The sequence below is a fragment of the Vanellus vanellus genome (assembly GCF_965231255.1).
Source record: "Vanellus vanellus genome assembly, chromosome: 1".
Taxonomy (NCBI): domain Eukaryota; kingdom Metazoa; phylum Chordata; class Aves; order Charadriiformes; family Charadriidae; genus Vanellus; species Vanellus vanellus.
This window is the reverse complement of record NC_138905.1, coordinates 123,021,761-123,134,292: the sequence shown is the minus strand read 5'-3', so window position 1 is coordinate 123,134,292 and position 112,532 is coordinate 123,021,761. Positions and strand designations below refer to the sequence as shown.

The following is a 112,532-nucleotide window of genomic DNA, read 5'->3' as shown; positions in this document are numbered from 1 at the left end:
GTGGCCATGCTGCTCTCCCAGACCTGCACAGGGCCCCTGAGAGCTCAGCACAGATTCACCTGCACTTCAAAATGCGTGCTGGACCTTGCAGAATGCGGCCCAGGCTCAATGAAACATCACCCCCGCTGCAGCTCTGTTGCTCTCTGGTCAATAGCACACCACCATGGGTTGAAGGAAAGCAGTATGTGCTATATAGATATACGGCTGGCCACCTGCCAAATGTGCACAGCAGCAAGGGCAGGTACGGCCCTGACAAGAATGGGGGGCCAAGGAGAGGCTGCTCCTTCTTCCCGCCTGCTGACACCAGGGCCCTGTGACATGCAACCTTCTTCAGGTTGTGCCAAGGAGACAGCCTGTGGTGCGGTGCAACCTCGGTGCCTGATCTACCAGGGCTGTGACGTACGAGGGGACACTTGGGAACACTGGAGAGGCAAATGCCACTGTGTGCCAAAAGCGGAGATCTCCTTCTCCGAGAGAGCACAACTGTGGAGCAAGAACAAGCGCTAGGAGGAACTGAGGGTTATCTACACACTGGACCAAGCCAAAGGGAAACAATTACATCTTGAGGCCATTAAGTACATGAACTAACTAGAAACATTCAATTTCTTTCTCTTGCACCCAGCTGGAGTGCTGCGGGGCAGCTCAGACAGGGGTGTGCTCAGCTGGTGGTGGAGGGAGGGAAGGGAAGGGGGAAACAGGAGGATGACCATTCAGGACCACTGGTGCCCAGATTAGGGAAACCATTTAAACAAGCAGCATTGGGTCACTTGTGCACAGGAATCATGACAGGGAAGAGATGCTGAGGGCTGGATTGGGTCACTCACACCTGGGTGTTGGGTGCCCCATAGCGGGGCCCCTCAGGTCCTGTGTGATACCAACCAGCACCCAGGAGTGTCACAGGCACTATGGGGTAGTAAGTACAGCTGGCACTAGCGGTGCAGACAACGAAATCGAGCCCTGATGCAAAGCCTGTGGTGACTCTGGCATGCCCAAACCCACAAGCAAGCACCATGAGGGTCATATTCCCAGCACAACCCACAGAGTGAGGTTTCTGCTGAAGGAAACTCTCCCACCGGAGTCTGCACCTGGGCAGCCGGGGCAGGAGGCTCCTGTCAAAAGAGGGGTGAGTGGTTTCCCTCGCAGAGAGGAGCTGAAGCCCCTCCGCGTGGGTGAGGATGGTTGGGGACAGCTGGGCTAGTGACAGTGGGGCCAGGGCAGGCAGGATCCCCCATGACGGGCACCTGCAACCACTGTCCCTCCTCTGCCTCCCCCTGCACACCCGGTCCCTGTGCCAGAAGAGGGAGTGCAAAGCCCACTCACAAAGCGGGGCATGGCGCTTTGGGTGATCAGCACTGCAAATGTGCTCAGTTTATGACGAAAATATTAAAGACCTCTTGTTTCCGGTAATTAGTCCCTTCATATTTCCTGTCCCAAAAATTGCTGAAGAAGAGAAAGCAGGAGGAAAAGAATGGGTTTGCAATTATCAGCCCTTCCTGTGCAGCCCAGAGGGTTGGCATGGCAGGAGTGAGTGGCTCTGGAGCTGCAGCATCTCTCCCAGGTCAGGGACAGCCCCGGGTCCAGGGCTGTGGGCAGGCAGGGAGGGTCCAGCCATGGCTGCTGCACCTTCTGCCCTCCCTGGGGCTCAGTTCAAGCTGAACTTCTGCGGCTTCACCCGTGGACACTTGCGTTTTCGGGGGAACTGGGGGGAAAAAATGTTCAGACAGCACAAGGAGCAAATGGATCTGCTGACAGCAGCAGAGGTGGGGAGCCTGTGGCTGCGCTCCCTTGCAGGCAGCAAGGGTGTTGGTACAGGCGAAGGCTGGGGCAGCAGAGCTGTGTGCTGGCCGCAGGGTTAAACCTGCCAAATACAAAGGCTGTGACTCTGTCTCTCTGCATCTCCTGCAAGCATCTTGCATTTCAGAGGGGGTTGGCTCCTCCAATTTCAACTCTGGATCATTAACCCTACCCTAGAGCCTGCAGAAGTGGATCTCAAAAGCAGTTTTGCTAACTTTTAGGCCCAGGAGCCTTTCTATGGAGGTTCTGAGAGGAAAGACATCTTCTAAGTTGAGCTGCATGGGAAGGAGGTGGGGTAAAGGACTTGTTGAAATCTGCTTTCCTTGTGTTCCTTTCTTGCAGAGGGGACTTGCTGCCTGTGTCCTCTGAGCAGACTGGGCTAGGCAAGACCTTGGGGGAGAAGGCTTGCACCCAAAGCTCGGGGCAGAGAGTTCATCCAGCATGTGCGACCCTCTTTCTTCAGGACTGAGCACTGATCCAGCGTGAACAGAGGGGCTCGAGAAACCCCTGCTGCCTCCTGGTTTGTGAATGCAGGAGAAAATGTGACTGGCCACCAAAGTCTGGGGCTACTGTTGCGTTTCCCTGGACTAGAGTGCACCAGATTAAAAGCCACCAGCCCAAGCAGGAACAAGCCAACAACATTAGCGTAAGCCTGGGCTGGGCTGTTTCCCCCGGTGGCAAGGTGCAGTCACATCAAGCCCTATACGGCCATCCCTGGCACACACTGAGCTTCAGGTGATGAAGTCGGAGGGGTAACCTGTAGCGCAACCAGCAATCTGAAGCCATTAAAACAAGTATTCACTATGGCATGTGTATTTTTTATTTTAAAATGCCTATAAAGGTAAAAGGATACTGAGAGAAAATTATTTCCTTCTCCTAAAACTCGTCCTCCTTCCAGCTGTGTCATGGGAAAGTAATGAGTTCAAGACAGGAACGGCCTAAATGTTAGTGTAACAAAGCACAGGATTTAAGGCACATCTGCTGTGTAGAGATCTATATGCCCAGAGCCACAGAGAAAAAAAAGGAAAGTGAGAAATAAACAATATCTAAAGGTTTATTTTCTCCCCATCAGTCCTACAGATATATTATTCACCTTTCTATATCATAGAGGAACATAAAGATGACGGAGAGTATAAAGCTGTTTGTCCTCATCCCCCCATTTTGCTCCAACCACAGCACAGGAATTGGTCTCTTCAAGAACACATGTAAACTTGTTTTCTTTCTTTCTGTTAAAAGGTAAAATAAATGAGGTCAGGCCAGTAGCAGAAAGTCCTGTTGGCACTAGGATGACCCACCGAATGCGAACGGGAACCAAACATTCGTGCCAAACTGAAGCCCTGACCCTGGAGCCAGACAAGCTCTTTCAGAAAAGGATCAAGCTTCATCGCTGAGGTTTCCTTCTGCAGGACCTCCCACCTGGCTGTGGGCATCTCCTGCTTGAAGTCTCTTTGAAAGCAATTTTTTCAGGAGCATTTTAGCTGAGGGCATCCATCAGGGTCTCTGCTTTGTCTTCCCCTGCAGACCATCTCCAGGTCTGCATTTCCCAAGGGCCAACAATAGGGATCGTTTCTTTTGACTAGTGTAATACCAAAGAAACTAACAAATTAGCCTTTAAAGCAGCAATTATTTTGTTACATTACACAGTTACAATAGCCAAGTTTAGTTACAGCATGGGAAGAAAACCTCTGACTGAGAATTTCTGACCAGCGTGTTGACTCCCGTAAATGGGCAGGGAATGATATAATCAAAGTTTGTATAAAGCTGCAGTTAGGAATGGCAAACAAAGCATTTACTAAATAAGTTATTCTGAATCGATCCCAACACAAACACCAGGGGCTGTATAGATGGCAACAAATAATATGAATTAAATTATTGGCAGAACTTTTTCTTACTACTAATGTACTTTCACTAAAGAGAAGTATTTTAAAAGGGCAAAGGGACTGAGCCAGGAATTTATGTCCGGTCCAGACTGGAGGAGAATGAGGGGGAAAAACCCCAACCCCAAAACCTTCAGGTGAGGGCACCTGACCAGAATTCCCAACTTCTGAGGCTTCGTTCTGACTCATATAGTTCCCCTCTCAGTTTCTCCCCTTGCAGGTGGCCCCCCTTAATGCAAACAATTAAATGCACATTAGGTGAAAGTAGCCGATCCTATTGCCTAATGAGAAAGACATTTAGCAGGAAGGTAAGGGCACCTGGCTTATTGTTGAAAAATCAGTCCCTTTCTTATAGGGGCCTCATGTTCTCCGTGCTTCTAAAGCTCTCCTTTGTTATCAAGGAGATGAATAAAGAGGTTTTGAACCTCTGCAAACAAAGTCCAGCCAGCCCAAGACTAAAACCCAGAAACAGCATTTGTAGAATAGAGTAACAGCGGGTTCCGGCAACCAGAAACTCCTCTTCCAGTTTGTATGCAATTAAACCTTGCTGCCCCACCCCAACCAGCAATGGGTGCTGCCATTGCAAAGCTCTTGGCTGCAAAGTGCTGTGGCCGTGGGGGATGGCCAGGGCTAGGCACAGAGCTGACCCCAGCAGCATTGTCCACACCACCTACTAAGGTGTCCTCCTTCAGCCCAGGGTGCAGGTCACCCTCAGCATCCCTATGGCCTGGGTAGCCACTGAACTCCCCGAAAGCCTCCTACGGAGCTAGAGCCGAGCCAGGCTGTGACATGGGCTGTCAGGAAACAGCTACACGTTGGTGACAGCCGGGGCAGCCAAATGTCATTGGAGGTAACAGAGTGTCCCGGATGGTCTAGTGCTGTGTTTCAGTATTTGTCTTCACCCTTTTGGAGGGATCTGTGATTTTCCCAGGTGGTGATGCCTGCTGCGATGGTTTGCTGTCCTTTTGGTTAACCAAAGGCACAGGTGCAGCCCCTTTCTTGAGAAAAGGCAAAAAACCACAGGACATCTCCAATTCTTCCACTGAAACCTCTCCCAGGGCAGCATTTGTTAGCGCTGATAGCAGCATACCTCCAGACTTCTTCTTTCCTCGGCCTCCCCACGCGCCAGCATCCAGCTGTCTGAAACGGTGCCCAGCGTACTGCTCATTTCCTTTTTTTCTCTCTATTCTTATTGGTAGTCCCTTCATCATTAGTTCCCACAGGACTATCAATAACATATTTGTCCGACACAGACAGTTTCACTGCTATAAATCCTTCCCAGCCCATTGAATGGAGACTTTTTAATTAGGTTTTAGAATTTTTCCATTAGCAGAGCGACATTGACAACTCAGGTCTCACTTCTGAAAGGCAAAATATGATAGAGAGAGAAGCCGCTTGATTTACTGCAATATTAACATTTCCCTCACTGTATTTATGGGCATGAATCAATTGCTGGTTTGCTACTGTGAGTAGAAATGTGTTTGACAATTTACTTTATTGTGCTATAAATGAGAGATTTAATCCAGCGATCCAGTGTGAGAGCATTCCTGGGCTGCTGTATTGTCCATGTGACATACACAGAAAATGTGAACAATATCTTTTATCATCAAAATTTGATTGCTTTCCTATTTGCACCTGAAAGGCCATATGTTCTCACTATTAAAGGTTTTTTCTGGCTTTAGTTCTCACTTTGTCTCGCAGATCTGAGATAGCGCCTTATATGAAAGGGGAAAAGACTGAGCTGGTGCCACCTCCTCGACAAGTGTGAAAAGCAAAGCTGTGTTGCCTTCGGCCCTAGACACCAGCCTCCATGGTCACAAAAAGAGGGCAAGCACTCTCTTCTAGTATACTCCCAGCTGCTGGGTATTCCAGGAATTCATGAAACAACTGTGATATTTTTGTTGTGGTTTGGTTTTTTGCTTTTGTTTTTGTGTTTGTTTTTTTTTTTTTTTTTTTAAAAAAAGCATGGATGGGTTTTCCCTTCTGCGAACTGTTGCAAATGGCTTTTTGTTGAGCTGACAGAGAACCCTCTTGCTGTCTGTCCCATCCCTAAACACCTTCAGATTGGGAAGGACTGTCACAGTGGTGTTTTGCCCATGCAATCCTTGCAGGCATCAAGTTTCTATTTCAGTCTACCTAACCTGACAAAACTGTATGTTGAGAAAAATCCCAGCCAACTCTAACAAGCAATGTTTTAATCCTGCTGGGTACATTTGATCTAGTTCCTGCACCTCAGATACAGTCCAGCATGTTGCATCAGCTTTTGTTGGGTTACACTGGGTAAGCAGGACACAGCAAGGGTGGCCTCAGGTGTCATTTCATCTGCCATGGCATACTTCATCCCAGCTGGAGACCGCCAACATGTTCATCTAGACCGAGCTAAAGACCTTTGTGGCTTCTGCAATGCCCTCACCTGCAGTAACACATTATAAAAACACAGCAAAGAAAAATGTTCTTACTAAGATTGTATAGTTTCAAGAGGAGGAAAATATTTTTTTCCTTTTCCGATTCTTGCCAAAACTTTACAGTTCACTTCATATGTTCACTCTCTTTAAAATCCTTAAAAGGAAGGTTTCGAAAGAATTTTATAGCTAGCCTTCTTTTTTTCTTTTGAAATGTCTACTTTTTTTCGTTCTACTTTCTACTTTTTTATTTTATTATTTTGTGAACTCCTTTGAAGAGTTTGACTATGTAGAGAGATGATTTCCCCTGAAGTAGCTCTCCCATTAATCCTCGTATACTCTTGCTGACATTAGAGCTTAATATTTCTCCCTCTATTTTTAACCACATTTAATTGGCACAGAAGAAACACTTCCCAGCCACTATTTCCTCCACTCACTGCCACCAATGAAAAAGGCAATAACTGAAACTTGCTAAAAGCAGCAATTGTCTTGACTCCACTCTGCCACAACAGTAGGTAATTTTTTGCTGGCAGCTCAGCTCAGCTCAGCCAACCCGGGTCACTTTCTGCCCTCTAATTTTTTTACAGACCCTGCCACCCTGTACCTCCCTCTCAGCCTTCTTCAGTCCTCACCGTTATTTGGAGACAGCGGTTTAGACACCATCTTTTTGCTACCTGCTTTTGAAATGGCTAGGGCAAAACTTCTCTGAAATGACCTTTTCCTCCCACATGATGTCTTAGGCTCACTTATTGTTTCCGGCTTCTCCTATTGCAAGAATTTCTCATTTGTATTTATCTCTTGAGCTATTTGCGCCAGAAATAACCTTACAGCCCTTTGCCTGCACTGCCTGGTTTTCAAAGTTTTGAGCACCCACTGTTCTCATAGTAGCAAATGAGAACTACAGATTATTTTTTTTCTCGTCTGTCCTGAATAATATTCAGTCCTTGACAGGTCAGGTGAAAATCAGAGTTCACATTCTGCTCTAAGAAGCTGCAAGAAAAATAAAAGGGGAACATTTACCTTTAGCTTGCAGGATTAATGGCTGCTGACCCCCTGTGTGCTCCTATTTATGTTACCGCTTGCTCAGACATCTATGACTGAATTATGCTAAAATGATACAATACAGGCAATATTTATCAGCTGCTCCATGCCATTGCCCTCAGCACGTCAGTGTTTGGAGCTGCTGACCCGTCTCTGCGCGGAGTTGGCCTGCTCGTACCCCTGGCTGGCTGCACCGCGGGTGATGCATTTCCCTGCACCTGTGAGCATCCCTCCCTCCCTCCCTCCCATCAGTCACCATAGAAGAGAACTGACCCAGAAACCCTTCCGGCTTCATGAACGGTGCTCGACTGTGGTCTTTATTCTGGTAATCACAACCGATCCATGGTGGGGGAGGTTTGCTTTGAGTTTTGGTGAGTTTCAGAAGCATCTGTGAAACTCCACCCACTACAGCATTTTCCATTCTCCAAACTGGGACATTTTTACCAGATTCGGTATTGAAAAGAAACTAGATTGTCTTGGTTTTGAGTTCAAAACTTTCACCAGATGATTAAATCCGTCAATTCAGGTGAGTTCAAAAAGACGGTCCTAAAAAAATGATGAAGATCAAAAGATGCCATGCCAAAATCACAGCATCAGCCAAACTAAGCTAAATCCATCCCTGGCCCAGTTCCCCGTGCTATGCATGGCCAGTCACAGGTGCTTACAGGAAAACTTCAAGAAGGAGTACAGATGATACAGTCGTATACCATATACTTCTCATTTACAATCCCTGCCTTGTATTGAATGCCTTCTGGTTGTTGTATTCTGAGTAATGATGAATAACATTAGCTAAATCCCAGCCAGTCGGTGTCCTGTCTTAAGAGCAGCAAGAGCAGTCATATGGGCAGTGATACTCTCCCAGAATACTCTTCCAACCTCCAGTGATTTGCAGCTTACACATTTCCTGAGATAGATATATCATTTGTGAGTTTAATAGCTCCAAATGAGTTCTCTTCTGAGTTCACCCAATTATTTTTCAGACCCGTGTGAAGTTTTAGCATCCACAACGTCCTGCAGAAGGGAGCTCCACAGCTGAACTGCATCGTACCCACGTGCTCAGCAAAGAACTCTTTTCCTTCACATGCTTCAAACCTGCCACTCAGATGGTCGGACTTTTGTATTAGACAAGACAATGAGCTCTCCCTACTGTGGCCTATGTAGACCTCACAGCCTGGAGAGACCTCGTGTACATGGTCATTCCTGGTGTGGCTGCTGTCCCACACTGCCGTCCCTGTCACAGGACCTTTTACAGGATGGAGATTGAGAAAGCGGCATGAAAAGAGGTGGAAGTACCATGGGTTTATAAGACAGCATAAGAGTGTGAATCTGTGTGATTCTCTCTCCCTTCCCTAATAATTGTTAACCTGCCGTTTGCTTTTCTCACGGTTGCTAAGCACTGATCTGATGTTTTCATAAAACTGTTATCCTCCATAGGCTCATGTCAGACTTGCATTGCACTTGCACGTTACCTGAGTGATCATAATCAGCTCAGTGCCCATCATTTTATTTGAAAAGGTAGGATTGCTCCTTTCCCAGGTGTGCAGCACTTCATATTTATGGACATTAAGCATCCCCTGCCATCTTATTCTGCAGTCATTCAGTTTTGCACAATCCATCTGAGCAATTGGCTCATATCTTTGCCACCACAGAAACATTGTGTTGTCAACGAATTTTACCCTCCTGCCTCCTCTGGTTTATGAGTTTGTTAAGCTGCGAAGGTCCCAGTGTAGCTCTCTGCAGAAGTGTCCTCACGGCCTGTCCCCACAGTGAAAACCGTCCACTGGCTCCCACCCTCTGCTTGTTACCCCGTTACTTATCCAGGAGAAAATTTCCCCTTCGATCTTGTGACAACTTAGTTTCTAAGACACTCTTCAAGCTCTTTTCATAGCTCATTGCTCCCATGAGCCAGAGGGCTTTCCTTAGCATCTCTTCTCATTACGTTTTCTCCTTCTTAACTCGGGGCAACCAGAACATCAGAGAGATGCAGGCGTGCGAGCAGCAGGGATCACGGTGGTATCAAAATTACGTTTGCTGCTTTGTACTCAGTCCCTTTCTTAATAACTATTAAAACTACTAAAACATTTGCCTTTTTGACACTTTGAATAGTCAACCCACAGTGATGCAAAGATCTCTGAGTGACAATAGCTAATTTGCAGCCCATCTTTGTGTTTAGATAATTAGGTTACTCTTCCTCCATGCGCTTTACTTTGCAATTACCCACTCTGCCTTTCATTTGCCATTTATCGCCAAGTCACTTGGTCTTCTAAGATATCTCTGTAACTCCTCAGTTACCTGCACTTTTGAAAAATATGAAAAATAATTCTGAATCATCAGCATATTCATCGCCTCATTATTCACCAACCTTTCCTGATGATTTATGAGTATGTTGAACAACAAAAAATCCTCTTCTCTCCCTGGTGATAGCTGACTTTTGTCTCCTATCTTAAAAGAAGTTATTTGTTTACATCTTCATGATTTTACTTTCCTGCGGTCAGGGTTGTTTTCCTGTTTTCTTTATTTGGCTTTGAAAAAAAAGCCTTTTTTTTTCTTCTAGTAGCTTCCTTTACTCTGCCATTTAATTATTCTGGGTCTATATGTGTGCCTGAGGACATCCTCTTCCATATTTTTTGTTTGATGGTAAATATTTGCTCTGTGTCTCTCATATTGTGCCTTTAAATAGCACCCTGCTGTTTGTGAACATTTTACTCATTTTACTCTTCCTTTAAGTTCCATTTAATAAGTCTCCTTGGCTTCTATGTTTCCCTTTTTAGAAGGTAATAGATCAGGATTTGGGCTTTTTTATTGCTTGGGGCACGGTAAACTGGAGTGCATCACAACCACTATTATGAAGAGACCTTTCAATGGCCACGTCTTGAATCAGATCTTCCACATTTTCTCAGGCCCAGGTCAAGAGTTTCTGCCCCTCTCTGGGTCACTGCAAAACTGTTGAGGTCTAGAAAAGAAGCAAAATGCATCATTCCTAGCCTTGCTGGTTACAGCCAGTCTGTCCTTTTCTCCACAGGTTGGTCCCCACCTCATCTCAGGAATGACAAGCATTTTCTGGTGCTGCTTTGGTGCTTGCAAAAAAAAAAAAAAAAAAGGCGAGTGCTGGCAATGCAGGTACCACGTGCTGCCCGGAGAACCCAGAAGCAGTAGGACAAAAAAAAATAGGCTTGGATGTGTATTTCTAAATCGGCACTGTGCTTTGCAGTTGCAACCTAAAGTTTTTGCAGTGCATTGGATGCCGAAATTCAGGCTTGTAGGTCTGACTCAGCACTGGGTTATATATTTGATTGACTTCAAGTAATTATTTTTTTTTCATTTTACCTTGTGCAAGGATGCTGGCCACAGAAATGTGACAAAAGCCCTCCTCCAGCACTGCCTATGGTTTGTAGAAATGACATATTCTTTTCCAAAATTCCCCTGGAGGAGTTTGTACACATCAGGTTAAAGTTGGTTTTGACACTTGTGATAGCGTATCTCAGGTAGGTATGTTTAATAAAGAGGTGGATCTCAACAGTTACTTTGAACTGTCCGCTCCAAGAATTAAGATGTAGGGTTTTCTCTGTTTATTTTTTTGAACCCACAGTGTTATTTGGTAGATAGGCAGATAGCAGCCTGATTTGAGGGCTTTTGTGTGCTAACTCATCTAGTTAAAATATGTGAGAGGCTAATGGCCCTCTCCTTCATTTACACCAGAAATGCCAAGGTTTTCCCACTGCTCCCAATGCATGGATCAACACACCTTACACAACAGGTCGGCAGAGACTGTATAGTACCTCCTATCCCTACTACTTTCTTCATTGCTGTTTTTTTTTTCCCTTTACGGCTCAAGGCTTCTTTCTCCTTCTGTAGTTCCTTCTCCACACCTGTTCAGATTTTTGTTCCCACTGAGGAAGAGTTCAGCAGCTTGGGGAGAGAAGCAGCACAGTGGGACACTGCCTGCTGCAGTGGCCTATATCCAAAATTAGGTGTGGGTGAAGGTCACAGAATGACCCTCTATATCTGATTTCTCCTGACTCAGTGCCGCCCCTGTTTTCCCTGGTGACACGTCTGCCCCTGCTCTGATGTCTGATGTTTTTATGCGACAGGTTTCTCTGCAGCGCGGCTTGCAAAAGTAACGCAGGCAACAACCATGCAATGGGAGATCTGCAAAACCTTTGGCCGGACTCCAGGTGCTTATGTATGTAAAAGAGTGTTTAAACTTTTCCCAAAATCTCACCTGCCCCATATCGCAGCCAGTGTTTAACAACATGCACACTTTCAAGCTTCAGAGTCTCACACACTGTAGTTAGGTCTGGCTGTGTTTTTCCAGACGTGGTATTTTTAAGCTTCCCTGTGAAGCACGGCTGAAATAGGGGGCCACCCTGAAAGAAAAAGGGAAAGCCGGTCCCGGTCTGCGCTGCACAAAGGTGACCCAAGTGAGCGGCACAGGTCGTACCGCCCTGCACGGGCACCTCCAAGCTGCAGCACAGCTCCTGCCTGCTTTGTGGGAAACAAAATTTTTGAGTGTGTTTTACAACAGAGCTATATCTAAAAATAACATGGTTAGACACCTCCCACGCACTCTCAAAATATTGACCTTTAGTCTTCAAAAACACGGGGAATTCCTACCTGGGCTAGAGGATAACCTCTGCTAGGGAAGTCAAACACAGATCTCAGACCATGATGCTCGGTACTGGCGCTGAGCTGCGAGTCTTACTGGGAACCTCTTCCTTGTATTCTTGCTTCTGTTCAAATGCACAGTCCTGCACAATCCCAGCAACCTTTCTGCCTTCTTGAGATTCCCATTCCTAGCTGTGTTTGGCACAGAATTAAACGTGTACAGGCTCAGAACAGGAAGGAGCATTAGGAATTGACTGCAACATTGCTTAAAGATTCTATTATAGGTTTTTCAGTCTCCAGGTAATTCTAATTTACACCAGGCATTAGGGAGGACTGGAATGATTTCTGCCATTCGCCCAAGACCCCTCCTGCATGCAGAAACCTGCAGTTCCAAACCCAGCCCCCTCCTTTATTTATCTCTATTTAATTTTCTCTAGGTTTTAACAGGAGCAGCAAGGAAGCTCATCACTGTACAGTGCCTTGCAAGGACAAGCGGCACGTGGGAATGTGCCTATTGAAAATACAAGGGTCTGCAGGACAGTCGCTGGAAGAGACCCCCCCTCCCTAATTCCAGCCACAACACCTCATCCAGAGATGTACGCTGAGATGAGCACCCCCACATCGGGAGCCCAGACCCTGCCCACAGATGCAGCAGCTGCCCACTGTGCGGGTACCCTGTGTATGCACATACACAAACCGCCCATATAATCATAGAATGGTTTACGTTGGAAGGGACCTTGAAGATCATCGAGTTCCAGCCTCTCTGCCATAGGCAGGGACACCTCCCACTAGACCAGGTTGCCCAAGGCCACGTCCAGCCTGGCTATAATTCGTCATGGTAGAGCAGCCCCACAATGTGGTCCTATGGGCCCCGTGGGAAGTACACCCTGAAAAATACACCCTTTAAATACTGTGGTTCCAAAGGCCATATGGTGGGGGAGAGCAGGCACCTGCGCTGCCTGTTCCCCAAATCACCCCTTGTGTGCCTCCAAAGGGGATGGAGGAAGGGAGATATGGCAGGGCACCAGCGGCAATTGTGAAGCAAGGCAAACAGTAAGCCTAATGATAAGGGAGGAGAGTACTATTCATTAGTATGGTTTCTAGAAACACTAAAAACAGTATGGCAGTGAATGAGTGGCAGGTAGTGAGGTTCACCTATGTGGTCGTGTCAGTCTGTCCCTGCTCCCGAGTCCCTCCATCTGTTGAGTGCCCCTTGCACAGCTGGAAGGAACAAAATTCCTGAAGACTCCCCCCTCCTTTGTATCCGATTTTTTTTTTTCTCTTTTATCATGACTTATTTTATGGAGAACTCAAAACTCGGGATTTATTTTGTGGGCTCACGTGCAGTGGTGTTGGCCCAATGACAGATTTCTCAGGTCAGCACTCATACTAACAGATACCACAAAAGGAAATTCCCTTTAGGACAAAAAGCTCCCTTTAGGGGGAAAAAGTTGCACTGTCAGTTGCTGGTTCTTTGATTTTAAGTGAAAAGAAAAAGAAAAAAGTACCCACATCCTTTAAAAGTTCTGCAATATCAGAATAAAACATTGCAGCCTGTTACTGACCTGCAGCAAGGAGGTCCATACCAGCCATGGTGATTTCTCCATTTCCTTGATGGGAAGGAAAGGAGAGCAACACAGTTCAGCTAAAAGCGCTGTGGGATGGGAGGAGGGTGATGAGGGAGGACACGGAGGCTGGAGAGGAGGAAGGGGCCCTCCAAGCCCCTTCTGGCCGTGGGCACTTGCAGAGCCTGGGCTCCCTGCGCCGACTTACCAAAAGGTCTAGGTAGGTGCCAGCCTCAGGAAAAGAAACACATTTACAGGGAAACCCCAGATAATTTTCAAGGCTTTGCTATATAAACATATTAAAGATCTTAAAGTAATCCGCTGGCAGAAAGCAAGAACGTTATTTCTTTCAGTGTGTTTGTTTTAAGATGCCAATCAAATGGTCTTTCCGCAGCAAAAGCTCAGTGGTAGATTTGCCTTTGTGCATGCAGTTGGGATCGAGCCCAAGAGGTGACAGCCAACAGATAAGGACTTAATTAATGTCCAGTAAGAAGCAGGAGGAAGGAACGTTATCGGCAGTTTCACCTGACTCACACGATGGGCTGATAATCTATTGAGAATTCCATGGAGGTCTGAAAGCAGCACGGTCCCCCCCTTGGGATGACTGCTTTCCTCTCGTGCACGGGCAACGTTTCAGCCAATCTCACCCCCCGCACCGTGAGAAGAAAGCTGATGGAAAAATTACTAATGACTTCACTTGACCAGGCGTCACGATGGGGCTTTGGGTGCACTGTTGACATCACACATAAGGAGAAAACTGGATTTTTAAGTTTGAAGTCTGACTTTTTCTCCCAGTGATGGAGGTAAAAGGTGTCACATGAACTGCTGAGTGCTGGACCACAATCCTCTTCTGCCTGCAACTTGGTATCTTGTGAAATGAAGGATGCACAAAATGTCTGGTTTACGAATCATGACTTTCAGTGAGAAGTGCCATCCATATATTAAATAGGGTTGTATGTAAATAAAGTCCATAAAGTATTAAATGAGTTAAACCGCAGGAAAATGAGCTCTGTTATTTTTTCCCTTGTAGACCAAAATCCCTCCAATGGGATTCAAAATACTTTTAAATTACTTTTAAATTAACAAATAAATTACCTTCAAAACACAACTATAGAAGTTAAAAGTTCTTGCTTTGAACTTTGTCACAAAACAAACTCATATATAACAATCAAAAGCATGAAGACACAATTCTGTCAAAGATCAAAAAACACATGGACTCCTTTTTTTGGTGATGAACAGGAAGAATTCCCTGGTGGTTTTCCCATGGGAAAAGGGACGCTGCAGAGCACCACGGGGGCTGAGGCCAGCCCTGCCCACTCTGCGGGTGCCTCCTTTGGGGAGGGTGCAGAGATGGTTCCACCATCCGGCTGCTTGTGTCCCCCTCCCTGGCACTGCTCTGCTTGTGTTCAAGCACTGGGCAATAGCTAGACATAAAGAAATGTTACAGTAAATGGTAGAAAAATGCCCAAAAGGGAGATTAACTCCTGACTGGGCAGTTCAAGTCCCAAGGCCTGTTGACCTGAAACAGCCCAAAGGCTGCCTTAGAGGCCACCTTTGAAATCAGGAGAAAAGCAATTGGGAAATTAAGAGGTCAAATGTGGTGCTCCAGAAGTTTGGTTTTGGCAAACCATGTGCCCGTGGTGTTGGATGGGTTGCTAAGCAATATGCCGCTCTGGGGACCAGGCAGAGGCAATGGGGCTATCCCCCACTGCGGCACCCCTGGGGCAGGACCCACAAGCTGGGAGGGGGTCTGGTCCAGGAGCCTGACCTTCCTTCTTGTGCAGGACAGCAACTCCAAAACATCATCTGAGGCACTTGGGTCTGACCACTGGATGAGCACAATGCCTATAGGTCAAGCTGAGATCATATATAAACTCTCCTTTCCTCTCTTGAGCCTCTTGGTGCTGGTGTGCCTCTTGGGGTTTGGTTGTGGTTTTTTTTTCCCCGATCTTAACTTCTTTTCCTGTTCCAAACTGGTGCAAACTGCCCCACGTGTGGAAACGAACAGCGGCCTCGGCCGGGCTCAGTATTTCACAGTCACACCTTCCACTTTCTGTGTTTACGTATTTCTTTAGGTGCACAGTTTGCCCTGTGGTCTCCCAAAGCTTGGAGGTGTCACACCTCCAGCCCTCCTGCCTTACCCATTTCAGAGGAAGCCTAACCAAAACCTTAAGGCCAGGGAAAAACAGAGGCAGAAAAGATACACTTGGATAGGAAAAGTATGTACATGTTTTTCAGTAGTGGCAACCATTTAAAGCTGCCCAGAGGTCTGGAATACTCTAATGACAATGAAATCAGCTGGGGCTGCCAGAGGCACCCAGCAGCACTCATTTAATAGATTATGGGATCACGTAATAGATATATATGTATAGGTACGTAATAGATACGTGATCAACAGCTCACGCGAGCCTAGAAATTTATCTCAGGGATATCAAAATATGCATGGCAACATTTCCTAATTAAACAAAAGAAAACACAACCTCTGGGTGAAGCATCGGATGGAACAATGTTATCAGACCTCGCTGGGCAAACACGAGGAGCGTATAAAATGAGCTGCTCCCAGGGAGAGCTGCACCTCTCCTCCACCACCTTCCAAGAGCAATGGATTTCAAAGTGATCTGTGCGCTCTCCGTCATCCTCGTCGTAGCCCTCAGCACCTTGGCAGAGGGAAAGATGCCACCAAGTAAGTACTGTTGCCTTCAGAGGTATGTACGTGGGCCTGACCCTACTGACTGTAACTGCAGCAAGAGCATGTCTCCGGTTTACGTGTCAGACAGCAAATGTCTTGCTCGGGTACGATTACCAAAGCCGGAGTCTACTTTTTAATTTTTTCAGAGAAATCTATGGCAAAATGAAAAAAGACTGCAGGTGAAGTCTTGTGTTGGTGGAATAACCAGGAACCTGCTGCAAAGGCAGAGGGACAGACATGCCCAGGAGCTCGCTAGAACAGGACCAGGACTGGACCAGTAGCTAGCTTTGTCTAAATAGTCCTCTGAAATTTATTTTATGCTGCTTTGCCACATGAATACAATTTCAAAGGAGTCTATCGGCCTCCTCAATAAAAGACAAGTCATTTAGACAACTTAGGAAGTGGAAAACAAGTAAATCAATGACAGACACCTGGGGACATCTCCAGGATTCTTGGCTGCGGATGACTGTGCAGTAGACTTGAAATGTTAAAAGTATAGCTGCAGCTATTTGCACGTAATCCTACGTTTTTATAGTCACCTGACGAGAATGCAAAGATTTTATATCTTTACACCGGTTTGAGTATCCACTGGACGCTTAACTCTTTCTTTCTTCACGTGGGTTGGGCAAAGCAACAAACACTTACTTGCATGACATTTGAAGTTACGGGGCTTTAGCATTTGATGTGGTCGCTTTGAAGTCCACAGACCCCACTGTGCTGGGGTGGCTTGGCTGCAAGTGAGACCACAGATTCTCGAGGGGTGGAGTACAACCCTTACTGAAATCAGCGGGAGCTCAAAGGCAGCTTTTAAACCGCACAAGTTCTGGTCTCGGCAAGCAACAAAAAAGGTACATTGGCAAAGATGGACAGTCTAGGGAAAGATCCTTGTTCTCAGGAGGCATCTGATAAATGGGCCTCCGCTAATGAGCGTGCAAACTGACAACCAGTAACTTTAACTTGCTGCTTCTGTCCCGAACAGCCAGATGCCAGTGCAAACTGGCCCCCAGGGAGCGGAGGAACTGCGGCTACCCGGGAATCTCAGCAGTGGACTGCCGGAAAGCTGGGTGCTGCTTCAACGCTTCAGTCCCCGGCGTTCCCTGGTGCTTTGCTCCTAAACCAAAGAGAGGTAAGATCTCTGTCAGAAACACTGATTTACCTACTGTCTGGTTGCTCAGAAACATGTACAAAAGGGGAGCAGCTCTGCTTTTCCTCTTAGGCCAACAAATTGGGCACAAACCTCTATTAGAAGACCACTGGTAGTAAAATGCAAAGTCAGACCTGGCTTACCCACCAGTCTTTTGCCTCATCTTCTTCACACAATATATTTCCTCTTCCTTCAGGCTTCTAGTTATTAAATAACCCGTGCTGATTATTTAAAAACATTTCACTGCCACTTGTGGTCTTGTTCATCAGTAGAGGGAGGGATCCTCAGCATTTATTTAAATGGGTTTTTTGTGTGGCTGAGGAGGACTTTAGCACTGCATGTCAAAGCCCTGAGTAGATGACTGCCCTTGTAGTTGTTTGGAACCTGTACAAAAGACCACAGACATGCTGTCACTTGTAGGGTTTTTTTTGTCTTTTCTCTAGCTTGTTTTGATAATTGCTACTTCCTTCCTGTTCCCCAGCATCATTCCACTTGATGGTTCTCATTTTCTCTCCCATTTTTGCTCCCGGTCTTCATTCAATGAAATCACCAAACTATCCCAGGGGAAATCCTTTTCTCCATTAGATTCTTCCTTCTAAAGCTTCTAAACTCCTGCTTCCAGTTTTTGCCTTTGTTTTCTCAGAGAGGGTAAGAGCTGGTCTCCCAGTCTTTCAAGGACGGGGGGTATATATTACATAACTTATTTTACATAACTGCTGAATGTAAGCTACATTTGCTGGGCTGGCTGCGCAACTCCTTCTTAGGAGAACTTCAGGATAATTTCAGCAGTTGTACAGGTGGAATGAAAGGAACCGAGGGTGCAAAGGCAATGTTAGCCAATAAAAGAATTTGTTATGAATCAAGATTGGTCAACAGGGCTCAGAATTATCAGAGGAAAAAAAAATAATTTTGCAGTTGAAGATTGTTTGCACTTCATTAAAATCTTGACAAACAAATGGCAGCAGCTTACAGTGTCATTTTCATAGAATTGCTTTTCTGAGCAGAACTGTTTCAGGAGAGAGGAAAACTGAATTATTCAGGCCGGGTGGTATAACCTCTTTACCTGTGATTTTACTTTTAATTGCCTGGATGAGCTGTGATTTCCTGCTAATTGACCTACCTCCTTTCCGTAGCTCAAGCTGGCATGCAGAGGATGCTGGTTTTTCTTCTGCTCACATTAGCCAGGCTGCTCTGGGGTTAGCATTGGGTCAGGTCATGAATACACCCTGGTCCGAGGCCAGTGTCTGAGGTACCATTACAGGAGGCAGTCAGCTCTTGATCCCATTGCTGGATCTAGGAAAGGTAAATCTGGGTTGCTGTCCACCAGGCACTTCTAGGGGCAACTTTTGCTCCCTCTGACCCTTGGGGTGCAGAAGCAATTCCTCACCCTTTGGTATTTAGCTTTGCCTAACAGGCACGGTAAGGATTTGGGTGAATCTGCTGCCTGAAGTGGGTGTGGAGAAGGTCATCATGGCTGTCATGTTCACTCACTGGCCTCACCTTGGTGGCCTGCCTTTTATTTATGAATTATGCTGCCAGGTAAACAGAGCATCGAGTAACACGGCCTCCTTCCTTCCTTCCTTCCTTCCTTCCTTTGTTTTTGCTTTACGCAGTTAGGAAAGTATGCCCCAACGACTCCTATGCCAGGATAAACTGCGGCTTCCCCGGCATCACAGCGAAGGACTGCGAAAGGAAGGGGTGCTGCTTCAGGGCACATCCCGCTGGTGTCCCCTGGTGCTTCTACCACCGCGTGGTGGAGGAAGGTAAAGTTCTGCATGAGACATCATCCCCCATGTCCCCATAGATGCACCACGGCGCCTGGCAGGGTCCGTGCTGAGCCTGGGCTTGGTGTGCTCTGCCAGCCCGGCGTGGTGGGAGGCCATGCTCTAGGGATTAAGCAGGATGGGGTCTCCTCACCTTCCTGGTGCGGGTGTGGAGCTTCCTCACCCACAGCGTGAGCAGGGCAGAGGCGGCAAAACCCTAAAAAGACTGTCTTCTTGCACCGAGGGGTGGGTGCTACCCATGCATCTGAGCCAGGGAGCTGTGGGCGAAGTGGCTGCACAGGTCATCTGGGCTCAGGTGTGCGCTCAAACCCACAGCCAATGTGATGGTAGAGGTGCAGCTACCAAACTCACATCTACTTTATCCCAAGAGATAACAGGCTTTGCTTTAGAAACGTGGAATGAAACTTACGGAAATTTCTGTTCCCCTACTTTTGTGTTTTTAATTAGGATTGACCTTTCAGCATATCTAACATAGATAACCAATAGCCTCAGCCAGTTCTAACACACCCCACAGCTTATTTTTTACTTGAAACAATTCACCATAATTTGGTTTTACTGATCTGAATCATGGTTAGGAAACACAAGTATGTATGGGGGGGAGGGGGAAGCAATTGCTAAAAAATTGCCTTTTTGATGTCCTGCATCTAGGCAAAGCACTTCCTAGCATCTTGTGTAATTCATGGAGAAAGAATGTCCCTTAATCTGCTTCTCCTCTTTACCTCCCCAGCTTGTTAGAGAAACTTCCATGAAGAACCTTGCAATCTTTGGACCTACTCCAAGAGGAAACAGCAGCCGGAGGTCCCAACTCAGACTTTATAGTTTGCAACAGCTATGATTTCCTGGTCATTTTTACCTTGGATTGACTCCCTTCTGATGAAAAGTTACTTGCAGCTTTTGTTCCTTCAGTAGGCTAGTACTGTGCAGGTTTTCACTGTAATAAAAGAACTAAGACACCATTTGTGGGTACTCTGCTATCTTTATTTTAAAGCTGTGTGCTTCTCTGTTTCCCAGGAAATTCGGGATCTTAGCAACCCGCTGATTGAGAGAGTAATCACACTTCCGAAAGGAACATGGCACTCAGCTCTTTGTGTTAGTTACACTTCAAGCTTGCAAGTGACTGCTTGCATTTGTTAGCTGATGTGTGGCTTCACACGGGCCACTCGCCCTTCTGAATACCGAAAATATTCAGGGTTTCCCTTTATATAGCTACAGCTGTGGGTTTGTTGGCTTTTTTTTCCCCTCGAGACATAGGGAAGGGTACCTTTGGTAGCTGACCACCGAGCTGCTCTGACTCAGAGACCTCCTGCTCTCTGCATTACGGTGTCTCTGATGCTGCCAGTCCCTCAGTGCTGCTACCAGCGGGGCACGGAGCAGCTCAGGAAGGCAGGTGGCCACCGGGGACCCTGCCTAAACCAACACGGGCCCCGGCTGCTGATCCAACATGCAGCTGAAGCACTGGGCACTCTCACTGTTAACTGGTGTCCCCACAAGCGGGTCCCGTGGGTGATGCTCAGGAGAACTCTCTCCAGCATTAAAAGAAAGACCCAGGTCCCCCCAGCCCTGACCTATAGAGCCTGCTGTGCCACACCAGGTATGGGAGAAGCTCCTGGTCTCCAGGCGAGCGTGGCTGCTTGCTTCTGGGTGTCTTTAATGCTCGGCACCACATCTTGCATGCTTCCCTGCTGTAGCTGGGTGAGAGCACAGTAAAGAGCCTCTAAGGGCACCGCTGGGAACAAAACGGGTACCACGAAGACTGCCGCGGCAGCAAGCCGCGCTCGGGGCTTAGCAGGAAAGAGCAGTTGTGCAGGGTTGTGCGGCAAGGAGAGAGCAAATGGTGGAGACACGTCCCTCCTTAGAGATTCCTCCAAGTACGCTTTTGTGACGAGTGAGTTTATCCAAGTGGGTAAAAATTAGTCATTCATAAAACTTCATTATCTTGCACTTGCAATAGGCTCAATAATATGATCTGCATATGGTAGGATACCAGTTGTAATATGAGTGATAAACTGACAAGTCTTCTGAAGGCCTTTGCTGAGGAAGGTTTGATGGTATAGCCCAGGTGAATTTGGAAGGCTTAAGCACAGAGTAATCATGATAACAATGCATTGAAAGATTCGGTGCAACAACATTCACCAGGTAATGGGGCCTTCGTAGGCATCTCGTGGGGAGAAAGAATGAAAACGCAGCCACACTGAAATAGTAACCCAATTAATGCTGTGGGAAATCATCTGCAGGGACTGAAATTAGGCTGCTGGAGCCAGTGTGCTTCCAGGTCAGAGCTCTCACAGAACCACATGTACTCACCAAAAGGCTTTTCCTTCTGCAGAGGCACATGCCAACGGGCGCAACACAGAGTGTAAGGGGGCACGGGGGTATTTTGCAGGGACAGGCTCAGGTGGATAACCACTTACCACTCTTGTCCCACCCTCCCAGGTCTCTCCATTGGGGCTGTACCAGTGAGGCAGGCAGAGGTCAGTGATGCTGCTGACTGTCCCCCGCCACAGCGTACTGGGGCACACCGTGTTTGGCTTTGCTAAAAAAATTATGAACAGAAATGTCTTAGTAAGGGGGGGGGGGTGGTGGCACTGTTGGGTCCTCTGCTGCAAAACCTGATCAGGAAACTCAGCCTGGCAAGGCACAGCAGCCGAAACTCCTGGGAACTACTCAGGTCCTTCTGTTGAAATGGTCTGCACGTTGGCATGGAGAAAAACAGCAGTCATGGTGCGGGAAAGCCACGCTGACAGCAGTCTAACCCCAGAGGGATGAAGCATGAAGGGCTGAACTTGCTCACTTGCTGTCCCTGGGCATGGTGTTCCCTGCAAAACCCACTAACTTCTGCGCGCTGACTGGCAAACCATTCCCAACAGCATGCTAAGCCAAGCCAAGGCACTGGGTGATGCAGCTGCTCTGGACACTCAAGGTTACAAATCAGAGTGAGCTGCTGATAGCACAAGGAATTATGACCTAAGGATCTGTCATCATCAGTAAGTCCTAAGGGACAATGATTATTCTGGGAATTTACATTGAGTAAATGCTTGAGGTCTCTCTATGTAGACTGGTATCCACACCCACCCACGTGCACTTGAAAATAGCTGCCTAGAATTCTTAAAATTAACATTTTTGGTGAGAAAACAGGCTGGCAAAAACAGAATAAAAGCCACAGCTGCTGAGGATTTGAAGATGGCAGGCAGAGCCAAGGTAGAGCAAAGTGAGATCCCAAAACAGGGATGCACACCAAAGAGGAGTGTGCAGGACCTGCAGAGATGTGGCTACAGATGGAGGGATCTTCCTCTCCTCACCTTCAGGGCCACTCTGTGGGCTTCCCACACCTGAGCCAGTCACCATGGGCCCCGTTCGCAGCCCTCGGAGAGAAAAAGACACCTCTGGGCTGGAAACCATCTGGTTAGTTCAGATGTCCCCAGTAGAGTGAATTGGACTGCCCAGAAAGGCCTGTCTTCTCCCGCAGCTCCAAAGGGTGCCTACACAAGCAGCTGTATGTATCTGCTCTCCTTCCTTGGGTTTCCCCATCAGTGCCTCTTGATGCTGCAGAGATGCTCAAGGGACAGGAGAGAGAGAGAGAGGTGGGGAACATCACTGCCCTGGCACAGATCTCTGACTTGATGCTAGGTGTCCTAGCCGAGCTGGTGGCAGAGAGTCCAAGTAATGGGAATGAAGGCGTCCTGGCTACTGGCAATTGATTGCATTTTGGAGCTCACAGCCGGGCCAGCAGATAGACACAAGTAAATATGCGCAGTTCATTCGTTTGTTTTGCGTCAATAGATTGACAAGCTTCACTAGCTCACGCAGTTGAAATGGCTTCACATTATTGGATTGTGTAAAGTCTGTCCTTTGCTGTCCCTTCTTCATCTTTCTCTTTTTTTTTTTCCCCCATTCTTTTTGCTTGTACGGATCTCTGCCCAGCACTAGAAAGAGAAATTTAAACAGAAACTTTAAAACTGCTTTTAGCGTTTCAGGCTGGTTACTTTACCCAATTAATCCGCGTAACAGAAAGAAATCTGAGTGACCCACAATGCCTTGAGACCGATGCGTGGCCACACTGGGTCATTTCAGAGGTTCGTCTAGTCCTCTGTCCTTCAGTGACCAAAAGGGCTGCCTAAGGGAGAGGTGCAGGATAAGCGTACAACGAGGCTTCTCTTCTAACAAAACGCAGAACTGTCACAAACGTGAGTCGGTTTTAACAAGGAAATATGAGAAGCACAAGGGAAGACTTACCCTTTGTGTCTTTGCAGCTCTGCTTGCACACCCACATCACTGCACAGCCAGTCCCGAAGAAGTAAATAAAATTCTGAATATTTATTTTTTTTGGGGGGGGGGGGGGGGGGAGGGGGAAGTAGGTCAGCTACATGATTTTCGTCAGCAAAGGTGCTACCGTAACAGGAATCAATTCTCCATGACACAAAGCGTTTGTGCTGATGAGGCTATTGCGCAGATTGTGAATGACGTTGAAAATCCCGAATGCCTGGTAGTCCTAAACTGCCTGTAATCATGACAGCTGTGTGCAACCAGTGCTTCAGCTTCTAATAAGGCCGAACAGAAAATGTTTGACATTGCAGATTGATTGCCTGTGTGGTTCTTCAGTGAGTGAGGACATTCTACTGTTTTTTTAACGCGATTGTAGCCAAGGAAAAGGTCTCAGAAATCATTCATTTTGAAGCAATGCAGGAAAGCTGAATTTGGCTGACAAGGAGAATTAACAGGGGAGAAAACTAGGACAGAGAAGGAACTCGGAGCAGATGGGTGCTAGCAACAAAGAGCAAACCTGTAGCACTCTGAAAAGGGGATATAACTGAAAACTCCAAAAATGGGTATTTTAATGTGCCTGCTTACTTCAGATCACATTTCCAAATGTCTCTGGAAAGGGCATGCTTCCTGCTGCAGCTAGTATCACACACCTCCTCTGGCAAAGCTCCTGTTCAAAAGGGAGGTTTCAGACAAGGTGCTAAACCAAAGTGAAAAAGAATACAGAAAGTGAAATCTTCCTCTGTAGAGAGCAGCTAAATCGCACAGTTCCGCCACAGGCCCCTAACGAGCTACTGGTTTAACAAAAGCTTGAAAACTTGACCATGATGCCGTGAAACAGCTTGGAAAGCAGGAGGTAAACCACAAGAACCAAATCTGTTTCCCGGCGTTAAAACCAGGCAGAATGATGATCTCAAGACGCAGATTCAGTTTGCAGGAGGCTGCCCTCGCTGCCAGGCTGAGTCTAAAATGGGGCACTCACCGCTCTGAGGTGTGGGTTGCAAAACCTTCCTTATGAGCAAAGTTCAGGTGAGAGTTTCAGAAGCTCTCAGGGGAGTTTCCCAAGCAGCTCTCTGCCCCTTTGGGCAGAACAGACCATTATTACTCTGTAGACATTTTCCTCCCATCTGAACCTTCTTCTACAGCATTTGAAATCTGCCGCTGTCAGTACACAAGCTGCCTGACTACCTAAGGCAGCGTGCATGGTCCCTGTCCCAGTACTCTCCACCAGGTACGCAATGGGAGGATGAGACTACAAATGTGTCCTCAGTACCAGAAAACAACGGCCAAACAGACAGACTTTGCTTTAACATGTGTGCTGCAATGCGTAATACATTCAAGTGCTTCAACTGACTAGTAGCACTCCCAGATGCTATAGAAGAGGATGCTGTTTTGTTGAGGTGTTTGCAGTCATTCAGTGCTACTCCCCCCCTGCTGGTGATGGTAAAATTTCCATGTGCCCATCAGAGGCGAGCAGGGTAAGAAAAGAAAGGACTTTTCTGCTGGAGACTAGTGTATCTATTCATCCAGCGATAATGACTTCTTGTGCTTTGTAAGCACCCTTCGTATACCCACAGTGGTACCCAGAAATTCCCTTCAGAGAAGACACTAGACAGGCTCTTTCAGGGTGTTGCTCCCACCTGTGCCTGAGTTAGGTCTCCCAGGCTTCCTTCAGCGTGCGCTTCCTTCCGTCTCTGAGCAAAGCCAACAAAAGGTTGTTTTGGAAAACAGAAGTTTGGAGGGATTTCATACTGAAATACCACAATTGAAATGAAACTCTGCAAGTCTTGAACCAAAACATTCCACTGCAGCTGAGCCAAACACCTTCATTGCTGAACTTGCTGCAGAAACTCTGGGAAATTCCCAGGGCTCAAAGCCCGTGAAAGTTAGTTGGGTCTGAGTAAACACAGGAGTGGAGACAGTTGTTTGAAAGCAGGTATCATCCATTGGACGATTTCAGTCTGTGGTGTTTCCAGGAAGCTCAATGAAAGGTAAATTTGGTAAGTAAAACCCAGCCAGGACACATGTCCTTCCTGCCACAAAGTAGGATTTCCCCTGCTTGGTATCCCTTTTCAGACTTGGCATTACGCCGCATCCAAGGGATGCTTCACTGAGACTTAGGATACGGGTTTCAACAATGAGCAAAATAAAAAATTTTACTGTAGCTTTTGTTTCTTCTCTAACTACTTTGGGGCTACTTTCTGATTCTTACACAGGAGAAAGACAAAAAGCACCTGTAAGACTCTTGATAACGCAATGAAATCTACTTAATATTTGACCCTACAGATGCAGATGGGGATTAGCAAGGAGGCCCTAGGAACAGGTGGAGCTTTATTCAACCTGCCCAGAGCAGAAGAACCGGTGGTGGGACAAGAGATTGTCTATGTGCTAGAAAGAAGCGGGGAGAAATAGTGCAACTCTGAGGAGTGCTTTCTCATTCAGAGGCTGCCAATGGATCAGCTTCATGGTTTGGTAATATTTTCTGTCTGCGGAAGAGATCAAGGAATGACCTCCTTCTCAGCCTTCCTATGTGTGTGTGGGCACAGGCACAAAATTGGAATGTCAGGGACCCAGCAATGCCACTGCACAAAGTTAACGCTGCACAAAAAACTCACAGATCTTGAAAAAATCTTCACAGAATCACAGAATCTCCTAGGTTGGAAAAGACCTGTAAGATCACCTAGTCCAATCATTAAGCCAACAAGGCACAGAAAAAAAAATTAAAAGAAACCAAACAAGGCCATGAAATTTAAAATAAAGTAAGAAACTGATGCAATCGGTGCTAATTTGACTAATCCAGCCCTTGCGACACATGCTTTCCCGCCAAGCCCTTTACTAAGGCTCTCCCAAGGTAAGATGTCAGTGCTACCGACTGCCAGCACGAGGGCTGCTCATCGCTCACCCGGGCAGGGCACCCATCCTTCCATCCTCCCACGCAGAAAAAAGCGATCGTTGTTACCGTAGCAGCTTCCCTGGCTTCCAATGCCTTTCAACCTGCATTACGAAGCAGGTTTTAAATGGACAGCTATCGGGAAACACAACATAAAGTCTCCTTTATTTTCAAACGCTCTTTATTTTATGAATCCATTTGCGGTACGCAGTGAATGGTAATTGCATGTGAGGTATATTAATTTTTGTGGCGTTGCTAATGAGAAGTTTATGGTTGGCTTATTTCATAGCATTAACTGTAATATAAAACACTTAAAAGCTATTGACGTTGCCGCACGGGCTGTGAAGGAATCCTTATCCTCCTCTTCCCTTCCAGATCCACGGACAGTTGGCATGGGGAAGCGTCTAGTTTTTGGGACCATAATTCCTTCAATCTAGTACTGTTTGCAGGTCTATAAAATATAACATAAAGTATGATCTCTGTTATCATTAGAAAATTGTCTTGCCGTTAGTTTTGCAAATGCAATTCTATTGCATCCTTCGGGTAATTATCCTTAAAGCATCACTGCTCATGTTACCCAGGACCGGACACTTAACTAACTGGTGAAAGTTACGGCTGTTATCCTTGAACTGTGGTGACCAACGCAGGTAATTTTGTTGCTGTGGTGGTCAGGAGGGAACCTCAAGTCCAATACACAGACAGGCAGCTTAACAGCATGAAAAGGCAGCCAGCCTAACAAAATATATGGCAAAGTAAGGGATACCTACGCTGAAACCCTTCTTCTCACACTGCTGTTCTTGGGGCTTTACACAGGTCCAGTTTTCTGCCCAAGTTTGCCAGCAAGAGCAACTGGAAGCCACAGTCCCTCTGCCTCATGGACCGTATTTTGGGAGACAGTCCAGAATGGCAGAAATAGTAAGCACGTCATTTCTTGGACAATGTGGATCTTCAGGAGAAACACGAGAGGAAAAACACTGGCTTTTTAAACTAGCCTGAAGAGACCTTTCCAGATGACAGAAATGCACAGAAGGCACAATGCAGAGGAACAAAGCACGGCTGCTGTGGCTGAACGAGGGAGAACGGTGTTTTGTAACATGGGGAACGGGCAGGTGTGACTGGCACAATAAAACATGGTTTCTCTTTGGCTGGAAACAAGGGAGGAGGAAACCTATACATTCCAGAGTGCCGAGCAGATGGTAAAGAGAGAATGATCCTTCACTGCCTCCTGTAACGCAAGAGGATGCGGAACCTCTGCTGACGCTTTCAGGTAACATGGTCAAGACAAACAGCGGATAAGTCCGTGCAAGAAAAATCCATCAAAGGCAAGAAAATACAACAATAATCCCACTGGCTCATGAAGTCCTCAAACTGTGCAGGGTTTGCCAGGGCAACCCCCCCTGATGCTTGCCCCATTCTTGCACTCTTCCCTGCGTGGTGCTTTTGTTCACCACCGGGTACTGGACAACACACACCTTTGGCCTGAGCCAATGTGACTGCACTTAGGTTTTTAAGAAATGTTACTGCCTATTTCTATAACCTACCTGTATTGGGAGTTGCCTGAAACCACCACAATGTACATCTGAAACAGGCAATTTGATGTCCTTGCTGGCAGGCAGTGAAAACGCATCACTGCCAATGCACCTGTGTTGCAGTTTGGGCCGAACCGGCCATCGGGCGAATGGCAGATGCTCCCCCTATCCCTCTTCTAAGAGAGAGGAAGAGGAGGGAAAAAGAGACTTATGAGTTTAGATGGAACTGAACTACTTTACTGAAATATTAATACTAAAATAAAATGGAAATAATGAAATATATACAAAACTGTACCAAGCTCCCAGGATGACAATCACGTCCCAGACTGGATGCGGTGACAGATGGGAACTGGATTCTGTATATGGATTCAGGATCGGGATCAAAGGCAGACAAAGAGACAGAGTCCTCCTCGGGCATCGGCCATTGAAGAAAGAGAGAGTTGACCCTTTGATCCCTCAGCTTTTATACTGAGCGTGAGGCAGATGGGATGGAATACCCTGTTGGTCAGTTTTGGGTCACCTGTCCTGTCTGCTCCTCCCTGCTGGTGGAACCCCACTGTGTTTTTCCACTTCCGACCCTCCAACGGGGCAAGTAACAAAGTTAACTGCCCTTGGCTGTTACAGCAATAAGTATAAGCAGGAGCCTCTCTGCATCCCATGCCTGGGCACCAGCTATAAACAATTGGTCTTATCACTCTGAGAGTGAGCAGTGTCTGCACAATATGCTGTTAATTTCAGTAGTTAGAAGAGGCCCAGCTAAAACGTGAAGTTACTGAACAAAATTGCTCCTGTTTTACCCCAAACCAGGCCAACCTGCCACTTCCCTTTGAGAGAGAACAGGGACAAAGGCATCTGTCTGAAAATAATAACACTTTATTTGATTTTTTTTTTGTTACATTATCATAAATGTTCTCTAGTCTCAGAAAACAAAGCCCTAGTTTGGAAAATAATGCACATACAAATCTCTTCTTACGGGTATTAAGTATACAGAAATATACAAAGATTTCTCTATTATTGTAATATATCATCAGAATGCCCCACATCCCACATTTTTACTCAGGTCCACTGTACCGGTAAGCGTAAACTACAAAGGTAACAAGCAACCTGAAAAAGACATGGTTTATATAATATAATTATATATATGCATATATATATATATCTACAACAGTGCAAATATATCACAGCGTGCAGGCAGCAATAGTCTCTAGAGAAGCATAATCAAATTGATTCATAGTAATGCAAATGCATTACAGAAACAAGAGACAACAATGACATATTAGATATACAGAATATGCACACTTCAGCACGCTGATTTAAAATGATACCTTGCATTGACTCTTGCTTTAAAAACAAAAGAACAAATGTTAAATAATTCAATAACAGATTCAAGGGCAGTATCTCACAATAAGGTCAACTGACTCAGATAAAATATTTCACAAGTCTTTACTGACACAGGTAAAGGCTTGGCCACACTGCAGGACTTGTTTGTCTTCTTTTTAGATAAATCAGTCTAATCTTTTTCCTTAAATTTCATTTACTTTTACCATAATATAGGGGCATTTTTCCCGTACTTTTTTAAATTGCTCAACAACTAATTCGCATTTGTAAAGGTTGGTACAATTTTCATTGAGGCCAGGAAAGCTGGTTTTTGGAAGTAATAGAAAGGAGTTCGTGTAATGATTACCCTAAACGGGCTACTAAAATAAGCTACGATGGGGTCAGAAAAAAAAGACATCACAGATGCCACTGAAATAAAAAACCCTGTCAACCTTAAAAGTAAAGACTTCCATGTTGCCTTGCAATCTGCTTAAAAAGACATCTTAGAGGTTTTTTTCTTCTTGAAAGAGTGAAGCACACCCATAGATCCAGCACATTCGGTATTCGGTAGCTCAAAGAAGTCTAAAAGTCATCCCTCCACCTCTACCTACCTCACACTGCTCCCAAGCAGCTCATTTTTACACCCCACGTGGACAGCAACCACAACTATCTAGCAACACGCACACGAGCAACTGGTAAGCATGGGCAGAGCTGCACCGAGAAGGAAGAAAGAAAACGGGTCGACAAAGTCTTCATGTGTCTCGAGGTCATAACCAACGCAGTGACTGCAGTCCAGCAAGCTGAGCCAGGGGGGATTTCTTGTGCCAAAGGATACTTATTTTGACCGGTCACCCTTTGTTTTGCTGTGCTGGCAATGGGTCTCAACAGAAACACAAATCTCTTAAAGGAAGGGTCTACAGCTGACAGCTGCGTAAAGTTATGGCTCATTATAAGCTTTTAAAATAATAAAAACACTGAAGCTGGACTTCAGCCTCTAAAGTACCATTACTCCTTCACAAACTATATGTGAAATGTGTACAGAAACAGAAATACACTAAAAAACACACAGAATTAAAAGCAAACTTGTCTGCAGGCTCAACCTGCAACTTTTGGACTCGTAATATGCAGAATGACATCCAGGGTTATAAAAACCTCTCAGTGGGATCCATTACAACAATATCTTCATATATTATGAAAACAGAACAGGACAGTAGGAGTTGATCCATGAAAATGCTACTGCCCCTGTCCACGAACAGCAGAGCTCATGATTAACTTCAGTGACACTCGGCACTTAATTTATGCTCTCGTTAGTGCTGTGTGGCAGGATTAATGGGACGTGTGTCACAGGCACAGCAACAATCAGCCTGTCACAAACTGCTACCGAGGACATGACACGGTGTCATTTTCTGCCTACTTCTAGTTCCCAATGGCTTTTCAAAACGCCTTTGTTATTATCATACTTTATAAATGGCTTTCCATACAGAACTAAAGGAAAGACATTCCTGAGCAATTGCACCCTATCGGGCTGTTCTGGTAGAAAAATAGATATACACGAGAAAATCATTTTTGCAAAGAAAAAAGAACACGTGGAACAGTACCTCTGTGGCCACCACTGAGATCCCCTCTGCAGAAATACAGACCAGTTATCTACCACAGTCAACCTCCTCTGGAGGAGTCTAAGGCTAGCTATTGCCAAAACCAACCTCCATGTTTTCTAATATTCCTGCTTTTGGCAGGGATCTTTCCTGTCCTGTGCGGACGTTAAAAGGGAACCACAATCCTAACACTCAGGGTTCAGGGTGAAGTCCAGACCTTTTCTAACTTACAGTAGGGCTACAGAAACAAGGTAACTTGAAACACCACGTCAACTTGTGAAGCGCGCTATGGTACCCACAATGCAAGACCAGTTTTAACAAGTTTCCATTTTAGCAAGGAATTGCTTGAACTTCCATCCCCAAAGGTCTGAGCTCCAAAGGTGTAAGTGTCAAAGCTTTAAGTTCTAAAGTTTCAATGTACAGGGGCTCGTCTCCTCTAACTTGATGTGTCCAGAGCAGTTAGGCAGCCTACCTAAGGTACCTTCCTAGGCTCCCTGGATCCTCAGTGCAAGAGTTATGTACCCCCATGAGGGCAAACCATCCTTTTTTGTCACATTACCTAATTTCAAATCTTCTGCCAGTGCCCAAAACACATGCCTAGGAAAGATCACAAAGGATCACTAAGCTCAGTGTGAAGAAATGCCTCTGTAGCTGCCTGTCTAGGCCCTCTTAACTTGAGAAGCAGCTCGGGAAACCACAAGAAATGTGTAAACTACATCTCAGTAAGTCCAGGAAGCTGAATTAAACTACTAGCATTTCAATTTGCCCACTTCAGGGCTGTTGCAAAAACTGGAACCACACTGGCAAAACGGGGATCCAGTCCTGCTCCAGCTGACATTGCCCTGAACCCCCTTGGGAACAGGTGTGACTTCAAATGTGGCAACCGCTATAATAAAACTCACCGTACAGGCCAGAATTCAAGTCACTAGGGAAAATACCTGCCTCAGGGAATTATGGAAGTACCTCAGGTCCATTTCTCCGGGAGATGGCTGTTTCTTTCCGTTTTTTACAGAGAAAAGTAGATGATTAACTTAGACTGAGCCTCGTTTTTAGACAGCTATGGTTCTGTGAGACAAACCATCTCCAAAACCACTATCCAGTCGACGAAAATGAAAAAGAATTGAATTTCCTTGGCTGAATCCCAGTACCCATAGTTAAAAGCAGCATGCATGTAATTTTCTCCACACCTGGATCCTAACACATAGGCCCATGCTGTGGGTGGCCACCAGCACCCCGAGCTCTACCTGTGCCTGCAGAAGGAAGTTCTGCCTCACTGCTGCTCCTGCAGCTGATGTCCTTTTCAACCATGTTCACGCTAACTCACAAAGTTCGGCCCAAAACAAACACAGGTCAAGAGAACTGTGCTGTTTGGGAAATATTCGAGCTCGCGCTTATGACCCACTCAACCCCAGAAAGCTGATGCACTTGAAAATCCTCTCTGAATGAGGATACACCAGAGTAGAGCCAGTGCCAGACTGGGACAAAAAACCCTGTGCTCAACTCCCGTGAAGAAGACTCCAAGCCAGCTTCTGCTGTACTAACATCAAGGAGCACCAGAGCAGATCCCACAGGTATCAAAAACTCCCCACAGAACTAACTTGTCCCCAGTAAAGGAGCTGACAACCAACCCTGCAGTGCTGGGGGGGCTCTCCCACATTATGCAGGACCAACACGCATGACCCTCTCTCCCACACAGCCACCAGATGAGACTGGACCTGAAGGTCAGTGAGCAAAGGCAACGTGGAAGAAGGGGCATCAGGGTGCAGAAAGAGTTGCACGTGCTGTTTGCATCCTCCTCACGCTCATTTTCTGAGGAGCTCTGTTTAGAAACATCATCATTGCACCTTAAGTCTCTCCCTCTGCCCTTTGTTATCATTCCTGAATATGATCATCACAGAGCAGGAGACAAAAGAATAAAATCATATTCTAATAAAAGTTAACACTGAAAAATAATTAATTAAGATCCCTTCCTGCTTAGTTTGGAAAGTAAAAATAAATGCTGACATTGTTCGAATGTAAAGCAGTCCTGGACTGGCATTTCTAGTATGGAAACTAAAAAAAAAAAAAAAAAAAAGTTCATTTTTCCTTACTAAAACTATAAAGATAAAAGCCATTATGCAAAGCAACAGTAAATATACAGAAAAATATACACTCACATCTCCATGCTTGATTTTCATTCTCCTCCCCTCAAAAGAAGTATTTCGTGATTCAAAAAGATTAATTCAAGATCACTGTAAAGCTGTAATCTCCAAGAGACTAACCCAAAGTGAATGGATTTTTCAGTATAGTCTCCGAGTCTGTTTAGACGGCCATCTCAGCCTTCCTGTGCAATGCAGCCCTCACCCAGCAGAGCACTTAAGCCTGGACTTTATCTTAAAGACATTAGTCGTTCCTTTGATTCACAATGCAGATGTGAGAAGTTATTAAGATATTTAAGCACTTTGCTGGCACAGGGCTTCAAAGGATCCCATTAGAGCGGAAGACATCCACCTAGCGCTGCATAAATAGGGCAGAGAGGGCTTCCTCTGTGAGGATCACTGCAGTGGCACAGGTCAGTACGTACCCACACTGCTTTCTAGGAACAGATGTTTAACGACACGTTCATTTCTGTTGGCAACACAGACTTTGACACAAAAGAGTAGACTGCAATGCCAGTCATCGGATACAGCCAGTACTCAAGTGTTCATTACCTCCCACTTACAAAAACAGCTCTCCCTATTATGTATATATATATTCCTCTCCTTTAGTGGAAAAAAGGTATCTTGGGCCCCAAATATTAAGGAGTGAACAGGATTTCAGCAGCAGATATGCTTCTGTCACTCCCTTTGATCCATAAAGATGAAATTTTCTCAATTTCTTATGTGAGTAGAATCTGCTTTCCAAATCTTTTATTTAATTGTAACTAATAAAGTTTTAAGTTCTTTTCAAAAACATTCAGGGTTTTTCACATTATATGCAAGTTTCCACAAAGAAAAACAACAAAAAAACATTTGAAGCATATAAAGTCTTAACTGATATACACAGTAACCAAAGCAGCATGCACAAAACAAGCTGAAATAAAACAAGGAGGCCAACAGAACACTAAAGTCTTCCTGCAACCCCAACAGAAATCATACATTCAGTCTTCAAGAGACCTTTAAAAAACTTTTAGCCTCTTATGCAACTTTTAGCCAGACTGTGACTGGTTCGAATGGTAATAATGGCATTGATTTTAATCAGTTTATGGCTATTTATATATGGCTGTATAAATTGAGGATTTGAAGTCTTTAGAATCTTGCTGGCTTCATTATTCTTCCATGTGAAGCCTCCAGAGCTTCACAACGTGCTTGCTTAACGCTACAGCACATGCATGCTCAGCCCATTAACCTGGAAATGTGTTTTATACCAGCCTGCTAGAATTGATTTCCACATAAACAGAAAAAAGCCAAGCTGAGGCTATGTTAAATCTTTGCAGTATATGAAAACATAATTGGGATGGACTGTAAATACTTCTGTAGCACCGTAGTGGCAAACGAGATATCGTTAGCTAATTTTAGAGCTAAGGAAGGAAAGAATGATTATCTCATTTATGTATAGCACTGAGTTTCAAGAGATTAATTTATTTCTTTACTGGGATGGTACAGTCTCAAAGTATTCCTTCGAATAGTAACTTTTAGCTAAATGCTGCCAGCAGATGGCTGGAAAAAAGTGTATCTAATGAAAAAAGGAGTGACAAAAAAATATTCCAGAGCATGAGTTTTCTTAGGAAGACCTGTGGAGGACCAGACTTTTGGCTACCGTAATACAACACAAAGTTACAGTACAGGAGGACTTGTTGCAGACTAAAGAGGTAAAATAAGAAGGTCTACAAACAGAGGAACAGACACAGATAACAAGATAGTATCCAAGGAACTCATACTGCTAAATTGGTCTACATGGGAGAAGACATCATTGTCATTGTGTAAGTTAACAATGTTGAAATGTCAGCAAAGTTACTTCATTTGGTACACTGCAATGGATTTTCAATGTGGTATTTGGTAAATGGTGTTGGTAAACACAGAACATGAACCCTGAAGGTATTTAATGCCATGGACGTCACACTCTCTCAAACCCAGCTAGCCTACAGCTGAATCAGCACTGTGCAACAAGAGAGTAATTTGGCAATGTAGTTTTTTATCTGCTTGCAAACAGCATTTGAATCACCTGTATAATTCACAAATATATTGAGTCTTGAAATAATCAAGGCATATTGTGCCAAGGGATTTCAGCTTGCAACTTTTTAAAAAACTGTTCACAGTTATGAGTATTATTTAGAATAGCCAAAATTCTTAATTTCTCATATCTGACAGCCATATAGGCCCATACATGCTTGAGATTATGCCTGGAGAAGCTGTAGAACTGTACAAAAGCTCTACGGGCTCCAGGACATGCTGTGAAAAAACAGCAACAAAACTATGCAAAGATGTTGTGCAAGGATTTTTCTTTTCTTCTACAGTAAAGATTGACCTTGCTTTCACAGGTCAATCTTATTTTCAGGGAAAGTTCAGCTAACCTTCCTAAAACACGTGACTTTACTTAAAATCTTCCAGAACACAGACTTAATTCAAGCATCCTGCATTTAACAGATACACATGGTCTCTGTCTATATTGGTAATTTAAACAGAGCCTGGGCACGGGCCAGGAAAACTGGGGAACAACTGTCTTCACTGCTAAATGGCAGAGCTGCAGCCCACCACAGCCACAGCTTTTCCAGACAATGTTTGGGCTCTGTTAGTACAGTACAGGGACCGTTCCCAATAGTCCTGCTTGTCTGAGGACTAACAGAGCTGGCCCCAGCACTATTTAGTTTACTAGCATAGGTGTAGCCATGGAGTCTTCGAAAACAGTCTGTGAACTGTTGACTGCTGCTGACCAGCACACGCCCCATGTCTCTCTTCACCTACACTACTGTCATGAGCTGCTGAGCCCCCAAAAGGTTTGCTGACATTGAGCTGCATCCAATCTACAAGGCTTCAGTATCCTGATAGGAATAATGCATTTATAGAATTTGTAGGTCTGACCTGGAGGTCTGTGACACTACGGTAAACACACAGTAACGGCAGAAGGTAAAGGAATTCACACGGAAGTTCAACAAGGTGTCCAAAATGAGTATGGGCCCCACAATTTCATTTTGGGTTGAAAATCCAAACCCATGAAAATCAGTGACAAAATTCACATCAACTTGGAACCAGAATTCCCACTGCCAAGTTTACAAAGGTGAGATATGCAAAACAAATGCACGCTTCTTTTAATGGTTTCCTTGGTGTTTAGATCAATTAGCAACGGTTCCCATGTTGTGCATGTAGACTTCAGGCTGAGAACAAAACTGCTTGGCATAATTAGACCTGCAGTATTAAAAGGTCATTTGTATATTTTGAGGAGAGTCCTACACATAGTGTGTTGCAGATATAATGAATCCTGCCATATGAGGCAGTCACAATTGTTTTAACACAATACCCCAAGCTTTGTGCTGTAGATATCTCTTGCACTCCATCAGGCTTTAACAATCGCTGAGGCTTTAGGGATAGATACTGCTTTAACAATTTTAAGAAAAACATGACCCTTGGAGTGCTTTGATTTTTTCATTCCCAGGAGGTAGATCATACAGATAATGAGCAGAATTAGCATTTTAAATATCACAAATATCAAGGATTTAAAAGACACTGCAAAAGAATGTTTTTTTTCAATCATTCAGCGACAGCTTGAACATGTCTGACTGCCTGTGCTACTATTGTTGTTCCAAAATATGAACCACAGGTTTAGAGCAGACTCAGAATCTGACTTTTCCTCCTATCACTGCAATTTTGAGATATGAGACCACCTTGACAAGCAAAGCACCAGAATTCTAAATTTAGACAGAAACAAAAATAATTACTTGAATCACTTTAGGATTGTTTTAAAAAAGTATCCATATTAAAAAGATATCTTTACCTTATTAATCAATACATTTACAGACTTTTGGCCAGAAGGGGTAATTCTGTGGAAAAGTATTGCATAATAATACTTAGAAAACTGCAAAGATGAAACTCTGAATTTAAAACGATGAGAGAATCCTGTTTTCTTTGCTTTCCACATTTTGCATCTCATTACCTTGTCACCTATAGATGACATATTATTCTGGCTACCAGGACTAGTATTACCTTATCATGAAATTGGTTTTCATAAGGAAAGTTCCTGCAGCCATGTTTTTTATTACAGTTACACTGCCTCGGTATTGATATTCTGCGGTGTAAAATTCCCTTCTATTTCTTCTTCCTAGTTAAAGCTAGAAAGTATAATGAAAACATGACCCAACCCAACTGGACTGATTGGCTTAACACTACATGTCCGCTATCCCATTGTGGTTCTCTATGGGCTAGGTCATAACAGCATCTAGCTGGGCACTGGAGACTGGCCTGCCACAGTGAGACAATGTCAAGTGGACTCTATTGCATATCTAAAGATCTTCCTACTGCATCGTTTTAGCTGCTTTTCCTTTACCTCTCTGCTCGGATTTTGTATCTGAGAACAAAATAGGCAATTAGGCGCAGAGAGAAGAAGAAAATTCCAAGAACAATGAAGTCCAGGTAAAGTTTGGCATTTTCTACATCCAGTTCTCTCAGAATGGCCTCTGATTTTTGAAAATGGCAAGTATCATCTTTGTCACAATGCAGATCTTCTCGATCCAGTCCATAGATGGAGAGAATAACTCCTTCGAACCCATATCTGGAAAGAAGAAGGATGGATTTCAAGGAAAAGTCCTGATGATCTGTTTAGAAGTACTCCTCATCAATACAATCCCTATGAGAGCTCAGATGGAAACACCAAGGGGTTCAGTGTTGTTCTGACATGTGTCTCGGGGCAAATTCTATCCCTGTTACAATTAAGCAAATTACACGTCACTGGCATTTTACGTAAGATTGAACAAGGACAGAAGTTTTGCCTTTAACTGCTGCCAGTTAGTGTATAGTGCAATTTCTCCAAAGAAAAACATTAAAATACAAAGCAGACTACTTTCAGCTTATATTCAGTAATTCGCCTTTTAAAGGTGACATCATTAATTCCATTTTTTGAAACTAAGCAGCAAGGATACAATCATCATTTAAAGTCAGAAGTATATTAAAACTGGCATCAGTCTAGAACGTCTCTTCTCTCCCCTTCCATGTGCCATAGCTTCACTGGCAATGCACAGTTCCCACGTCTCCCCTGGCACTGGGTGGTGCACTTTGGATTTGACTTTGCGAGCAGATACACCATCATGGATCCCACGTGTATGACAGCTCCCTCCAGCTTCAGGAGACCTTGTACAGGCTAGACAATGGTTTAAGGCTTCGTCTTGAATTCTAGCTACTAATTCAGGCAGTGCGGTCTCTTAATCTTTGAAAGGTTTCTGTGTAAGAAACTTGCCACTTGCCAAATGAGAAGATATTTTAGCTTGGGTTTTCTCAATAATAGTGCGGCTTGGGCAGGGTGGGGAAAAGGGGGAGAGGAAAATTCACCCCACCAAACTTCAGCTATAAATGTTTAATTGTCTAGTCTAAACTAACCCTCTGTGCTAGCCTTCAGCAGTTTCCTGATCGCAATCATCCCATCTTAAGATAGCTGTCTCAGACAGCAAGAGTGACAGACATAGACAGGACATGAGCTGCCTATGGTTCTTAAACCACTAGTTTAGATTAGAGATGACATAAATCCCATGCCTCTTGTGGCAGTGCTGCAAAATTTAAAAACAGGTCTTTATCCAACAAGTCTACCTAGGATGCAGCAGTGATTTATACAACTTTTTCTTACAAAATGAGGTGCTGGCATCAACTTCTCAGTTGGGTATACTGTCCCTATTATTTCAGAAGTCCACTACTGCACAACCCAGGGCCATTTGTGTGCTGTGCAATCCCACTGAATTCAAGGGGACTGATGTGGATTTGTGGCTGATAATCTGTACTGAATGTTCCTATTTATTTCCTATCATACAAAACATAAAATGTAGTTAGATAATGTGGTATACATCATATGTATGCTTATATTCTTATACTCTGTAGTCTCTTTGGCACCAAAAATAAACAACCAAGCAAACAAAGGCAAACAAACAGCATTTCCACGATGGGAGGTTAATGGCCTCCCTAGCAGTACCTGACATAGGAAATGTAGGACATCCACTGGAGGTACGCTGGGATGGTATCAAAGCTGACAAAAAACCCAGAGAATAGAAGCACTGGGATGGCAGTAACTGGGCCCACAAAAGTGGCCACCTGCAAAGAGAAGGAATAGACAGTCTCTTGTGAGACAGCCAGAGAAAAAAGTAAGTATTAACTTGTTCTTTCGTCTGATGTCTTGCCCTCCATTGAGGAAACAAGCCTTTAAAAGAGCAGACTTTCCATATGGCAAATCCTCTGTTCTGTGCCAAAACCAAATAGGCAGTGAAAACCTACCCTCTTAGGCAGTGGGGAGCAATGCCATTCAAGTTCTTCTCATAACTCTACTCCTCAACACTACCACAGTTCCAAATACTGTGAGATTACTACATTTTTTGGACAGCATTTCTTGTGAGGGGGAGGTCAGAATCTGTTAGTGAAGGAAAACTGGTACGTCTCCTCTTCCTAAACCCTGCTACTAGTCAACGATGCCGCTGGTATCTATCCTTCGAGTCCTTTGACTTGAACACACCAAGAAGTTTACAGAGCAAGATGTGTACTGTGATTTCCTTGCTTCTCTGAGAATGAGACCACCCTTCCTAAATATTATCCCTCCTCTCTCGCTCCCCATGACGACACAGACCTCCCTCCTCATTAATCCCATGCAAACAGTAGCTTCGACTGATCCTAAATTTTGATGAAGAGGATATGAAACATCTCCAGATCGGTGGCTTTGGTGGGGAAGATAGATCATGGCCCAACTTCAGCGTGTCCTCTACATCCCCTTCAGGGTAAAGGGCCATACAGCTATCTCAGGCCATACAGCTATCTCCAGCAAGAGCAGAAGCACAGGGGTCACACAACAGGTCTATGCTGGTCTCCAGAGAGTGGCACAGAGAGGGAATCAAGTCTTCTACTGCAGAAATCTTGATAGCTGTCAGTGCATATTAATGTCAATATCACCTGCTATCACAAACACAAACCAGTTCTGCTGTGGTATGATCAGCTCAGCACTCTTCCTGTCAGGAGACAGAATGGAGCTACATAACCAGCTCCCAGTGTGGCAGTCACTCCAGCAGCTGCTTCTCTCCCTCCCTCTGCAGAGGTATAGTTTCTGGGCAAGCCTCCTGCAACCTTTTGGTATGTGAATGAAGGAACCCCCTCCTGAGTTACTGATCCTCATGGCCTACCTCCACTTTGTAGATGCATAGAAATGCATCACTCCTGCAGTTTCTAAGACCTGCTCAGCCTGGGATGGTTGGCCAGTGACAATCGACTCAAGTAGGGGCAGGTACAGCCCCATTCAGATGGGGAAGGAACTTCAGACCCTCACATCCAGTGCGCATACATGCCATTTAAGTTGATGCTAGTGGGAATGGTCAAGTAACTATATCAGACCAAGACAATTTTTTGCCTGTTATCTCTCAGCAAATGTCTTGGGGACACAGTAGCAGTCACAGTAGGCATTCAGTGGCAGGAGACAGCAGGGTTTCTGTGAGACCACAAAACACCATCAGTACCTGGAGGGATGTAGAGGCTGCACCTATGAGAAGACCCAGTGACTGAGCCACCAGGGATGTCATGGTTCCTAAGGCTGCAAAGAGGACAAATCGGAGTGCATCAGAGGGCTGTGAAGTCATCCAGTACACAATGCTGCAGTAAGCCACAGGAAACATGATCTGCAAGGAGATAAGCTTGGAGTTAGTCCATTAAAGCCAAACATTCATTGTTACTCTGAGTAAGAGAAAAACACGGGGAGTTCCATGTAATCCAAATCTCTCAGCTTTACATGACAGGCATGCCTGAAGAGAATAAATACATCTGCCACTGACTGTGATATCTATCTTACTACTTGGGCATTAGAAAACAGATCCCTCTCACTTACAGCCCTTTTCAATTCCCCTTCTGCAAAAGCAAAGATGATCATCTGGTTATTAAAAAATATTGGGTCAGGCCTCAGCTTTTGTGAAGTCCTGCTGTTTACTCTTACGGTGCTTCTGATTTGGACCAGGAGCTTCAGCACACACATATGGATAGCTTCTCCACTATTCAGATGGATAAAATACCAGTACTAATCTGTCTGCCAAGTGGACTTGCCATGAACTTAAATGGTTCTTGTTTTATTGAAGAATAGAGCGTATACCTGAAAAGGAACATCAGCCATGGTTTTGGCGAGATAGTAGGCTTTCAAGCTGTACCAGTAGTTCAGATGCTCTCTAAGAAATACTCCCATCTCAAGAGGAACTACAGAGAACACAAATTAGTAAGTTAGGTTGTCAGTGTGCAATATTCTTGCATGTAATAAATAACAGAGTTTATAGACATCTAATCCTGAACTGCTGCAGTGGGACTGACGCCTTTGACAGACCAGCAAGTGTCAGTGTTTTGCAATGAAATGTAAGAGGACAGCCCTAAGAGTTGCTCACTGTCTAGAATATGTACCAGTTTACTCAGATGATCTGAATGTTGTTCAAAGCAGCTTTTTTGAAATAAAAGTGATGTTAAAACTTAAAGAACCTGGTTATTCCTTTTGATCCAATGGGGAAGGCAAAGTAACAGTGCTCCCAAAGAAAGTATGGAACAGTCCATACTGCAGGAGCTTGCTTCTAACACTACGTGAACACGCTGATCTCAGGAGCCAGGACTTAGAAGTCTGTCGTGGTTTAACCCCAGCCAGCAACTAGGACCACGCAGCCGCTTGCTCACTCCCCACCCCTCAATAGGGTAGGGAGAAGAGGGAGCAAAGGAGGGGAAAGGAAAAAAAAAAAATTATGGGTTGAGATAAAGACAGTTTAACAGGACAGTAATGGAAAAGGAAAATAACAATAATGATAATAATGATGGTAAAAAATACACAGAATAAAGTGAAACAACACAAGTCGCTCTCACCACCTAATGGTCAGTTGCCCAGCCCATCCCCAGCAGTCATCGCGGATCCCTGACTCCTGGCCAACCCCCATTTATATACTGAGCATGATGCCTAAGCTACAGCCAGCTTGTTCTGTCTGTGCTTCCTCTCAGTTTCTAGGGGAAGCTGAAAAAGTCCTTGACTAATATAAACATTACCTAGCAACAACTAAAACAGTATGTGTTATCAATGTTCCTCAACATTCTTCTTGTACCAAATCCAAAACACAGCAGCTTCTAGAAAGAAAATGAACTCTACCCCAGCTAAAACCAGGACAAAGTCCTAGAGACATTATTACTGCCTCCCTAAGACCAAGCACAATCTCATGACACAGTTGACATGCACTGGCACCTTAGAAAAAGGGGAAATTCCAGTCCAGGACTGTAAGAGTGAACTGTTGGGATTGAGAAACACTGGCAAAACTGGGGAGGAGAGAGGTGCCACTGGACAAGCCTACCTCTTTTTGCCTCTACACCGCAGTTTAGTGAGTGCAAGGTGAGTGCACGGCTGTCTTAGAAGTAGAAGCATAAGTCAAATGTTATCTTATATGAAACGGATACATTACAAAACCCTCACAGTTTACTGCAATCTCCTTGTCCATTGATGTAACGGTATGACTGGTACTCACATGTAAGGACAGTTGGCATGAGCGCAGCAAACATAAGAAACAACATGGAAAAAAAGAGGAAGCCGGAGTTGCTGAGGACTTTCTTAGCTTCATTGCCAATGCCCAAGTAGAGCAAGCCGATGAGCAGTCCAATGCCAATGTGTGAGGTGATACGCAAGTGTGTCAGGACCTACAAGCACAGAAAGAGCAGTATTTCTGATCAGAAAGTCTGGGCTCAAAAACAATGGCAATATGACTGAAATCACACTGCAGAAAAGGAGTACTTATGTCCAGAAGAACTTATATAGAAATGTTAATTTCCTACCGGCAAACTAAGCTTCAGCTAAGGAAAACTTACCGTAATAAGCTTTCCAGTGTGAATCAGACACACAGCTATTACAGTACAGAAAAATTCTTCCTGTAAACACAGGTAGAAACTGCAAATGCTGCAACCTGAAATATTACTGTCCGACAATGTCATGCAGCCATTGGCCCTCATTCATCAGAAGAAGCAGACTTTCTCTCTGACTAAAAGAGCAATTTCCCAGAGCAGAGGGAGGCAGAAAAGTTATTTCAGGCTTGTATAGACAAAACTAATTTAATCAGGCATAAATTAGCCTTTGGTGCCTTCTCCGAAATACAGTATTCCTACAAGAGGTATGGAAGAACAAAAAAAGTAATAAAACTTGGAACAACTGCAAGGCTTTACAGTTGAGCAGGAAAAAAATCTTAAAAACAACACTGTTCTTCAATCTATGCATCAGAAAACAAGTTACAGTTTCCCTTTAGTGGAGGCGAAGAGATGACCGTATGATCCATAGTTAGTGTTCGCACACTTCTGAGATATACTCTCCATGTGTACCAGAGACATTCTGATCAGCTAGTTGAGCAACATGGAGAATGTGAAGCTGTATGTATGCTTCAGATTACAACAGGCCTCCCACATGAACACGTCAATTTATTTTAGACCAAATATTTGGTACTAGACCAGATAGGCAAAGTATGCCAGATTGGAGGAAGGCAAAATGAAACAACTTAATTAATCCTTCAATGACAAATGCACTATAATGTAAAAGAGCAAGGGAGAAGAACAAGTTATGACAAAGATGTGGCAAAACAACAAATGGGTGTAATATATATGGTCTGGAAATAACAAGATGCTTCATAGCTACTAGAATTTAATGGTTCTGCCATATCTTCCCAACCAGAGCAGTGGGGAGAACAGTCAATTGCTTTTACTGTATCATTCAATATAGTGTTTCCCTTTCTGAAAAAGAAGGAATGATGTGGTTATCTGACAGCAGAGGCCTGGACACATTGGTCCAGTAGGTTTCTTCCAGGTCTGTAGTTCTGTGTGGACATATCTGCAGTGCAAATGGTAGTGTCCTAAAAAGCTACCTGCCTGGGTGGAGGTCAAAATCAGTGTAGCTACAGCATCTGGAGCTCAGTGAAGTTCAGCTTACCCTTTCACAAGGGTAACTCACTCATGGTGAGCTCCACAGGGCTCAACTGCTTTTGCTTTTCAAACTACTTCACCTGAACCCACCATGTGCCCACCAGTATAGATATATTGTCTGTATCCCTTTTCTAAGGACAAGTATGTAAAATTAATATATCAATTTATGTTAACATATATATTGTCTTCCCCCCCCAGCTCCCCATGTAAAGCACTAAAAACCTTCCAAACCACAGAAAAAGCAGCAGATAAACCCCACGCAGATTCATCAAATTGCAAATTAGAGAAAAGCACTTGGCGAACTAGTACCAATTACACTGTACATGGGTGAGTCCCTTGGACAGGTGTCCATGTAAGTTCTATTTGAGGAAGCTCATCTCCTTAACTAAGGCCTGTTAGTGAAGGGACAATCCTATCTAGAGGACATTTCAAAGCATCAATCAGACAATGTAAATAGTCCTCTCTCTTAAAGTCACAAACAACTCAACTACTTAGAGATTAGAAAAACTTTCCTGAGTTAAAAAAAAAAAGTCCCGTTGCATTTTGCTCATGCAAACTAGGCAGCCAAAACATTTAATGAACTTCCATGAAACCTGCAGGATTTGGGATTTTGAAGGGGGGTGTTTATTTTTAAGGAAAAGGTTAAAGTTATGTTGTTTTTTTTTCCTTCAGAATGAAGACTTCGATTAAAATACTTACTCTATCTTGATTTTAAATGTATGAAAACAGATATGCTCCCTTTTCAAAGAAGCAAGGTTTTCATTTATTGATTTTCTGTTTCACAAGGAAAAAGAAAGACTTCAAGTATTAATCTTACATCACACTGAAATTATCAGCTCTGCCACCCTGAATTTTCTGGAAAAACTTATTTTGTGGCACATCAGTACAACTTCCCGCTCGTTTTTCAGCAGGATAAATAACTATATAAGGGACTTGCCAGCACAGAGGGGATCTAGGCTTTAGTTTTTTAGCGCAGATGCTTCTGAGTTCCTCTGAAGAAAACTTGTTCACAATGCAGATGGTACAATTAACAGCAAGACTGAAAGATCAGTCTTTTTCCTCTGAAATTCTGTGACAATCTTCACGCACAGGCTGTTGGACAGGACCTTTAAGGCGTATTACACTACCTCACAACCAACTGAATAGACATTTTGGCTACAAAATTTATTATAAAGGCAGTCTTACCGAATCCCTCATGATGGTGAGAAAAGTTCTTTTGAAGAGGATACAGAACTGGGTTAGGCAGCTGGCGGAGAAGCTGTGGCAGCCTTCTGTGGAGGAGGAATCCTAAGGAAACACATAAAAGAATAAACTTCTTTCTTTGCAGTATCTTGCTTAGTTTTCATTCACAAAACCCCACTCTCGTCAGCTGAATGTGCCCAGAAACCTCCTCCGCTGACCAAGGATTTAAATTCTCTTCCCCCCCCTCCAACCTCAAGGCATGCCTATTAGTTGTGATATATAAAATACCTCTTCAGAGGGCCGGTGCCAGAGGAAGGGATTCAATTCGTTCTCACCACCAACATCTCTCTTGTAGTCTGTGTCACATATCCTCTCCCGTACTGCCCTTACCAGCCGGCCGTTCTGGTCTCCATATTCACCAGATGCTACTTCCATAACTACAAAAACCAGAAAGTAAGTTACTGGTTTACACTACTGACTAGTTACAAGCCTTACTGTTAGATCCCCTTGATTCTGTTACACTGACAGAAATAGGAGTTTCGCTTAAAATAGGCTCTCAAATGCCACATGGAAATTCATATGTATACACACATAACTTAAATGTATCTTTCTATAAATCTTCAGAGAGTTCTCTTCATCCCAGAAGTTAAAACGAACTATTTTAGAGGAAAAGGAGTGAATATGAGATACTCTTGGTAATCAAAAATGACAAATGTCTATTTTTGTGATGCTTACTGCTTTTTTTGAATTAAGAAACAACAATGTAAAAACCCTCAGTGCGATTAGCTGTACAATACCACAGCGGTATTGTTCAAGATAAAAAAAAAAAAAACAAACTGAATACTGGAGCCTCTTTGAAAAGTCACTAAAATTAATTACTATGAAACACTAAACAATATGTTTTATCTTTCATTTCCTGGACCTGGACTTCCACTAGAGAGAAATATTCACTAAATTTTACCACTAGATGGCATTCAAATTACTTAGAAAAAAAAATCTGAATAATTTGATTTTGAATTTTGGTACATGTATGTACACATGCACATATGAATATATATGTACAAAAGTACAAAAACCACAATGGTCTCCATTACCCTGAAGGTGCTAATCAAATACAAAATAAATTAAATAAACTATTTGAATTGTTCTTACCAAAATCTGCCGGATTGTGGTAGGTTGGGCAATTCAAACCCAATTCTCTCAAATAAGGGACCAGGTTTAATACCTTCCCACGGTAAATGCATTGACCTTGACTTAAAACATAGAGCTGAAAAACAAGGAAAAGAAAATTAAAAAAAAAGAAAAATGTGGAATAGTATCAAAATATTTGAATGTGCTATCTGTACGACAGCAATCCATGAACCTAATGACCTCTTCTCGTCCCTGTGGGAAGATTTGTCACCACTTAGAAATACCATTGCATAGAATTACAACTAATGGAAAATGAAATGCTTAAGATTTGAATTCTGCAAACATTCACTCCAAGACTTAAAGCACATTAACACAGAAACAGACTAATTCCAGCCCTAGACACATGCTGAAAACAGTCAAGAAACTGTATAGCCAAGCCATCTAATTTCAACACATTATGGATATTTTGGGTTGAGAGACAAGGCTGGTGAATGTAGGAATGGAAGGAGAGGTGGAACAGCACAGCAATGGGAAACAGCTTGACTATTCTTACTTTTAGCCACACTATTGACTTTAAATAAACCTTCTTGCCAGACTGGCAATCTGCAAGAGCTTGTTCACCTGTCGTGTAGCGGGTTTTCTCTTAGCTCTCACAGGTCTAATTTAAATCTCCTAACAAGTAAATTTAAATCTAACCTAAACATGTATGGTCCAAATCCTGTTGTTAGGTTGGAGAAAATACTTCCAACCGACTTCACTGCAATTATTATTATTTCACATGAATAAACTCTTCTGAACTTACACCTGTGTAGCTAGGATGAGAATGTGTACTAGCAACAATGCAGACACTGGCAGTAAAGCTCTTTGGCTCTTAAATAACCTCTTATTTACTTTATTGACAGTCCTGTGCCCAGTGGTGGATGAAGACATAAAAATCATGAGTGTGATAATCACAATTTCACAAACATACCCGACAGATTCTTTAAAAATGTTACATTTAAATATTGGAAATGTGCAGAGGAAAGGGAAAACCATAATAAAGAAGTATATTTTGCTCTTATTTGTTTAATTTCTTTATTTGATTTGTAACCATAGGCTAGAATTATTCATGTTTTCACTCACAGAGTGTAGCCTTGAAAAGATAACCTACTTAAACCACATGTAAAAAGAAAGAGTTTGAGAATCATACCTGATCAAACAACTCAAACAGTTTAGCGCTGGGCTGGTGAATCGTACAAATGATGGACCTGCCACCCTGGGCTAAAGCCTTCATCAGAGAAACAACTTGAAAACATGATGCACTATCCAAGCCGCTGAATAAAAGGAAAGAAACTGTTTGTTATCCACAGGTCCATAGGCACCACTCAAAACTAGCACGCTTATTTGCTACTTCGGTCTCCAACTATTATCCTTTTATAAGTTTTCTCTGTAGCAGTTTAATTTTATCATATGCCAACCTTATGCTTGTATTTCTCCATCAGTCTTTTAATTAAGTTGGAAGCATGCCTGAGAATGAAAAATAGGAGTATTCTCAAAGCTGCCTTAAGGGACTTCTACATTTTAGGACTACAAATTTAAATGCTCCCAACTTTAATGAATAGATACATATTCATAGGTCTCCCAGCCTCCTCCTAGACTGATCACAGATTTTGATTCTAAATATGCTACATTCATTATTAAAAGTCACACTTTAAAATGCTTATATTCAAGCTATCTTTGCTTGAAAAGTAAATCTCATGCCACAATCTGAAAATAATTTCCTCTCTCTCTTCCTTCCTGTTTCAGTTTGTCTCCCTTAAAAACTATTTATAGTCCCACGGTCCAGTGGTTACAGCAGTGACCCAAGGCACTAAGTATCCAAACCAAATTACTCCTTGGGGCCTTATTCAGTACTTACAGGCAATAAAAAATGAGCCTTTTCCAAGGACTTAGAGGTGAATAACCTCTCTGCAGCGCTGTTCTATATAAAGTGATATTTGTCTACCTTTAATTTTTGGCCTTGAAGTACCTGGTTGGTTCATCAAAAAACATGACAGGAGGATTGTTCACCAGCTCCAAAGCAATGGCAAGACGCTTTCTCTGGCCTCCAGAAAGACTGCCAGTCCTCGTATTGGCACATGTCAGCAAACCGAGGGCTGTCAATATTTCCTTTACCTAAAGGAAACACAGCAACGTATGTCATTTAAATTTGTTAGCACAAAAGGAAGCCTCTTTACTGATCGTCATGGAGAATGTAAACTAGTTCATGACATTGTTTCACCACCCATGCACTGAAGCCTTTCTCCATCTAATGTAGGAAAGGTGGATCTTAAACATTGATTAGATTCAGTGGGCTTAACAGCCTACCATTGAATATTTTGACCCAAATTCTACTTGTTCATCCGACATGACCTGTCTCAGTACGCAAGCCTTGCTTGTGAAAATGGGAGTGGCAATCAGTTCTTCTATAGCACCCCTTGCATATGGCACCGATATCAAAAGAGTTTTGCAGGATGTGAGGAGTTACTACACGGTGAAACCAAGAAACTTCTTTCAATAGAACTTCTAGGCTGTATTTACAAGGGACTGCAAAAGTATACAACAAAAATCAGTGGTTTCTATAGAACAATGACCTGCTCTCATCTCATCTGTTCTTCACAGTCTACTCTTTCAAGAACGGCCATTGATTTTAAGTGTTTAATTCCCCTCAAAGCCAATTCAGTTGCACAGGTACTCTCAGATATTTGGGTTTTCCTCAAGGCACAGCTTCAGGAAGAGCTCAGCTTGTCCCAGGGTCTTTGGAGCAAAAGGAGAACAATCCCAGCTGCTATGAATTTTTCTGTTTCTATGATTGTAGATCTAGCCTGGTAGCCCTATACAAGGAAAATAGCTCTTTGGCATCAGCAAAAGCAGTTACAAAAATGGCTGAATCCAAGCTACATTGCTCAAGCAACTAAAAGAGTAACTGTTGGTTAGCTCCCTCTCTCAGTCAGATGGGGAAAAAAAAGAACAAAACCTTTCAACCCTCATTCTCAGAAAGAAGCACCAGCCAAAATTTGGCTGGAACTCTGGAAAAATAGGAGAGTTTATGACCTTTGGAAGAAGGGGCGGGTAACTCAGGAGGACTACCAGGATGTCGTGAGGTTATGCAGGTAGAAAATCAGAAGAGCCAAAGCCCAACTAGAACTTAACCAGGCTACTGTTGTAAAAGACAATAAAAAAAGTTTCTATAAATATGTTAGCAACAGAAGGAAGGCTAAGGAGAATCTCCATCCTTTATTGGATGCGGGGGAAAAACATATTGACAAAGGATGAGGAAAAGGCTGAGGTATTTAAGGCCTTCTTTGCCTCAGTCTTTAAGAGTGAGACCAGTTTTTCTTGGGGTACAGAGCCCGCTGAGATGCAAGATATGGACGGAGTCAGAAAGAAGCCCACACGTTCCAATGGGAAATGGTTAGCAACCTGCTATATCACTTAGACATACACAAGTCCAGGGGACCAGATGGGACCCACCCAAGGGTACTGAAGGAGCTGGTGGAACTGCTCATCAAGCCACTTTCCATCATTTATCAGCAGTCCCAGCTAACCGGGGAGGTCCCACTTGACTGGAGGTTAGCAAATGTGACGCCCATCTACAAGAAGGGCTGGAAGGAGGATCCAGGGAACTACAGGACTGTCAGTTTGACCTTGGTGCCGGGGAAGGTTATGGAGCAGATCCTCTTGAGTGCCATCACATGGCATGTACAAGACAACCAGATGATCAGGCCCAGTCAGCATGAGTTTATGAAAGGCTGGTCTTGCTTGACTTTCCTGATCTCCTTCTATGACAAGGTAACCTGCTTAGTGGATGAAGGAAAGGCTGTGGATGTTGTCTACCTAGACTTTAATAAAGCCTTTGACACTGTTTCCCACAGCATTCTCCTGGAGAAACTGGCTGCTCACGGCTTGGATGGGCATACACTTCACTGGGTAAAAAACTGGCTGTATGGCCAGGCCCAAAGAGTGGTGGTAAATGGAGTTAAATCCAGTTGGCGGCCAGTCACAAGTGGTGTTCCTCAGGGCTCCGTATTGGGTCCATTTCTGTTTAATATTTTCATCAGTGATCTGGATGAGGGGATCTAGTGCACCCTCAGTAAGTTTGCAGACAACACCAAGTTGGGAGGGAGTGTCGATCTGCTTAAGGGTAGGATGGCTCTACAGAGGGATGTGGACAGGCTGGATTGATGAGTCGAGGCCAATGGTATAAAGTTCAACAAGGCCAAGTGCCGTGTCCTGCACTTGGGTCACAACAACCCCATTCACACTACAGGCTTGGGGAAGAGTAGCTGGAAAGCTGCCCACCAGAAAAGGACCCGGGGGTGTTGGTTGTGTGTGCCCAGGTGGCCAAGAAGGACAACAGCATCCTGGTCTGTATCAGGAATAGTGTGGCCAGCAGGAATAGGCAAGGGATCATCCCCCTGTACTCGGCACTGGTGAGGCCACACCTCGAATACTGTGTTCTCTTTTGGGCCCCTCACTACAAGAAAGACATTGAGGTGCCAGAGCATGTCCAGAGAAGAGCAACGAAGCGGGTGAGGGGTCTGAAGCACAAGTCTTATGAGGAGCGGCTGAGGGAACTGGCGTTGTTTAGCCTGGAGAAAAGGAAGCTGAGGGGAGACGTTAATCGCTCTCTACAACAACCTGAAAGGAGGTTGTAGCGAGGTGGGGGTTGGTCTCTTCTCCCAAGTAACAAGCAATAGGACAAGAGGAAATGGCCTCAAGTTGCACCAGGGGAGGTTTAGATTGGATATTAGGAGAAATTTCTTCACTGAAAGGGTTATCAAGTATTGCAACACACTGCCCAGGGAAGTGGTTGAATCACCATCCCTGGAGGTATTTAAAAGACGTGTAGATGTGGCACTTAGGGACATAGTTTAGTGGTGGACTTGGCAGTGCTACTTTAACGATTGGACTTGATGATCTTAAAGGTCTTTTCCAACCTAAATGATTCTATGATTCTATGATAAATACCTTCTTCCCTTTATCTCTAGGAAGGATGCTACAGGACATGGGCAGTGCACTCTACGTCAACTAGAGACAAAAAGTATGGTTCACTGGAGATCTTTCACTTGTCCCTGCTTTAAACAAGCATTTGCAATCTTGCTAACACAAGAGCATAAATTCATAAATTTTATCTATGATAAACATTTACCTTAAAATTTACATCAATAAAATGAATGCTCTAGTCCAGCACAGGCCAGTAATACTGACCAGAAAATGACTGCCCTTCTAATATGTGTTGAATAAATGCATACAGCAGTTTTTTTCCTCAAAGAGTTGTTTGTAATTACAGTGACAGTGTGAACAAGTGAATTAACTTGCCTGGCCTACCTTACTAAAGTGTAAATGGATTAAGACTTTCAAAGTACAAATAAAATTAACAGCTGATTCTAAACAAACATATTTTCCAATAAAAAAAATCTGTGTTTAGCTTATTAAAAAAGAAGCATTTGAGAGAATCAAAGAAATCTTAAGCTACCAAACACATGTTGATTCCTTTACGTTTCCCTCTCTGGAGCTCTTTCTGATTTTCAAGGATTCTCTGAGATTGAAGAAATGCCATATGTTCCAATTTGGAAATAAATATGGACAAACGACAGTCATGAAAATGACTGCTCTACCTTTGAAGTTGCCATAGTTTTCACATTTCAGGCAAAGGGTAATGCTTTTCACCGGGTGGGACTGAAACAGTTTCACCTTTTCCTTTATAAAACTCTGCTTAAGAATCACATGCCAGCTACTGCCAGCGGCGTCTTTTACTACAGTAAGAGTCCTCTGAAATAGTTAAGTCCAACAAGTCAAGTTCAAGCTTCCATCAGATACAAAAAAAATGATATTGGCATCTGGGGAAGAGCAGGAAGCCTCTCATGCTCAGGCCACAACTTTCTCACGTCCATGCTCCACTCCCAGTCCCGTGTCCCCTCTTCTCCTTCCTCCTGCACAATTTGGTTTCACTTGAGTCCTGCAAGGTGGCTTCCTCCAGTCACCTGCACGATTTCCTAATTTGCTCACAAAATGTCTCCTCAGTGCATGCTTTTGGGAGCACAAAATGCACCAAAATTAAAATCTCACCCTTCTATTTATGAAAAAGAATGCTGAAAATTCATGGAAAGCTCAAAACTTGAATTTTACAGGAGTAAGTATAGCAAAAACGTTGGGAGCTTCCTATACTAATAGTAACTCCCTTTTCAGTGGTGGGACAACTGAGTTGCTAAGCCACTTGAAGACCTGGCCAGAGTAGCATACGTGTGCCTAAGAAAGGTAGAAGGAGCAGCTAGCTTTCTTGGAAGGTAAATCTCAATGTTAGCCATGGGGCCATGTTATCACACAAGCATCATTAGCCCTCAGCATAACCCCCACGTAACAGAGGCTTCCTCCTTGGGGAGGCAGTGCATGAGAGATCATACGGTCTCCTTGGTGGTGCTGTCTTATGCTGGACTGAAACACAGCTTGAGGTCAGCCAAAACACCTCCAAACACTTTCTGATCTACCATTTCATTTTTCACAACTCTCTCAACAATGTGAACCATCTCTGCTTTCATCAATGCCATGACTTTTAGTTTATATTGAGCTGCAGGCATTATCTTCTCCCTCCCTAGGCATATATGGTTATGAAACACACTGTGCAGCACTGAACTGTTCCACTCCTAGGCTTTGGCATGCTCTGGTAACACCACCTGAGCAGAGCCTGAGCTCTGAGTGTCCTTAGGAATACGCAGGCCCAGACATTTTAAGTGCAAAATGAACGTGTAGAAAGGGCACATTTCCAGCCCTTTGAAGTATAACTAAGGTAACCAAATTCAGTTGAGAAAGCCACCTCATGCACAAACTAACACGTCAGAAGCCATTTTGTGGTAACACGTCCAAGCTGTTTTCTTTAAAAGGACAGCCCCGTGTCAGATCAAATGATGGGCAGGAATTGTGGCAATCAGATGGGTGACAGGAGCACACTTCCTAGTGCAGGTCCAGCTGGGTTATAGGTCTCCATGGACAAAACCACCAGGATTTCTCATCCACTCAAGAACGTCATATGTCAGCCACAGGCTGCAGGGCAGTGTAGCAAAGGTGCAAAAGTAAATTGTGCAACTCATTCCCAGTGTTTTAGAAAAGATAAGTCCATGTTTTAGCCTGGTTTCCTACGCGTCCAAACCTCGGTCACTCAAAACAGCTTCAAAATAAATGAATCTGTATCTTAACTGCAACTGCATGCAACAATATGCCCACTAGCATGGGCATAAAGATCACCAGCCATAAAGATCAACACTTCCAAACACGAGCACAGAAACTCAGAACTGCTAATTTTTTCCTTAGTCCTTGGAAAAATTAAGGCCTACAGTCACCATTGCCAGACTGATTTATCTCGCCACATGAGATGCCCAGGCCCTTAGACGTGCATGTAAGAGAATCTAAGGTGCTAAGGTACATTAAAAGGAATCCTACAAAACCGCTGAATTCATTTCAGTAGATCTTTTACTCAGTCTCATACTGAAAGCAACTTTCATAGAGACTGTAGTAAACGTTCCTTCATAATGATACCTGTCAGCTTTGAGGTTATGATTTATTCTATCATTACAAATCCAATGCAATTCAACGTTAGACAAAAAAGGCCGCTTTATGGAGCTCACTTCGTGGATCTCCTGGGCACCCCCAAAAGATTCTCAGTTTGATGGAAAGTATACATACCATTTCTCTCCTGCCTTCATCTTTCTCCTGAAGTTTCAGATGAGCAGATACCTGGAATGCAATACAATGGAACTGGATTTTGTAATGGTCAACATCAATTACAGTGGATGTCTCTGGCATCCCAATATAGCATTTAAACAACTTCTTTCAACCAAGTCAGGAAAGTTTAAGTTGAACTATAGTGTTCAAATGACAAGCATCACATATGCCTGTGCAGAAGGTAACTGAGTATAATCTGACTCAAGCAATCACTCAAGCATCTGACAAAAAGTGCATTAGAATGAAAGGCCATTCTGCAAGTCAAAGAGCTTGAGAAGAAGAAGGGAGATTCATGTTTTTTGCATAGCCACTAACTTCCCAGGCAATCCTAGAATCACAGTTTATTTGTGCTTCATCTGTATCATAAGGATAGCCAAACAACTCTGCCATTCTCCAGGACGTGAACAAATGAGTAGAGAAATAATCTTGTGAAAGATGTCATCTGCTGTCCTAAGAGGCAGCTCCACAAAACATTATGATTAACCCTTATTATAAGCAATTAAACCATCAAGTAATTATTCTTGTCAGAGCCTTGACTGATTAATTTATATGGCAGGTATCGTCTGAGCCCAATTCTACAAAAGCGGTCCTATGGGATTCTGACTACGATGTTCAAGTAAACAAAAGAGAAGAAAAACTTCCTCACAGAGAAGAGCCTTTGCAGTAAATTAGCCACATAAAAACTACAGTGATTTCTTTTGGCCTTAAAATTTGTGAATTGATGGTGGCATACAGTATGAACAACCTTAGCCTTATTTTGATAACATCCTCTGAGAAAAACTGGATCGTTTCTCAAACTGAGCAACAGGTACTTCCAGACTGATTGGTCAAGCTGTCAACTAGTAAATTTCTTGATGCCATGAAAAACAGCAACAAGAATTTATGTTGCCTTGGGATTATGCTGTTCCTGTTGCTTTCCTGCGAAGAACTGGAAGAGATTTTATACAATGCCTTTATTAAAGAAAAGGCACACAAGTGTAGCGGAGAGACCATCTTCAAGTCAAAACAGCATGGAAAATGGGGAGAAAGGGCGAGACAAGGTTATTCAGCCACCATCGAGGAAAAAAGATGGTCAAAGGCTCATTCTGTGCAGAATTGTAGGTTCCATTCTCTGAGCGGTCTACAGAGTACAGGCCATAGATTTTCTTCCACATTATAATGCTGGTTACCAATTGAAAACAACAAAGCTAAAGAAGCTCAGACAACCCCTAGAAGGATGAGCCTGAAATGGAACTCAAGGCATCATCAAAGTCCAAGCACTTTCATTGAGCGGGATCAAATAGAGATAACGGTTCGTGGCATTACGAGGAAGACAGTGCGCAATACACAAAGATTTTTCCATTTTCTCCCACCCAAATAAATTAAGAGCTGAAAGCAAAGCTCACCATCATAGCTTCCTGGACAGTCAGATGTGGAAGGAGCATGTCATCTTGCATGATGTAGCAGGAGACTTTGCGAAAAGAGCGCAGGTCACGAGGCTGTCCGTTGATAAGAATTTCTCCTTTCATTCCTGTCTCTCTGAAATGACCAAGAAAATAACCAGAGGTGAATCTTGCCTTCACTTGTGCTGCCACAGGCCTGAGTATGTGGAAGTCTTAGGTAATTATTGCCCAGTATGGAATAAAACTGATACAGTGAATAGAAACTAATTAATTTCATGATTATGCTCTTTTTCATAAGAAGCTTCATGCAATTTTGCTGAAAATTTTACTCGAAGTTAGTACAAAATGTGTGCTGTCTTATATGAATGTCTGAAAAAATATCAAGCCATACAAGTGACTTTTTTGTAGGTTTCTCCATCTTGTTCCCTATGCCCTAGTAACAACAACACAGAGACACTTTGTATTTGGCCATACAATAGGGGATTCAGGAAGATGAACCACAGTCACTTCATACATTGCAATTTGGTCAAGAAGACATCAACATTATGAAAGCGGCAACTAAAAAGGGTCATTTTTTTCAAGTGCTTATAAAATGTGATTTAAAAATATCACAAACATAAGACACTGAGTCAGATCTTTTACACAGCTAGAAAGGAGAATTTTTTGTGTGTTTTAGACTTGAAATTGCTTCCTATTTTTGGATCCGACTTGTTAACAGATAAATCCTAAGTGACTAGAACAGGAAAAATATAAGCAATAAGAATCTAATTCAAAATCTGTGAAATACCCGTTTTCCATAAACAATGGGTAAGATTTCTTCTGCCGTTGTCTCCAAGGAGCTATCAGGCTAGATGACCTTATCTTACTTGGGATTTTCATTGCTACTGACCTGTATCCTGCCAGAATGTTCATGAGCGTTGACTTCCCGGCTCCTGAAGGACCCATAATTGCAACAAGTTCTCCACTGCTGAACTTCCCTGAAATTCCTTTCAAAAGTGTCTTATAACCTGAAAGAAGAAAGAGAACTTCACCAAACCCTTCATAATCACGTCTGGCGGGCAATGAAAGTTTATTTTCTCTAAACAGCAATGACAAATAGGCATTAGCAGGTACATACTAAAAGGCTGATTGATGCTAAGACCAGCACACTGCAAAAACTACCAAAAGCCAAATTCTGAGCGGGGCTGGCAGCCTCCTCCCACTACACAAGTAGTATGGTGGAATTACAGGATCACACACTCTTGATTCACTCTAGGAAAATTTTCAAACAGGGATAAGAAACCGTGCTGCCATTTGGTAAGTGCCTTCTCAGAGTATTTCACAAGGATGCTGGTGTCTCCATTACCATATCTAATGTAACGTAACTCCATAGCCTTGGAATAGACTGCCCTCCAATTATGGAAGCTTCAATGCCAAAATTCTGCCCTCTTACCAAACCAACAACTTCTTGGAGAGTAACAGCCATGATCTCAAAGGCAAAGCCCTATGCTTTTGTTTATTCCCCACTAAAAGAGGAGGCATGACAAGAAACACAGCAAAAGGAGACATACAGGAAAAGACAATCCTGCTTCATTGTCTTATCATAAGGACTCTCTTATCATAAGAACTATAAAGGCTTGTCTAGACAGGGAGACTGACCACGGTAACTCTGTAAAAATAATTGCTAGGGAAATGGTTATTCCAGATTAAGAACATATAGGGTTTTTTTCCCCATTTAATCCACTTCACAAGATCATGACACAATAAATATGTCCTCAGGCAAAGCTGTTCTAGTATTCCAGAACCACAACACCAACTTCAAATATCTCACCTTATTCCTAAATACCTTTCCCAATGAACCTTAATTTGAAGTCCCAAATTCCACGTTACTCTAGGTGTAAGAAAACTGTACTCCAATGAGAATTCCAGATGTGGATTTAGTTGTATCCATCTTGTCCTCCATGATTGCCATTTTGAGGCATAACAATTGGGTGGGGAGGGTGGAGAGAGCTCTGACCGGCATTTAAACTTTTCAGGATCTCTTTCCCTTTTATTATTTTGCTTGCTTACATAATTTAATTACCAGTGCTTTTAGTTAAAACTTTTAATAATAAAAAAAATGTTAAGTAAGGTGTCAAAAAACAATCTTATATGTTGAAAATGTTTCTGTAATTAAATTAAAACCAAAACAGAAGAGTGGAAGATCCATTTACACGCAGTTTTGGGATTTGGCAATCCATTTTGCCATACAGGCAAAATATGCAGGCAGCATTTATATGCCACATGTGAACTACCCCAGTGCTGTGATTATCATTAACATAAGTTGTAGCTGGAACATTGAAATGCTGTAAAAAAATCACCTCGTCTGCAAGTTTCTACAAAATGAATGGTACATTATCTTCTCTTTCTTCCTAACTCCTTCATTTCTTGGTTTCCTTTCAGCCCCACTTAGCATTCTCTTTAAATTTTCTTCTTTTCTCTAGTCTCCATTCACACCTTTTCAATGCCACAGAGAGCAAATTTTTGCACAAAAACATTAATGTCATGCTGCCATGGGACTTCCCAAATCCATAGCCAATAGTCTTCTCCAAGCACTCCCCAGCCTAGGAGGAAAGGAGAAGCCACAAAAAGTCACTCTAGAAATACTTGATCCTACCATTTTCATGGCAAATGTCCTAGAAAATGTAACTAACCAACTGTATCAAAATAACAGTTTGCTCGAGTGCCTTTTTTTAAACAGGCCAGTAATTTTTCACTCTAAAATCTTGTCCTGGACCTGAAAGAAACAACTTGTTTGGAAGCTACAAGATATCATGGGTATGAAAACAGTAGTATATTCACACTGCCTGCTTATGGAGAAAGTCCTAAGAACAAAAGCAAAGACAATCTATCAAAAGGAACAGCTATTTTGAAGAGAGAAATCCATGGCTCCCCGAAAAGGTCTAACAAGCTTGTCCCTCGCACTAATGTTACCACCTTTTGGATATCAGCACCTGAAGGAAAAGCGCAAAGAAGAGATAAGACCTTTCAAACATGACAGTATTTACTAAATGGGATCTATAGAGACAAAGTCCCTTAAGTGTAATGAGAACCAGCTACCTCCCAAGCCTATTAAATTTATGAGGGACTCAAACGTTAGACTTTACCACCAATTATTTGCATTATGCACACACCCACCACACACACAAGTTATGTCCAGCTGGGAAACTCTTCCTCACACTGGTCAAAAGCTGGCCAAGTTGGCCTGTCATTAACTTCCACTAGGACAGGATTTCCTTCACCGGGTCCGACATGTAGTGCACAGGGTAAAGTACTCATTGGTGTCTGTCTCTATTCCCTGTCTGCCCCACAAAGCAGTTCAACATGACAGAACATCGCATGGCAACTCCATTACAACAATTTCTATTGCACAGCCTTGTTCTGACTCAGATTTCCAGGGCAGAGGGTTCTCGTCAGAGTTCCATAATAGTCAGCTCATCATGAGTGCTAAGATCAGGACAGTAAATATTGCACAAACTTATAGGGGAGCATAAAGAATGTGTACAGCCGTGAATACTGAGGGAGGAACAAGCTAAAATACACACTCATCAACTGAAAACATGTATCAATGTATGCATCATTACCTAAAATTGAAGCCTTTCCTCTCACTGCATATAACTGCGCGATTTAACATTACATCCATTAAAGTCACTTTTCCAAACATCATTCCACAAATGATAATCAGTTTACCTTTAATTGCAGTATCTTCCCCCTCATTACCTGCACTTGTTTCTGCCCCTCTGATGCAGATTTCCATTTTAAGTATCCTGTACACCATGTTAAATCACAGTGGGACACATCTCTGCAACTCATTTGCAAAACAGTAGAGGAACATGATTTAAGAAGAAATAGAAAAAACTATGAATTTTAGATCAGGATTCCAATCATTGGCATTTTAAGTTGCTACAAACTCAAAACCATCTCTTCTTTTGACTCGAAGCACATAAGAAGCCTTTCTATTACAAAGGTTAATTTAGCAAACCCGCAAAATGATTTGACACTGTAGCAGTAGCATGGTTAGCAGTATAATCCTTTATAAGGAATTAAAGTCCATAAGTAACTACAGTCTTCTCTTTCAGAATATTGAGGCTAATCTTTAACTGAATCAGTTGACCTAAAACTTCTATATTGGGCCACATGTCTTTCATGAGGAACAGATTATGCATTTGGAGGGGATTGTACTCTTACAGTACAGAGACTGTTTCATATCCATCTGCTGTATATTAGGAATTTCAGACCACCTTCAATCCCGATTTACCTGGCCTACCTCATTTTCCTCAGATGACCAGTTCATGATCAGTGCAGCAAGGAGTTTTGGTACCCCAGAATTTAATGAAAGGCTGAACCTCAAAGCAAACTCACACCAAGACACGCATATTGTGGGCCGCTCAGTTCAAGCACCACAGCGGCTGTCTCCTTTTGGCCTGGACTTACATCAAGACTGAGTTTAGCCTCATGACTTTCAGGCATTTCTCTTAAAACTGTTTTGATTTCCAATGGAAAATAGCTTGGATCCTCTCAGTTTTCCAATGTTCCCTCCTGTAATTACTGCAACCTCACCCTTAAAAATATATCTAGAAGTTGACGCCCATGGGAATCCAAATACCAGTTTTCAAGAACTACTTAAAACGTGAATTTGTCAACAGGACATTAATACACCATCATCAACCAGAACAAGCACTCAGCAACTTTCGCAGTCCAACCCACTAAGAATACAAAAAAGTAAGAAATCAAAACTGAGAAAACTCAAGCGATGCAAAAAAATTTGGTGTTAATTTCACCTCACATTACATTCCAGAGTTCAACTGCTTCTCCAGGAGAAGCAAAATCTGTTTCATTTTCCCATGTTAGGATTTCCCATGGAAAGCAAACTCCAGGCACGGTGATATTAGACCAGATTCACAGCCAGAAACACATGACTGGCCTGAACAGACCCCCATTCAAGAGGCGGATTTCCCTCACTGCACAAAGCCCACAGCAGCCCCTTGTTTAATGCGCTGATCGAGGGTGACCTCTTGTATTGATGAAGATAACAGGGGAGCTCTCGTTGCTCAAGTCACCAAAATTTCTGCTTATGAATTCAGCAAGGGAGAAACATGTTGATGGTTTTACCTGCTTCCCCGTGGATTCTACAAGGATTTCTGGGGAGATTTCATTTTACCATTCTCACAAAAATTATGATTAATCTGGAAAGAAGCAAACCGCCCCCTCCCCATGTTTAGGGGAGGAGCGCATGCTTCAGAATGTGTCTGAATCAGCACCAAAAAAAACTTAACAAAACCTCACTCCTACATTTACAATGAATTTCCTCAGGTAAATACCGTCTCTAGGTTTTTGACTAAAATGTTTCATTCATTTGCATTTCATTGCCAGTAACATACTCATTTGGTACTCAGAGAAACATCACACAGGCTCCTAGAAGTTTCTCGGTGTTGTAGCCTAATTCTGCATCCACCAATAGGCACCAAGTGCCCGTCTCAGGTCCCAGGTGAGCACAGCAGGCTTTCCCTGCTTGCTGCAATTAGAGCAGGATTTGCCCTTCCCAATATATCTGAACTGTTTCTCTTTCATCACAAGCTCTTCTGAAGGTAGGAAATAGCTGTTGGTACCTTGGAAGTACCACTGGCCTGAAATTGCTCAAAGGTTTCTCAGAAAATTCATTACAGCAAGTAGGTAATGTAGGAAAATTCAACTCAAAGAGGATTTGGCAAAACTATAAATGACTGAAAACTGAGCCACAAAATAAGTAGCATTTTGCATTTAAAAGTGCAAGCCTGCTCTTTCCATGCTTCCTACCTGCAGCCACGTAGAATTGCACCATTTCTTTATTAAAAAAATTATACAAGTAAAATATTTCATCTTTTTGTGCTGCTTTTTTTAGATGGGATGTGATTTACTACTGCTTAGAAACATACAGTTGAAAATACACAAGGCACTCAGGCAAGTACTATATTACTGTATTACTGACCTGCCTCATTTTAATGCCTCAACAAGCAACATACTTTTTAAACAGCAATTTAAATTTAAATACACAATTCTATTAATTTACAGTACCATCAATCAAATTGCTTGTTAAATCATGAGAAGAAACCACAGCCATTCCTTGGCACTGTATACTGACCCTGTTCCATTAAACCTCCATTGGATTTTCCTATTCTTTTCTAAAATTTATTGGCTTAATTCTCTCATTTCCTCTTGTTTCAATGAAAAAAAGTATGCCAAAGTCCAGGGAATTCTCCACCACAAAACCTGAATAAGGGAAGGGGAATCAAGGCGCCACATCCACACCTTTCCCCTTGAGGCAGGAGTAGGGAGCTCTCTACTATGGAAAAATGCTCCTAGCAAATCTATGCCTTTGCTGCTGCCCCCAAGATCCACCATACCCACACCTCCATGGCTAACAGCCACTCCCTGGATTACCTACTGCGCAACAACACAGGTAAGGGATAAACAGACTAAACAGGTCATGTGTCATATTGGAAGGAAAGTTAGTGACTTATGCATGAAAGGAAGAGCTTGCAGAAGTCCATGCAGACGTGGAAAACATCCTCATGGTATCTGGCAGACATTTCATTTGTAGACTCCTTAGATTTATATCAGAAAACCGAACAGCTGGGGAATGCTGGCAGAAATTCTACAGAGAAGCACAAGATGAGAAACACACACACGCACACACACACAGAGATAACAGCCCAAGGCCAGATTTACACTAGAAACATTTGTAGATGTAATAAAATATTAGCTAGGAAACATATTTATTTACCATTTTTACACCAGCAAAAAGTCTTTTCCATACACCTAGATGCAAATATACCAACAAAAACCCCTCCTCTGATCTTTCTCATTTTATTATTCACTTTCTGCATCTCAGCCATTCTTCTCATTCCTGAGAAGACACTGTCACAGCAAAACGTCTACATGTTTACTGCTAGAGACTACACCGATCTGCTTCATCTAATGGAGTTTTATCACAGAATAATGGAATGGTTTAGGTTGGAAGGGATCTCGAAGATCATCGAGTTCCAACCCCCCTGCCACAGGCAGGGACACCTCCCACGGTAAGCAAGGAGTGGCAGCACAGAGATTCCCGTGAAGACACCCCGTACTGCAGTCCCACGGAGGCTCACTCGGTCTCCTGCTGCTTTACCTCTTCTGCCCCCAACCCTGCACTGAGTGAGCACCTTCCTAAACCCCCGAAGTAAGTATGCACTTACAGCAGACCAGGAGGTTGGCACTGCAGAGCACTGAGGGCAGAGACTGTAAACACCTTGCATTTATTGTGATACTTTCTGGAGCCCAGTCACGACTGCATAGTCTATTTGCACATGAAAGGAGGTGTGGGTTCCTCTTATTTGCACATAAATAATATAATTGTGCACGTAAATTAGTTCCCGATGATTTACAGTTCCATTTTACCACTCAGCAGTCACACAGCCATCCAGTTTGTGCATGTAAACAACAGCCGTACACATACCAGGAGATGTGTGGAGTGACTAGTAGCTATTGCAAGGTGGTGGCCCAGTTTCAGGGTTTGAGGCTATTTGGAGCATATAGTTTCAGAAGCAGCTTACAACAATAGAAGATGAAGTTGTTACTGAAATGGGCAGTGTCCTTCTGCCCTTTCTTTTCAGGACACCTTCCCATCACTTTCCCTTGAGCTGGCCTTCAAATGCACCTACACACCCAGTGAGGACAGCAAGCCTGTCCATCTGGAAACCGTTCCTGGGAAATTAAGAACAAAGAGGGTTTGTTTTTTCCAGCTGCATGGGCTGCAGGACTGTCACTGGTGGGACAAGAGCGCTCGATTCACAAGCAAGGCAGGGAGCTGGGACAGCCCCTTCAGCAGCTGGGGACCTTCCAGCAGTCTGTGCCACCCAGGAATCCGTCTCTTGAGAAACCTTTTCCATTCTGAAACACAAACAGGACTTACAGTTAAATGGAGTTACCTCTTATGCACAGTTCATGCTGAGCCATTCAAACAGTTTCATTCCAAACTGGATGGCTTGTTTGCTTTAATTTAGTATCAAACAAAAATTAAACCACTTCCCAATGATCAGATGAAGATACTTGGGGCTTTGCACCTGAATCAAAGTTCGTTCAAAGCCAGGGCGTTTCCCTAAATTGGCACATCATCAGGGAGCCGTTTTCCATGTAGTTCTAATTCTTCCATGTAGTTCTAATTCTTCCATGTAGTTCTAATTCTGCTATTAACCAGCCATGGCACTGTGTTGCCCACTCACTACGTGAGTACAGAATGCTTTCCTCTCAGTGGTAGGGTCTGTTAACGTGTAAGAGTTTGTAAATTCTCAGATGAGAGGGATTATCAATTGACAATTATTTAAATAATTTGAATTTTTAAAAAAGTCTTGATGGGGATTATTTAAATGGATATTTTTTTTTCCCAAGCTCCCCACTGATTTCAAACAGGCTTAAGTTAGAGAGAGTTACAGGTACCCATACTTGGGAAGAAAAAGAGGCATCTTAACTTCAAGAAAAAGTCTGTGACAGACACAGCTTTCCTGACAAACAGAGTGAAAAAAATATATTGCTTTAATAATAGGAACTTTCCTAATTGTATATTGGCCTGAACTGTACCTCTGTAAAGCCTGGGGGGCAAAGTCACACTAGAAATAATAAACACGTTTAAGGTAACTCTCTACCAAATAAAACCTATATGTAAAATCACAGGTCATTGGCTCATGGCTTCCACCATCATTTGTGGATCACAAGCAAATAAACCATTTTATTTTTCCACTTTAGCTGTAGAATCCACACAACTATATATTTCTGTTCTATTCACAAGTCCCTCAGGGACGTTTAACAATAGGATTTTCCATTGTCTAAGCTCTGAGCCCTGCTTTAGGACAATTAAGGGAATTTACAATTGTAATGCATTCTTGTACCTTGCCTCAGAGAAACGACCTTCGTTATGTAAATGTCTATAAAACAGCATGCCAGGCACCAAAACATCAGGACAGAGAGGGCAGAAAAGCTAAGTGAGTGCTTGAACTAACCAAATCAAATTCCTTTGCCTCAAAGTCCTTTCCAACTCAGAAATGGGGAATCCATTGCTCTCAACCCAAAAATATAAAGTCTTTCATGCTTTACAAAAAAAAGAAAAAGAAAAAGAAAAAGTAAAGCAAAAAAAAAAATCCCACTGGGCAGCAAAGCTTGCTCTTTGTGGTGGACTACACTGCATTTCTTAATATAGCCCACAACCAGACCTTCTTAAACATACTGCTCTTGATCCACAGCCGATTTCCCACTTAGTGATCATGGGACAGATTATTCATAACTCAGATGGAGAGCTTAGCCCATGCTCACAGCGAGCCTTGTAGCGTTCAATCTACCTAATTTTATACATCCAAAAGTTTGCCATTTAACCTAAATTCATTGTTTAGGACCCATAAATTACCAACAGAGAGAAACAGGGACACCTAACAGATAATTAATTCTACCTATTTTGCATTCCTTTTCTGGGAAGGGATAAATAACCCTCTGGAAGTGCATCTTTCTCTTAACTATAGTGGGAGTTCAGGACAATTAGCTTAGACTAGACACCAAACCCCTATATGCTGTGACAAATCTCATCTTTTGCCAACAAAATCATGGCTGATTTCAGTATCAGTCACAAATAAAATGGATATCAAGACATCTTCTGTGTTTTTTAAATGTCAGTTTGGTTGTGGTCGCTCATTTGCTTGCACAATTGCAGTAATTAAGCACACAAATTGCACACTGAAAATCTTCAAGTTGAATCAGCATTCCACATGTTCAGATGCTCCCCATGAACATATCAAGAAGAGCATCCTTCTCACATTCAGGATGCACAAATGTATCACACGTTCTGATTTTACTTTATCATTAGCATTTAGCACTTACTTTGCACTCTGATAACTTGGGACACTTCAAAACTCTACTGATTTCTGCTTCAAGCTATCTACTAGCTCAAGAACACATCACTGTATTGGTAGCTCTTGGTTCAAACTTAACCAGAACATCTCACAGCCTGAAAAATCTAAATGTGCTTTGGAAGATTAGATCTTAATCAAAAGCTAAATGTTTGAGAAGAAAATTTAAAGCAGTTTTTGAATTTTGTTTGTGTGGGTGCCTAAGATTTGACTTCTGTCAGTGCACTTCCTTTGTGCTAAATGTCATCAGCTAACTTCCTTCAGTGGCAAGTCACTAAAACATACAGTAAATTGGAGCCTAAAGGGAGATCATGAGCCCCCAAGCCAAGATTTATGACATGAAATCCATAGTTACTGTAGGCCATGTTGGATAACAAAAGAGAGAATGCATCGATGAGAAGATGGCAATCCAGATGAGAAACTAAGTTCTAGCAGTAGGAGAGTCTTAAACCAAACTGTAGAATATGAAGAACCTGAAAAGTCCCTTTAATTTCATTGTATGCTCAGATCCCTGGACAAGATAATAAAATTATGCGAGACGTCGGATCTGACAGTCCATGTTGTGCAGTAAAACAAAAAAAGCCCTGACTAAGTAAAGATTTCGCTCTTCTGAAACTTCGAAATAAGAGCTGTGTGCATTATGCTCTTTCTCTACTATGCAAGCTGCTCACTGCATTATTTTAGTATCTGAATACTGCTTCTCTTTGGAATAACTCGATATGACAGTCCATTAGGCTGCAAGCTCTGCCACCACATAATTTTGAGTCTGAAGGTTTAAGAGGTTATACAACCTCACTCACCTTGTCTGGCTGTATCACATCTCCTGACCAGGCAATGTTTCTCTATAAACAAAAAAGGGTTTACTTACAGAGAACCCATACAAGCAAGTAACAGGAGACTGAAGTGCTTGCAGGTGGACACAGAATTTACAGACATTCTTGAAACACGCATTCCTCCAACAGTATGGAGGAGCAGAACAGGAGTCAGGAGCATCATGGGCACAACCTCCTGCCTCCCGAAACTGTTGATTACACCTCCCCCCCATGCTGTGAGACGCCAGCCCCCTTCAAGTCTACGTTCTGTACAGCTATGATCAGGCAGAGCTGAAGTACATACGTAACCCATTGACGCAACCTGAGCCAATAACAGCCCCAGGTAACTACTGGACACCCTTCTTGTAAAGAAATATCCCATATTGGTTGATACTAGTCCCACTGCAACAGCTGTTCTGAGCCTTTCCTTGTATTTTTATACCTTTTCTATATAGCTCCCTTTATCCGGTCCTACAGCAAGGTTATAGTCTTCTACTGAGGTTTTTACAGAATGATTACAATTATATATGGCTCCTGCCTATTAATGCTAATCAGATATGTCCACGGCAAGATTCAGTTCTTGCCGGTTTCTCTGTTGAATGTTTCTGCCTGAGAGAGCTAAAGCTGTTCATCTCCCCTACGCATGCACATGAAGCCATATGCCTGTGACTGAGGATAGGGAATGACAATTAAATAGGTCAATGAACGAAAGTAACCTTCAAACATGGATGCAAATAAATCTGTACTTGCAACAAGACCTGATGGCTTCAGAAGCAGTATTTACATGTTGAAGCATTTGGAGATCTGGGGCATAGCTTGTACTTTGCCTGCAAAGAAAATAGCTACCCTAATTTATCTTCAACGCTTTGGAAACATGAAAGGGAAAAAAGAAACCCATGTATGAATGACGCACAGCTTCATCTTTCTTCTGAATCCAGTGGAAATGTCTTTTCAAAGCAATATCCATAGCCTAATCCTTGTTTGATAATTGCTTTTTGCTGCCTTTTTTTAATTGCCTTTGTTTCTGTTACTTCAGCACGCAAGAAAGGTCTTTCCTGACAAAAGAAGAGCCAACACAATTTGAAATGAAAGGGTGACACATTCCCTCGAATGACAAACTGAAGTCACAAGCCTGATACATACATTTAGAGATGAAAGCTGTTTACGTATGCCAGTCAGGCAGAAAGCAATTTCTCATAATTGCAGTACCTTTATACCTCAAAGTACAAATAGTATTATTCACAGTCTTACAAACAGAGAAAACCAGAACCCTTCCCAACATCCCTTCCCTTTTGAAAAAAATCTTCAAATAGGAGATATTCCAAAATAGCCCAGCAGCAGTTATGAACTGAACTGCCCCATATGCCTTCATTTCGAAGTGCAGACTCAGCTGGGTCCCTCTGCAACAAGAGAGACAGAAACCCTTCCTGCCTCAGAGAAGGCTACTTTGGGGCTCTTGTATTGATGTTCAGAGCCACCACATTTTTTACTGTTGGGCTCTCCCTTCCTCCTCCCAGTCTCTCCCCACCGACATGCACGCACAGAACAAGAAAGCAGGAAGGAATAAAAGCAAAAGTACAACTTTGTCTCCCTTCTCCTACCTACCTGTGTAAAGGCTAGAGAGGAACACCCTGGGGCTTTCTAGATTTACAGCAGAAGCTGCTGAAGTTATGTAGTACCTCCTTCTTCCAAGCTGGGTCTGACAGCAGTATCTACCCTGAAGAGCTTGGTGTGTAAACAAAAGCTTTCCCTAATGTGCATTTGTATTACAAACTCTATGTTAAAGTGGAATGTGAAGAAATGTCTCTTGCAAATTGCATAGGAAAAAACCCATACCTTTTCCCACACTATTAGAAACAAGAGCTGTTGTTTAAAACACAGATTTCTGCAATGACTTACATGCCCACAAGACAACTTTTTGTCCCTGGCCCTTACAGACATGGGGAGTCACATTTCTTGGATTTTGAAAAATGTTTTCAGTCCTGGTCACCGCAATTTAAAAGCTGCCACAGTGTTTGCCCTTTAAAAAAAATCACAGTTCACAAGTCAGTTTCAGTAACTCAAAATATTACATTTGACTCCAGATGAAAAGCAGTTTTTCACAGCAGTCTTACTCAACTGCAATAGTGACAACAGTTTGTTGCAGGAACTTTCTCTGAAGAACAGGCAACTGCCAAGCAACTCGTCCATCGGACCGTCTGGACAGCTCCTGCACATCCTTCTCCTGCCTCTTCCCACCGTCTCAAACCAATTCTACACTGCAAATTGCAGGAAGCACTCCCACCTCCTCACATTCTCACTGCTCCCATCCCATTCTCTCCCACAAGCAGGCTGAGCAACGCTTGGAGCCAAAAGGACCCTTTGAAACACCCTCAGAGGCAAATATCAAAGGTGTTTTAAAAAGTAAATTTTAAACTCATGCATTGAGTCTTTAATTCTACTATATACACCCAGGAGCAGAGACATGGATAGAAACTTCAGCAATTGGCCTCCAAAACTGGAATAGCTCAGTGAACGAGAACAGGAGTCATTTTCAGAAGAACCGCTGAGGCTGAAGAAGCTGCTATGGCAGCGGGACATCCCCATGGCCAGCCATATGGACAGCTGGAGCATGTGTCCTGGGAGACTTATTTTCAGAAATAGCCATAGTGATTCTGCCCATTTCTCCTCAACGCTCCCAAGACTTTCATGAAACAGAAACACAGGATGTTTACTTTGTTCTAGCACTAGTCTAGTAACAGATATAACCTACGACCCTGAATATAAAAATAAAGGAAAACCTGAAGTGTGTGCGGAAATAAACCCTGGATTACCTCCAGTTCTCGCATGTTACTTAGAACAACTGTGTTTTTATCTCTCTTCTTGAATATTTACACTAACAAAGTTGCCCAAATTAAAATACTTTTTGTTGTCAGCAAACTAAATATAAAATCCTCTAACTGCCACTGAACTAATTATCATCTTCTGTAGCATGTCAGCGCTGAATATGTTACAAACAAAACCCAGTGCACAGGGCATTGCTGCTTCTGGAATGAAAATGAGTTAGAATGAGCGCCTTTCAGCAGTCTGATTTCTGGGTTTTTTTTTGCAATTCGGAACTGGAGAAGTTGGCAGCCTTGTGGGGACATACATCCATTGAACTACCATAAACTACTGAATTTCCATCTGTTTTAAAAAGCTCCAGCTGACCTACATTTTATATTATGGATTAGCTGATGCTTATAGAGTAGCACAAACAAAGCTTGGCTCTTTCTGCTAACCATATATCCTAAGCAATTAAGTGTTTTATCAGCAATATGTCCCATGTAAAGATGAGTTTTCAAGAGGAAAACTCTTTGACATATCACACACAAAACAGAAATAACCATTTGACAGATGTACTTAGATTGCAGTACAAGTATCATCAAATTGATTAACTTTTATTTTACATACTAAAAAAAAATAATCACATGTACACATTAAAATTAATTGAAGTTTAAAAAAAGGCTACTGAACTTTAATTCACAAATACAGGACATGCTAAATAAGGCATCAGAATAATTCAGCATTTTGGAAATTCTGTCTTTTCTAAATTATCTACAAAATTATTAGTAAAGCAAGTTGGGAAGCAATAACCTGTTTCACAAAAGCATGATTTCCACCTCAAGTTTCTATATTGTTCTTATTCTGAGAGAAAACTCAACTTTGAGTTTTGGTGGTGGATTTTTTGTTTGGTTGTGCTTTTTACAAACCAGTAACAAGTCATTCCAGTGGGACATGCTGAGATGAGGGTGAACCAAGTCTTAGTCCTTGAGATCCAGAACTCCAATTTGGGTGTTTTACATTTTCAGGTGCCCTGGTCATCAGCTTGATTGGGTTTTCTCTCTTCCTAACTAGAAAGTCCTCGACCTAATAAACCTCCTTGAAAATGCAGTAAAAAATACAGTAAAGAAACAACATGTTTCTATTCTGATGCACTACTATTTCCCAACAAAAAGAGGATACTGAAAATTTCCAGAAGGACTTTCAGTTATAGGCTCATCAGGAGACCCTCTATGTTAACAGTCCTTTCACTTATACTTTATCTCTGCATTGGTTCATTTCCCAGTAACACCTGTAACTTCTTTTCAGACTTTTTGCCTGTTTTTACAATTAGGTTATTCGATTATTCAATGAAAAGGCAAGGGGTAAGCTATGGACAGACTTAAGCTGGATGTTGGCTGATCCAACTGGTCTATTGGAGCAGGAATAATTTGGTAGTGAAAGCAGTCGTTTCCTCCACAAACTGGAAGTCCATCAAAAGAAATTAGTTATGCTAATGGTCTGAAGACTCATGTATATCACTAGTAAGAGAGACTCACATAAAGAGTATTGGTCTTCCCACATCCTTGTAATTAGATGACCCCGTAAGCCATATTCCAAAATACATCTGTTTTCCAAAGTCAAGACAACATGTTTCCATTTTTTTCCTGACCAGCAATTAAACTGACAATGACATTTCAAAAAAATGCTGCTTGGATACATTACCAGAAAATTAAACTTGACTCGACTCTTGAGGTTTCTTTATTCTCTAACTGTATGACTTCTATATGACTGGTCTACCTACACTTAGCATACTTCTGTAAGTCATTTATCTATGCTACCTATTAACACACCACTACCCACAGAAAAAAAAAGCAGCTAAGAGTCCAGGCTGCTACGTGGTTTTCCTCTTAATTGCTATCACTGTAAATGAAATAATGAAAAGACACAGTCAGAACAATATCCAGGTCACCTCAAAATATATGCTTTGATCCTAAAAACCACAGGCACTCTCCAGACTCAGTTCCTGTAAAACAACATGGCACCACAAAAATCAATACAGCAGCACAGGTTTGTGCTAGTTCAGTAGGTGACACAGGCTGAGGGGTCGAAAGCAGGGATTCAAGACAATCTAGACACACAGCAATATTGCAAGAGTCAAAGACTGGAAGGTGGAAACCTTCCACATTGGAATACTGATACATCAGGAACTCTCAAACTCAAGGTGGGATTTGTTTTAACCCTCTGCAAACAACTACAATGCAAACATTTGCATGTGAGCTATTCTACTGGGTCTGGCTGGCATGGAGTTAATTTTCTTCAGAGCAGTTGATATGGTGCTGTGTTTTGGATCTGTGACAAAAACAGTGTTAACACACTGTGTTTTGGCTATTGCTGAGCAGTGCTTGCGCAGAGTCAAGGCTTTCTTTTTTCAGAGTAGGCTGGGGTGCGCAAGAAGCTGGGAAGGGACACAGCCGGGACAGCTTACCAAAGGGACAGCCCATACCATATGACATTATGCTCAGCAATAAAAGCTGGGGAAAAGGAGGAGGAAGGGGGGACGTTTATGGCATCTATCTTCCCAAGTGACACTCCCACGTGCTGAGGACCTGCTTTTCAGAAAGTGGCTAAACATCTTCCTGCCACTGGGCTGTAGTGAATAAACCCCTTATTTCGCCTTGCTTGTGCATGTGGCTTTGCTTCACTTATTAAACTGCCCTTATCTCGATCCACGAGTTTTCAGCTTTCGCTCTTCTGATTCTCTCCCCTATTCTGGTGAGGCACATGGAGAGCGGCTGTGTAGGTGCTCAGCTGCTGGCCAGGGCCACCCCACCACAGCTATTCCTCCTAGCAAACGTGCGGAAAGAGTCATTTGTTTGGCTTGCTGAAGTAACTATACTCCATCAGTGAAATTTCTTGTCTATAATGAGAGCCTGGGCTGCTGACTAGCTTGGACATAGCCTCTTACACAGCAGAAGCTCACATGGGCATGAATCTGACTGTCAAGCCTGTCTCTCACCGCTATGAGATGCCTCGGGGAAAATGTGGTCTACCCTCCATTAGGTATAACCACTCAAGCAATCCATGTTTTTAAAAGTATCCGATATACCTAATATAAAATCTCATTGTGAGATGAGCAGCTCCATTACACACAAGTGATATCGCAATTGCAGTCTGCCATGCTATAGACAGTCCTAGGGGCAGCACACTCAGTGCCATATGGGAGATGCACAAGTCCAAAGTCTGCTTGCAAATTTTTCTAAATGTATGCGACAGAACCAGGGAAAGTAATGACAGCTGTAGCCTGTGCGCAAATGGAAAAATAAGCACACCTCTAATATTGTTAGTCTTCACTTCAGTGCTAGCTAAATGCTTTTGATCGTTACGTGCAAGTGGTGGATGCACCACCTGTGCCTTTGTGCCAACAGGTGAGATTACATTATGCTGACAGGGGCTCCAACAACTCGGGTAATGGCACAAGTACAGAACGTTGCTCTGTCATCAAATCACAACACTTTGAAAATATTACTACTTTTTTTTTTTTTTAATTTCTGTATGTACGCGTTAAAACTGAGTCACCACTCCACTTCCAACAAAGATCTGAGTGAAACCCAACAAACTGCTTTTAAGCTCTGCTATCTGCCCCTAACAGATGAGTTTCCACCTCTGTATTTGTAAGAGTTCTTCTGTATTTTATGGTTGTTGTTACTGTTACCACCTCTACATGCCTTGGTCAGATTCATGGTCGCGTGTGCTTAGTCAACTGATATCAAATATTAAGACCTTGGAGCAAGCACAGAATCTGATATACTCCATTCTTCTCTCCCACACTCCCCATTTATTTGCTAATGATAAATTGTGCCAATAAAATGAAAGGGTTTGCTACAGTACGTTCTCCCCCAAGGATCCAAAGCACTGCTGTAAGACCCTTACACATCAATAAAGCAAAGGTCACACCAGGATTAGTTTCCCATAGAGTGGTAAACTCAAAACTTAATCAAACCCACAGTTTGGCTTTACCCACAAAAAACCCACCATCTGTCATATTAGAAGAATGCTTGGAGAAACCGCACAAGACGTGTTCTTCTAGAGGGATGTTTGCTGAACCTAAACCAGAGGGTCATTTTGCAACTGATACAGAACCAAAATCACAGAATCGGGCATGAGTCCCAACATATATAAACCCCAAGAACGGGACCTGGGACCTATGAATTATGTAGCAACAGCCCCAGCTGCAGTATCTGCATATATTTAAACAATCTTGGCCATCTTCTGCAGTAGGGCAGAGCAACTACTGGGGGACAATGGTAGCTGTTCAGGTGAATGACCTTTTCTGGCAACTGGAAAGAATTCCCCACTGCCTCCCATTCCCTCTCCATCCATCTTATCTGAATCGTGGCTCCAATTCCCTGATAAAGGCTACCTGCACCTATAATGAAATAACATGGGTGATTTGAAACCAGGCAACCCTCTCCTCAGGGTCTGACACACTGAATTCCAGCAGAGCTGTTCTGTCTCTTCCCCGGCAGCCCAGGGACAGCAAAGACAAGGGACACCCATGGGGACTGTCCAAGAATCAGTGGTTAGGGGGGCAGAAGTCTCTTTAAAGGCAATGCACGTAAGGAGAACATGCAGCTGCCTTGAGGGGGGGGTTTACATCTGTCGCTTTTTCCATCTTGCAAAGCCGCAAAGAAAATGGTGTAGGTGGACGGGTGAAGATTGCTCTTCTCAAAGGCTTCCTCCTGAAATGGGTGCCTACGCTCTAATACTGACTAAGTCGCAGGGCTTTGCTTCTGATCTAATTAGATAATGATACTGCGATACAAAAGGAGAGGTTAATCTTGACTTTATCTGCAATCTCCTTTCCTTGTGTACAGTTGTAAACACCCTGGAAGCATTTGGAGCCACTTCTTCCTATGTGTTTTAGCATCAGCACTAGCACAGAATGGCTACAAGTGTTGACAATTAGGGGAGCTGGAGAAGCAGACACAGAAGAGACAATCACAATCTTTTTAAAACACACTGGGCAATTCACACAAATCCTGAGCTGTATTACTGGCACTGCTGCTAGCAAAAAAGACAATTACAATGATGCAGCTCTTGCCACCCCTGTCCCACTCCCCCCATCCCTGTGGAGACCACGGAGCACTCCCACTCACACCTCTAAGATATATCAGGTGTAAGGGGTACACACTGTGGATCTTCTTGAGGCCGCCCACAACCAGACAATATTCTCATCAGCTCTTTACCTTTGCCACATCAGAGGTGCTCAGGGAAGGCAAATGCAGCCACAAAGGAACATGGACACCCACCACGTGCACAGAGCTGTTTTTGGGGAGTGCCGTCCATTTGTGGATCTTGGGTGCTGCTATTTGCCTTCCCCAGTACAGTCAAGGGACGTTTCTAGACCTCAAGAAAATCAGCCAGAACACCTCTACCATATTCCTCTTCCCACTCCTCTTGAGTGGATGAACCGCAAGATGGGGGCTGGGGGAGCAAAGTCCCTCCCACTGTAGGAGAACAGGTTCGTGACCACCTTAGGAACCTGAACATGAGCGACAGGCGTCATCTATCTGGACTTCTGTAAGGCCTTTGACGTTGTCCCCCACAACATCCTTCTCTCTAAATTGGAGAGATATGGATTTGATAGGTGAACTGTTCAGTGGATAAGGAACTGGTTGGATGGTCACATCCAGAGGCTACAGGCTCACTGAGAGGCTCAGTGTCCAGATGTAGATCAGTGACAAATGGCATCCCTCAGTGGTCTGTATTTGGACCAGTACTGTTCAATATCTTCATCAACAACACCGACAGTACGATTGAGTGCACCCTCAGTAAGTTTGCAGATGACACCAAGCTGAGTGGCACAGTTGACATGCCTGAAAGTCAGGATGCCATCCAGAGGAAGGTGGATAAGCTTGAGAAGTGGGCCTGTGTGAACTTCATGAGGTTCAACAAGGCCAAGTGCAGGGTCCTGCACATGGGTCAGGGCAACCCTCAGTATCAATACAAGCTGTGGGATGAAGGGCTTGAGAGCAGCCCTGCTGAGAAGGACTTAGGGGTACTGGTGGATGCTGAACATGAGCTGACAATGTGTGCTCACAGCCCAGAAGGCCAACCGTATCCTGAGCCACATCAAAAGAAGTGTGGCCAGCAGGCTGAGGGAGGTGATTCTGCCCCTCTACTTGACTCTGGTGAGACCCCACCTGCAGTGCTGCATCCAGTTCTGGGGCCCTCTGCACAGGAAAGACATGGACCTGTTGGAGCAGGTCCGGAGGAGGGGCACAAAGATAATCAGAGGGCTGGAGCACATCTCCTATGAGGACAGGCTGAGAGAGTTGAGTTTATTCAGCCTGGAGAAGAATGCTCCAGGGAGACCTTACTGCAGCCTTTCAGTGCTTAAAAGGGGGCTTATAAGAAAGATGGGACAACCTTTCTAGCAGGGTCTGTTGCGATAGGACAAGGGGTAATGGTTTGAAGCTAAAAGAGGGTAGATTTAGACTAGATATAAAAAAGAATTTTTTTACAATGAGGGTGGTGAAACAGTGGAACAGGTTGCGCAGAGGTGGTGAATGCCCTATCCCTGGCAACATTCAAGGTCAGGTTGGAAGGGGCCCTGAGCAACCAGATCTACTTGAAGATGTCCCTGCTAATTACAGGGGGTTTGGACTAGATGACCTTTAAACGTCCCTTCCAACCCAAACCATTTTATGATGCTCTCAGTGACTTTTGCAAATCAAAGCACATGTTTCCATTAGTTTACATAAAACCTTGGTATTTTCCTTCTGCACCCCAAGACAGACACTTGTTCCAGTTTTCTGTCACCTACAAACCACTATTTAAACAAACAAAAGTGACACACATTTATTTGGTGCATAAGCATACTCTCCTCTACACCCAGCAGGAAAGTGAGTAGCAATAATGCTCATTTAATAAAGAAGGTAATTCAGACAATGATGTCAGCAGTTATAAACAGGCAGTTATAAACAGCCACACTGCCCATGATGCAGAATGCAAAGGCAAAGATTGGGAAAATGGAAAACCGCCCACTGTAGGTGAAGATCAAGTGTGAGACCACCTGAAGAATCTGAAGGTGCACAAGTCCATGGGACCTGATGAGATACATCTGCGGGTCCTGAGGGAACTGGCAAATGAGGTCGCTAAGCCACTAGGCATCATATTTGAGAAGTCGTGGCAGTCTCGCGAGGTTCCTGACGACTGGAAAAGGGGAAACATAACCCCTATTTTCAAAAAGGGAAACAAGGAAGACCCAGGGAACTACAGGCCAGACAGTCTCACCTCTGTGCCTGGCAAGATCGTGGAGCAGATCCTCCTGGAAACTCTGCTGAAGCACATAGAAAACAAGGAGGTGATTGATGACAGCTAGCATGGCTTCATCAAGGGCAAGTCATGCCTGACAAATTTGGTGGCCTTCTATGAAGGGGTTACAGCGGCAGTGGACAAGGGAAGACCAACTGATGTCATCTACTTGGATTTGTGCAAAGCGTTTGACACTGTCCCACACGATACCCTGGTCTCTAAATTGAAGAGACATAGATTCGACAAATGGACCACTCGATGGATAAAGAACTGGCTGGACGGTCGCACTCAAAGAGTTGCGGTCAACGGCTCAATGTCCAAGTGGAGACCAGTGATGAGTGGTGTTCCTCAGGGGTCAGTACTGGGACCTGTACTGTTCAACGTCTTTGTCAGCGACATGGACAGTGGGGTTGAGTGCACCCTCAGCAAGTTTGCCAATGATACCAAGCTGTTTGGCAAGGTAGACACGCTGGAGGGGAGGGATGCCATCCAGAGGGACCTGGACAGGCTGCAGAGGTGGGCCCAAGCCAACCTCATGAAGTTCAACAAGGCCAAGTGCAAGGTCTTACATCTGGGTCGAGGCAATCCCAAGCACAAGTACAGGCTCAGCGGGGAATGGCTGAAGAACAGCCCTGAGGAGAAGAACCTGGGGGTGCTGACTGATGAGAAGCTCAACATGAGCCAGCAATGTGCAATCGCAGCCCAGAAGGCCAACCGTATCCTGGGCTGCCTCAAAAGAAGTGTGGCCAGCAGGTCAAAGGAGGTGATTCTGCCCCTCTACTCCACTCTTGTGAGACCCCACCTGGAGTACTGCATCCAGCTCTGGAGTCCCCAACATAAGAAGGACATGGACCTGCTGGAGTGCGTCCAGAGGAGAGCCATGAGGATGATCCAAGGCCTGGAGCACCTCCCCTATGAGGAGAGGCGGAAAGAGTTAGGGCTGTTCAGCCTGGAGAAGAGAAGGCTCCGGGGAGATCTTATTGCGGCCTTCCAGTACCTAAAGGGGGCCTACAGGAGAGCTGGGGAAGGACTTTTTACTAGGGCATGTGGCGACAGGACGAGGGGGAATGGCTTTAAACTGGAAGAGGGCCGGTTCAGATTGAACATTAGGAAGAAATTTTTCACTTTGAGAGTGGTAAGGCACTGGAACAGGTTGCCCAGAGAGGCTGTTGAGGCCCCATCCCTGGAGGTGTTCAAAGTCAGGCTGGGATGTGGCCTTGGGCAACCTGGTCTAGTGGGAGGTGTCCCTGCCTATGGCAGGGGGGTTGGAACTGAATGATCTTTGAGGTCCTTTCCAACCTAAACCATTCTATGATTCTATGAAAATTGCCCAAACCTGTATGAATTGGACCCACCATTGATGTGCATGAGAGCTCCAACCCATTCTTTCTTACAACTTCTAAAGAAAACAAGAACAAAGCACAAGCAATCTGATTACGAGGGAAATGACTGCAAGCAGAAAATTACTCAACTTATGTAATGCAGTAAGTCCCTATTGAAAAGCATCAGCAAAATGCTGTCTTTTCTTCATACCATTCTTTACACCACTGGCATTCAGGTGGATAAAACAGCTTCCATTTTACAGTCATTTTCCTGCTATTTTAGCTTGTTATGCTGTTAATCCTGTAGCAACAGACTTGAACCACTTCTAAGCAACTGATATTCTTTTGCTTTTCATTTAAAAAAATCAGGTTGTTACTGCTTTTCTATAATTATATCATCTTGTCACTACAAAGGAGGAGGAATATACACCTCTTTAAAAATGTTATCTTAAAAATATTTGTTATAGTGATACGCAGACAGTTTTTGTACATAAACATACCTGAGTTTATGGGCGTATGTGCATATATACATAAGAAAACAGAGATACTATGTATGTATATATATACTCACACACATTTACACATATCTGCATAAATATATTAGCTGTATCTATATATTTACATTATATTGAATATATTTGTCTATATATATAAAGACGAGGCACATACAATATATTCATAGATTACTAAAAAGAAAATTTATTAGTCTTGGTAAGAAGCAATACCATACTAATGAGTGAAAAAGTGTCTTGTAGGTATTAGGCCACACTCTTCCTTCAGCAAGCTTTATTCATTTCAGTTAATTTATATCAGGGATGAATTTGGTCCTAAATGTTCTATCATAGGACAACACTTCTGGCAGACCATCAATACCTGTTCCTTGGGTAAACTCTATTGACTACGCTATTGCGGTGATTTCAAGGTTCATTTGGCCCTGTACTTCTAAAGTGGTATAGTATGAATATCTGAGATGAGTTGTAGGTTGGCTTCGAAGTTAGTTTTATTTATTGCAGAATGCATGCCACTTTTTGCCCCAACTCACTTTGCTTGGGGAGTTTATTTTTACTACTTGTCAATAAGAATCAAATGCCGAGTGTTAAAATGCTGCAGCCATGTCCTGTATGGGAAGGTCTGCTTTATTTTTATTTGGTCCATTGGTTTTATAATGTGTACATGGCGTATTAAGACTATATGGGATTCAGGAGACTGACGTTAACACTTCTGTTTGGAGGCTAAAGACTAAATATCTTAAGTGTTACTATGCATATTCTGAAGTTTTATCTTTCTTTTGGTGTCCCCAGGTGTCATACTATTACTGGACAAGACACAATCACTCTCTGTGAACACCTGCTCTTACAGTAATGCCAAGGTTCGTGGACATGTGACTACTCCAGGTGATGTATTTCTCCTTGAGGTTTACATTGTCTTTCTCCCAGACAAGAAATCAAATAGTCAACCTTCTTCAGGAATGTCTGCTAAGCTCCTCTGACTGTTTTTTTTGTTATAGCAGCTCACACAAACGGTCATAACTCTGCCTTTAAGACAGCAGAACCTGATTTATTATAATCACGAATGGCAGCAACTCAATTCCCTGTTTGCAGTTACACACAACCTTCCTGAAACATTCACATGTGAGGGTAAAAACATGCTGGTCTGAGTTCCACTTCAATGATGACTTACATCACGGGGAAACTTGCCATGTCGCGTCAACAAGCAACTGGCCAGGCACATTATTTCATTTATTTTTAAATAGAAAGCTTAGAATAATCAAATCAGCCAAGAAGGTCCAAAAATGGTCTTTGCTCAGTTACATGATAAAAGGCCAGTCACACTGAGCACAAAGACCGAGTTGAGGCTTAGACGACCAACTGTACTAACCCACCTAGTGTAAACGCAGTCCCCTGAATCACCCACTCTGAAGATGCTCAAAGGAAAAGGACAGGACCCCTGTTCCTGTAGGAGAGGCCACCAAGATGTGTCAACAGGGAAACTCTCTCCCTGGAATGCCGTGCAAGAGAGAGGGGGCGAAGGGCCTGTAAGGTACTAGGACTTACCATGTCATGCAGGGTGAACAGAAGTTTGGGATGGTGTAGAACCAGCCACAAGGTGGCTATAGGAATTACAGAGAGTCAGAAATACTTATCACAAGACATTTAGGGGAATTGCCAAAGGCAGGGAAAGGGATAGATCAAGGACTGAGGAGGAACAAGCCTGAGAAAACAGATGGAAAAGGGGATTAAAGGGCCCAGATGCATGTGAACAGGCAGCTGGTCAGTACACCTGTCTGACTGAGCCCTGCCCCCAATCACCACAGTCCAACCTGTACTCCTCCTAGACACTATTCCCAACTATCTACCGCGTGAATGCGCTCTCTATTGCAAGCCCATGTGCCTGAATGCTAGCAAATATCACAACGCACTCACCACTGGAGTGAGAGGCTGCAAGCCTGAGGGCTTGTAAGTCCAGATGCCAACAACTGGAGGAGGCAGGAGTCTGCCAGTGATTGGATTGCTGGAGTGTCCAAAACCAACTGGTGGAGAGACCTGCTTTGTGTACGTGTGCAACCCACAAGCAGCCAGCAGGAAGCAACAGTGGCGAGCCATCGGTGGTGGTCAGGTTTGCACAAGTGCCATCTGTGCCAAAAAAGGCACTTCTGTGCTTGTGCTGGTCCATATGGCTGGCTGAGCGTATGGCACATATGGACGTGTGGCATGCGCCTGTTGGGAATATATGCCCCACCTCGTTACTAACTGGAGCTGTAAATCCAGAACCAAAGCTGTCACGTACCAATTGGGCTGGGGCAGGAGGAATCCCTGTGGGACCTGAAGCCCCACCAGATTTGGCTACTGCCAGCAGCCTTGTTTTACAGTCACCACAATTAGAAACTCTGGTAAACTTCTTGTGAAGAACTCACAGTTCTGATTACAAAACAGATCTGACCCAACTGCTTTTCAGAAAGGTTTCTGATCCAGCATCTGCACGCTTAATATTTATTTACTGTCAGTTGGCTCCTCTGGGGCAAATTCTTCTTCAAACAATTCTCCAAGATTCAGGGTCAAAACCAAAACCCAAGAGAGTAACTTTCCATGGCCAGCTGTGCACAGATGCACCCTTCTGCATTTTTCCTTATCTTTCTGACTCTCAGCTTTCTCTGGCGGCAGCATATGACCTTCACCTCTCTAAGTGGAGAAGGAAGAGGAACTTAGTCCCAGACAGCCATCCACAGGCTTCAGCTTTATAAGCCTCAAATAGTTATTTTAGACAGCCAGGCCTCAATATTCATATTCAATAAACTAGGGGATGTTCGTGGCTTTCTGACCCAGAAAAAAATAACTTCCCTTACTCTAATAGCAAATATTTACCTTCAATTGCCTGCCTTTTAATTGTGTACTCATTTACCAATTTTAGCCCTGTCATGCTGGTGCTATTAGAGTGTTTAATTTCTGAAGCACTTGAGGTAATAACTGGATCATGACTAAAAGAATTATGCTAGCCATGCTGTTGGTGCAGCCTCGCCTCATCCGATTGACTTGCTTCCACAAGCACAAAACAGATGCAACAGGGCAGAATTTAACTCCATTGCTTAATAAGAGTATTAAAACCTCTGGATTTTTTTTTCTTCAAATTTCACCTAGTTAATAAGGTGCATCACTTCATTTGACATTCCTTTCTTCTCATCTGGTATAAAAAGCCTACCCTCTGAAGATCAGCAAGAGACAGAGCAGAGTTCTCGTTTTCATTGACCCAGGAGCCTGACCACTGCATGTTCCATCTTCTCCTCTCTCCTGTAGCAGATGTACTACAATTATAAACAACATTTGTTATTATGCAAAGCAGGAAGAAATGTGATTCTTACACAAAAGATGTAGGCTGTAGATACTAGATAAGAGGCAGATGGTAAATTATCTTGTAAAGCCAAGGTCTCTGCCATTTATTTTTCTTTGAAACAGATATGAACGAAAAATGAACAAACAAACAAGTGGTTAACTCAGTTCGACATTATGTAATTCGGCGTACTTCTTTCTGATAAGAATTTGGACGGCTTCATCCCTATCCTCTCTGAAGAGAATTAAGTCTTCAGAGTGCATCTGTTTCTCCCCCTGAAATCAGCAAAGTCTAAATGAACTGTAAATGAGAATACAAGTCTAACAGCCACAAGAAAGTCCAATTGGGAAATGCAGTTACAAAGGTTCCCGCAGCGTGGCTCAAGACATATTGTAACATGCGTCGTCAGCCACACCATTTCCTAGACAGAATTATTTTGCCCTCATTCCAGAGAGACTTACACAGCACTAGTCCTTCTGTATTTTACACTATGACTTACATTCTGTATTAAATATCCATTCTGAAATCTTCTTTTCTAAAAGACAAAGTATCCAAAGGTCAAATTAAATCAAACATCTGCACTAAAGAACATAATTCACAAGGGAGCCATTTTCAAATACCTGAATCATCACCAGTAGGATATTTCAACAGACCTCCTGATAATTATTTCAGGAATAAATGAAATAGATAAGAACATCTACTTGTAGGAAGCCATTGAGATTCAAAGAGATACTGAAAGCAACCAAAATTGCTTGGCCTTCTATGTATGTGCTGCGATCCTTTTATGTCATACTTAACATGTTGTTTTGGGGATGAGCAAGTTAAAGAATTGGTTGAAAATGGCAGCAACTCTTCCATACATATTTTATTATACCGTAACTTCTTTTCATGTATTTGAAAGTTGGTGAAAATGTGACTACATTTGGATGGATTTGAGGACCCTCAATCTTTCCACTTCCAAATTAACACAGGCTTTGATATCATGAAGGTGCCTGCTACAGCTTGGTCCTGGGCTTGATGAGGAGGACTCTGCCAGTCCCAGGCACTAAAGCTGTTCTTGTAAATTACCTTCATACTAGAGAACTGTACTACATGGTACAGCTTAAGTAAGGGCTGGTGGTTTTGCTGCCATCTGTACCAATGGTGTTAAACAAAAATTGCTAGCTTCTAGGTTCAAAGCCTGCACAGTGGGCAGGCAATCTGAAACACTAACATCTCAGCCTGTTATTGTCCCAATGCTTTTGATAAAGAAAAAAGACAGATCTTGTGCAGAACTCTGATACAAGACTTGGTAATATAAATTGCACGTGCTGTCTTTTGGAAGTAACACCTAAAAAAGAGGGCCATTTTGTTGTCATGGATGTCGTGTTTCAACAAGGTCTTTATTAATAAAGTTCTTAAATAAGGGAATCTGACAAGATGAAGGTAGATGGCCAGTTCTCAAATAAATGAGAAAGCAGATAAAGCAACAGGAAACAAAAGAGTAGGAGTCAGTGGTCAATCAATGAAGAAAGCTAACCCCTGAGTCTTGGTGAATCTTCATCGGGCTATGTACCATTCACCTTACTCCTGAAAGGTTTGAAAAGGGAGGCAAATAGCTAGGTGACAGCATGAACACCAAAAAGCCCGCTTAGGTTCAGAGAGTAAGTGAATGATTTTATAAAAGAAAAATGCATCAAGAGCTAGTAAACACAAAGATACTGAGCAACCTCTGAGCTGCAAGAACTCAGGGAAATGCTACTACACACTTGCCTTCCTGCACTTGAACTCTTCCCCAAGGATTCAGCTGTATCTGCTGTCAGAGAAGGGACACCAGGCCAGCTGAACCTTCTCTGACTTCATATAATGACAAGCTGACCTAAACTCCCAGCTTATTTTTGTGAAAAACTCAGTCTTAATGTTAGACACACATCCTTACGCATCTCAAATGGGCAAGTCACAGAGGTTCTGAGGATAAGGCATGGCCTTTTTGACTAATGCATTTAGCTTTTGCTTTAAGGACATTCATCTTGAGACTGAACACCCACCCTTCAGTTTGCAATGCTTTAATTTTAAATCCAGATCAGTTCATTCCTGCGTGCTAAACTACCATGTAAATTTGCTGGGATTCTCCTTGCATGTTGTTTGAAGTAAGTCTTGAGATGTTCATTTTAATAGTGAGACCAAACACTGTTTTCTAGTAGAGACATAGGTAGTCATCAGTGTAACGGGTACAGTTGCAAATTATAATGCAGTTGAATATTCCTTGTGAGGGTCTGCCACATTTTGAGTAGTATCATGTTCCCTGAACTCTGTCTTCCCAAAGCCTGCCAGTTTACCTACAAGAACAATACTACAGGGAAATGTGAAGCCATTAATTTCTTAGAGAATACAGAGCTGAACTCTGAGATATTAATCCCCTGAGAACAAAAGACCTGCCTTAGTAAGCAGGTAAATTTAGACACCATGGGCTTCCAGAAGGCACTTTCCAAAATGGCATGTAAAGACACAAGTAAAAATGGACTCTAACACCATTTTTACTCTTGAGCTACCTCCTATTCTTGGTTGCTTTTGTGATTTCTCTTTCCTTTTACTGAGGTTATGGAGAACCCTGATCAACCATCAGGTGCCTGAGGCCTTTAATTGCAAAATGACTCTTGCTTCATCTGCCTTCTGACTTCGGATGTATCTTCAGACTATGGACTGAATTCTACTTTGAAATGTGAAAAAGTACACTCATATGATGGTGCATGCTGTCTCTACCTCCTCAACACCTTGAGCAAGACAAGGCTGCATATAGGTAGAGCCCTGCTCTGGCGGCGGGGTTGGACTAGATGATCTCCAGAGATCCCTTCCAACCCTGACCATTCTGTGATTCTGTGTGTGACAGCAAAGCATTTCATCAGATCCCACTCAGTGTAGAGAAAGTTATAGTGGCGGGCTGTCAGGGTGAGTTACAGCCAGCCCCCAACACATGCTTACCGTGAGATGGAAACAGTGGAGACCATAGCTCAAACTCCCCACAACTCATCATCACCACTGCCATCACCACTTCCCTGGTATATAAATTCTGAGATGTTTTAATTGGTATCTATCTCTCCAAAACTTTGTTCCTTGGACCCAATTTTTCACAAGAGCAACTAATAAAATTTATTGTATTAAACCATTACCTAGAATGAAAAACAGTCAGGTCATTGTTATGTTTAATTTTAATAAACAATATGGCAAAGAGAAAGAAGAAAAATGTGTTCTACTCACACAAAGAATCAATGACCAACACTCACTGAGTCAAACTCAGACACATTTCCAAAAAAAAAGCTCCAGGCACAAAAAAAAACACCCAAAACAAACCCACAACAATAACAATGGGTTCCACACAGAGGAAAATAAGTAATGCTGAAGTAAGGTCATATTCACCCGGGAAATAGTAGAAGGATCAGACAAAGGGGCTGACCAAGACTTGTCCCCAATAACCTCTGTTTTACACAACCCATGCAAGAGGATGCTAGGAAGAGTTATATATCACTTAATAAAACTCCATGACCTACTCCAGTAAGAGTGACTACTCAGTATATTTTTACCATCTTGAAACAGCTTAAGTGTTAAAAGAAAAACTGTATGGATTTTATCAAGTTTGAAACATGCATTTAGAAATCCTGTGCTAAAAATCATGTTCATTTCCATTAATTTTGCTAACATTTTAAGTCACTGAAAGAGAATACACAATTTACTTGAAGAGCTTTTTACTAGTATTGCAGTTCCTTCCAACGAGCTTAACTTGTTTATTCTTTCTAACATATGGATCTTAATTTGCATACATCCTGCTCCCTGAGATAAAAACTCACTCTCAGACACAGCAGGCAAAAATGGACGAAAACAATACAACCCATCTGTCAGAGAGAGGCAAAAGAGGGAAAAACAAAAAAAAATAACCCAAACCCCAAACACTCTTTTGCAAAGTGGGTTTCGCTCTCTACTGTTCTGCATCTTTTCCTCCCATCTTAGCAACAGCGCCTGGAGCAGCCAACCAGGGCTCATGCGGTGAGGCGAGAGCATCACCATCACCGCCGGGTTACTACAGTGCATCGCCCGCCAGTAACCGCGCCGGGCGAGAGCTGTGCCTTGCCTGCGGCACCTCTACCGCAGTGCACCTGCTGGGGATGAGGGCAGGCTTTTTCCGACTCCTCCAGCAAGGATTAGCAAATAATTTAGGGCAAATCCTCCACTCCCCTCCCCCCCCTCCTCCCCTTTTTCATTTGGGTCTTCAGATATCTCCGGCGGGGGGGGGGGAGGGGGTTGAAATCTGTTAAATGAAGTCACAGAAAGGATGCAGCAAAAAAAGCCTAACTAAATAGAAAGAAAACAGGTCTGTCCAAGCACATGTACCAGAACTAATTCGTAACAGAGCACCAAAGCAAATCAGCGAAACCCAGCCTGTTTAAATCCCTGCTGACGATTTGACAGTGGGTTGTTTCCATCTTATGCAGAGATCAGTATTAACACAATATACAGACCTCCGAGCTGAAATGTAGGTATCTATCTGTTCTGGTGACACTACCTCAGACTGTGATGGGCACTTTTTGCATTTCATGAATATCAAACAACCTCCCAAAGACTCCGTATTTCCCCATCGGACATTACAGAGCCATTCAGAATAAGCACAGTCCTCCATTCCCCTCCTTCCACGCCTCCTGTTTAATCTGCTGAATCTCAAAGCTATGAAGCAACAATCTTGTGAGAAAAGACAGCACCTCTCTGGGTGATTGTTTCCACAGGGTCTGAGCCACTAGAACAAATCCAAAATAACAGAAATATCACATTTTCTGCTGAGCACAGATTTCTCTATTGCTACTAGACCGCTCCATAAAAATACCCGCCGCATCTTGACCGGCTGGAGCCCTTTCCCTCAGAGGTTACTAAAGAACTTACACTCAAACGCAGCACAAATGAGTCATTATGGTCCTAAAAATAACAACGGAGAAATTTCCAACTAAAACGCTGCCTAATTAACCATGAATACTGAGAAGTGTGGGGGGGGAGTAATCCCTGAGTTGTTGGGGAGTTTTGAAAGCCAATTTATTACTAATTTCTTCCTGGATGCACTTGAGTTATATAGGGACAGCATTTCCATCCTACGTTGTAACAAAACCATCTAGAAACAACAGGACAAATGTCCTTTGGTGGGTATGTAGAATGTATATATCTTTTCAAAGTAAAGCTGAATGAATACGACCAAGACAGAACGCTCCAAAGTACTTTTTGTGCCCTCTCTGTATTTAGGACGATCCATAATTTTATCCCCAAACCACTCATTCTACTTAGATTACTATATGATGTTTTTAACAAAAACAGCAAAAAGCTAAGGCACTGGCTTTTCTCTGAAATCCTCTTGCAAACAGTTTTCAGGTAGTCCTAGAATTAAAACCTATGTATCTACAATTTTTCTATGAACTGGTAAAACCAAGATATGTTTCTGTGATTTCCAATTCAAACTGCAGTTTAAACAGACAGTTCAGAAGCCAAGATAAGATCTGCTTTCAGATCTCTCCTTCAACTCTTAGATAAATGGCTTTGTGACGAGACTGAAATTTTGGCCACAGTTTGTTTTGAAGCTCTGTAGATCTTGCTTTTCCTCATTTAAGAAGCCCACAATGGATCTAACAGAGGACTCTCCTCTTTTTCTTCCCCTCCAAGTCAGCCAGCTCCCTCATCCTAAAAGAAAGAAGAAAGCATTCTTGGACAAAGTGACCCTATTATTACTTTGTGTGCTTAAGTTTCTTTTTTCTGGCTTTGCCAGTTCATCTTAATCTTACAACATATTGTCCCTGATCCAGCAGTCCTGCAGCTCTCTTCTGTGAATCTGGAACCTTGCTCACCGCAGGAGACCCCTGACACACGCTTGAACAAAGGCTGGATTCAAAGACAGAGACACATTTTTGGTTCTGGAAGATCCTTACCCTCACAAGATCTGGATTAAGTTGCTTATCAATCTCTTTCCTCCAAAAGCGAAGAAAGAGTTGATTCTAGCAGTTGACTAATTCCCTCGAAGATTTATGGGGAAAATGACAAAGTCATCTGAGACTTTCTGAAACTTTTACCTCTGTAACCTTTTCCAAATTCCCATATTGGTAAGAACGCCTACTGAACAGAATGGGTCAGATAGAGCTGTTTTGATCAAGGACTCACCTAGCAGATTCCTTCCCTGCTAATATCACTGACTTCAAGAGGAATTACACCATGAATGAATCAGGCCCAGAGTCACACCAGTCTTTGCTATGAATTTGATAAAACCTCGTTAAAATGAGTAGAATGGCATTTACCATATAAATCCAAGAATGAAAACGTCCTTCCCTATTTTTAAAGAGAAAATGAGACTTAATAGATAAATTAGGCATTCTAAGGCTGAGACACAAATCAATGAAAATTTTTAATTTGAAATCTGTGATGGCTTATTTAGCTTCTTTGTTGTTGACAAGCAATACAAATTCACATTTCTTTGGGCTTCTAATTAAAAGTAAATGGTATTACATACCTTGAGTTTCATTGTCTGAACAATACAGCTAAGTACAGAACACAATGGCAGCATTAATAATTATTCCTCCTTTTGTTAATTTAGAGCCTAACCTGAACATTATTTCACAATACCATCTTTACTGAAGGGAGTACATATTTTTGTTGTTGCTCTTCAGTTCAATTCCTCTCCAACATACTGGCACAAATTGCCTTTGCAAAGAAACTATACTTCTCCCTTTGTGATCTAACACTCATGAAAGGTTTTAACTAATTGATTACAGTCACGGAGAAAGATGTAGAAATAGCAGACTTTTTTTTCCAAGCTCCATTTCAGAATAGAAACACCATTATTTAAAAGGGACATTTTCATAACAGCATTCCTTATCGCTTATTGCCACGACCAGCACCCAAGAACGATTTGAACTGAGAAACATCTCCCATTTTATTTATTTTTTTCAGCTTGTGCATACAAGTTTACTGTTTTAGAAAAATCAGTTGCATTTCCTACACTGGACTTTGTACCTTCAGGAATATGTTTTCTGCTATACTTCTCATAAAAAAGTGAATTTAAAAATTTCACATCATGGCAATGACAGATCCTTTTAGCACAGGGAACCCACAAGGAGTGTAGAGCTGAAACATCCACCAGTGTTTCAAGGCACAATATTGCCCTTTTGTTGAGCAGAGATGGATTAAAACCCACTGCAAAGTCCCAGTTTCCTACTGGAGGAGAAACCAGCAAGAGGCATTCAGAATAGTTTTACCTGTAATGTATTCATCTACAAGCCCCCTGGTTTTAAATAGAGACATCCCAAATTGCACACAAACAATTCTATTGCAGAACCGCTAAAACAATTCAAGGAATCTGACAGTTCAGTCTTTACCTTCACTTGAGACAATTTAGAAAACTCAGTTTTCTATTTCTCTAATGGAAAACCTTTTCTGTTAAAACAAATACTTTGGGTCAGTCCCTGAAGTAGGGAAAATGGCTGGGAGGAAAGTTTGTTTGCAGAAGGTTTCTGTAATCTGGCTAGTAATCTGGCACTGAATCATAGGAGTGTTGGGACCTTTGGAGGTCACCTAGTCCAGCCTTCACCTGAAAGCAAGATGATCACCAACACAAGATCAGGTCAGCTGTGCCTCTGCCCAGCAAAATTTTCTACAGCCCCTGACATGGAGAAAGCACACCCTCTCTGGGTGACTTGTCACAGTGTTGCACCAACCTCCTGGTGAATAGATATTTCCTGATATTTCCACCAGAAGCCACCCAAACTGCAATATGTGGCCATTGGCTCTTGTGTATCAGCTGGCACTACTGACAAGAGTTTGGCTCCACTGCTTTTATAACTGCCCTCTAGGTAGTTGTATGTCAGAACAAGATCATCCTCCAGCTTCCCCTTCGCTAGACCGAACAAGCCCAGCTTCCTCAGCCTCCCTTTGTAGGTCCCCTAACCAATTTTTTACCCCTCTGACAGACCCTTTCCAGCTTCCCAATCTCTCTTGATCTGGAGGGCCCAAAACTGGATACAGTACTCCAGTTGTGCTCTTACCGATGTTGAGAAGGGTAACAACTTGCCTCCATCTGGGCAGGTCCTCTGAAGGTAGCTTACTGTGTGGTTTACCTTACTTGCAGTAAGAGTACACTTTGGCTCATATTCAGCTTGGTGTCAACTGTAACACCCCACCCCCACCCCCAAGTCTTTTTTAGATCCTTGGCTAGCAGAAGAGTGCCAAGACCTACTGGCAGACAGCATGCCTCACAGCCGCTCAGAAGCTGTCCTTAGTGGTCCAAGGAAAGACATATGGTGCAAGACCAGGTGAGGGTGGGAAAATATGAAATCCTGCTCACAGAGAGCCAGAAAAGTTTAATCTCCTCCTTCAAATCAAAGTGTAGTGACAGAGTTGTAGCCAGCCATGCCCTAGAGCTTAATACTGCAACCAGTCCTTTTCAGCAGCAGGACATTTTGTCAGGATGTGCCCTTTTGTTCAAGCAAAGTCACTCAGACATGTCAGCAAATGTGGACAAAGGTTTTTGGTTTAGAACCCCTCAATCACTTTTAGCCAAGAAAGAGATCCAGTTAAAAACATCAAGTTTTTAAACCTCACATGAGACACTTTGGCATAGTTCCATTTCTTGGGGGGCAGGGGGAAATTCAATGTTTGAGTTTGGTCTGATAAGATAAAAATAATTTTGAACGCACAAAAGTTGCTGCCAAACCAAGTTGTTCTCCTATGGATAGTATGGCTACATGGAATTTTAATAAAGAATTAAAAGACAGCAGGTGTGTACACGTACAGTTTTGATGAAGAAAGACACATAAGAGCCTCAAGTTTGCACATCCCTCAACAAATGAGTAACCGTATGCACAGACTGTCCACATACAGTAGCAGATCAAGTGTTGTTCATACCACACATTTTTAGACTATTAAAGCCTTGGTGTTGTGATAATGACAATTTCCAGGCAGCAGCAATGTACTTTGTGAAACAATTTCAAGTGGAACCTTTATGGCAGCGGATTTACAGATTCAGAGCAAGCGCAAGTATCAAGTATGGCTCAGGTGAGCGGTGCATTGGCAAGGGCTTATCTCTTAAAAAGAACTAAAGCACACAACCATACCAATTTACGTTACTAAGAGAGAATTCCTCAAGGAAGAGCAATTATGTCATTTAGTGCACAAAATTCTCCTGAAGATTTCAATATTTTCTCTTGGGCTTACTTCTTTTTGCTAGCAGGAATTCACTGCACGACCTAGTTTTCCTTTCAGAGATGGCTAGTCACACGCACACACAAAAAACAAAAACCCTCTAGGAAACACATGGCTACACAAAACAGATGAAGGTACAAAAAGAACGAATGCAAAGCAGATGAAAAAGGATAGAGCCACCTTACACCCACCTTTCAGAACCAGAATAGACAAAGAGCATATGAAGAAGAGCTGAATATGCCCTCCTTACTCCCATCAATAAATCAGCAACAGAACAATTGACGCTGTCTCTGAACCAGCTATAAGTGAAACTGGATTGTGAGAGCAAAGCAGTAACACTTCACTTCCTTGAGATGCATTCAATATCTGTATCATTTTGGTGTGCCTGTGTTGTAGGTCGTGAACTCTTTGCTGTGTACTATTAGCAAAGCAGCTAGCAGGAGCATCTTGGCCCTTGACTAAACCTCAGGATTCAGTCCTAGCAATAGCCAGTGATTTCATCAGTCAAAAGAAATGGTAAGCTTAGAGAGATGCATTGTAGAACACCAAGAGACATGGATGAGCTGACATTCCTACAGCTCGCAGCATTTATTTCCAAACACAGCATTTTAGGACAGTATTTTTTATCCTGGTTTCAAATGCCTTCTGAAATTCTGACATGCATGCTGTTCTGAAAGACTACTGAAAAAACAACCAAACCATTTCACAAACCAGCCAATTGCAAAAGTAAAAAAAACACTCTCTTTCCCCCCACCCCCATCTTTAAACTACTGCATGCTCTTCCCACCCTCAACAATATATTGTAGACATGCAAGATCACCGGACAGATATTTGGCAGCACAGCAATGCTATATTTACTTCAGATACTTTAGAATTGGGAGGCAAAAATAAGCAGTTGTATGAACTGCTGCATGTACGGTTTCTTGGAGTGCAAGGGGCCATACACCCCACTGCATCAGGCTCCGGGAAAGTTCCCCAGTGCCAGCTGCAGAGCAGTGGCTGTATCAAGAAGCCAAGGAAAAAACAACTGTGAAAACACACTCCTTTTACTCGCTTTGCTTTGCCATCCACAACAGACTCATTCCACCTATCATGACCACCCACATGGGCAATGTTAGCCAAAACATTAAATTTTCCTCACCTTTCTTCCTCCACCATGGCCCTTCTTGGATAGAGTATGACAGTTCTTTAAACTCAATATTCACAGCTGGTCTGCGGGGTAGGTAGGAGAAACGATGAGCTTCTGTCAGAGTATTGTCCACTTTTTTTAAGTGTCCATTCATCAGCCGAACATCTTGGTTATCTGTGCCATTTGAGACCACTTCATCCACTGAAACACACACTGACTTTGGCTCAGCCATGGTACAAGCAGAATTGCTGCCGGTCTAGAGGGAAAAAGTTGGAGAAAGGACAAAGTTCACAGGCTTTTGTTTAGCAACACATTTCAAAACCTTCTGCATGAGAAGAATTATTATTTAAATAACACAAGAATTCAGAACAGTAATGCGCTGAAAGGTGAAAGGGAAAAAAAAATAAAACAATCTTTTGTTTGTTCTGCCACTGTCTTGACAGAAGAGGTAAAAGAGCTCTTGCACTTGCAGCACACAAAGGGCAGTTCCTTAAGCACCAGTTTCCCCTCGAAGGGTATATACACAGCACATTAGTATCCTCAGAACAGAGTAGCTCTTGCAGCAGATTAATACAACATTTGTAAGTTCAGGCCCCATTGTATTTGGTTTCTCATGCACTCAAAGAATTTGGTTCTAGTTACTCCAATTCCAGGGGTTGTATTGGGACAGAGCTGAAGGGGGAAGGGAGCTAGCTGAACTATTGTTTGTGCAGGCATTTCAAAAGACAACCACTCAAAAAGTCTAAGAGCTCATATTCCTCTGGATAAGAATATACTGCTGTAAATGTGAAACTGCACAAGTTACATTTCTGCAAATTTTGAAATGTACTATTTTGTGCCTTATTTGCTCCTGCAACAATAGTTCTGGAGACTTTGCAACCTGGAACAGTACAATTTCCTTCCTAGAGGTCTGTTAGGAAAGCACAGCGCTTTCCACCCAAAAATCCTTGCACACTTTCCTTGCTTGACAGTGAACCTTAACGGAAATCTTATTAGCTACATAAATATATTAAACCATGCTCCAGTACTTACACTGCTGACACGGTAAGGTCAACGCTTTATGCTTACAGACATACCTCTTACTATGCTCTGCTCACCACAGAATCATAGAATCATAATGGTTTAGGTTGGAAGGGACCTTAAAGATCATTTAGTTCCAACCCCCCTGCCATGGGCAGGGACACCTCCCACTAGATCAGGTTACTCAAAGCCCCATCCAACCTGGCCTTAAACTCCTCCAGGGATGGAGCTTCCACAACCTCTCTGGGCAACCTGTTCCAGTGCCTTACCACCCTCAGGGTGAAAATTTTCTACCTAATATCCAATCTAAATCTACCCTCTTCCAGTTTGAAGCCATCACCCCTTGTCCTATCACTACATACCTTTGTAAAAAGTCCCTCTCCAGCTTTCTTGTAGGCCCCCTTTAGGTACTGGAAGTCCGCTATGAAGTCTTGTAGCACTCAGTGAAATTCCACTTGGCATTTTTTGGACTGAATCTCTCCTGACCATGACAATGACCTGCCACCTACCTTTGTCTTCTTTTTTATTATGCACACAAAATCTGAACTTTTCCCATTGCTTTTACCTCCATGGGCACCTTGCACCAGTATCAACAGTATAAGAGTATAAAGCCAGAAGTAAAAAAATCATTAATTTTCCTCAGCTAAACAGAATTTTCAACAGTTCAGGAGGTGTTCGTTCTCATCTGTTGTTTGGAGTATGTCATAAGCAGGGCCAAACATCTGCACAGCTGCCCATTAGAAAATTTAGGATTTTTAAAGCAGATCTGTATTGGAAAAGACTTCCATAGCTGGCTTATGTGCTAGGCTTTCCATGCTGTCACATCTGCTCAACACTGCATGTGTCCCGAGAGGTATCTCTTGGAAAGCATATCTGCGACACTACATTTCAAGGCACCAGTGTTGAAGACCCTCAAATAAAGAGTTGTAGGTCATGCCACTGTCTCCCCCTACTTGTCCCCCAATGCAACTAATAAGTCACGTGGCCTCCTTTTCACTGCATCATTTTCACCCTCTCTGTCATGGTTAGCGGTCTTCCCATTTATGTTGCAAAAGCAGTGCTGCTCAGATCAGTCAGTTGTCATGAATGCTGATGAAAAACATTTTAAAAAAAGTCTTACATAACCACTATATAGCTAGTGTCATCGGGTTCTTCAAGCACAAGCCCCAAGTTCTGGATGTAAAAATCAGCTCTGCTTAACACATTTTCTCAAGAAAGTGATTTTAATCATGCCCTCAACTTACTCAGAGGTCAGGTATCTAGTAACACTTACTCCCAATTTCTTAAATAGTTGACTGTAATGGCATGTAATTTGAACAGAACAAGAGTAATGTGAAACATCTTAGAACTGAACAACTAAAGGGAACCTCCCTCTTTCCTAAAAAATAAGAGAAGGTGAGTTAACAACATTCTTTCCTGAATGTTTTCAAGGCTTACTTTGGCACTTATAAGCTGTTTGGTTCAGAGGAACTACCGAGCAGCTTCACACACCAGAGGAAATATGCAAAAACTAACTCTCAATGAGCAGGTCACCTTGAACATTCAGGGGTCGGTCAGAGCTTCTCCAGTTTAGACCAATTTCAAAACAAACATCCTTTGGACAAGGTCCTTGCCTCTGCCTACTTAATCATCCGGGAGTGTGAAGCCAGCAACTTGTGTTCCTGGGACATTAACCAAACCATTTCAATCACCTGGCGGACTGAAATGCCCGTTTTCAGCAGACTGTGACAGAACCCTGCCATCCCTCCATCACATGCCCCCCTCCCCGCAGGAACCACCTGCTATGGGCAAGGATACCCCCCCCGGGGACCATCTGCCATGGGTGAGGATTTCCCCCCCCGCGGGACCACCTGCTGGACGAGGATCCCCCCTGGGGACCACCTGCTATGGGCGAGGACTCCCCCAAGCCCCTGGGGTGGTGGAGATGGCTCCCAGCCACAGCATCACCCCTGCTTGCCAGGAGGTGGGCAACCCCCGTGGCTACCACAGCCACAGACCTACCCGAGCTCTGCGGAACTGCTCCTCAAACACCCCCGAACTCCTTTCCTCATGTCCACCACCACCACCACCCTCCTACTGCTTCCCACGGCAGCTTCCCCGGCGCATCACAGACATGACCCTCACGCGTCCCCACAGACGGCGCTCACGCCTTCGCGGGTTTCCCACAGCTTTATTTCCCCGGGAGTCGGTGTCTCCCCCGTGAGGAGCCGGGTCGCCCGCCGGCGACCACCGGGCGCGGCGGGGACGGTCCCGCGGGCTCTGCCCGCTCCTTCCCCAACCGCCTCCCGCTCAGCGCGTCCCCGTCGCCCGTGTCCCCCCCCCCCCCCCCCCCGCCCATGTGCCCGGGCGTTATGCAAAGGTTACGGTCCCTCCGCAAATCTGTTCGGAAGGCGGCGGGGCGCAGCGGCGCAGGGAGCATGCTCGCAGCCGCCGCTAATTCTTCGCCACAGCCCAGAGGTAACCAGCGGTCAAGTCCCCGCCATGCGCCGCCGTCCCCTCTCACAACACCTCGCCGCTGAGCATGGGGACGGGGCACACGGCTGTCCCGCACCCCACCGGCGGGACGCGGCCCCGGACCCACCGACCGGCCCCGGTTTTCCCTCAGGGAGAGCGGGAAAGGCGCCCCACGTAGCCCTCTGCTCCGTCGCCCAGTCCGCCCGCCCCTCATCCGCGGACCCCACGGAAGGGAGGTGGGGAGGAGGGCAAGGGCGCGCCTTACCAAAGCGGTGCCCAGGGAGAAAGCCGCCATCAGACATGCCATGTGTGTGCCCCGCTACCCGCCCGGCTGCTGGCGGTGGCGGCTGCCCGTTCCGCCGGCGTCGCGCGTAGCCCTCGAGTGCCGCCTCTCCGCCCAGACTGGCTGCGGGAGGGAGGGAGAGAAGGAGCGGCCTCCCGCCGCGCTGGGGCTGGGGCCGCCTCCGCCCCGGCCCGCCCCCGCGGGGCTGAGGAAAGCCGACGGCGGGGTGGTGCCGGAGGAAGAAAAGGGGAGGACGGACCCACAGCCCGCCGGGCAGCCCCTCCGGCGGTGGGGAGCGTGGGCAGAGGGACCGTCCCGCGGGTGGCCGTGGCTTTCTTTGCCGAAGCGGGCGGCGGATGCTTCTCCCGGGGACGGGGCGTTGGAGGCGGTTGGTCGGGGCGTCCCTGAGGAGAGTTGGCGGGCATCGCCTCCGCGCTCCGAACCGGCGGAGCTGGCGGGCCGGAATCCTAATGAGCTCCCGGAGGGGAGGTGGGATGGCATTTCCCCCCAGGTGATAGGGAATCGAAGCACCATCTCCTTGTGCCATCCCACCCGCGGGAGAAGGAGACGGCTCTTCTGGCCCTGGGACTCACGCGCCATCAGTTTATAAGCTGAGCAAGAGGTTGTGGTTCAGAGATGGAGAGAAAGGAAGACACTGAGGTGCTGGAATGTGTCCAGAGAAGGGCAACGAAGCTGGTGAGGGGTCAGGAGAACAGGTCTTATGAGGAGCAGCTGAGGGAACTGGGGTTGTTTAGCCTGGAGAAAAGGAGGCTGAGGGGAGACCTTATCACTGTCTACAACCACCTGAAAGGAGGCTGTAGTACGGTGGGGATTAGTCTCTTTTCCCAAGTAACAAGCAGTAGGACAAGAGAAAACGGCCTGAAGTTACACCAGGGGAGGTTTAGATTGGATATTGGGAAAAATTTCTTCACAGGAGGGGTTGTTAAACATTGGAACAGGCTGCCCAGGGAAGTGGTGGAATCACCATCCCTGGAGGTATTTAAAAGATGGGTAAACGTGGTGCTTAGGGACATGGTTTAGTGATGGTTTTGGCAATGTTAGGTTGATGGTTGGAGCTGATGATTTTAAAGGTCCCTTCCAACCTAGACAATTCTATGATTTTATGAAGGTTGCCGCTGAGTTTCCATCTTTGTTCTTCTCAAAGCTAGGGCCTGCGTTTCAGTGAGGTCCTGCAAAGACTGGGCGTGAACCACCCACTTGCCCTTGAAGTGCAGTGGGTGGTGTTCACGTGCCATTTGGGTTGTGTTGGCACTGCTGACTTGAATCTAGATCTGTGACTAGGTTTTGAGTTAGATTCATTATTCATGCTACCTACTGGCAGAAGGTTCTGCCCAGCCAGTTCACCAAGAAGCCAGATACTGGAAGACCCACCAACCATCTGACATGCCTCTGCAGTTACATACCCTCAGGGGCCTGTTTAACGTGCATGCTGGGGCTCCTCTGTTCCTCTGGAAGCAGCAGGAAGAGATTCAAAGCATCTACCAAACGTTATAAACACAAGTTCATAATCCGTAAAGAATCTTCTGCCCAGGGAGCTTGCCATAATGCTTGGTGCTCACGTAGCAGTGTACAGACACCGAGGTAATCTTCACAAAGCCCCTGGAAGTAAGTATTTTGTCCTTGCTGAGCTGTGGAGGGGTGTTTACCGCAGGTGGCACAGCACTGCGGGGAGGGAACTGCTGCACAGAACATCTGTGCCGGGTCAGATGGGGGACCATCTCCCGCAGTACCATCGCCCTTGGCAGTGGGCAGGGCATGGATGCTCAAAGAAGAGCTTAAGCACAAGGCTGGCTTGTATCGGATGTCTGCCTGATGCTCTCCCAGCTTACAGCCATTTTTGACTCAAGGACTTCCTGAAGTAGCTGTCTCTCCTGAATGTGCTAGTAACCCTCAGTAGATATCTCTTCATTGAGAGAAGACTCCCTCTTGGAAACATACAAACTTTTACCATCCACTACATCCTATTGCCAAGGAATAGAGTGTGGAGACTCACTGAGTTTGACCTTGGATTCCCTCTATAGATGTTGCAGAAAATTATTTACTTATAACTCATGTATTGAGGAAGAAATGCCCACCTGCTGTGGAATGCAAGACCGAACATAGCTGGCCCCATCCAGGAGTCTTCACTGAAGGCTTGAACTGTGTTTAAGAAGAAATTTGAAATACAACTATCTCCTAATGTTAGAAATAAAGAGAAATTATGAAGCATTCTTCCAGTGAGGGTCCACGGTTCTAATTAACTTCATTTGGAGCATTTGGTCTATAGCACCTAAAATTTATTCAAGCTTGTCTCCTTTATTTTCCCTTAGAAACATTGAGAAGGCTGTATTACCTACCTACAGGATCCGAAAAGGGCTGTGGAAATACTGTTGTATATGTTTAAGGCATTTATGGGGTAAAACAAACTGTGTAAATACATGACATGTTTTAACTGTGAGGAGGAATGAAATACAGAGAGAGAACAGGAGATACCCTGACCTTAGTGAATGTGTGATACGCATTGCATATTCTCCCCTTTTTTAACTTCTTAAAGGCTTCGGAGGAAGCAGGGAAAACAACATAAAGGCTGTAATGAAACTTAAATTTACAGTGCTGAAATCCACTGCGCAAACAAAAGTTTTAGCTGTCTGTAAGCAGCTTACGGTACTAAGGACTGAACTGTGCCTTTCATGAAGCAGTCCCTCGTGGGAAGGCACGTGCTGCCTGTCGGCTGCGGGGCTGGCCGTGCTGCCCGCCTGGGCTCCCTGGCGTTGCCAGCTACGTCGTGTTACTGCCCCTCATTCAAGGGCCGGGAGCATGCAAGGGGTAGCCTTGCACAGTGTTTATGCAACATTATATACCCCTGATCAATAAAGTAATGGCTTCTCTATCAATATTATGGCCGAAATAGCAGGGACTCAACCATGTATTTGCCATATGGCTTTTAACGGCGTAGGTGAAAACTACCCTTCACTATATGAGGTGGCACAGAGACACAAGCATTAGGCACGATGCAAAGACAAGTGATGCTCGACCCTGAAGCCTCAAGCACCGCTCCTATAACCTTCCACAGGAGTTTTGCCTGAGCAAGAGCGCACAATCAAATCCTGAGGACTTGTTTTTTTCACAGTGGCCACAGTATCAGTATCTAAGGGAGCTTCTTGTAAAACATGGAGACATAAAACAGGTTTCTCAGAAACCAAGTTCTATTTGGTATCTATTTTGATAGCACACAGGGAAAAAATGATTACATAAGACGAAGCATGCTAAAAATAGCATTCTCCTGCATTCTTACATTCCCTCATTAACTCTTCCATTAACGTTACAGGTGATCCCCTGGTCCCTGCAGACAAAAAGATCAAGAACACAACTCTGTAGGAAAAAAAAAAAAAAAAAGAAGACAGAGATAAAACTGTGTTAAAAAAAATCCAGGACAAAAAAGAAGGAAGCTACAAATGAAGGTGAGGACAAGCAGGCAGGGACAAAACTCTGACTCCTAAAATAGATGAGGAAATAGTAGTAGCTTCCAGGCTTTACAGCATGGTAAGCATTACAGACAGTAAACTGGTGCAGCCCACAGGAAAGAAAAAGGACATCGCAAGCAGAAATGCACTGGGAAGGGCAGGGCAAAGTGGAAACATACCAACAGCAGGAGAGGGCAGATTTACAGCACAGCCATGGGAGGCATTTTAGTGCAGTACTGATGGCTCTGGTGTCTCTGTGCAAGAACTAGTTCACATATAGAAGCGACATAGACTGGGGAAATACAGAGGCCAGCATGGACTTAACTGCTGAGAACATGTAGGAAAAGTTCAACTGAGAAGTGTGGAAGAGCAGATGAGAAAAAGAAAGTATTAACTATAAAAGGCAAAATATTTTACATGGAGTTTTAATTTAAAAATTACCTTGGCTTTGATTATTTGCAACTTGCTGTTAATTTAAACTGGTCTGGGCAGAGTTTAAAGAATTCTGTGGGAAAGATTTAAGGAGCTTTTGAGAAAAATGTCCTTTTTTAAAAATTATTTATCAAAGAAAAAGATTTGGGGTTTTCATTTCAAAATTATGTTTCTAAATCTGCCTAAAAAGTCAAAGGAGCTGAGAGCACAAAGAAACATATCCCACTGTGAAATGCTCACGCAATTATTGACCTAAATAAAAAACAACAGCTTATCCCAGAGTGTCACTTTGCCATTTGAAAATATATGCTGTTTTGAATGGTTTCTGAAATATGTTTTCTCTGTTCTTATGTCCTACCCCAATTATTTCCATAGGTTTAGTGAAATAAGGGTGGAAAGAATATTGGTAGGTTTGAACAGCCTAAAGATGAAGCTGAGAAAAAACTTAAAGTCTGATCCTGAGAAAGGCTGAGATCCTTGGTTTCTGGCAACTAGTAGCTGTGAGTCTTCATTGTGCTTTAAAAAAAAAAAGACAGACAGAGGGAAGGAAAGCATAGTGTGGAAAAAAATCAGTGTCTCCCTGGAAGAGAATTATTTTAACTAACGAGATATTGTTCTCTGATTAAGTTCCTATCTATTAGGACTTGAAAGACATGAATTTACATAGTACTTTCAGGTGATACATCAAACAAACCACCAGTGACATATCAAACTTTCCTTTACTACTAGGAAGTTATTAGCAGCTTTGCACTCTGTCTCCAACTAAAAAGACTATTCTGGTACTTTTTGGCAGTGGGCTGGAAATTTGAAGCAGCATCTTACTGAAATACAATAAATCCCTGACTTAGATCACATTTTCCTTCTCCCTTCCTGTTGTCCCCCTTCCTTATTTATTGGAACAAGTTATAACCTCTCTCAATTTTGTCATGTCTTTTTGTATATGACATTAATACTTCCCTGTCTATACTGGAAGTATTCACATAATGCTATTTGAGAAGAATGTGATCAGTTAGTTTAAACAGGTCTGTCTTCAGATATATTTAATATTGAAGAACATAATCAGTCATTCTTTTCAGGCTAGATATACTCTGTATAATGGGTGGGATTCGGCTCTAATTTTAGCTGCCTAGAAAATTGGTATCTAGGCTAGTCATACAGACTCTTTTTCAGTCAGTGGAGAGAAATGGGCATCCCCAAAAGAAGAGTCAGTCTTTCCTTCTTAAATATTTACCTTGATTTGGGATAGATTCTGGATGCATCTTGGCTTCCCTCTCAACTGGGGAGGGCTCCAGACACCTAACTTGGAGTAGCCATGGCCAGTGTTACAGAGACAGATACCACCTAAGCTGTGTTCTTACACCACTTTTGTCTTCAACTAACATTTCCAGGAATAACACAAGAGGTTTCACGTGCTTATTTTATGTGAGATTTTATCAGTATTTTTACATCTGGGTACTCAAATGTCCCTCTTCTGAGATCGAAAGGCAAATTCAAGAACAAAACACCAACCTGTTTCTGACCAGTTCAGCTGCAATTCATTACTATGGCTACTCTATTGTACTCATGGGAATCAGTAGGATGTATAGTGCTCACTTTGATGCAAAGGGGTTATTTGTCTGTGTGTTTTGGCTCTGGAAAACTGAGGGGGGATAACACTAGAAAGAAGTAATAGTAGGTGCAATGGATTAGCTCAGCTCTGCAAGAAATGGTGGTCCATTAGTCTGTATCTAAGGAGCCCTCAGTTGCCATAAACCAGCTGATCCCAAGACATGGTAGGAGAGAGCAAGAAAACACAGTATCAGTCTTCCTGCTCAGACAAATAAAGTTATTTTGTGAGAGACTGAGCATAATTTATATGAGCTCAGTACTTTCACTTGATGTCAACATAGCACGCTCACAGCAAATTTACCTTCCCTCAGCTATCATGAAAGGAGAAATAGCAAATTTTTCTGTCACCCATATATCATGCTGGAATCAGACAAAGGCTCTAGGGAAAAGGTCCCCAATACAGAGGCTGTTTCAGACACATTTTTGCATTTCTATGCTACAGTCCGCCTCAAATCTTACTGCCCTCATTATAACCAGACATACAGACACATTGGTCAGACTAACGCCTGGAAATCACAGCTAAGGGCAGCTGGATTTTAGGCATCATGTCTCCCTAGACTGCACCTTCCCAGGCTGTAGCCTCAGGGTCTGGGCACAAGGGAGCAAGTGATAGCACTCATGCAGTGATAGCCAAGGGGAACAACTTCAGCAACCCTGTTGTGAGCAGATTAGGTGTAGAAAATACTATCACGGTCTGATAAAAAGACTGGAGTCTCAATTCACAAGGCAACTTGAAAATTAGATGTGGCACCGATCTTCTGAGATGCTTTGCCAGCTTAGCCTCCCTGTACAGTGCCAAGGGAGAGACTTGGGCACCTGGGAAAGGGATACACAGACATCAGCAGGAAAAATTAGGCGGAAGGAGATGCCAAGGAAAGACTCATGCCTGGAGGACTTGGACTAAGTCCCTGAAAGCTCTTTCCAAAGGGGATTCTCAGCCATGACACCAACTCAGTTTTTGTTTTCTCACAGGAAGCTGGAAACCACACCTATCCCATTAGACCCGATAGCCCTGCTACTGGGCACTCATCCTGGTGCTGAAAAGCAAATTTCAAATTTAGTCTCTGCTTGGTTTCAAGAAAGGTTTTGGACAGGCACGTTGGGAGAGGACAAGATCTGAGTCACTGAAATTAAGTATTCTGGGGGATAAGCTTTGGGTGTCTCTCTCCTTGTGGTTGTTCTGCTTTGAAAACGCAATTAAACACTAACTGGGGAAGGGATGGGAGTGCTCCCCTTCTGTTTCTGTGTGAAGTGGAACAACCTCAAGAAGACAGGATTTTCACCCCAGAATATACAGCTCTTCTACAAAGGACAGGAGTCTCTGATTCAACCCCCCTGCTCCAGGTTAGGCAGAGCAGTTACTGTGCCTGCCAGAAAAGCACTCTAACTGACCACATAGTAAGGATAAACAGTCCTTTTTCCAACCTTGTCCGCCTCAGGTGGTTTTGTACATGCTTGCCAGCAAAAGTGCAGAAGATTTGGGATTTTAGACTCTTTCTGAGAGATGTGAGACTCAGAAGATAAACTTCAGTTATTCTGTATAGTCATGCCATTTAGCACATCTCAAAGGTCATTTTGTAAGTGACATGCATCTCCCTCCCTCCTCCCTGCAGATGTATACATTTATTTCCTGCAGCACGGAAATCCTTGGGAGATAGCAACCATGATTCCTAGGAAACAAATGCAGTCTTCTGGAGGCTCAGTCTCATAGAGAAGTTGCATGTTCTGTTTGAGCTCAGGGGAAGAAAGCTACAAACCCCCTCAAAACTGTATAGTTATCAATGTGACGCTGGAAAAGTTGTCCCACTTGTTCCTTCCAGTAGCCCACATGAGACTGACAGGGGAACAAAGCACCAACACGCTTGTGTCCACCACCTACCAGGACTACATGCAGAAAGGAGCGTAGCAGGAGCTGGTAAGCTTAGTACATGCTTGTTACGTGTACTTGGTAACGCTTTTATCCAAAATTACATCTAGAAACAAGAAATGAGTGCATTCTGCAAAAGATGCCTGGTCACTAGAAAGTCTCCCAAGGAAGCAGAGCCATCATTACCCGTGAGGGAGCCAAACCGCAGGCCCTGAAGTACACTCCAATTTGTCACGGTTATCAGAGTGACAGACTGTCAGTTTGGAGAGGTGAGCTCCTTGCAGTCCCTGGCACAGCTAACAGAGTTTTGAGAGTGGTGCACTTGGAACCCTGCAAATAATTTGGCACCGTCACAAACCTCGCAGCCAAGGATTCAGTAGTGCCTAACTTCCTTGGTCAGTCCACAGGTCTGAAGTGAAAGCCTTTCACAATGAGCCTTTCCTAATTCATACATACTTGGCCATTGATAGACTGATACGTGGCAGACTAAGAGGTCTTACCTGCTAGTCTGGTCCCTTGTATGTCACCGGTCCTTCAGCCATGCTCAGTTACCCTCTATGGGAGTCAGTAATGTTCATCTCTCTTCTGGACAGGTATTCTGGCTTTATTTGAAGGTACCAAATCAGAGAAGGGCAAGGTTCTCTTTGATAGTTTATTCCAACAGTTAGTAATTTGCTGTAAAATAATTTGTAGAGTATTTATGTGTCTACCCCAGTTTTCAACTATTTGTTTACTTGTGTAATTAACCAGGTTAAAAAGCCCTTTACAGTTTGGTACTTTGCCCTCCCCCGGTCCGAAGAAGGTGGATACTTAGACATAATAATCAAGTTGCATCCAGTCTTCTTTTTGATAAGCTAAATGCACTGAACCCTTTAGGGCTCTCTGTAAGGCAGTTTATTCTGCCATCTAACCATTTTTACACCCTTTCAGCCTCTCTTTAGAGTAGTTGATGCCAAAACTTGATGTAGCATTCCAGGGTTGATCCCACTAATGCCATGTTCAGAGTTAACATTACCTTACTTCTGCCCTGCTTATGCGCTGTTAATCCAAGCATCCCATTAACCTTTTTTTTGGCCACAGCGTAACTGTGGGAGCTCATGCTGATTGGCTTATCCTTCGATTGCCAAATCCTTTCCTGAGTCCCTTCCTGCTGGGATACAGCATCCTATTCTATAGGCATGACCTTCATTCCTTATTCCTAAAAGTGTATGTGTGCAGTCAGCTACTTAAATACGTTTCACCTAAGTGGGTCAAGCTTATCAAGAAGTCAAGATCATTGCATGCAACAGTTCTAGCCTCTTTGTTTACCATTCTGCATAAGTCACACACCTTAATCAGCAGAGGAGTTATATTTACTTCCGAATCACCGATGCAAATATTTAATCACTTCAGGTCTAACACTATCTCCAGTGGAATCTTAATCAAAACATGCCCATTAAAAGCTTCCCCAGTGATGACTACCTTAAGGTATGTTAGTTTACCAGTTGCTAAACTATCTTATTTTATGGTATCGTACAGTGCTGGACAGATTGTTGTAGGATGCCAAATCAAACCTCACAAGAATGTAGCTATATCACATGTGAGCATGCATATATTTTCATAAACCAGGCTGATACCTGCTCATAGAAAAGGCCTGACCTGGCTAGGGCAGAGTCAGAAAAGGACAGTCTTCTCAGCACGTGGCATTATATATCATGTTTGATATTATAGTTCAGTATTAAAGCCATTCTATTATTTTGCCTTAAGCTGGCATCACACACTCTAACCTAATCCAGCCATTGCTCCAGGCTTTTCTGAATTCTGGTGCAACATTTTTAGGAATAATGAAGTTTACCTGGGACTCCAAGTTTTATTCAACATGGTCAAGGTTCTCTGTAGAGATATTTTTAGGAATCATGACTAAACTACCCAGGCCACTGATTTACAAGTTCAGTGCCAGCAAGCGCTGGCATCATCTTCCATCCTAAGGGTCTCAAAAGTACTTCATCTTCATTGATTTACTCATGCCATGCAGCTCCCTTCCAAATCTTATTAAATTACTCTGCTATTTTCTGCAGTGCTATGAGTCATGTCAGGTTCATAGTGGTTCTGTCCCATATACAGTGCACTACTGGGACTCTTCTCTTGTTGCCTTGCTTGTAAACAGGCAGACTGGCATTAGTGGTCCCTCAGCAACCACTGAGCTTCCAGTCCAGTAAGACAGAAAGTACCTAGCTACTCTATGTTGGACACAATGCTTTTAAATGTTACCAAATTGGTCTTTCTAAAGAATCCAGCATTGGCTCACTACTGCCAGCTGCAGAATACAGCACGTCTCCCATGTTAGATTCTTTCTACTTTTATTTCCACCAAGGTGCACTCTGTGTAGTGCATGGAGGGTAATCATCCCCCTGTTTTCTTTTTCTATTTTGAACCATTCAGATCTACTTTCCATGTCACCTGTGCGTGCACTGCGGACAGACATCTGGAGTTTCCCTTGGCGTGAAGCTCCTTGCCACCATTCATGCACATGCCCAGTTGCAGTAGGCTGTGTCATTAAGGGCAAGACCACACACCTGGGCATCCCAAACTAGCATAGCAATTCCTCAGACAGTGTAGATAACTTTTCTGAGTAGAAGAGGACAGGCCTGATGGACATGACAGCGTAACTCCACAGCACGTGGAAATGACTCAGTGGCATTTTATTCAAGATGTAGTTCCAGTTTTGTAGCAGTCTACTAGCTTTTGGTGGGGAAAAGAAGGTGAAGAGGAGAGCCTTCAGGCAAGTCGTGGATGGAAGTCTTCACTGCCCGGTTTCCCACCAGCCTAGCTGTCATGGTGGGTTGAAGGCCAGCACCCGCAGCCTCCCTAGACAGGGTCTGAGCAAGCTGACAGGAAAACAAGCAGGTTCCTGCAGAGCTGTTTGACTTTGACAGTTTTCCAGTTTAATGCTTTTGGTCTGAAAAAATGACAACCCGTTGTGTACTCTGAGTCCGTGTCAGAGGTAATTCCAAAATTGAATAGCCATTTCACTCTCTCTTAAGCCCCTCAAATCTTTTAAGAGCTGAGTAGTCAACTAAAAAAAATATAAGTAAATCACTAAATATGGTGCTTGTAACCTTAATGAAAGAATGACTAATGAAAGTCATCCTGAAATAATTACAAACCACATTGTACAATGTAGGGAATGAACAGGGAGACTGTTCCCAGCTACCCATGGAGAGATCATTTAATAAAAGAGAATGAGGCAGAGACAATTGCAATACAAGCTGCAGGACAAAGAAGGAAACTCCGTTTCCTCATATTTAAGATATCAATCACTTCTAACGTTGCACAAGCAGAATAAAATCAGATTACCCTTTACAGTGACCTGAGAGCTTCCTTTGCTAGGTGACCACGCTCATTATTAACAACAGGCCAACCACAAGGCTTCGTGCCCATACAAAATATAAAAGAAGAGGAGGAGGGTTTTATCTACTTCCCATCAGGCTATCAGATGAGACATCCGCTGCTGCCGGCTTGCTTGGCTGAGGCAGGCAGGTTGCTAGCGTGGAGAATCAGAACAGGCGTTTCCCGTCAGGCTTGCACAGTAATAACACATCCTGGGTTCCTCGCTGCCTTGAGGGCCCCGTGCAGTGGGCACAGCGAGTTTGCCAGGCTGGGCAGTGATCTGTCATGGAGTGAAGCAGCCACCACTCTCCTTAACTAGTTTCCTGAGCTCTACCACTATACACTGACAAGTTAGCATTTAAGGAATTTTCAGCTTGTCTTTGCTTTAATCCTTTTTTTTTTTTTTCTGTCTTCCTCAATCCTCCCACATAATCTGCAGAAACACATACCTGTGTTAGGTCCTGGATTGCCCAGTCTTTGCTGATACATGTGATCTGGCTGCAGCTCTACATGCAGGCTGCACAGGACAGGAGGCAGCAGCAGTGCGATGGAGACAAAGGCACGTGAAATAGTGCGCTGCACATCTTCTCTAACGTGTGCGTGTTGGGGTCAAGATGCATTCTGACAGGCATGGTGATGGGGATATGGGATGGAAAGACACCAGGGATGTATGTCCTATCCTGCATGTCTTCCTCCAAGGCCAAAGTCCTGTTAGTGAGACCTCCATCCCAGTTATGCTTGAAGGGAAGAAGGGAGAAAAGACACCAGTCATGAAAGAGGCTGCACTAAGTAGATCCTATGGGCCATTATTGGCAAAATCCTGGAAAAGAGAGAAAAATTCTTGTGCCAGTTGTGTGCCTGCAGAGCCACAGGGTCTCAGTCAGGTGCTGCTGCTGCTGAACTTACCATGCTTGCAAAAATTGCTGCTCTTTCTCCATGACTCAATTTAATGCCCTGCCCAGGCCTATAATGCCACAGATCTGCTGACCCACCTCACCAGGTGTTGACATGATGTATGAAGCTGGCACCTTCTTCCAAGGCATGAAAGTTAAGGGCGGGGGGGGGGGGCTTCTTCTGAGCACCTACAGCTGTCTGATAGTGTAGGTGTCTATGAGTTAGTGTTGCTCTAGGTTCCCTTCAGAGTCAATGGAGAGAAACAGACATTTTTGGTGATTTCATCTCATCTGAAGTAGACCTATAAAACAGGGCAGATGAATCATGTCCTGAAGGTGCTCATTTTTCTCTATTGACAACGGAGACCAGCCCAAGGCAAGACAAACGGCCTCATCCCTGTCACAGCATCACACAGCTGCCTCTCTGGGAAGGGACAAAGTCATGGTCTTGCACCAAGGGCTCCCTCCTCCCGCATAGCCCTGCCGGGGGGCAGCCCCCAGTCCCCACCCCTGGCCAAGGGTGAGCTGCGTTTCTCAAGTCCACTTCTTCTGGAAAGTTAGAAAGAAGAGCAGAGAGATTATACTGCCCATCCCTTTGTCCCTGTAGGGCTGTTCACTAGTGCATGGCTATAGGATCGTACCATATAACTTGCTCTATAGGCTGAGTGACACAGGAGTGAGAAACCGGGGGCAAGCAGATAGCCTCCTCTTGCCGTGTATTACCAGTTACACGTTCTTATTTCCTTGTTCCAGGGGTAACTTCAGTGAGTACCAGTCATGGATTTAGGCACCGTTCAGCAGAAGTGAAGGAAAAGAACCTTTTCCTTAAACGCTAATTAGGATTTAAAAACTAACAGCTCAATATTCAGGCTCTTGTATGTGATACTCAAGAGCGAGCAAGCTCACTGATAGCTGGCACTCTGCAGCTATCCATTTCCTTAGACAAGGGGAGTGATTAGATGTGAAATGACCTTAGTGACAGTTAAGGAAAATGACAGTTGGAATGTCACATTTTTTAATTAGCTAAGAGCTAATATTTAATTACAGCTTTGATTCATAGGGTGTTTTTCACACAGATGATTTGGCCATGCTCGTAAAATTGTAACTTATTTAGTATTAATTTACTTAAGTTGCTGATTCAGTGAATATAATATAAAAACCTCCACGAGCAACAGCTGAAGAGTCCATACGCTGCCTAACCCTTCTGAATGTGAGAAATCAAATTAAGATTTTGAATGTACTTGATGTACAAGTAACCTTTTAATCAGAAGAATAGGATGTTTGTTGTTGCAATGAAACAAATGAAAGTGTAGAAGCTGCTATCAATACCGGACCACTGTGAGAAGGAGTTAGTGATTTGCATTGCCGCAACAGCAGTGGCAAAATCCAGCAAACACAGTCCCTTGCCTCAGGCTGCAAGTGACTGCTCCTTGCTCCCTGACCACTGCAGTGGCTTCATGCTATGCCCATGTGCCGCCCTCTGTTCTCACTTCGCCCTGCACCGACCCAGAACACACGAAAGCAAGCAGAAGAGGAGCGTGTGGAGGAAACAAAATAACTCCTTTTTCTTCAAGTGTTTTCACAGAGTTCAGGGCTATGCATTAAGCTGGTATTTAGGTGCTCAAAGACACAGGTAGGATCACACTGAGATTCCCACCTTATCCCTTCCTTTTTTTTGACTGTAATTCCCCCATGAGCTTAACTGCATGTGGAACTAGAGAGCTGCATGGCTCTTTGTGCCTGTGACAGCACAGCCATGGAGTGCTGCCAGGGCACAGCCAAGGTGACCCGCAGGCAGCAGAAGCTCCTGTTGGCTGTCCAGCATCTCTTTGCTCCATGTCACCTCTTCAGAGTGATGAAATTTACTCATTTGCCAATGTATGCCATCTTACGTGCTGGAAAAGAAGACACTTGGATGCCTTTAAGATAGGACTGAAGTGCACTTAATCATTGCAAAAGCCATTGAAAGGGACTTGAGTTTCCAGGCTGCCCTGTCCCGCGGACTGAGCCAAAAATTCAGGAGTTATTGAAGATTTTAGTGCAAAGAGGTCTTGGAGCAGCTGATACAGGTACAGGGAGCACCATCTGGTGGCTACTGCTGCACAGTGTAGCATTTTCTTCATCTGATCCCTTCATGAATGGATAGTTTTCAGTCCATGTCTAATCAAGGCATTAACAAGATTTTTGGAAGCTCAGATGTAGCGTTATACTCATTCAGTCTCATAATTAAAAATACTCTTTCTTTATGAAGTTGGAACTGTAGGAGAAGGAATAATTGCCACTAAAGTAGCTTTGAAGTCTGCCCACACACACCCCCTTTCCTAATTAACCCCGTGGATTTTTTTGTTTGACTGTGCACATCTGCTGTGGGATCACACAGCTGCACTGACTCACTGCAACAACTCAAGCCAAACTGGAAGAGCAAAGAACTGCAGAAAAGTCAGCTGAACTTGTCTTTGGTGACTTGAGGGGTCATGGAGGCAATGCCTTGAATCCCTGGCAGGACCAAGTCTTCCTGAAAGCATCCTGAGTTGTTTATAATCCTGACTAACGTGCACTGATGTTGCTGCCAGGACAGGAGCATGGTGAGCTTAGAACAGGGCATTTGCAACACCAGTAACAAAAGCTTATATCTCTCTGAATTAAAACACCTATTATTGCTACAGTTTCTAGCACAATTTCACATATATTTGACCAGGCAAAGATCAGGTGTCCCCCAGACATCAAGAGTTATTGAAGAGAGATGTGACCTACAGCACAAAAGAGCGCTAGTTGCTCAGGGCAACTTTTAACTAGGGCCATGAGACAGCCAAGTGGACCTGAGCTGGCCAAATCCCAGTTTCTCACTGCAAACTTTCTAACCACAAGTTAACGCAGCCCTAAATTTCTTGAATGTTTGGAAACTGAGTCCTTAAAAGAACCAGTTAACACTGGAAACAATTGGCAGGTGGGCACATTTATACAGTAAAAATGTTTAAACCCAACCCCTTTTCAGCAGCAGTGCTCTCTGGCTCTGCACATAAAGTAGGAACTGGGTTTCCAGCAAGCAGATGCACCAGCTCGATCCAGTTAATGGTAGTTAAACAGCTATGTTGTTGATTCGTGTCCCCAGAATACAATGCCCTGGGACAACCCAGCTCTCATAAAGATGAGTAAAAATGACGCAGGTCTGCTTGGGTTACCAATGGTAACATTTCTATTGCTATGATTATTTTCACACTATTACACTTTAAAGCAGATGTCAGCAGGTTCTTCATTACAAAGTAAATCGTAAGGACTAGCCGCAGTCCCTAGTCAAGCCAGGCAATATCGTGTGCAGGTAACGTGGGCCTGAGGGACTGGCTGTCCCGTGTCTCTGCAGCTTGTGCATGCTTCCTGGCACCAGCTGCCAAGGTCCTACTCAGACCCAGATCCTGCGGTTCATTTTCTCTTGGCCATGCTAAGTGCACGCATGCAGTCCTTAGTCTATAGGTCAATATATACTGAGGATATCCTGAAGTCCTACAGCATTTTCATGCTATTTGGGAAGAGGTAAGCAAGCAGGTAAGCTTGGGTAAGGAACATTGCTATGCCATCGGCTTAGACCATCTGCAGCTTTGACCCCCCCTTGTTGCTATTTTGTCTAACTTGAGTGTCTTTAGAGCTTTTAGTGTCTCACTTCAGTGTCTCTTTCAGCACGCAGTAGAGCCAGTTCTCTGCAGAGGGAACTTCTGGCCCGGTGGCTTCCCTGTGTTCATCAGCCAGTTCCTTCTGTTCCTCTGGCACCTGGCTCACAGGCTGGAGGAGAGCAGGAGAGAGATGACATTCCTGATGTTTCCCAGGCCTCTCTTGTTCAGTCTGAGAGCATGTCCTGTTGCTTTGCTCCTCCATTTTAAAGAAGGTGTAGTTCCCACTCTCCCTCACGAGTCTACAATGACAGGGGCACTAAGGGAAATTCCTAGCATAGGCCACATAATCCCAATTGGATAAAAGATGGCGACTGCACAACCTGCTCTTCCATGGCGTGGCTAGATCTGGTCCCAAACTGCCTGTGGCCACGGGAATGCAGTGCAACAGCTGAGTATAGTCCTGGTTTCATAGCACCGTCATTTTCATCACAACGTCTAATAACTTACTCATTAAGTTGGAGCAAAACTTTTGGTTATTAACAGCAACTGGAACAACAAATTTTGGAAAAGGGAGATTATTTAAAAATCATTGTAAGACTTAGGTCTCATCTCATCAGTTCCAGGGCCATCACAGGACATCAGTCTCACTGGGAAGTCAGCTGGCAGACTGCTATCAGTCTCAATAAGAACAGAACACAATACTTCCTATGACCTTGGCTTTGGTCACAACACGTGCAAAGTGAATGGTAGCTTAACTGATTAGCACTTAGAAGCTAGCTAAAAACTTGAACAGCAGAGACTAATACCACCCACCGTAGTTCAAGAACCACAAAAGAGAGACGATTGCCTGTTATCTGAAAGCTGTTGGGGCTGGAATAACGGGCTAGGTGGGTCTTGTTTTCTGAGCCAACACAGCAATTCTCTACATAGCAAGCTGAGATATTTCTCTAGATATTTATACTACTGACACTCATGGGCCCCTTCTGAGGCTAGAGGGCTAACACTGCCCAGAAAGGGAACATCCAAATTTTGGAATTGTTGTAAAACAGGGTAGAAGTTTAACAGATGTGGTGAACCTTATCTGATGCTCTCATTTGAATGCCAGCTCAAAGCATCAGAGAGTACATCTTGCAGAGGTTCACATGAGCAAAACAAATTATCATTATCTGGCTACATTCCTCCTGTCTCTACAAAAAATGAGTGATATATTAAGCTATGGTTGGTGTGCACTGGTCAGTGTTCCACTTTCCGACTAACACATATTTTATGCTGTCCTACAATATACGCTTTCTAATATTTTAAATTTCCACTTATTGCTTAGTTTATTATTTTCCACATTTATGAACTTAAGCAATTTAACTCTAGTTTTCTCTCTTCCTGCATGATAGATCATATAACTGGTGAGAGACTCTGACCACTTACATCAAAGTATATAAAACACGTACAGAGGACTGAGGCACTTACATCACGCTTCAGTGAAACATGAGGCAGGAGAGCTCCAGGTTGCTTCTCAGATAGGAAACAACAGTAGCACCCAAGGGCTGAGTATGGTGCTACATCCCAGAAGATGGTGGCCCCGGTAACCCTTGTTGGCTTGGTTGCTTTCACAGGCAGGCTGCCCAGCAGGCTCGACAGCAGCCCTGCTGCCAATCGCAGGAGAGAACCTCGGCGTGGGAGGTGCATTTGAAAAGTTTGGGGGCGCTGTATAACTCCCAAACTAATGTTTAGGTATTGCTTAGTTCATGTGTCTAAGGAGATAAAACTTGTGTGGCTGAACTGACAATTGGTCTACCAGCCCATCTGTCTATTCAGATGTTGACCTTCCAAAAAAACTTTTGCAAAGGTTGGCCAATTACAACTAAACTTGAAATGATGCAGATGCCTCCAAAGAGAGGCTCAGAGGTCCCAAGTATGATGAGGTCACTGAAGTATGGTGAAAATCAGAGGCTTTCAGTACTGCTTGTGCTAAGGGAAAGCCCAACCATTACCCAGACTATGCCATCTCTTGCACAGCCAAACAGTTTGAGAGGATGAGAGAGAGGAGGCAGGAGACAAGCTGGCACCATGGAATGACCATGGACTGGGGGCAGGGAAGTCATGGAGATGGGAAGGTGCGTTACTGCAGCGATGGCGTATAGACCATGCAGGAAGCCAGTCCCTAGGAAACCAGACTTGTGTAGTTCTGCTGTTT

General features: G+C 43.7%; 1 protein-coding gene across 3 annotated transcripts; it reads right to left on the bottom strand.

The window, feature by feature from the left end:
• Positions 1-36,986: 36,986 nt before the first annotated feature.
• Positions 36,987-95,124, bottom strand: ABCG1 (ATP binding cassette subfamily G member 1; the record flags this gene model as incomplete). 3 transcript variants are annotated; one of them, XM_082493692.1, is made up of 16 exons in its annotated part: positions 36,987-37,215; positions 38,620-38,738; positions 40,142-40,300; positions 40,765-40,865; positions 42,158-42,326; positions 44,778-44,879; positions 45,063-45,211; positions 45,927-46,041; positions 47,095-47,218; positions 47,914-48,059; positions 53,607-53,657; positions 55,031-55,163; positions 55,917-56,034; positions 80,190-80,231; positions 91,356-91,599; positions 95,083-95,124. In XM_082493692.1, 16 exons carry the CDS (start codon positions 95,122-95,124, stop codon positions 36,987-36,989), a joined length of 2,043 nt encoding a protein of 680 aa, XP_082349818.1. The 3 variants fall into 3 exon arrangements, with proteins under 3 accessions (XP_082349818.1, XP_082349819.1, XP_082349820.1); XM_082493693.1 differs by lacking the exon at positions 80,190-80,231; XM_082493694.1 differs by lacking the exon at positions 80,190-80,231 and having other exon boundaries at positions 91,356-91,596.
• Positions 95,125-112,532: the final 17,408 nt, after the last annotated feature.